The sequence below is a fragment of the Zalophus californianus genome, chromosome 10, assembly GCF_009762305.2.
Source record: "Zalophus californianus isolate mZalCal1 chromosome 10, mZalCal1.pri.v2, whole genome shotgun sequence".
NCBI classification, from domain to species: Eukaryota; Metazoa; Chordata; class Mammalia; order Carnivora; family Otariidae; genus Zalophus; species Zalophus californianus.
The window spans coordinates 3,571,186-3,687,062 of NC_045604.1; the positions used below are offsets into that span (position 1 = coordinate 3,571,186).

Consider the following 115,877-nt stretch of genomic DNA (forward strand, 5'->3'; position numbering starts at 1 on the left):
TTCCTCTGCCCCACTTCCACATGGTGGGTCGGTTATGCCTTCCTGTTTTTTTTTTTTTGAAGATTTTATTTATTTATTCGAGAGAGAGAGAGAGAGAGAGAGCACATGAGAGGGAAGAGGGTCAGAGGGAGAAGCAGACTCCCCGCTGAGCCCGTTGCGGGACTCGATCCCGGGACTCCAGGATCATGACCTGAGCCGCAGGCAGTCGCTTAACCAACTGAGCCACCCAGGCGCCCGGTTATGCCTTCCTTTGTACCGAGGGAAAACAGGTCTTGAAAGGCAAAGAGGGAAAGGAGAAGAAATACTTTCTCTAGCAGACCAATTCTAAGAAGAGCCGGTAAGACATTTGAAGCCCAGGGACTAATTCCCTTGGAATGATTCATACCTGGATCTTGGAAAGCCTTTTTGCACCCTCCAGCGTGCATAAACCCGGGTTTTGAAAACTGACTTAATGCATCAGATACTTTTCTGAGAGCAAGTTTGGAGACGAGGACCGGACAGCAAGTGGGGGAGGGGCGGAGAACAGGATATGAAGAAAGCACCGCACGCCCTGGGGCGCAATATAATAGAGGATGGGAACAACTCTAAAGGGATGGCTGGAAATGCCCAAAGCCAAGTTAAGGGCATTGGATGGTGCCATAGACTGAGCAACGATGACACAAAGTCTGAAAAGGGACCTGCCCTCCCCCTCTATTCTCCGTATACAGAGCAGTGCCTAGAACAGGGCAGACAACTGCCCTGTTAGTGGGCTGAGTTTCAGCCTTGATTTGTAAAATCTTGAATCATTTACTTCATTTGGATGCATATTTTGTAACGTACAATAACTGAATACAAACTAGAGTTCTTTCCAGCTGCTGCACCACATGAAATTTGCTTGAAAGTCCTGAGGGTGGTCGGGGAGAAGAGGGGGAGAAGCCGTTAGAAAGGAGGTGGAGAGTGGGAAGCAGCCTGGAAAATACACAGTCTTGGTTTCAAGTGTGTTTGAGGCCGGTCTTGCTCTGTAGCCCCCTGTGCCTTAAGTTGTCTTCTCGTTCTACACCGCAAGCCTGCAAAACGGGTGCCTTGCACCCAGAGGTGCCCAAGACCCTAGTTCCCGCCCACTCCTCAATATCACTTCCCATCACCATCGCCCTCGGTTTCCAGCTAAGTCATTGAAAACAAAATTCTGTTTGCTGCTCAGACTGGCCTGCTGTTGCCAAGGACTTTCCCCTCCAGCCGGAGCAACTCTGGCCCCTCACCCCTATGACCCCATCTCTCCCTGCTTTCTGCTCCTGACTCCAGACCCACCCCCCCTTTTCCGAGGAGGCCCCTCCTAGACAGAGTGCTTCTGACTCGGGCACTCAGATGCCTCAGGGAGCTCTGAGTTACCGTGCACTGTCTGCACCGATCTCTTGCGTTGTTTGTTCCTTGTTTTTCCTTGTTTAACTTCTGGGCCACGTCTTGTCCTCCTTGTCGGGCTTGGAACAACAACAGCCTTCCTCTGCTGCGAGGGCGATACTTTTTGGAGGTCAGGGCAGCGTTCTACCACGAAGGTAGCACAGGACAGGTGAGCCTGAATTTCAACATTCACAGTGATAAGCTCTTTAAAAAACATCCTTCTGGTTTGACAGCTTAGGTTCCAGAGAACAATTAAGGAGGAAGATCTCTAGGATTATGGCATTGCCTTTCCCTGTAGAACCAAGAGCAGCTCCTTACGCATACTCAGGACTGTGAGACGCTGTCAGATTCATTTTGCCCTGGCTCCCCTGCTCCCTTCCAGGTCCCCTCCCCCATCTATCACCTGCCACCCCTCCAGGCAAGCCAGAACTCTTTAAGACACCTCTGTGCTCTACCTCTGGTCTTCTGCACATGAGTAGACATCATGAACATCAGTTCTTTTGTGAAGACTTTGCCCAGGAGCCCCTGACATCTGGTCTTGAGACGAGGACTCTATTAACAGATCTACTAACAGATTGGAGTAATTATGCATTGACGTGCATTATCCCTCCTCAAGAGCAGAAACCTCACTGGTTTCTCCAGCCTCATTAAGTGCAGTGCTTTGCATATAATAGGTAAAAAATAAACCTCTATTGAATGAGCTAGTAGATAAATAATGTAATAATCTAGGAGTTTGGGAAATCGATGCCCCGTCTCTATTTCAGAGGTAGAAGGCTGAACCTGCTTTCTTATCTATCAAACAGGGATGCTGACATCTGCCATCCTTACTTTATTACGCTGTGACAAGGACATGATCTATGTGAGGATGATTTGCCCACAGTGTGAAACATACTTACTATTTTAAAATGCATTGGTGATTCCAGAGGTCTGTGGGCTTGAAACCGTGCAGGCATCACTGAGGTCACCCTGCTTGCTATTTATAGCAACACACCTGCCCGGACTCCTGGCTGCGCCTCTCCAAACATACCACTTCCTCCATGCCATAGAAATGGGGACTGACCGGCACTTGCCCCATAGGAAGCCACACAAACCTTCGTCCAGAGACACATAGGGCAGGGCTCTGCACACAGCCATTTCCCGTGTTCAGAGAAAATGCTTTGTTTTGTTTCCCTTGAATTCTTCATTTGATTATCGCAAATTGAATAACTGTAACTCAGTAAACAATTCGGTGAATCAAAAGCTGAGTTCTGTCTGGAAACGTAATTATTGTCCTAGTCTGTGTCCGCATGGCACATGGAGAAGACGTGACAAAACTGACACAATGTGCAAGGTACTGAGAGCTCTTCACGTGCTAGCTTAATCCCCCCAACAGCCCCATGAGTCCAAGCACCTTTGTCCCTTTTTAAAGATGATACAGAGATAAGAGTGATTTTTTTTCTTCAAGATCACACATCTAGGAAGTTGTGGAGCTGGATATACCCGGAAAATCTGCCCACAGAGATACACAGCAAACTTTGTCACCACCCCATACATGCTCTCGGGCATAAGCAGCTGTCCATCGGTGCAGCCAGATGAACCAGTCAGGTAAAAACGAAGGTTTGTTGTTGGCTCATCTGTGTTCAGCAGTCAAATTCAATCAATAGTTTTTTTAACATCTCATTTGAATTTGGGCTATGAAGCTATGGACTGAACTCGGTAGATATGGCTTTGGTCCTGCATTAGGGCAAGGAGAGCGCTACTCTCCAAACATGCCAAGATAGGTCCCCACCTGTCCTACCATCAACCTCTGCTCTCAGGATTCCCCCTTTCCATACACAATGTTCTGTCCTCTCCAACAAGCTCACAGATCTCTAGCACTTCCTTTCAACGGAGCTGAGAAACATCCCTTATACCTGTGGACATTTTGAATGTACCTCTCAGGCATCAACTCCATAGCTGTACACATTTGAAATTAGTAAAATAGCAGGGTTCTCAGTATGAGATGTTTGCATGACTAAGCTTGTTCAGATTTTAAGCCAATCGAGCATCTGGAGAAATTCAAGAGATCTTCAGGATTTTGAGGGATCTGGAAGCCATAGGGAATGAATGAGGCTCTCATGCATCGAACGTGAGTGAGGCAAAAGTTTCTCACAGAGGTTTGCCTAGTTCTTTGCTTGCCTGACCTCTGCATTCATTCGCGTGCTCTATCTTTGGATGTTTGTCAGTAGGCTGGTTACCTGTTGCTTCTGGACAGGTGCAGTCAGCCCCAGCTGCTCGTCAGTAAAGCTGCTTTTTCATGTTGGTCTCTGAATCATCTGCCATATGGCAGAACAGAGGCTTGGCAGATGAGCCCTGAAGCAGACAGGGACTGCCGGTAGTCACCTCATCATTGGGGATGTAGTCCCTTAGGACACATTGTGATGGTGACCTACCTCTCCCCAACGAGACTGGGTCCAAGTCACTCAGAGGCCATTCTACAATGAAAGAGCGAAATCTGGAGGGACATAGCCCTGGAGGGAAGCAGAATAAAGCCATTGACTTCACTGCCTGTCAGCCAGGTAGTGTCTCCGTCCTAAGACAGACTTACTGACCAATTCGAGTTAAAGTCCATCTGGCATCCTTAAGATTGAGGAATTAGAACAATAAAGTAAGAAAGTTCCAGATAAATTAATTGACTGGTGTTTTAGAACATTACATTTTTTTGAGAAAATATCTGTCAAACTCGGACCACCTTGCATCAGTATTATTTGTCTGTTCACCAGTGAGGAAGAGATGCTTCATCTCCTGTTCATACATCGACAGGATCGAATGGGGGAATTGTCTTTCCCTGCTCGCCCCTTTTCATGTCCCTTCGTGAATAGCAATGGACTAGGAGGGAGCTCGGGGGGGCCCAGGGACTGAGGCTGAGCAGCGGAGTCATTTCAGGCGCCGGATTCCTGGCTCAAACCTGAATCTGCTTCTCCCAATGAGGGGTTTTTCTTGTCCCACACCTCTGGGTACCTGCCTGCCTTTCATGCCCAGGCAGTTTCTGCACTTCTCTGTCTACTGGAGCAAATGAGGCAGATTACCTCCTGCGGTATGTGCTGATCTCCCCGTCACTGGAAGTGTTCAAGCAGAGGTCGAATTGATGTGGGAAACAAAGGCAGAAGGAAATGTAGATACAATTAAACGTCCTTATAACCTGCAGCCCATTGACAAATACTTGAGACGGGCAGAGCATAACCTTCCTCCAGGAAGCTCCCAGCTGTCATTCTGTCCTTAATGCTTTGCTAGAGGGAAAAACCACATTAGCTTGACAATAGCAAGGCCTTCAGGGTCCTGTGAGTCTTCTTTAGCATATGAAAGTCCTTGTGGCAACCCCCCCTTTGTCTTCACTTAACCCAACTCACAGGTATATAATCCGCCTTTCCTCCAACCCCAGTGCAGCAGCTGTTTCTGCCCAAGGGTCCTGTCCCCTGCTTTAATGAAGTCATTATTTTGCACCAAAGATGTCTCAAGAATTCTCCCTTGGCCCTCAGCTCTGGACCCCAACCCGCCAAAATGACCTCCTGTTTCGGATGCAATATTGGGAAGGGAGCGGAGTGCACTAGAAGTAATTTCTCACTCCGCTCTGCAAAACAATAGGGCTACAAACAATAGTACTTTGCAAAATTTTTGATTAGAACATGCTATAAGAATTGGGAGAATTACAGTTATCTCTGCAGGTTTTCAGCCTGAGTGGTGAGGAGTGAGAACTCTCAGAACTAAAACACAAGAGGAACAACAGGAGAAATCAGTGACTAATTCACTCTTCACATATGAAGCCCAGAGAAATGCAGCAATATTAGAAATGTTGGCCTGGATCTTGGGCCTGTCTTCAGATTATAAACCTGGAAGTAATAAAAAGTAATCCTGAGTATGACAGAAATAGACATGATAGATGTAACTAGAGGAACAGAAACTAGGGAGAGAGGAAGATGAATAGACACGCTTGAGGTGTGGTCTTTGGCAGACCAAAGAAGGAAAAAGACCAAAAATTAGCCAAGAAAGGAATCACAAGAGGACAGATCAGATAGTTTCAGGAAGGGGAGGGTGGTGACACCGAGAGAAAGTGAAGTGAAACAGAATGAGCTGCTCTTATGCTTCTTCCAATGGATCAGGTAAAAAAATACGCAGTTGCCATGTAGTGAGCACTTACTCTATAGTGGACACATTGTTAGGAATTTTATAAATATCACATTTAGTTATTTGAACAATACAGGGTAGCTGCAACTACCAAAACCCCCAAATTAAAACCGCTTAAATAATAGAATTTTATTTCTCTGTCATACGGACAGTACAGTGACGAACAGTTGTGACTGGCAGGGTGCGCTGGGCAGGTTGGCTTCACAAGGTTGTACAAGCCTCAGGAGGGTGGGTGGGCTCTGCCATCCTCAAAATAAGGCTTCTGCAGCTGGGTCCAGGATACCTAGTTTTCTTCCTTTGTCTTTTCCTGGCCACACCCAGCTTTTAGCCAAATTGTTGCTCTGTGGTTTTTAACCTGCCCTGGAGCATATGTTGCACGTAATAAATACAAATGCAGGCTCCTTTGCAGGGGCAGCTCCTGAGGTCAGTATCTGAGGTTTGTTCGGAGCCTGGCGGACTCTCCTGGGCTTCTTCAGTGCGGCTGAGACACTGAGGCAGAGCGGTGTTGTCGGGGCTGAAACTATCTGGTCCTCTGGTGTGGTCTGTGTCCTGGGTACTCCCATAGATCTCCCTATCTCATTCTCTCTCTCAAATAAATAAATAGAATCTTAAAAAAAAAAGAATAACATTAAAAAAAAAAAAAAGATTGCCTTTTGCCCTTAGCAAAGTATTAACCTTGAGGCAGCGGAGTTCCTACAGAAATGTCACTCTCCTGTTTCAAGGACTCGTCAATGGGCTGCAAGTAGTAAGGAAATTTAATTTTAATTTTGCCTCTGTTTCCCACATCACACTGATCTCTTATTTTATTTCTTCATTGATTTATTATAATATCATTTTATTCTTATATTTCTTATCGACAAGACAGAATATCTTAATGCTTTGTATCAAGAAACTTTCATAGTACAAAAATTTAGCAAAATCTAATGAGAAATTAGGCCAGAGACAAAGGCTTTGGGTTGTAACCTGTCCTTTAGATTGTCTAAGAAAGTAGGGGAAAAGGAGTATGCGTACTTCCCATGGGTGGAAGTTTGTAGCTATAATTACCATTTTTATTGCGATAACTTTATGGCTGCCGGCTAATACTCTGTATGGACATACTACAGTTTATTTGTCTGTTCTACTATTGGGGAATATTTGAGTAATTCCCAGCTTTAGTCTATTGCAGACATTGTTTCTTTGCTACCTGAGAGTAAAGAAATAGATACCCGGGCCCTAGGTACCAACAAAGTAAGTGAGTGTTAATACCAGACTGTTCTCTGCAGTGACTGAGCCCATAAACACTCTCTCGGGAACACACGAGGCTTTTGCGGCCACGCTCCATACCCCGGCCCGTCCAATACTCACTGCTCCAGTGGGGCTGTTAACGCCCATACCATGCTTACCGATGAGATGAAGCACCTTTATACATATTTGTTGGACATTTGGATATTTTCTTTTAGGAAGGATCTCTTCACAGCTCTTGAACATTTTTGCTATTGATAGCAAAATGATTGTTCTATTATTTAATTAATTTATTAATGAATTTATTTATTTATTTTAGTTTTTGGTAGGGATTATTTATATACTGCGTAAGAACCTTTTGCCAATTGTATGTGTTATATATATTTTCTCTCATTCTGTGGAACTCCTCACTTAGTTTTTATACTTTAAAATAAAACATAGATTCAGAAAATCATCCAAACAAATATAGAGCTTAGTGAAATTTTTATTACGCAAATACCTTTGTAATCACTGCCGAGATCAAGGAAAAGAACTTGGCTGGCTAGGAGTCCCTCTGTGCACCCCTTCCTCCGAAAGTAATCACTATCCCAAATTTTACATTAATCTTTTCCTTAAATTTCTTTTCAGTTTTATGTGGCTTGCCTATCCATTTGCTGAATAACGCTTTTTTAATGAACAAAATTTCTCGATTTCAATTTAATCGATCTTCTCATTTTTAGTTAAGATTTTAATGTCCACTTTAAACAATCTTTTCATGTCCTAAGGATATTGTGAAGGTAATTTTTTTTATATCAGCAATAATTTTAATATATTTAGAAGTTTTATTGTTTTGGCTCTCAAGTTCAGGTTTTGATATCCACACATTGAGTTTGTTGCTGTTGTTATTTATGGAGACAGGTTTCCTCCATATGGATATGCAATTTTCCTAGCATGAGTTTTTGAGACATCTGTTGTTTTCTAACCACTCTGCAAAGCCATATTTATCATAAAGCCAATGCCCGTGTGTGCATGCGCCTTTGGGGGCTCTCCTGTCCTCTGCTGATCTGTTTGTCGCTTGGGCCAATTCCACACAGTAGCTGCATGAGTCTTGATATTTGGTAAAACAAATCATGTTAAGTTCTTCTTCAAGAATGTTCTGACTATTTCTAAATCCATTTAAATTTTAAATCCCCTTATCGTTTTCATACACAAAAAAGGACACTATTAGAATTTCTTTGAATTTCTTTGAAACATAGATTAGCTTGGGGAGAATGGAGATCTGTACTGCACTGAGTCTTCTAATCCATGACAAAACCTCTCTCATCATTTACCTAGGTCATTTAAAATTATTCTAATAACGCTTTACAGTTTTCTATGCAGAGGCCTTGCATGTCTTTTGTTAAATTTATTCCTAGGGCTTTGATATTTTCAAAGCTTCAAAATGTGATATATTTTTGTAAACCAGATTCCAATTGTTGCTAATGATGGGGATGCAGTGGATGCATTTACGTGCCTTGTCCCCAGCCCTATATTGCAGGTAATTCTAATGACTGATCTGCAGACTATTTTTGGATTTTTCTAACATATGAAATTTTATAATTCATGATAACTGACTAGTTTTCTTCCTTTATATCCTTCTGCCTTTTGCTCCTTTCTCACTTCACTGTCTGGATGAGATCGGGCGCATTCAGGGTGGTATGGCCATAGACTCACTTCACTGTCTGGAATAAGATGGCAAAGACATGATGGGAGAAGCCGTTTAGCACAGACTCATTTACCTGTTTCACCACCAAGTGAGAAGCCAATTGTCAGGTGTCCACGATGCTGGACACCTGAAACCCGTGTAACGTCTCGTGTCAACCTATACTCAGATACAAAAGAAGTTCAATAGCTTCATGAGCTTAAGGAGCTTTCTTTTAGTTCCTAGTATGCTAACCTGTCTTATTCATTCCCTGAATAGATATTAAATTTTGTCAAAAAATTTTTCTTCATCAATTAAAATAATTACATAATTAATATCCTTTATTTTGATAACATGGTAAATTATATTGATTGATTTCAAATGTGCCAATCTTGCATTTCTGGACTAAATCCAACTTGAGTTTTACTTAAGAGTCTGAGTCTATGCTCCTGAGTGAGATTTCAAGATCTCGTTTCTACATCGTACTGGCCCAAAAGATGAGTTGGGGAGTTTACTGTTTTCTGTCCCATGGGACGTTTGGGGCAAGTTTGGCATAACCTCCCCTTTAAAATTTTGGCAGAATCTACTAGTAAAGCTAGTGAACCAACCCAGAGGTTGGTTAGTTTGTTTGTTTTTAATGTGGAATATATGAATTAAAATTCAATTTCTTGAGAATTAAATAGCTGTTTTCCCTATGTCAGCTTTAATACGTGTCCTATAGGAATTTCCCCACTTTACGTAAGTTCTCAAATTTCTGTTCATGAAGTCATTCACTACATTCTCTTATCTTTTATGTGGGTATGACCTGAGAAATGCCCCAATTTTCATTCCCATCATTGTTTATTTATATGTCCTGTCTTTATTTCTTCATCAGTCTCACCAGAGAATAATATGATTCATTGATATTTTCAATATTCCAACTTTTTGACTTTTTGAGTCACTGTACTGTATATTTATTTAATTAATTTCTGCTCTTATCCATTCATTTTTTCTTTATAATATTTTTGTGTTCATTTAATTACTCATTTCCCAAATTCTTGAGATGAATGCTCAGGTTATTAATCTTCAGCCTGTGAACTTTTTTAATATGCATTTTGAAGCCCTATATTTCCATCTGAATACTGAAAAGCTATATCCCATAAGCTTTGACTTGTAGTATTTCCATTTTGTCCAATTCAAATCATTTTTCTAGTATTCATAAGATTTTTTATTTGATTCATGATGCATTTAGAAGTGTGTTTCTTGCTTTTTAAACATACAGGTATTTTCCAGTTCCCATTTAGTTACTTATTTCTATCTCGACAATGAATGGGCAACTAGCAATGTCTGCCCCAGTCACCATATCAGGTATATGCAAGTTAATTGGTCCAAATTCAAGTTCACGAACTTGAGTCTAGGCTTCATCATATTTTTTACACCCACCATGAGTGGGTAAATTGTTAGCATCTATTTCCAAGATTTTATGGCTTCCCTAGATTGGATAATCCATTCTCAGGGGTGGAACAAAAGTCGAGGAAACACTTGTCATTGGGGAAGTGGCCACAATTGAAGAGGGTGCGTATTCTGCCTGCACATGTGCCACAAGAATGGTCCCAGGGAAGAAAATAGAGTCGTGACAAGAGGTAACCGTAATCGGTGTGTGTTCATAATATTTTCCGTCTGTTATCTCATTTATCTTTATAATATCCTTGTAAGTAATGGAGTTCAGACATTGCCCCTATACTTTTCATATGTTCGATGTACAAAGGTGTACAAACCCTAATACAAAGGTTATGTCCATCATGAGAAGGCACAGATTTGGTTAACAGCAGAACTGAGCAAAGGATTCCGAAAATTGCCGAGGCTCGTGTTTTTGAATATTCCATAAGATCACTTGCTACTCTTGTGTGAAATAACCTCCACAGTGCTTCTCATTCTAAGTCTTCTTGGTGATATCAAGATCTCATGTTTGTTCATCTGGTTTCCTTCATTACACATTATATGTCTGCCGAAATTATCCAAAATACCTGCCACTGTCAAACCCTTCAATAGCATGATGTGTGTGTGTGTGTGTGTGTGTGTGTGTGTGTGTGTGTTAACATTTGCTTTTGAATATCATCATCTTAAAGAAAATGGGGTTATTTCCAGCCCTCATCCATGGACTCTGCCAGTCGTAGGACACGCTCTGTCCCCTTGATGGATCAATGCTCCAAGATATCCTGTATATTCAGAAGGGAGCGTCAGACTGTCACTGGAAGGACACAGTCATGAACAGTGTTTTTAAAAAACCTTCAGTAATCAGGGGCTCCTGGGTGGCTCAGTCAGTTAAGCATCTGACTCTTGATTTTGGCTCAGGTCATGATCTCAGGGTCATGGGATCAAGTCCCGAGTCAAGCTCTGTTCTCAGCTCGGAGTCCACTTGAAATTCTTTCCCCCTCTCTCTCTGCCCCTCCCCCCATTCATGCTCCCTCTCTCTCTCTCTCTCTCTAATAAATAAATAAAATGTTTAAAAAAAAAAACAACCCTTCAGTCATCAGTATGGCATAGGACTTAACAAATAGAGATAATATCAATCCAGATATGCACGAATAGACAGTTGATGATTTCTACATAGTGTATCACCTACTAGAAATGGCTTATCTCCTGGGAGGCACAGCGCAATGTCTCACAACGTTGCCAAGAAAAACTCCTCAGCCATTATATTTTTAGATACTTTTAAACATCTCTCAGTGTTGTGGTCACAATGGTTATTTTTTCCTTCTACACTCTTCTTGCTTTTCCCCTTCCATCAGTGATGCGGGATGCCCAGAGGCTGACCAGCAGAAGCCAGGAGCAGCCAGTAGAAGTACGAGTAGTTGAACAACTTTCTTAACAAACTAAGTAAATGTTTGTGATGCTTCAGTTCCCAGACTCAGTCTCTCGATTCCTACATGACAATCTGGAAAAAGGCAAATGGCACAGGCTTCTCCTGATGTCACAGGATAAATGCCTACTGACATTGGGGGACAGTCAGTCATGCAACAATAATCCAAGATTATTTATTCAAGAAACTCCTCTTTCCAAGCACCTTTCTTAAAGCATTCTTCATGTCCTTATTCCTGAGGCTGAAAATAAGGGGACTGAGGAAAGGGGTAATGACCGTGTAAGGGACAGCCATGAGTGTGTCATCTCCTCCCGAGGCTTCTGGTTTCAGATAGACAATAGCTGCAAACCCAAAGTGGACAACGACCACTGAGAGATGTGAGACGCACGTAGAGAAAGCCTTCCGCTTGCCCTTGGCTGACGGGATCCTGAAGACAGTGGAAAGAATGAACACGTAAGTGATGACGATGAGCAGGAAGGTGCCCATCAAACCTGACACTGAGATCACCGTCACAATGGATTCTGTAAGGTCGCTGTCTGGACAGGAGAGCCTCACCACTGCCCGCATGTGGCAGAAAAAGTGTTTGACAAGGTTGGGGCTGCAGAAGGAGGCCCTGAATATCAGTGCAGTCTCTATCAGAGAGATAAAGAAGCCTCCAGCCCAAGCAGAGGCCACAAATTGTCCACACACCACATTGGTCATAAGCAGTGGGTACCTGAGAGGGTTGCAGATGGCCAGAAAGCGATCATATCCCATCAAGGTGAGGACGATGCAATTGGTGCCACCGAGTCCCAAGAAGAAACACATCTGCAAGCCACACCCCGTGACTGAGATGCTTCTGTTCTGAGTCAGCAGATCTGCCAGCATCTTGGGGATGATGGTCAGTGTGTAGCAGGTCTCAGAGAAAGAGAGGGCACCAAGGAAGAGGTACATAGGGGTGTGGAGAGATCTGTCCACCCAAGTTAGACCCATGATGGCCAGGTTACCTGTGAGGGTGAGAAGGTAGAAACAAAGGAAGACCACGAAGAGGAATATCTGCCCATGTGGGTACACGGAGAAGCCAGCAAGAATGAATTCTTTCAGGGTTGTCTGGTTGACCTTCATTGTTTGCATGTCTGAAATCTGAAAGAAACAACAAATAAATATTCCATTCTCCATTATTCTTTGGAAAATTATGCTGTGAATAAGACAGATGATCAGAATTATAATTACTGACTGATTTTTCATTTAATTTAGCAAAACACCATGTGTATATAGGCTACGTGTTTTCCTAATTTTTAACTCACTTGTTACACCTTTATTCAGTGACCAATTCCTGATCACTTATTGGGTGACAGAGATGCCTTCTGGCTTATTTTTTTTTTATTTTATTTTATTATGTTAATCACCATACATTACATCATTAGTTTTTGATGTGGTGCTCCATGATTCATTGTTTGCCTATAACACCGAGTGCTCCATGCAGTACGTGCCCTCCTTAATACCCATCACCGGGCTAATCCATCCCCCCAGCCCCCCTCGTTCTGGCTTATTTTTTAAAAGGACTTTCCTGGCTGGTAATATAATGAGGGGAAAAATATTCTAATTGATATCCATATAAAGGAAATACAGGTGCATTAGGTGAGCCAGATTTGATCAGACTCTGAATACTAAAAAAACTACCAAGTAGTTAATACACAGAGTCAGGGTCTGACAAAGCAACTTCCACATATAAATTGTCTGTAAATATCTAACGAGTGAAGGTTATAATTGGTTTGTTAGGAATTTGGGGACCCCTTTCGGACAATGCCTTATAATTGCAGGGAAGCCCAAAGTCATTATCTCTTCTTGGAGAAGACATTTAGGTCCTGAAATATTAAAAGAAATTGAAGAATATGCTCCCTTCCCTCTACTCTGAGGAGAGGGAAGAGAGGCTACTCCAGAAGCCCTCAGATTAAAAGTGATTAATTAGAGTCCGTGGATGGTATTAATAAAAAGACCCTTTATGCAAGCACATTGCAGGTAGCAGCTGAAAATTTGCCCATTTCTTCGATGCCAAGCCTAGCATCTGAAAAAAGATAAATGCTAGAGATTCTGTGAATTCTTCGATAATTCTGCGTCTGATTTAATCTCATCCCCCTCTAACTTCTACAACATGCTGCCTTTTCTTATATTTAACACATTCCCTCAGTGTTGTGCTATATTGAGCTATTGTTTTTCCTTTCCCACATGTCAACATATTTAATAACTAGCATTGATAGGGTCTGCGTTTTGCCAAATTCCTTGTAATGTTTATTGGTTTTATTCTTGACAAAAGAAAATGTGAAGCACATAGCACAACTGTGGAGTGTGCATGGCGGTTGTGATTATTTTACTTATTCTAGAAATAAGATAGTTGTGTCTATGAAGTGGCACATTTGTAGCTAGGATCCAACTGTTTTGAGTTTAACTGTATATTCCTTCCATTTATCAATGCTTTTTCCTTGAGGAAAGAGGCTATCAGTCACAGATTTCTGTATTTCTCGCAGTGCTAATATAAAATGTATTAAGAAGGTAATGATTCCCAATACATGTTGCTTGGATAGGTTAGTTATCAAAGAGAGTGCTGAATCTATAAACAGTTTCCCTTTTACTTTGTTGTTAGCATTGCAGAGCGTGCTGAGCATGACTTTCCACGCTTAATTAGATTTGGTTCAGGCTAAGGTTAAGCCTTCTGTCCGCAGAATTGGGCTGGTCACTGACAGTCAAAAGAGGCTGTAGGAAAATGGTCTAAATTATAATTATATAACTTTAACATGTATAGATAAATATAAATAAAATAAATATAGTCAAATAATGATAAACTTTTATTATTAAAGGCTGCAGAAATAATCCACAGCCCTTTGGAATCTCCTCAGAGAGCTCCTTGATTCTTTTGTCCTCTTAGACCTGACGAGACTTTTCTTCATCCTTGGCCACACGAGAACCATGTGTCTAGTCTTTCCCACCACCCTTTCTCCTTTCTTGTTTCCCATTTTCTCTCGCTGTATCCACACCTGCTATTTGTGGGTAATTACCTCCCCCAAAGAAGACTAGAGTTTCTTGTTTTTGTTTTTGTTTTTGTTTTTTGTCTTCCTGCCTAAGGCAATTACCTTAGGAGGGGCTTATCTAAATGATCCTCGGGCTTCCTTACGAGGCATTTTACGCAAACCTCCTTAGATTCCAAATTTAGTGTGTCCACACCCAAACTTTCAGCCTGTTGTTCTATTTTCCCCTGCAAACAACTTCCTGAAGCTCTCAGGACAGGACGACTTTCTCCTCTCCCAGAAATACTAGGTCCCATACACCCTTCTGCTTATCGATAAGCCATTGTGAACAATTCCTGCCTCAGGAGAGCACTAAAGTTTCCTAGTTCTCATGACTCTTAACTCTGAAGAAGAGCAATTGGATTGGGGAACTAAAAGATGAATAATTAAGTACCCCAAAGTGGGGTGAGGGGGAGAATAGATGGGCAAAACAAGTTGTTTTTAGTACCTGGTGTCCTCGGTGCAGAACTCAAGCTCTTTCTTTCTCTTTCTTTTTTTTTTTTTTTTTTTAAAGATTTATTTATTTATTTGAGAGAGAGAATGGGGTGGGAGGGAGTGGTGCAGGGAGAGGCAGAGGGAGAGAGAGCTTAAGCAGTCTCCATGCTGAACATGGAACCTGATACAGGGCTCAATCTCACAACCCTGGGGTCATGACCCTGAGATCATGACCTGAGCCAAAACCAAGAGTCAGACACTTAACCGACTGTGCCACCCGGGTGCCCCTCAAACTCTTTCTAACATACCAATTGCAGAACAGCCTGATTTCACACGATATACCATATCCCCTCCTAAACAGCCCAGAGGGCTTGTGTTCAAATCCATCATTAAATTCAGAAGCATTTTGAAAATGCAAAGAATCAGCAATACATATTCTAAGATAGGTCGTTCCTTACCTAATTCTTACCTGATGGTGCGCTCAATGCCTACTTGGTGACGGTCAGTAGTAGAGGGTGAATTTCAGGACCTCCCGTACTCTGACATATTCTGAATGTCTGTATGTGTAGTGGGGTGAGGGTATCATACCCCAACCTACCCTCACCTCTCTCTGAAGTTAGCCCTAAATCAACTTGTATCAAATTTAGTTTGGAATATGGATCCACTGACAAAAGAAATACACACCCTTTCCAAAGTCACAAAGAAATGGTAATTGGAAGAAAATGCAGGGACAATTAATTGTGAGGAAATCAGAGTCAAATCATCTATAAGAGTTTCCTACTTTGTGTATTTTATCAGGGCCCCAAGCCAATTCAGTGTTAGGCTTATATTCTTCCACGATGGTCTTCACATTGTTGGAAGCATGCTTTGTTCTTCACTCAGAAGAGACAGAGATCCACTTACTAGAAAAGTCATCGGTCTAACAGTTTGCATTTTTAACTTTATCACTGCTAGTTTAGTGACCTTGGGAAGTCTGTGAACCTTCTGGGTCTAAGTTTCCCTAGCTGGAGAGTGAGGAAAGGGCCCTGATTTTGTGCAAGCTTCAGCTTCCTGTGGCCTAGAGCTTCCGACTCGAGTTGTGAGGCTGGGCCACATGAGCTATGCTCTGTTTATACCACTCACTAAATCACAGTGGTTAAGAACCTTTTCTTCTACCAGTTTAGAGATATGGTCTGATCATCATGAGGGCCTGAGTTTCCTCCGCTCTGGAGGTTTGGCTCTGGTTAGGAGACCCTCGGGGATTCCTCTCTCCTTTCATCAGAGGGAGCAAGAGAACTTGCTCACTCAACTTTTTAATTTTCTCTAATTAGTCACAGGGCTTTGTGTAACTTGTGACTAGTAAAACTCTGCTGGGAATCTCTGGGGATTTAAAACTTGCAGAGTTCATATTCTGTCCACGCTAACTCGCAAGTTTTGTTTTGGCAGAGAGGGGAGGGAGGCGCATCCCTGATGCCTCCCCTCCCCGACACTTTCACCCTCTCATCACCGGCTCCTCTCCTGGGTATTCGGGAAGGGCTCAACAATGTTTGAAGACTACTCTGAGAAGGAATGGGCTCTTCTTAACAAGGAATTTGTACCTTGATGGAGGAAAGAAGATAGAGCCAATGAAAAGTGAACAGCACTGTTGTGTGCCAAGGGCTGAAACTGCTCAGACAAGACAGGACAAATTGGAGCAGAGTGGTCAGAGGAGGAGCCATGGAGGAGTGTTGGGAAAGACCGCAAAATAAGAAGGCTGGGATTCCAGTTGCTGGAAGAATATAATGTGTTGTTGTAGTCCAGCACTTGCAACTAACTATGTAATGACACAAAATTGATTAAATAAATATATTTCAGAAGAATCATATGCATGTATATGTACAGATGTATAAATATAATGGCAATGAGATTTTTTTTAAGTTTATTTATTTATTTCAGAGATTGAACACAAATGGGGGGGAGGAGCAGAGAAAGAGGGAGAAGCAGACTCCCTGCTGAGCAGGGAGCCCAACACGAGGCTCTATCCCAGGACCCTGAGATCTTGACCTGAGCCGAAGGCAGATGCTTAACCCACTGAGCCACCCAGGCGCCCTGGCAATGAGATCTTAAAAACATTTGAAGAATATACACAAATGGGAAATAAGCACTTGAAAAGTTGCTCACCGTGATCAGTCATTAGGAAATACAAAATAGAAACACAATTTGATTCCACTGCACAACTATTTGAATGTCTTTAAAAAAAGAAGTTTGGCTACACCAGTGTGGGTGAAGATTGGAAGAAGTGTAACTCATACACTATTTTTGCGAATATAAAAGCTATAAAATAGTTCACAATTTTGGAAAGTAGTTTACCAATTTCTTAGAAACTTTGATCTATTCAAGTTCCAGGCAAAATGGTCTATATTCACATTTCTCAGCACTCCCCTCTAAATACAACTAAAAAACCTGGAAATAACTCAACAATCCTAAATGTGACTTGTAAAGATGAAACAGAGACAATGGGCTGGCCCAGGACCTCAACACTTGAAGAACACTACCACAGCAGGCTTGCAAGGATTTCTTTTTATGCGCAGTGTGTTCTGGATCGGGGTGTGGAGAGCCCTGCAACCTGCAATCTGAATATGTCCACAGGCAAAGGCAGAAACAAAATGAAAATAAATAAATAGATAAAAAGATAGATAGATAAATAATAAATAAATAAATAAATGCAAGCTAAGGCTGTTCTCTCAGGCAAAGAACCAAGAAAGGGGAAGCCCAGCAGGGACTTAGTAGGGAGACCTAAAACTAATGGCAGTGGGGACCCTAACCTGCCTGCACCTGCAGTGTCAGACCCCTCCCCCTTACACCATCCTCCTACATCAGCATCACCAGCTGAGCCTAGGGGGTAACCTACCCTCCACATGACACCAATAAAAATCATATCCTGAGCCACAAGACAAGCCACAAGAATTTTTTTTTAAGTTTTTATTTTAATTCCAGTTAGCTAACATACAGTGTTATATTAGGTTCAGGTGTGCAATATAGTGATTCTACACTTCCATACATCACCCGATGCTCATCACAAGTGCGCTCCATCCCCATCACCTCTTCAACTGCAAGAAATTTCAAGGGATGGAAATCATACAGAGGACAGACATATGGTTCTCTAACCATAATGGAATCGAGTTAGAAATCAAGAACAGAAAGATGATAGGAAAATCTATAAACACATGGAAATTAAACAATATTAAGCAATCCATGGTCATTGGGGAAATCTGAAAGGAAATAAAAATAATTTATATAACTGAATCAAAATGAGATTACAACACATCAAAATGTGTGGCATGCAGCTAAAGCATCTATTAGAGAGGAGGAGAGGTCTCTAATAATGATGTAAATTCCTATCTCAAGAACCTAGAAAAAAAGAAAATTGATCCCCAAGTTGATTTAGAGGCTTAATGCAATCCTCTCAAAATCCCAGAAAGACTTTTTTGTTTGTTTGTTTTTGTAGAGAATGACAAACACATTCTAGTTTATATGGAAAGTAACCAGTTCTGCAATACCTATAACACTCCTGAAAAAGAAGAATCAAGTGAAAATCATTCCATCCAGTATTAACACCTACCATACAGCTGCATTAATCAAGACAGTGTGATACTGGCAGAAGCTATTAAAGAGCCTGACTCTGCTTTGTGGTTTTCTGACAGCTTTTAAACCTTTCAACTCCTACTTCTTCCCCTTCTGCCACACAGCTGGGCAAGCTGATAAAAAAGCCTGGTGTTCTCTCCTGGGGTGCCTGTAGGAAGTTCAAACCATACAAGTTCTGTGTGGGAAACCTCACCCTGCATTCACTCCTTAGCCATCATGGAAGTGACAAGCCCGTCTCCTTCTGCCCTTACAGTCCACTGGGGCAGTGCCCTTTAGATTCACCCTCTGTTTCTTTATGTGGGGAGATAAACAAATATATATGCACACACATATATAAAATCTCCCTATATATAAAATTCCATATTGCATATATTGATGTTTTAATGCCACTCCTATAGCTCATTTTTTAAAAAATGTATTCAACGGAATTTAGATGCAACAGTAATTTGCTATCTTAGATCTTCCATTTTAAAATATATCTTTTATTTTTCTCTATGAACTTCTCTGATATATATGTACATAAATATTTATTTATTTGTTTATAAGTTTTTGCTTGATCACCTTATACTTCTCTGCAAAAAAATGTTTATAGGTTGATTTTTTAAATGTTTTTAACATATTTTATATACAAGAGAAAATCTGATTAAATGTGAAAATTAAAATTTTAATGTAAAATTATCCCTGAATGAAAGTAGTGCTTTAAAAATTACCTTATATATCAATGAATAATATTTCTTTTTGCTAAAATAAGACAGCTCGGGATTAATTTTATTCCAAAAAACAGTTTTTCTAAGAAAAGCAGAGCTACTCAATTTTTTAAAATTTCTTTTAAGTTGTAGTTCATTAGTAGCCGAATGGTCTATCATCAAAAGTTATTTTTAATACTATATTGGAGGATAATTTTATCAGTCTTTTTTTCCTACTTTCTCAAAAACAATGATATGGACTCTATTTGACTTGAAAAAATATTCATTGTCTATCATTAACATGCAATTTTTCAGTTTCTGAAAGCTTATCATAATAGGGTTTTCCAGTTGTTATAAAACGATTGTCAGCTATGATTGTTTATCTATTACTTTCAACCACATTGCCTAATAGAAAAGGTCATATATTCAGAAGTTTAGGGAAAATGAAAACACTATGGATTTCAATCACCTTGGTCAGTAGATTTTCATTAAAATCCTCTCAGCCTCCTACATGTTTTAGCTGTCTATCTATTTATCCCTCTATTTACCTAACTTTGAAAAGGTTGGGGTTACAGATTTAATGCATTTGACTTACTTATTTTATTTAAATTCAATTAGTGAACGTATCGTGCATCATTAGTTTCAGAGGTAGAGTTCAGTGATTCATCACTTGCATATAACGCCCAGTATCATTACATCACATGCCCTCCTTAATGCTCGTCACCCAGTTACTCCATCCCCCGACCCCACCCCCTCTAGCAAACCTCAGTTTGTTTCCTGTGGTTAAGAGTCTCTTATGGTTTGTCTCCCTCTCTGATTTTGTCTTATTTTATTCATTCATTCAATTTAGGAAACTGCGATAAAACCTAGCTGACAACAATAGGACTTCTACTTCCAGACGCCAGAGTAGAAAGACCTTCCCCATTCCTCCCACCTCATACAACTGAAAACTCTGGGCATTATCCATAAAACACACAGAAGAATAGCTGAACGCTGGAAAGGACAAGAACAGCTAGGGACTTTGGGGCCCAAAGAACGGTATGGTGACAATGTTCCTGGGTTTTCTTGTTGCCTTGTATTTCCCAGTCTTAGAGCTGCTGAAATCACCTGGAAACACAAATCAGACCCCCTCCCCCCCAAAAAAAACAAAGAAACAAACAACAAACACCCCTACTGCTGATTTTATTGACCTTTTGTATTGTTTTTCTAGTCTTTGTTTCTGCTCCCATCTTCGTTATTTCCTTCTCCCTGCTATCTTTGGGTTTAATGTGTTCTTTTTCTAGTTCTGTCAGGTGTGAAGTTAGTTGTTTATTTGAGATCATTCTTTCTCCTGAATGTAGGTTATTTATCAATATCAACTTTCCTCTTAGAAGTGCTTTTGATGCATCTCCTAAGTTTTGTCATGTCGTCTGTGGCAAGATATATATTTTTTTTATTTCTCTTTTGAGTTCTTTTCTGACCCATTGGTCATTCAGGAGTGTGTTGTTTTTTTTTTTTTTTTAAAGATTTTATTTATTTATTTGAGAAAGAGAATGAGAGAGAGAGAGAGAGAGAGCACAAGAGGGGGGAGCGGGAGAGGGAGAAGCACACTCCCCGTTGACCAGGGAGCCCTATGCGGGACTTGATCCCGGGACTCCAGGATCATGACCCGAGCGAAGGCAGTTGCTTAACCAACTGAGCTACCCAGGCGCCCAGCAGTGTGTTTTTTAATTTGTATTTTCATAACTAATCAAGTCTGAGTTCAAGACCTGAAACATTTCCATCATTTCAGGAAGTTCTTTTGTGCTTTTATCCAATCAGAGCTGCAGGGCCCTGAGTGAGGTGATTCCCACAACCATTATAAAACTTTCTTGTTCTTTAAATTCATAAATGGAAACAAATTGTATGAACTCTGTTGCTTGTGGCTTCTTTTACTGGATGGAATGCTTTTGAGATTTCCCATGGTGTTACATGTTTATTCCTTTATATTTCCGGGTATTGTTTCATTGCATGAATATTCCACAACTTGTTTATGTAGTCACATGTTCGTGGTCATTTGGGCTGTTTCTAAGTTTTTCAAATTACGAATTAAGCAGATAAAACACTTATACAAGTCTTTGCGTGGCCATATGCTTACTCGCTCTCTGTTTAGCTTAGTACAAATTAGCTTTTCTTATAAAGTTATTCTGCCATTTTGCTCTGCCATCTGCTCTTTGATAAGCAGAAGCTTAATTTTTGTGGTTTGATTGATCAATTTTTTATGCCTATGCATTTTTGTCTCCTGCCTAAAAAAATTCTTTGCCTACCCCAAGGTAATGAAGATACTCTTCTGTGTATTCTTTAGGTTGCTCTCTCCTTTTAGACATTTAGGTCTACACCATACACATAAATTATCCACCTCATGGATAATTTATGTGTATGGAATGAAGTGAGGATTGTTTTTATTTTTGTTTTGTTTTTCTTATACTGAAATGCAGTCATTCCAGCACCATCGGTTGGAAAGACTTTCTTCATTGATTTGTACAGGCCATCTTTATGGAAATTGATGGTACTGGATATACATGTGACTGTTTCTGGACTTTATATTTTTTGTTGATCTGTATACCTACCTTTTTGCCTTTAGCACTGTTTTCATTATTGTTACTTTATAGTAATTTTGAACTCAGGTGTTTAATTCACTCGAATCTCTCATATGATTGTTTAGATCTTTTCATTTCCAGATAAGGTTTAGAATTAGTTTGCCAATTTCTACACAAATCCTGTTTGAGTTTATTTACTGAGGTACATTGAATCTATACATAAATTTGGGAAATCAAAATTACAGTGTTGAACCTTTTTATCCATGAAATTTTATGTGTCTTCATTTATTTAGATTTACTTTACTCTTATCTCGTTAATGTTTAGAATTTTAAAGTATAGAGTACTTCCTCATCTTGTCTTAAATTTAATTCTGTGTTGATTTTAAGCATCTATGTTTTGATGCTATTAAAATTGACATCTAAAAATGTAATTTCTTATTTTTAAAATAAAGAAAAACAATTGATTTGAGAACTTGCTAAATATACTTATTAGGTTTGTAATCCTTCTGTAGATTTAGTAAGATTTTCTAGGTACTCAGTCATGTCATTTGCCAATGAAGGGTTTTATCATCTCTTTCAAATCATTGCCTTTTATATCTTTTTCTTACATTATTACACTGGTTTGGACCTCCAGTATGATGTTGTATAGAATGGCCAAAGTGTTCATCCTAGGGAAAAGAGCAATATCTCATAAAAAGTTAGGATATTGGCTTTAGTTTTAAATAGAAACAGAGTTTTTTTTTAAAAAAAAAACAACAAACCATCAGTGGATATTGATTTTTACAAATAATTTTTGTACAAATATTGAGATGAGTAGATTACCTTTTTTCATTTATTTGACTAATTTGGTGAATTATGTTAACATTTTCAAATAGTAAATCAGTCCTGCATTCTTGGAATAAATTCCTTTTGTCATGAATAATTATTCTTTTTACATATTGCTGGAATATAGATTTTTCATGAAATAGGCTCAACAGCATTTTGGAGATGATAAAAGAAAGGACTGATGAATTGGAAAATAAATCAATAGAAATAAGTTGATCTGAAGAAGAAAAAAATAAAATTAAAATGAATCAATTCTGTGAGATTTTCAAGACAATATCAAGCAGTCCAATGTTTGGAATACAGAAGGAAATGAAAAGATAAAGAGGAAGAAAATATTTTAAGAAATAATAGCTGGAAATTTCCCAAATGTGGTGGAAGACAATAACGTACGAAGTCAAGATGTTCAACAAATCACAAGTAAGAAACACACAAAAGCACGTGTAAAAACATCATTCTCAAATTGGTGAAAGCCAAAGGTAAAGAGAACACATTGAAACAACAGAGGAATTTGACATGTTTGTTACCTGGAGTAAAAAGATGACGTCATTGATGGCAGTATTGGTATCAGAAACTAGGGAAGACAGAGACCCTGCAAATGGCATACGGAAAGATGAAACAAAGTACCCTATTGACTAGGAATTTTTTATCCAGCAAAACTATGTTTCACAAATAAAGGCAAAATGAAGAAATTTTCAGATAAAGAAACATGAAGATAGTTGCTAGCAAGTATGCACTTTAAGAAACACTAAGGGAAAGCTGAGGGAAAATGAAACCCATGGTAACTTGGATACACAGGAGAGAATGAAGAACATGGTGAATGTGAGGTTAAATAGAGAAGATTATGCACACATATACACGTATTCTCTAAATTTCTCTAAAAAAAGGCAAAAGCCCGTTTAAAAATTGTAACAATGTTGTTAGTGGATTTAGGTAAATGCAACTATGTCATTGCAACTTTTCTATATCTTACTGTAAATAATTCAATATTTAATTTAAGTAGAGTGGGTTAAGTTAAAAATGCATCCTATCATCTCTAGATCAACAGATAAAACAGTAGCACAAGAAAAATTGCTAGAAAGCCAACAGTTGTACTAATATGACTCTATATTTCCACATCTCTGCTCATCTTCTGACTGATGTAGTTTACCATAAAAGGCATGGTAGTTAAGAGAAGCGTTCTGGAGTCCACTTCTTACTCTGTTGCCACCTGGCTGTGTTATCTTCAGTAAGGTATTTAATTTTTCTGGGCTTTAGTCTTCTCATCTGAAAAGAACGTATAATCATAAAAATCTTTAAATATTGTAAGTGTTCAATTCATCTAATGAGGTCAGCAAAATGTCTGGCATTGAATACACATTAACAATCATCATTACCGTTTCTACTGAATCGGCGGATGGGTGGTGAAAATGTGTATTGGAGGTGCAGATTCACACTGCTAGCGTACTAGGGGAAAACGCACGTTGAGTGAAGAGTTAGAAAGCATGATTAACCCTGGACTTTCCGGACCTTTTCAAGTTTCAGGACAATCTGAGTGATGGACTGAAAAGATGCAGGTACAGTTATTACAATATTGTGGAAAGAAGATAAAAGGTAAAGCTGCTTTTAAAAAGATATGCCTGGGCTACTGGGTATTTACCCCAAAGATACAAATGTAGGGATCCGAAGGGGTACGTGCACCCCAAGGTTTGTAGCAGCAATGTCCACAATAGCCCAACCGTGGAAAGAGCCAAGATGTCCATCGACAGATGAATGGATAAAGAAGAGGTGGTATATATACACAATGGAATATTATGCAGCCATCAAAAGGAATGAGATCTTGCCATTTGCAACGACGTGGATGGAACTGGAGGGTGTTATGCTGAGTGAAATAAGTCAATCAGAGAAAGACATGTATCATACGACCTCACTGATATGAGGAATTCTTAATCTCAGGAAACAAACTGAGGGTTGCTGGAGTGGTGGGGGGTGGGAGGGATGGGGTGGCTGGGTGATAGACATTGGGGAGGGTATGTGCTATGGTGAGCTCTGTGAGTTGTACAAGACTGATGAATCACGGATCTGTACTTCTGAAACAAATAATGCAATATATGTTAAAAAAAAAAAAAGAAGAAGATAGCAGAAGGGGAAGAATGAAGGGGAATAAGTCGGAGGGGGAGACGAACCATGAGAGACGATGGACTCTGAAAAACAAACTGAGGGTTCTAGAGGGGAGGGGGTGGGGGGATGGGTTAGCCTGGTGATGGGTATTAAAGAGGGCACGTTCTGCGTGGAGCACTGGGTGTTATGCACAAACAATGAATCATGGAACACTACATCAAAAACTAATGATGTAATGTATGGTGATTAACATAACATAATAATAAAAAAAAAAAAGATGTGCCTGGGGTGCCTGGGTGGCTCAGTCAGTTAAGTGTCCGACTCTTGATTACCACTCAGGTCATGATCTCAGGGTGGTGAGATGGAGCTTGAGCTCTGCACTCAGCAGGGAGTCTGTTTGAGACTCTCCCTCCCCCTCCCCCCCCTCCCCGCTATACTTGCTCTCTTGCTCTCTCGCTTTCTCTCTCCAAAATAAATAAATAAATCTTTAAAAAAGTAAAATAAAAGGATGTGTCTGAAAGAAGTGGAGTGGACAGATGAGGAGGTCGGAAGAAGGTAAGGCTGGGCAATGAGGGTGCTCTCAGTATGTGAACGTGACTGTGTGTGCCTTTGAAACTGGGTGCACTCTGGAAACGGTCATCTCCAGCTCTTGAGACAACAGCAGGGGAAGGTGAATTCCTGTGCTCTTATTATACATCTTACAGGGAGACTTTAAAAAGCATGAATCTGAGTTCTGTGGCCTTGGATGGGTCACTTAAACTCTTATCAGGCTCGATTTCCTCTTCTATAAAATGCAATTGTCAGCCCTTTTTACCAGGTCATTTTAAGTTTTTTTTTTAAGTTTTTTTTAAATTTTATTTTATTAGGTTATGTTAATCACCATCCATTACATCATTAGTTTTTGATATAGTGTTCCATGATTCATTGTTTGCGCATAACACCCAGTGCTCCATGCAGAACGTGCCCTCTTTAATACCCATCACCAGGCTAACCAGCTCATTTTAAGTTTTAAAAGAGATTTAACATGTGAAAATAATAAATATATTTATTTAGCACATAATCAAATTATTGTTTAAATCATGATCCTAGCATCTCTTCGTTCACATTTCCTCTTCTGCTTTCCCCAAAAGAATATTTACAGCTAATGATAGGTACAGTTGGAGGTGCCTCTTGAAACAGCGCCCACGGGGACTGGGACCCCTCAGAGAGAGAAGCTGTTTTGATAGAAGCAGAGATGACTCACCCCCTGGGGCCACAGGTGTAGAAGCTGTCCTCGTATCACTTGGGAACATCACCTTTTCGCTCAGAGACATGTCAGATGGATCTCAGGTCTCTTCTCCTGCAGGCAGGGTGGTGGGAGGCATCTGGAGCATGGTTGCTGAGAAGCAGAACTCTCCTCCCCGTGAGCCTTTTTGGGTGAGTGGAGAGCCCTCCCTTGCCCAGTCTCCCAGCCGCAGCACGGCCTGACAGCGTATCTGTGCACTGAGGGGTCCACCACTTCCCTGAGTCTAATGCTTCTGTCCGTGCTCGGCATGGACTCACATGGAAGAGACTTTGGGGAGGGCAGCACAGACAAGGGATTGTTACAGAGCTCCCTGTTCATGGGAGTGCGTGTCCCAAAGTGTCCGAGAAGAGTCGTCATTGTTTGGGGGAAAGAATGTTAGGTTAGGACTCAGGCACTTTTTCTCTAGTCTTGGCTGTCACCTGACCGATAAAATAATATCCAACAAGCCACCCCACGTCATGTTCTAACAGGCAATGAGTATGTGTCCACGTGTGGGCGTATGCATGATGTTGGTATGAATAGATGTGTGGTGCACAATCTACTTATTTATGTGCTGTCTCAAAAGGTATGCATTTTGGGCGCCTGGGTGGCTCAGTTGGTTAAGCGACTGCCTCCGGCTCAGGTCATGATCCAGGAGTCCCTGGATCGAGTCCCGCATCGGGCTCCCTGCTCAGCGGAGAGTCTGCTTCTCCCTCTGACCCTCCCCCCTCTCATGTGCTCTCTCTCTCTCATTCTCTCTGTCTCAAATAAAAAAAAAAATCTTTAAAAAAAAGATATGCATTTATAACACATCTGATGTATTTGTAGATATGGTCGTCAGTGGCAAATGTGCAGTACACAGAGTTTTGGATGTGTGAAATGTGCATGATTCTGTATGAGCACTTTATATGTGGTATGCATGTCTATCGGCATAGTCGTGTGTGTTTGTGGGCACATGTGTGCACACTGCGTGTCTTTGTACATGTACCTACATGCATGTGAGAATGGATCCACACATCTGTGTGTCTAATGCTATGAATACCTTTCAGAGGTGGCTGTCTACATTAGAGCTTTCTTTTGGAGTTACAACAGGCACAAAGAAATGAGAATCCACCCCATCCTGCCTTCTAAAGAAGCTAGGCATCTACTGGCAAGGTGGAAGGGACCAACACATCTATCAGGGTGCCGCTCAGGATGGGCCAGGCACCATGGCCAACGCAACCACCTGGAAGGGTTTTGTGTTCCTGGGCTCCTCCAGCATTGGGGAACTGCAGCTCCTGCTGTTTGCACTCTTCCTCTCTCTGTGTCTTGTCACCCTGACCAGCAATGTCTTCATTACTGTGGTCATCAGCCTGGACAGCCACCTGCACACTGCCACGTACCTCTTCCTTTCCTTTGTCTTTCTCTGAGATCTGTTACACGTTGGGCATCATCCCTTGGATGCTCTCCAGCCTGATCATGGGGGGCCAGGCCATCTCCTACGAGGGCTGTGCTGCCCAGATGTTCTTCTCTGCTTTGTGGGCCTGCATAACTTCTTCCTTCTGGCCAGCATGGGCTCTGACAGATATGTGGCCCTCTGTGCCCTGCTGCACTATGCCAGCCACATGAATCTTACCTCCTGTGCCCAGCTGGTTGGCACCTCCTTCCTGAGTGGGTCCCGCTTTGGGCTGGGAATGACCCTGGTCATTTTCCACCTCCCGTTCTGTGGCTCCCATGAGATCCAGCACTTCTTCTGTGACACACCTCCAGTGCTGAGCCTGGCATCGGGGACATGGGCCCGAGTGAGCTGGGCATCCTCATGCTTAGCCTGCTGGTCCTCCTGGAGCTTTTCTCCTTCGTCACCATCTCCTACGCCTACATTCTGACAGCAATCCAGCAGATCCCCTCAGTGGAGGGGCGGAAGAAGGCCTTCTCCACCTGCGCCTCGCACCTCGCAGTGGTCGTTTTCCACCGCGGCTGTGCATCCTTCATGTACTTGAGGCCCAAAGCCAGTTACTCTCTTGAGCGGGATCGGCTTATTGCTGTCACCTATACTGTGGTGACCCCTCCCCTCAGCCCCATTGTTTACAGTCTAAGGAATCGGGCCGTGCAGACAGCCCTGAGAAGTGCCTTCCGAGGGAGACTGCTTTGTAGAAGATGAAGGCTCCCCCAGTGGGACAGTCTCTTCTGCGTAGGCTGGACTGAGACCAGGAACCCAGGCCAATGGGCCAGATACTCGGGGTTTCAGATCAAAGCTGTCCCTCCCCCAACCCCCCGGGAGAGCCCCATCCTGCTGCCTGCACTTCCCTGGGGCTGCTGGGAAATACGGAGAAGGGTTTCCCACTCTGCTCACTGTGCTTAACTCACGCTGGGCTCAGAATCTGAATTTCCATTTTCAGCCTCACTTCATGCCTTCATGCCACCACTACAGAAGCCCAATTGATTAAGAATTTTCCAGCTCCGCTGAACGAGATGAGAGCAGTTTGGCCTGCTCAAGTTCAAAGCAGGCCTGGCTGGAGCCCTATCAAGGATACAGTAGAGATTTTTAAATTACTGCATAATTAGACTCTCCTACCTATAATGCTCTTCCAAGATCTGAAACTCAGTGGGAATCCATTTGATGGATTAGTGTGAATGCTCTGTTCAAGGAAAAGGTAGGTTGTTTTCTCTCCTCCATGGCATGTCTTTCATCTTTATTTTTTTTAATATCGTTGTCCTCTCTATCTCTGACTCATTGTCACTTTGTGCTCTTCTTTGTCGTTGGCTCTCCCAGTTGGTAGATTGTATCTCAGAGAAGACATAGGTTTCCTATTTTCTTTGATACTCGTCATTGCTCTATGATGGCCTCATAATCTTGGGAGTTGAGAGCCTCCTCGTTTGTTTCACTCCCTAGCATGGACACTGTTCTGTGGGATCTGCTGTGGACACGCTCTCCTATGTAGTACACTTTCCACCTGCAGTATGTCGTGCACGGCACAGGCATTCTTAGGGACAAGTAAAAGTGTAATGAATCCACGCAGCTGTCCACGCAGGAGTTTGAACAGAGGCCCTGTAACTTACTGTGTGATGCTAGGTCTCAACCCCCATGTTCTCATCTGTAAAATGGCTGTAACTTTGCAGTTTTGCGTTGCTTACTAAACAGAACCATGTGTGCAAAGAATTTAGCACAATATCTGGATCATAATGATCTTCTAATACATGTCAGCTGATTTTATTGTTAACGTGCTAAGCAGAGTGATACTGGCTTTTGGTTTAGGGAGAGGTTAATCTCAGTGGAGAATCAGAGGCTTCATGTCTAAGGTAGTACTTGAATTTGTTAAATGATGGGTAAGTCTTGAATGCAGTTAAGTGGGAAGAAAGTATATTCTGACAGAGAGAACAGAATAACTAAAGCTTCAGTGGCGAGGCAATCTAGGCCTGTTTCCAAGTGCAGTGAGTTGTCCAGAGGGACTGAAAATGTGTCCCAAATGATGCTAAGTCAGTTTGGGTGAAGACTTCTTGCAGACAGCAGTTTCAATACCTTGCTTCAGACTTGATCCCTTCAGTAGGGAGAGTAAACCTCTGAGCAGAGAGCAGAGTAGCATCTGGGAACCGATTCTGGAAGATTAATCCAGCAGCAGAGAGGATGACAGAGCTCAGCAGAGAGAAAACAGAGGCAAGGGATCAGTAAGGGATGCATTGCCATCATCCTAAACAAAGACACAGAGACCAGAACATGGATAGTGGGGCTGGAAGCCGAAGAAAATTATAAACAGAAGAGGTTCTGAAAAGGCAGGATTCACATAATTCAGCAATGAGTGAGCAGTGGGGCACAATTTGAAAGAGAGAACTTATATTGGGGGGATAATTTTTTCAAATAGGAATCCATATTTTTCCATGCTTTCAGGGAAGAAACACAGCCTCTAGTTACAACTTTGTGGAAACTAAATTTGGGAGGAAAGAAGCCAGAACCCAGAGAAGAGAACAGGTTGGGGAGAGATATGACAGTTAGTCAGATGGCAGAAATGGCCTGGGTCTCAGAGAAATGCTATGTACTCTCGGATCCTCGTCACTATACAGATTGGGACGAATCTCCCCTTTGCACTGAGGCTATCTGAGCAAATTCATTTCTAAAATCGATTCAGGCCATGTAGCATAACATTCCCTAAATTCACACTGAGCAGCAGTGGGTAAAGATGTTCCAAGAATTGCTAAGTAATACTCAGAGGTGCTTCTAACTTCCAAATGTAGTAGTCTTAAGTTTGAAAGGGCATAAAAATCACATGGGGGTGATTTCCAGAGCAAGTGTTCCTGGGAGCCATCCCTACAGACCTAGCCACAATTGATCTGGGGTGAGGACAGGAAGAAATAGTTCACAATATCTCACTAGGTGATTCAAATTCCCTCCCTTGGTTAAAAAAGTGACCATGTGCTTACAAGGAACAACCTGTCCTTCCTAGGCGCACATTCATGCATGTGGGTGCGTGTGTGTGTGTATGCGCACACGTGCACACACACACACACACACAGCAGAGGCTCCTCTGATGTGAGCAGGACCACATGTGCCCAACTCATGGCCCTTGGACAGCCCATGAAGATGGGAGGCTCTGGTGTCCAATTTCCTGAGGTTAAAGTCTTGCCACATTTTAGACGTGTGACCTAGAGTGAGTTTCTTCACCTTTCTGCGGCTCCATTTCTCAGATGCAGAATGGAACAAGAGTGGTATCTGTTTTACAGGGCTTTTTAGGTGAAGATTAATATAGTCTTCAGAACAGAGAGCGCCCCACACAGAGCACTCAATATAGCCATCGGGTGTTGTTTGGAGTTTCTAGACAGCGACACTTGGGGTTGCCCTATTTGTGGCCCCGTTGATGTGGGTGGAAGCTGGGGCCAGTAGTGTTCAGCATCTTGCATTTCATGATTTCCCTGCACAGGCAGGGTAAAGGACTGGTGTCTGGCACAGCATCTGACTGGAGAAAGCAGGAAGGTGGGTCTAGGTCCTGGGCCTTGAGTGGATTCCATAACGGGAAACTGGCCCGATACAGGAAACAGAAATCTGACGGCTTCCTGGCAAATGTCTGGGGTCAGAGAGGTCCATTAAGAGTAAAGGGGAGTGTTCTTTTAGGAGTGGAAGAGTTTTGGAGACACAATCGAGCAGTAGGGATCATGAGAAAACTCAGGGATGTAGCCATAGGGCTGGGGCTCAGAAACAGGTTCCAATCTATAGATTGTAAAGAAAAAGAATTAGTAAGAATAAGTCAGGGGTTCCAGTTTAAAGTAAGTGAACAGAAGGTCAAGAAAAGATTAGTATCAGTTAGGAAGAACTTAGCTACAGATCACGAGGGACACTTGATAAGAGTTCTAATTGTTAAAAGTTGAATATTTATAGACCCAACAAAATCATGTATGCTGTTTCTGCATTTCCATTCTTGTTTGTGTGCCTAGGTGGTCAGGATGTGACTTCAGAGGGGGCTAGCTGTATTTGATACCAACAGGGTCATCTTCGTATGGAATTTAGTTGATTCTTCAGATAAATATTATCTTCTCTTGTCTCTGAGTTATTCAGTCTCTTTCATAAGATGCTAACGGTTCTTTGCCTGAAAGAGCATTTCTTGGCTTATCACATGCCTAATAATCTGATTTAGGCCTTGTAGATACTTGGAAGGGGTTGGAAGGAGAATGCAACCATATTCACCTTTGTCTTTGCTTATTACAAGCATACATGTGTTAGATTCTCTATACTTCTTGATAAGTGTGATATCAATTATACTGATTTTTGATCATCTACTGGGTTATGGTTTTTTTTTTTTTTTCAACTGCAACCATTCTTGGTAACTCATAATCAAGTTTTTTTTTTTTAAATACTTTTGATTGTCAGGTTCAATAGGATCCAACTGTTTAAGCAAAAATCAGTAAAAAAAACACTTATACATTATTAGCAGTAAAGACAGCTTTTTAGTTTTAACCAAGATTCATTTAACTGGCTCCTGGGACAGGATATGTCCCTGACTGTGGAAGGACTACGTTTTGTGCAAAGGACGAGATTGAGACAAGGTGGTAAACAGGTGGTAATATCCAGGGGCTGGTAGTGGGAATGGTGCAGGATACCAGCAGTCCCACACAAGGCAGAGATGTGACCAAAGGATTCTCACCGGCAAACGACACTGTTGACTTACAAGTCCAGGCAGAACGTCAGCATTAGGAGACAGCACCCCTCTTCTTGTTCTTTTCCTAATTCTTCATTTTGTAAATAATTAACTCTTAGTCTACTGGAGGCAGAAGGAAATCAAACCTTCTTTTCATCACATTAAAATGTAAGCGTGAATGTGGGGCCATGGAGAACAAAGGAAGCTTTGCCCTGCCACAGGCTTGCGGTCCTGAGACTAATGGCGTCCTGCCTAATGGAGAAGTATAGAGAAGGGGCAGATTGAGAAGAACACAGGGCTGGTCTTCCTCTTCTTCTATAGATAAAATACTGGGGTTCTCCAGAATGTCAAGTATCTTCATTTTCAAACGTAAGAATTTACATCCATTTCAAAACTCAAGAGAAACCATTTGTAACTCATCTTGGACTTTATCCATCCTGCCATGACCCTTGTTTGTGGTGTGATTAGCTGCCCGTGTTTAGAGAACAGAATGATTCTCAGAAATACAGAAGCTCTTGTAAGTCAGTACCATTTGACTTCACATTGCCCTATTAAAAAGAAATACTTAAAAAATGAACTTTTTTTTAAAAAGGAAATATTTTATTCTAAAATCAAAGCAAAACAAAGTAATATAGATGCATAGAACCCAACAAATAAAAAATAGAGAGCTTGGCCCCTGAGTAGTGACAGGTTGTATACAAAATAAGCCTGTGATGCTTCCTTTCCCCCAGTTCTGTGAATGCCTTATATCCCCCAAGCCTGAGGCTTTTCCAGGTGCTCTAATAAGTGTAATAAACACACACACACACCCCCCCCACACACACACACACTACCTCCCCCCTCCGCCATATTTGCTGTCTCCTTCCTCCCCCAGTACTTCCCACCACACCAAGATTTTCTATGATCCAGGAAGAGCTGCTTATCAGTTGCCAAAGAAGGAATTGGTGAAACCCACATAGTCATAGCCAGCGAGGTGACTTCGGCCTCGTGGGTCCACGTACTGCTGCATATGTGAGGCACAGAATTGCACTTGTTCTGGGGTTAGGGCCTGAAACAAAACAGAAAGAGATACAGTCTTAGGGGTTAAAAATAGCTGGCTCCTTGGGGCTGGCAATATGCTCCAAACACAGGACCCAGAGGGCAGAGGAATGGGGAAGCAGCAGCCAACCCTATTCCCATCACAGACCTTCTCAGAAGTCTGTAATTTCTAATGAGTAAGACCAGCTCATCTTTTCAACTCAGCCCTTACCTGAGGAGTCTCATCTCACCTGGACTACACACTTTATTCTATTCCCTAAATTTGGGTTATTCAAGAAATGGGAAAAGAAATAGCCTTAAAAATTGATTTTCAGATTTGGAATTGACCCGTATGGTCATCAGAGAATGACTATAATTTTCAAGCTGGGACAACACAAAATGAAGTGGCAAGCAAAGCAAGTGGGTAACTCGTGCAGGACAATGTCTGAGCCAAAAAAAAAAAAAAAAAAGGTGGGTGGGAAGGGTAGCTGCCAATGCTGGGCAGCCAGGCCCGAGACAAGCGCAATGTGGATTGCCATGAGAGCACAGTGACACTAGACGCAACTGGAATCTGACCTGCTTCATGTCCTCTTTGGTAATATAGGCCTTGCCCTCTGCCAGGGCTTGGAAAGCATTCTCGACTTCATCACTGGACTTGATGTTCTCTGACTCCTTGTCGATCAGGAATGAAGTGTAGTCCTCCAGGGAGATATAGCCCTTCCTGTGGGAGAAATGGGCTCCCTTCTCTGAGACTGTGGGCTGCAACCTCTACATTGACCCCACTCCTCATGCCCTTGCAGCGAAGTAAACGCTGCTCCTCAAGCCCCAGCCTCCGTGCCCACATGAGCCTTCTGGCCGGACTCTCCACACAGTCTGGGAGTCTCCATCAGCACCTGTCCCCAGGCACGTCAAGCTTTTCAAGTTGAGTTGAAGACCTCCGATTCTGGTCTTCTGTCATCCTTGGCACTAGAAAGATTTCACCCCTAACAGTGACGGGATCCCTCCAGGACTGTACTCCATCCCCAGAAGCATACAACCCCACTCCCATCAGTTGGCCTCCAAATCATCCAGGTCTCCTTAGGACCTTATACACATGGAAGGATTTTTCTCTCCAGGTCCCTTCTCAGAATGAGCTGAGATTCATAGATCAGACAGAAACCAGGAATTGAGCAAATTACAGAGCCTGTGCCTGAGTTGGAGTTGGTGCCATGAACTTCTGAGATAATCCTGCAAGGGCACCAAAACCTGCCCACTTATGGTAGTCTGTATCTTCCTATTCTCAGGAGGAATTGGTTTCATGTTTTATGGATCATTTTACTCTCTGTGCCTGTTTCTCTAAATCCCATTCCCTACTACGGTCTGGCCCTTGGTCTTCTTCCTACCTCCCCGGATCGACGACATCCAGGAACTTCTCAAACTTGGGCTCAGGTTCATCCTCCTCCACCATGGGCAAGTAATAATTGAGCCCTCTCAAGCAGGACCGGAAATCTTTGTGGCTCAAGCGCCCTGTCAGATTCTCATCAAAATGTCTGAAGAACAAAAACATTTTATCAAGTTCAATACAGAACCAGATTAGAACAGAAAAGAACAGTTCTTGTTGGGTCAGCTGAGGCTTTAACATGTCACAGGTCATCAGAGAACCAAGTGGGGAGCTTGCCTCTGTTTCTGAACTATTTTTAACCCAGCGAATGGAGCAAAGACAGTAAAATGTTGAGCATGAGAGAAATGTATTTTCAGGAATCTCATAGACATATTAAAAGCCATGCCTTGCAGCTAATTAACAGATCTAGCTCTTCATTTAAGATCCTACCATGCCAACACTGAGGGGGAAAAATTAGCTGTCTGGAGATTCATTCTGAATGGGTTGGAAAACAAAGAACCGATCAACTATGAAGTCACACTCACTTATAGGTTGTGCTAAACTCCTTTAGTGTCTCTTCACTCACACCTATGGTGTCTCTGAAAAGGAAAACATGATTAGCCCACGAAATAAAACAGGAAAATAGCAGAAGACACGCCATGTGGAATAGAGAGGGATGTTAGTGGATGTTATGCTGCTCAGGTCATCTGATTCAGGGGTTGGCAAACTATAGCCCATGGGCCAAACCTAGTCTGCCACTTGCTTTTGTACAGTTTAATGAGCTATGAACAGTTTTTACCTCTTTATATGGTTGAAAATAATCAAAAGAGGAAGTGTTTCCTTAAACATAAAAATTGCATGAAATTCAAATTCCGGTGTTCATAAATAGAATTTTATTAAAACATGGACACACTCATGAATTTGTGGGCTGTCAATCGCCCGTTCTCTCTACGATAGCAAGTGAGTAGTTAACAACAGAGACCACATGACTCACCACGGCTGACACATTTATGATCAGTCTCTTTATAGGAAAAGTTTGCCAATCCCCAGTTAAGACAATAATGCTGCCATTATTGGGCTCCTGGGTGGCTCAGTTAAGCGTCTGCCTTTGGCTCAGGTCATGGTCCCAGGGTCCTGGGATCGAGCCCCGCATCAGGCTCCCTGCTCAGCGGGAAGCCTGCTTCTCCCTCTCCCACTCCCCCTGCTTGTGTTCCTGCTCTCACTATCTCTCTCTGTCAAATAAATAAAATCTTAAAAAAAAAAAAATAATGCTGCCATTATTACCAAGACCTAAAGCTGCTTTGATATAATTTATTTAGAAAGAAAAACAAGTGAATTCTGCTCTTCTGGCTCTACACCTTGAATATTTCTTGCATTCTAGACATTTGAGAGGAACTTTTACAAAAGGGATGACTTCGTGAAGAGATCGCATAAGATGGTGAAGGGACCCTGAGAACTGAGTGGTGAATAGCTTTAGGGGGATGGGAGCATGGTCTCCTGTTTCATAATAGACTCCCAAGTGAAAAGGAATATTCATTATGTGGGACAGAAAAGAGAAAGAGAAAGAGAATTTTGATTCCAGAGATGATGTGTGTACCATCTCTGAAGCAGCTCTTTTATCCAGTACTCCCAACTCTAGCCCCTGGGGCTAAGTTCTGACACCTAACCCCATGCACACCCTGCCCAGCCCTGGTCACGGGTCTGCAGTACTTGGCTTGGATCTGTTGTTCCAGGTTGTGCTGCATCCGCATCCCCAGCTGGTGAAGTTGGTCCCACTGCTGGGCCAGCCCGATGGTGCTATACTTGATGTCCAGGACCAGAGCCTCTTCCAAGCTGTCTCCCAGATCCTCGATCTTGGTCAGCTGGCGCTTCATGGCCTGGATCTCCTTCTGCTTCCGCTAGAAAAGACAAGAAGGAGAGAAGCAGTTATGCAGGGTACCAGCTCCAAACCGAGGGATGGTAGAGAAGATAAGAAGCTGATGAGTTTGGATTTCCCCTAAATGCTCCTTTTTAATTATTCTCAGGACTCTTCTTGTCCTCTATGAAAAATGAACTGTTCAGGAAATCCACTTCCGTATTCCTCACTTATGTGATGGTGGGAAGGTTAGGTGATATGACCTTGGTCATTCTGGTCAGGTGTAATGTATAAATCTAAGAGTTAGTAGTAGTTACATGCTGCAGAAGAGAGGAGGAGCATTCCCAGGATGCCTGCATGGCTGGCTCCCAGCAATTGGCACCTCGAGTTATCCACTCTGGGGATTGTGGCTGAGCTCCAGCAGGCTCCCCTGCAGCCACACCAGCAGACTTCCACAGGATGCACCTGTCCTCCAGGCACATTCGATGCCAACCGCCTGCATCCAGGCCATGCTTTCTCCTGCGTAAGGGAGGAGTGAATGGGTTCTGAGGATGGGGGTGGGTGGAGACACTAAATGTATTACAAGGTACAAATGCTTGCGACCTTCCAGAGATCGGTCCTACCTGACAACATCTTACTCTTTATTACTGAAGTTCTTTCATAAGGGAGTAATTGGATTTAATTAATTAAATTGTTCTCCTCGAGGTGGGGCAATAATGAAAATAAGGTTAAGAAACACTGTTCTAGCCCATTGCTTCACTCAACTGTTGAGAGACCATCTGGATTTAATTATATTAGCAAATGATTGTCAAATGATGACAGCTTCTGCACCTGTTTTCTTTCTTAATTATCACAGTGACTCTGTGATGCAGGTATTATGAGCTCTATTGTATAGACACAGAAATTGAGGTTACTGAAGTAAACTGATGGCCGTGCCCATGGAGCAGCGGTCAACGGCTAGAATGCAAGTTGGGGCGGGGTTGGGACTAGACCCTGAAGCTCTTGACCTTCAGGCTGGGGAGTTTACTTAAAAGTACTACTAGGGTTGCCTTTAAGGCATTTTCCTTGCACTCCTCGTAATTCGGACGATATCCTCAGCTAATAAGCAAATGTTACTTACTTTATTTGCTTCCAACTGGGATTCCAGAGTTCCTGTTTCTTTGAGCAAAGACCTAGTCAAGAACCAGAGGGAAATGTTATTCATAATATCAGAGGTCAATATTTCATCCAGACTGATTTCGATGCCCTACATTTCTCTACTTCTGTGTCTATTATATGGCTTCTCTGAAATGAATTTTCACACCGGTTTTTCATGAAACCAAAGCCTTCTGTCAACTGGCAAGTTGCTAGACAGATAAGAAGAGAAGGAAGGTCTGCCCTCGTTCTTCTATGTCTACGAGAAGGTTCCTGTACCTTCTTCCTGGTTCTTACTCTCCAATACACCCTTAACCTAATGAGGTTAAGACTCCCCCTAGTGGGGTGTAGACAGAATGATACACCCTACGCTCCTCTTTCCACCCCACACTGTTATTTAGGCACCATCTCAATCTGATGGTGACAGTGGTGATGATGAAGATGCCTCGGTGCTAAGTCCTCCTTGTTAGTCTTAGAGAATAATACAACAAAACAAACATAATAACATAGAATACTGACCCGTCCAGAAAATAAGCCCTGGGCATGCAGTTCCGGAACAGGAATCAGATGAGAGAAAAGAGAAATCACACGTTAACACAAATTACTTCGATGATCGTCTTTCCCTAGACTTAGGGAATTTTCCGAATCTAATAGGAACTGTTTCACACTGCTTCCAGAGTCTCTCCCTCTCGGAGTTGCTCAGAGCCTCTGTGCAGCTGCTGTCTTAGGATGAAGAGCTCGGGTGTCAGGTGATGACCCCAGCGTTGGGCACACCCTGCCAGGCGATGAGGGACAAAACCAGAGGCAGAGGAAGATGAACTGTACTTCCTCTGCCTTCTGCCAGATAACTTTTAGCTGTGACACAGGATTTCCTTTTGCTCGTCGTCTGGTTTTCCTTGTTGGGTTTGTAGAAACAGTATATATCACGGATTTTCTAAACCACCCCTTTAACTCTCAAAAGCCCACGTTTCTGACCCACCTACTGGATACCGTCTACCCATTTTGACATTTATTCTAATGTATTACAACCCTCTAGGTCTCTTCTTTTCTAGGTCATTTGCCCCGGAAGATGTGACAAATGCTGTTTTTGTGTATAAGACATTCGGCCTTTAATAAAAGCAATTAGCATGGAGTATCTCACCGATTCTCACCACAGCTTCATGGTCAGGCAGCACGACAGCTTCCTAGTTTCACAGTAGGCTCTGCCTTTGGTCATGCCAATAAATACCCATGTGACCTTGAGCAAGTCCATTTGTCTACTGAGCTTCTTTGCACACTTGGAGACAGAGTAATCACATCTGCTCTGTACTGTTTTCAAGGTCGCAGGGAGAGTGAAGGGAGGTAGTGGGTATAGAAGCACTTTGTAAAGTGCAAACATAAGGGACTGTGTTATTTTAGACTTTAATTACAGGCAACAGGGGCAAAAATGAGAGTTACCTAGGAGAGAATATAGACATGTAGACAATGGGCAGTGGTGTGACATTCTCGTTTCTTGATTTTGCAAGGATTGATTTAGAAAACCATCAATTCCAGATGAAAAGCACAGACAGGATATGGTGATTTTAGAACAACATAAATGCTGTAGGACACCCTCCTGCTCCCTTCAGATATGTATTTCAGGGACGCAGGGATCATGGGTTTGGAGGCAGTGCTACGCACCTGGTCTCCAAGATCCACTGAAGGAAGGCACTGGCATTCTGCTCAAACTCCTGGCGCATCTCAAAGTTCTTGACCTGTCTCGCCTCTTCCCTTTGTTGCTCCTGCTCCCGTTCCTAAAACCCCAAATCACAGATAGTGGAGTGAACACTGAAGACCTTTCTTTGCAGGAAAATTGCTAGTTCCGGGGCTCAGCTGCGCAGCTCCCCTCCTCCCAGGATAACCTATTTTCCGGAAGCACGCGCCACGCTACTCTATTCTATCTAGTATTCTATTACCTCCTGCCCACTTCTCCTGCCTCCAAAGGGGAAGGAAGCTCCTGTCACGCCTGAAAGTACTTGGCAGGTGTCTCTGAGACCAAGCCCAGCGACAAATAAGCTAGTAATAAAGGCAAATCGTCCTCTCTTCATTTTTTACTGGGTGAAATCTTCCTTTAAATGAACATAAAAGCAGCCTTAAAAGGAAAAGCAGTAACGAGCTGCCGCTCCCCCTGCTTGCGCTCGCTCTCTCTCTCTTTCTCTGACAAATAAATAAATAAAATATTTTTAAAAAAATAAAATAAAATTGGTGATATTTTGGTGAAATTTTTCTTTGTGAAACTTTTTAATATTTTCCATAGTTTCTATGATGAATATCATTATAGACAGATAAAAATTATACACAAACACATTAAAAAGGCACTTTGGAGGTAGGTATAAAATGGGGGGAAATCTATAGACTGTGAACTTATATACGAACCTCATGACGTTTCAAATCTCATGTTTAGAGCCACCTCCTGGAGCCCGTGTTTGCTTCCTTGAATCATTGCTCAACACCCAGAGGCATGAGAGGGTCTGAACTCCTGGGCGTAGGGCGCTATACCCACTGGGAATATATTTCTAACATTTCCTGAGACAGTTCCGGTTCATGACTGCTGTCCCAACATAGTTATTAACTGTGTCCTTTCTTTCTCAAAAGTCCCCCCAACTTGTATAATAAGTTAGGTGGCCATGCTCACCACCGTGAAAAGAAGGCTTTGTTGTGTGCCGTTACCTTGATGACATCAGACAGGTGCTTCCAGAACTTCTCTAGCACCTCCATCGTTAACCAGGTGTAAGGGCTGGAGGGCACGTTTAAGGCCTTAATCTGCTGGTCTAGCTCCAGCAATTCGTTGAAGTCAGACTGGGCCCCGGCCAAAGAGGCCAAGAAGGCCCTGTGGTCCTTTTGCTGCTGCCGGATCTCGTTCAGGGAGACACAGTGCACAGGCTCCGAGAGGTCCTCCTCGGTGTTCTCACACCAGTGGTTGAAAGCGGAAGCCTTGTGTGCAAATTCCATGAACAGCTCTTCAGCCTGCAGAGAAAAAAGTCACCTCCATCTTTCCCGATAAAGCCCCTCAGCAAAAGAGAAGACTGAGGATTAAAAAAAAAGACCATATTCAAATATTTTCAGGGTCAGCACTCCAAGAGGACAGAACTGAAACCACCGAGGACATGAAATCAGTGGGCAGGCAGGTGCATTTGAGGCACCGGCCTGGGTCCTGGCCCCCTGGTGTGAAACTAGTCAAATCTGTCATCTATAAATAAGGAGGCTGAAGGACTCCTAGGGTTGTTTTAGTGCTAAGAGTCCAAATGAAGCAAGGGCCATTTTCAGTGGTAAGATTTCATGATTTCTTATTCTGAAGTTTGAGCCCTAGTTCTTCCTGGCACCTGGTAAACATACAAAAGTAGGTGTTAAGTGAACGAATGCGTGAGTCACTGAATCCACAGATCACTGATGGGACAGGCCCGTCTCTCCCATTCTCTGTTTGCTCCTTCTTTCTCTCCTCTGCTCTTTTGCGGACCGCGCCTCTCCGGTGTCTTTGTCTGTACCGAGTCCTTTTTCTGCCTTCCTTCTAAAATGTGTTCAGGGCTCAACCCAGTTCCTACCCTCTAATCTGTAGCCTGCTCCCTATGTTAATCTCTGGAGTTATCCAGATGCTCTGAATGACTGAACTGTCAGAATTTCTGAACAAGAAAAATAGTATGGATGGTCCCAAACAGTAGGTGAGCAAAAACAGTTTTATTTTTTACTTTTTTTAAGATTTTATTTACTTATCTGACAGAGAGAGACACACTGAGAGAGGGAACACAAGCAGAGGGGAGTGGGAGAGGGAGAAGCAGGCTCCCCGCCGAGCAGGGAGCCCGATGCGGGGCTCGATCCCAGGACCCCGGGACCATGACCTGAGCCGAAGGCAGACGCCTAATGACTGAGCCACCGAGGCGCCCCCAAAATAGTTTTAGATTTAAAACGCATCATAGATTTAGGGTCAGCAGTTTGTATTTCCCAAGAGATTTATCTGAGGCAAATGTAAAAATGAGTTTTCGTTCCCAAAGGTGGAGATTAAAGAGGAGAAAACTGGCTCAAATGGAAGAGGGATTACAAAGGTATTACACCGTAACATCTTACCCTGTACCCCCTTCAGCAATCTTTTCGCTAAAATAGACCAATATAGAGAAAGTTGATATGGGCCCTACACAGGAAAGACACAAAAACCTGCAAAGGACTTCATATTACTTTTGTAACATTATGGATCATCTGAGTATTTTACGAAGATTTTATAATCAGGAAATCAAATAAACCTCTTTGCAGCTTGGAAGTTAAGCAAAACAGAATCAGAAGGTGAAGTGTCTTTCTATGTAGAATGCATATATGTGTGTAAAGTTGCCCATAAATCGATCTAATTTTTCACTTAAGACTATTTCTGCAGGTACCGAGCCCTTCAGTAATTAGCTGAGGGTACAGACTGACTGATTTTTATCTGTGTGTTTGTCTCCTAATTCCCCTAATCGCCCGCCTTCACTTGCTGCCTGGTGTAATACTTCCTATAGTCTTCACTCAGCATCCTGATCTCCTTTTATTGTTGATATATTTTTTATGATCAACATCCAATAGAAAGCCACCACTAGAAAGAACATCGTCATCACTTGAGCCTATACAGAACTCAGTGGCGTGCACTGCATCTTCAGATCCATTATCTCTCTCAATCGTCATAATGCAGACCAGCGGGAGACAGTGGTAACATGATCGATTTTCATAAATGAAAGAATCAAGAGATGTGAAATGACGTCTCCCAGCTAGGTAAGGTCAACACAGGATGAGAACTCGAGGGTTTCTTATCGAGTGCTCCTTTTATTTGGTTAGAGAAAAGTGTAAGGAAAGCTTTACCTCCTGCCAGCTTAGTTTTTCCATCCGCCAGGACCATCTGCCTTTTCGTCCTTCTATTATGTGTGCCTGGCGTCCATCTCAAGTCCGCTGCATAACTGACAAATCAGTCTTAGAAAACCCCGATTACTTCCTGTCCAATAAGAATGCCCTCCTGCTCCTTTCCGTGCACTTACTCTAATGTCTATAGTTTATCCAAACAGGAGTCCCAGTGGAATCCATTTCTGGATTCCATGACTAATATACAGATAATTGGGGCCTGATCGTGGCTTTTTTCTTTTACCTGCTGTAGAGGCAGCTGCTTCTCTAGCAACTTCTCTCTGTGGGCTGCAGAGGCCTCCAGCAGCTGTTCCCAGAGCCTCAGCAGAGCATCATGGCGCTCCTCAATGGCTTTGGTCTGGCTGTGCTGAGCAGCCACCAGTTGGTCTTTTAGGTCAGTTATTTCTGACAGTCTGTCTTGCTGGAAGCTCTGCAGACTGGCATCCAGAGTGTCCTGGGAAAAACCCAAAGAGAAGCTGTGAACAGAAAAACAATGTAGGTTCCCAGGGACCATTCACACCTGGGTTCCACCAGATTTTTATCATGGACAAGATAAGGTCTAGGAAAGAAATAGAGTGAGGACCAAGCAAAAGGAAACATAGACTTAGAGATTTAAGTGAACATTTGTGGTTGGAATTATGGCTAAGTTCTGGTGGATGCATGTTTCATAATCAGAGCTTAAGTTAGGTATATAATTAATATTAAGGGAATACTGGAGCATGATATGCTCTTCATTTTTTGAGTCAAGACTAAATGCTTCCTAGAGCTCACATCCTTTCTAAGACTCTTTTACATCCCCTGTTATAGTTTGTGTACTGATTAGTAGCAGTGCACTGCTAGAGATTTGGAAGTACACACACTAAAAACAGGGACAGTTACACAGTGTGTGTAACTGTGTGTGTGTGTGGTGTTGATACCAAAATCACAAAATTCTGGATACTACACTTCCAGCTTTAACAGGGTGGCTTGTATTTGACCAATTCTTCCTTTGAGAACAACTTTGACTGCTGGATAAAAGTACAAACTATCAGCTGTTTGAAAGAGATCAGAACGCAACTCAGGTCACTACACCTCAAGGAATCAAAACTCTAGAGAGGTGAAATAGTAGTAAAATCAGAGTAATATTCTCTGTCATCTTTCCCTATGACATGTGGGCTGCACAGGCTAAGAGACTGAGGGGAAAGCAGCTGCTCAGAACTCTTGACAATCTTATGAAATCAAAGAGACAGGTTCTGGGAAACCAGGCAGCCAGGATTTGAGCAGCTGCGGAAAAAGAACTGCAGAAAAGTTCGTCCAATAATCTACCTGCTTTCCCCTCAAGGCATCTATGGGTTCCTAAACGCTATAGAACAGGACTCCCAGAAGCCAAGCAGAAAAACAGGAGCAAATAGTCAAAGATGCTAAGTAGACTCCTCAATAGCCTCACGGTGCTGAGTTGAGGACACAAAGAGGAGTAGCTCCGGTGAAAGGGATTTAGTTGAACCGTTAAAGGGCCCTAGGAGTAAAAGCCAACTGAAAAGGGCAAATCCTCAAAAAAAAAAAAAAAAAAAAAAGATTATGTCTTGAATCATTTCAGTCCCTGGCCAAAAGTAGGGGTTGGATGGGGGGATGGAAGTGTTAAATTATAACTTTAAATCAAAATTCACGAGTTACATTATTTTAAATGTAAGTGGACTCACTGTTCCAATAAAATGATCTAATTAGATAAATAAACAATACTCAACTCTGTGAAATTTTAGGAGCCATCATCCAAAACATAAAGACACTCCGCATTTCCATATTCATTGCAACATCATTCACATTAGCCAAGATATGGAAACAACTTGAGTGTCCATCAACAAATGAACAGATGAAGATGTGATGCGTGTGTGTGTGTGTGTGTGTGTGCGTGTGTGTGTATAAAATGGAATATTATTCAGCCATGAAATAGAAGGAAATCCTGCCACTTGTGACAATTTGTATGAAACTAGAGAGCATATGTTAAATGAAGTAAGTCAGATGGAGAAAGACAAATGCCGTTTGCTATCCCTCACAAGTGGAATCTAGAAGAGTCAAGCAGAGAAGCACAGTAGACTGGAGGTTGCTAAGGGCTGGAGGGTGGGGGAAATGAGGAGAAATTGGTCGAAGGATGCAAACTTCCAACTAAAAGAATGACTGGTTCTGGGACACTACTGGACAGCAAGATGATTACAACTAGTAATACTGTATTATATACTTGAAACTTGTTAAGGGAGTAGATCTGAAATGCTCTCAACACAAAAAAGAAGTGGTAATTACATGGTGGGACGGAGGTGTCAGATAGTTCTACAATGGTAATCGTTTTGCAGTGTATAAATATATCAAATCAACAACAAAAATATAAAATATAAAGATGTAAATGTAAAGACAGAAAAAATTAAAGGATGGAAATAGCTATACACTTCAAGCACAGCACAAACAAACAAAAAACCTGGTACTCTAGTACGTGAAAAAGAAGACTTTAAATCAAGAAATGTTATTAGAAAGAACATTTCATAATTAAAAGTATCAGTTCGTCAAGATGATTTGTAATTCTAAATGTCAACACAACTTTGAACCTAACGTCAAAATACATAAAAATTACAAAGTATTTAAACAACAGGATTAACGACCCAAATCTGACAGGTAATATAAACCACTGTAAAACACACATTCTTTCTGGGGCACCTGGGTGGCTCAGTTGGTTAAGCGTCTGCCTTCAGTTCAGGTCATGATCCCAGAGTCCTTGGATCGGGATCCCTGCTCAGTGGGAAGCCTGTTTCTCCCTCTTCCTCGGCCATTCCCCCTGCTTGTGCTCTCTTACTTTCTCTCTCAAATAAATAAATAGAATCTTTAAAAAAATGCACATTCTTTTCAACTGTAAATAGACTATTCACCAAAACATATCATTTGCTGGATGTAAATCAAGCTTCTAGATTAATATAGAATGTGTTTTTAAAACAAAGTGGAATTAAACTAGCTATAAATATCAAAGACGATAATGAGAAAATTCCCAAGTGTTTGGAAATTCAGCAAAATACACTATGGAATAACAAATAGGTTAAATAAGAAATTGGAAACAACAGAAACATTTTATCTGAGTGATACTAACAGAAGTAACATATGAAATTGTGAGATGCAGCTAAAGCTCTGCTTAGAGGGAAATTTATATCCTTACATCAAAATGCTGAAAAAAGGAGAATGTCTAAATATTTGATGATCTAAATATTTATCCTATGGAATGTTTTAAAAAAAAGTTAATCCCAAATAAAATAAAATAAAATGATAAAGATATAAAAAGATATTAATGGAATATAATACAAAGATTATACGAAATACAAAGAAAAATAAAAAACCAAAGCTGGTTGTCTAATAGAAATGATGCTCCCTTAGCAGCAGCAAGACGGGTGGGAGGGAGAGGGAGAAAAAACTAGCAAGTCACCAATATTGGGAAGGGAAAAAAGCAGATCCTACAGACAAGAAAACCACAGAATTGGGGAATGGGATAATCCTAGTGTTCAGCTTCTGTGTATGTGGGCCATGGACGTGCCTGGCACCTGCCCAGGGGCCGTCCTGTTCTCACCTGCTTTGCCAGGAGAGTGAGGGAGGCAGCGAGGTCTGTACCATTGCCATTGGTCTTCAGACTTTCTTCTTTCTCAGCTAGAGAGCAAAGATGATTGATTAGAGGGGGAAAGTAGTTGCTCTTGAATCGGCCTTGGTAAGGAAAAAAGAAATATTTACTCTATGGCACAAGAGAGCCTCCTGACTCTGGGAGTGGATCATTTATTGGAATATGGGAGCAGTAGGGGCTGATGGACGGTTTCTCTGGACTTAATGCAGCATAGAACTGACTGGAACAGAGCTAGGGCCAAGGGAACTTCTCAGTGTTTTGGAAAACGGAGTAAAATTGCAGATTAGACATAATTTAGAAGTAATCGGACACACTGTTTATTTTTTAGAATGTTTTGCCATGGCTCTGCCTTTTTAAATATCACCGATGAAACCACCGATTCCCCTAAAATGTGTTTTCTGGAATTCTGGTCCTCAGTCACCCATCAGCATGTTTTCTGGGGCATGTGTGTGTGCACACGGGCACACACACATGAGTGTAATTGTGTCCAGAAAGGGTAAGAGTGGGTGAGGAGGGAGTATCTCTCTTCCCATGGAAAGTGAGAAAATCCCAGGACCTTTCTATCAATGGAATTTACCAGTATTTCCCCTGGCCTTCACATGTCATACCTATCCAGGCCTCCACCATGTCAGCCTTCCAGTTAAACTGCTGAAAGGCATAATCCTCTTCCAGTTGTGACTTCCAAGCATTTATTGTGCTGGACAGAGAAGGCATCTCTTCTTTCAGAGACTCTATCTTGGCAGAAATCTTCTCCTTGTGCTGAATTTTCTCCTGCAACACCAAGGTAGAGGGGAGAAGAAGAGACAGATACATGGGTGGATGTCTAGAACTGGAAGTTGAAACTCTTTAGTATGACAAAAAGGAGTCATCTCTCTCATTCCAAATACGTAACTACTCTCCTCTGGGTCTAGTGAATTTATCTTATTTTTCATCCATGCCTGGGATGGTTCTTTCCACTCTAGCATTTGGAAGATCTTCTCGTGTTGTCCACGTAAGTAAGGCCTTCATAGTTGGAGTCCCCTCTGTTCAAGACCCTGCATAGCACTTAATCAGTGAGGATTTGTAAAAACAAGCATTTAAATAAAAGAATGATTTTCAAGTCACAAAGAGGTTTCAGTTCTGATCCTCCTCCCTAGAGGCATACAAAGAAATTTATTTACATTTTTACAATACTCTATAACCAAAGCATGCCATAAGATCTTTATAAATGCCATGTTCTGCGGTCAGCAAAGGATTTAAGGAAATCTGCAGGGTATATCTATAAGAACTTGAAAAAAATTTATAAAAAGCAGCAACTGAACAGATAATTATTTGCTCAGAAGGAAAACAACGTAGCTAGTCAGAGAGTATGAAAATTCGATGGGTGAATTTTAGCGCTGCTCATGATTCTATATTTGAACCAATCCCTTTTGGAAAATGAGCTCGGCCTGGAATCCCTCAGTTGCTCACCTTATTCAAGATGTCTTCTCCTTGAGCGCATATATCTTGCACTCGGGTCTCATGGACAGCAAAGTCATTTTCCAATGTTTCATGCTTCTTTAGCAGGCTCTACATAAATGAGTCAGTGAGAATCAACACATCCACCCCCATTCTGACTCCCATTGAGCTACCCCCAAGGATGATTCAGCTACACTGGCTACAGAGTAGGGGACCGTCTACTTCTTCCTGCACAGAGCCACTGAATGCCTCTCCTGAAGCTCTTCACTTGCCAAAAAGGGAAATCTTACCAGAAAAGAAAGAGACAAAGAAATACAGTGATATTCTTCCTAACTTACTATGTGAACTTTAAGCTTTTCTGGACTTTAGAATGAGAGTGTTGGTCAAGGTAAAAGGTAAGAATTCCTCCATTTTGAAATTTATATAATTCCATGAAACGTTGTATCTAACAGAAAGATAATAACTATCATCCTATGTTAAGAACTGGCCTAGGGACCCTTGGGTGGATCAGTCGGTTAAGCGTCCGCCTTTGGCTCAGGTCACGATCCCAGGGTCCTCTGCCTGCTTCTCCCTCTGCCCCTCCCCCTACTCATGCTCTCTCTCTCAGATAGATAAATAAAATCTTTTTTTTTTTTTAAAGAAGTGACCTAAAGGCAGCTAAAGAGAACACTGAGATGTTTTGAATCTCAGTCTCAACCTTCTCTGTGCCTACTGTTGCTGGAAGGACGGAGAATGGAGTGAGGATGAAGCCCGGGCGCGGTGTGTCTCCTCCTTCTCTATATTCTCCTGAGTGTTCTGGAGACCAGGCAGCTCCGCCCGCCGCCACCCCCATCCTCAAGGCGCTGGGCTGCCTCTGCTGTCCTTGCCTCCTCTTGTCACAAAGGCGCCCCATCCACTTTTCCTTTTACGTTGCTTACTAACCCGGGCCAAGGAAGACACAGATTTTGTGGGACTATCATACTTTTAACCACCACATTTTGAAAATATAAGAATTTCTGATACATCGTGTTCTTAGGCATTAAAATAAGATGATTATTTCTTTAAATACAAGATGGGCTACATGATCTTGCCCTGGCATATGTGCCACCACTAGAGGAACCTGGGTAGGTGGTACATGGGACCTCCCTATGCTCTTACAACTGCATGTGTATCCACAATTCTCAAAACCGAAGGTTTCATTTAAAAAAGGGAAGGCTTTGGGAGTGTTTGAGATGAAGCCCTAAACCACTTAAATGTGTCCCATGTGTGCACACGTCCCAAAAGGCTTTTCAAAGGAAAGGGTTTGGTAGCATGAATTGTAAGCTAGGCAGGTTTTAAGCTTTCTCTTGCCCATGTGAGCCTTTCCTTATTTCATCACATAAGAGTGAATTAATCTCCACAGAGAATTCTTGGTAAATCCCTAAGTTTTAAGGCTAGTAGGCACACATCTCAAGGTCCCAAGAACCTTATTTTCTTATGATCACTCTCTCAAAAGCTCTAAAAGTCCATATTAACTCGAGATTACATGGACCACTTGTTCATTTCTTTACTGGTAAACTCTACACTGTATTTACAAGTATGTCTGTAAATTGTGGAACTGGTCCACCTTCCAGGTAGCCCTGCTAAAATTATATTTTCTAGAAACCATAACCAATGCCCGGGCATAACAATCTTCCCAATTCAGTGTAACTGATTTGAGGGAAACTCTAGGAAACCTACCCCTATGAGGGAAGGTCTGTAACCATGATGACTTGAAGTCACAGACAGACTACAAATCATGGGATTGAGCTTTGAGTTCCACCTTCACACCTGATTGATCCCATGATCTTGGGCAAGTTACATCACTGGACCTTGATTTTTCATATTTAAAACTGGCTGGAGTATCCATATTTCCATCATCTCTTTCTCCCAGCAGGAGAAAGATTATTTTCATAGATGAAAGTGTTGACTACATAAGAAAAGATTCAAATCAAAGGGGAGATCTCAGTCATTCAGCCTGTGGCTCACCTGAGTCATGGCCAGTGTATCTCCAGAGCCCCCTCCGGCAACCATAGCTTCCTTTTCACTGATCCAAGCTTCCTCCTCCTCTGCATTCTGCATGAATTCCAAGTACTCCAGGGATTCCTCCAGCTGACGCCCTCTGCAACAGGGTGGTAAGCCCCAGTGAGGATGAGAAGACAGCAGGACCCAGGGGAGCACTGCACATAGCCCGGCCACATGAGGCAGCCACAGTGGGACTGGGCCACAGAACAATCTGACGTGAGCTCCTGTGAACTGGGGAGGCCCTGGCCCCAGAAGTTCCGGTTTGTGGCATCATCTGCTCTCCGGGAATCTTTGCTGGGGGAAGGGAGCCTTACCCAAACACGAGGGCCCAGACATCAGAGTTGCAGGACAGCATCAGTGAAGTAGTGTCTCTTTCTACTCAGAGCACCGTGGTTCCTCTTATACAGTGAAGGCACCCTCAATGCTAGAAGTTTCCTTGTATTCCCCAGAAAGACATGTCTTCCTACCGCCAACAGGTATGGAATCATAGGCAGAAATTATTCTGTTTGTCTATCTGGCTGCAGGGTTCTCATTGATTGTATGGCTATCAGGGAGAAAATAATATCCCCTCATTCATTCATTCCTAGGGGCTGCTCACAGCACTAAGCTTGGGGGGGGGGGCGTTGTACAAAGTAAAACAGACCCAGGGGCATGACCTGGTGTGAAGCATTGGCGCATGAGGCCAACGATGATAAAGGACGGTTGCAAGAAAGCATGGGAGCAGAGGTGTGTTCAGACCACAGAGGCGGCAGCCTCCTCACCTCTCCCTGGGGTCAGTGGGGGCAAGCTGCATGGCAGGCTGGCATCTGAGCAGGGACTTCGATGATAAATAGAGATGGGGAGTTGGGGAGAGCAGCCAATGCTAAGCCCAATACCAACAACCCAGGAAGATAGCTGGGCCTCCTATCACTGACTCACCGAGCAGCCGCCAACTCTTTGAGCTCCTCCCAGTGTTGGAAAAAATGAGTCAGCCGTTCCTGGATCTCCTCCTGCCCCACAGCAGCCTTATCTCCCAGCCTGTCTGCCGCATCCAGCACACCCTGGAGAGCACACACCCATGTAACATTACCCCACAGACTCTCCCCATTTAGTCGGCGTTCCCTGGTAAGGTATCCAGCCCTTCCCACCCTCCACATCATTTATAAACCCCATGGTACTTGGGGTGGTCTTGAAAATCTTGGGAGAATGAAGACACCTGCAGTCAGGTCCACCATGCTAAATGTCCCCTTGTGCAACTTCAGGGCTTATACCAGGCTATACTCCATGATCTGCTTTCTGGATTATTCATGGTCATAGGGTGATGCAGAACTGTCTTCTGCCCCTATGACTCAGCTCAAGTACAGCTTTTCCAGATGTCCTAGACTGCACCCTAATCACCAACAATTGTGTCTATGGTATTGAAAGTGTCCCTTCCAGGGAAAAGCACAGTCCCTGAGCAGAATTCTTCTATTCATAGAAGACCATGTGCAGAGGAGGGAAGAATGCCTGTAGGCTCTTTACCTAGCTCCCTGTGGCTCTGCATGCCACCTCCCCATTGTGCAGCATCACCCTACTGATCCACAGACCTCAACTCTTCATACCTGGATGGTGGGTTCATGGGCCACCAGCTCCCCCTCGAGGCGCTTGTGCTTCTTCAGCAAATTCTGCACCCCCTGAAGGTCCCTCCCATAGTCCTGGGAGCTCACGCGTAACAACTTCTCCCTGGGACCAAGGAAGGAAATGGAAAACGTAGTTTAGACATTCGAGGTCATCCTAGAGCAAGGGTTTTCTAAGAATGGGTGTGTGGCTGGGGGTGGGGAGGTGGTAAATTCCGGAACACTCGGGAGTCAGTAACCACAAAGACAATTAGTGCCAGAGGCTTTCTGCAAAACTCCTGACAATACAAATGAAAACAACATACTGGTCCCCACTATGCCCACAGCTGTGACAGCCTTTCCATTCATTCCCTTGTCTGCCTCCCTGTGCATCTCTTCTTCTTTGCTCAGGGACATGCACTAATGTTTCTCTTTCAAAAAATGTGAAAATTATATGCACACACATATACATGACCCTATGTACATATATGGCGTTCACGGCCTTTGTCATTTTTGTCTATTAATATCAATAATGAATTTAGATAGAATGGGTTAAAAAAAAAGCTGATACCGCAACCACAAAGCATAGTAAAAGACTACACAGACAGGATTATGTTATCTCATTGTTTCTGAAGTTCCTACGATGTCCTCCTTGTTGCCTGGTGCACAAGGCTTCCCTTTAATTCATTGATTACCAGCGAGAATCAGCAGGCTTATAGAAGAAGAGCACGATGAGGCAGGTTACATGGGAAGTAGGGAAAATAATTTGATTTTCCCAATCATACTTTTTACCACAAAAACAGAATTAGTAATGAAAGCCTGGCAGGTACTGGGTAATGTTGGCCTGTGTCCAGTTCGGTGGCACCTTAGATTCCCAGGATGGAGCTAGAGTGTATTGTGCTGAGCAAAATAAGTCAGACAAAGAAGGGCAAACACCATATGATTTCACTCAGATGTGGAATTTAAGAAACAAAACAGACCAACATAGCAGAAGGGGAAAAAAAGAAAATGAAGGAGGCAGACCATAAGAGACTCTTAAAGATAGAGAACACACTGAGGGTTGATGGAGGGAGGTGGGTGGGGGGTGGCCTAGGTGGGTGATGGGGATTAAGGAGGGCACCTGTTGCGATGAGCACTGGGTATGATATGTATCACTGAATTCAACTTCTGAAACTAATGTTGCACTGTATGTTTCTTTTTTGTATGTTCACCAACTAGAATTTCAATATTTTTTTAAACAAATGACAAGGATTTCGGCAGTTGAGTAAGTTGTAAAGGCCCAGCTATCTCATCCAGACATTACACATTCTATGAACTATCTAGAACAAGCAAGCGTACGTGGTTTCTTAATTTTGTTCCCAGAATGTATGTGAATTGCTCCCCACTTCTCCAAGCCTGTCTCCTTCCGCCTGCATACAGTGAGATAATTTGAGAAAAATAAAACCAATGTTAACTTTAGGCTAAGGCAAACATGGTTAAGAAGTAATACCAACTGTAAGAAACAATTACATATTTCATTTCAGCACCAAATGGGAACACGTTTGGTGGATCATCTATTCTCTTTGGTTATTGGTGCAGTGTGAGCTGGCCATACATACTCTATCCATGATTCCTCATCATCTAGGTCCTGGAAGAACTGGAACAAGGCATAAGCCTCTTTGAGTTTCTCATGGTGTGTGGCTGCCAAGTCCTGGACATTCAGGAAGCGCTCATTGACATTATCCCTTTCCTCCACAATCTGGTCAACATTGAAAGTCCCGCTGGAGAGCAGATCAGCAGCTAACTCATTCAGGTCCTTGAGTGCATCCTAGAAAGCCGAGGTGTTTTCAGTGAACAGAACGATGCAGGCATTAAGTAGACCCTGGACTTTAACCACCACTGGTGCAGGTTCAAAGTCTGGGTCAAACAGACTGTTTTTGAAGATAGTCAAATTGATGATAAGCTCTTTTAACTCAGCTCAGGTGGGGGCAAGATCAGAGAGCACTGTGAGTAACGTGACTATAATACTCAAAGTGTCCATTTGCTTTCTGGTATTCTCCCTTGCTTTTTCCTCCTCTTCCCAACTGGAAAATGAGTGTGAGGAAGTGTGTGCCTCCAAACATGACTGTCTTCCTCACAGTCCTGAGTCTGACACAGATTGATAGATAGAAGTATTCAAGAAGAGCTACTCTACCATAACATTCCTAGGCTGACCACGTCAGAACACACCCAGACTCTTCTGTCTGTTTTCACTCTAACTCTGTCCTTCTAGTATTGTCGTGGGGAATGTCATCAGGTCCTAAAGCTCTGGAACTTAGAAAGCCTTTGACTTCTTGTTCTTTCTGTGCCTATTTCTGCCACCAAATAAAACTGATAATATAAAATTCTCCAGGATGAAATCAATACCTGCCAACATGTTTATCACTGCTCCCAAAACACATTTCTGCTTGATATTGGAATGCAACTGGAATTCTCCATAGAATTTCCAGAGTATATATATAGTTCACCTTCGTTGCACATGATATCCCCCTCTGATATTTTTTGCTCTCTATAATTATGTAAAATAAACTCTCTTTCATAGGCCAGATCAAATATGAGCTTTGAAAGATAGTGAGTTTAGATGTATGCCTCATTAAAAGGTAGACAAGATAGCTTTAGGAACCTCTTCCTGGACCCTCTTCCTCAGAATCTATAGTTTCATGCCAACTGGTTAGCAGTGACCATTGCCACAGCTCTGCAGCTCATGGATTCGACATGGTATAATGACTGCTGGCTGAGAACGCTAAGGTCAGTTTTGCAAGAAAGTGTTCTCAAATGGCCTCCTAAGATGAGAGACGAAAGTCAGAGGCATTTCCATTCTGCCCAGAGGAGTGAGACTCCCAACACTGCTTACCTCTCGGGCCAACATCTCCGTTTCCAACAGCTGATGTTTTTTGAGCAAGTTTCCTGCTGAAGCCAAGTCCCTGGCCTGATCTTTCATGGCCAGCAGTGTCTCTGCCTGCGAATAAAGAAATATGCAGTGAAGCTGCCAGATGAAAATGGTCTTTAAGGAGAACATTAGCAACCATATCCCCCAACTTTTCCCAAGAAAGTCAAGGAAACTGTTCACGCATAAACCCATTTATCTGGCAAGTAGTTATTAAGATCCCATGCCCCCATCATTCCGGGTGCAATTACCTCTGAGAGCCAGAACTTGAAGTCCTGGATGCCTGTGTTGAACCTCTGTTGGCGACTCGCCTCATTGAGCTTCTGTCCTTTGTCAATTGTTTTCTCAAGCAGGTAGTTCCAGTGCTTGGCCAGCTCTTCCAGTTGACCCTAACTCAAAGAAATTTGGGGATCACTATGGTATTTAGGATCCTGAGGCCTGTGGAAACTTGAAGAGATACTGTAGGGGCCTAGGAGTTAGGGACTAGCCAAAATCTGCCAACCTTTGAATGCCATACATTTTTAACTATTTATGCTTAATCTGGGAAACAACAGGAGGTGTTGGAACAAAGTTTGAGGAAAGGGTCCTGGGCTGCTTACAGAGACTGGTGCCTAAGAGCCAAAGCTCTTGGCAATAGGGATAGAAAATGTCAAACAAGCATGACAACGCTTAGGAATTAGGTCTAAAGCTTTCTCAGAGTCCTAGGTACTGAGTTTGACAGAAGTGATAAGGCCCGAGCAACACGGTTTCCCACCTTCTTTGTGCGGCCGTCAGAGGGAAGATCGCTAACCACAGAACACACTCCATATCCCCACCCATGGAAACTCTGAAGGAAGAAGGGGCTTCTCCTCACGTGCCTTTAGCCCAAACCATCCTGAGCAGAACCCCTACCTTCATGGTCTCTTCATTCCCGTCACATGCCTCCCGCTCAATCAGAGAGTTCCCCAAGTTGAGGACTCCCTCCACCTCCTCAGCTCGGCCCTGGACCTCATTTTCAAAAGCCTGGTGTTTCAGGTATTTTCTCTGAAGGGAAAGCAGAAACTAAATTACCCTGTAATCTAAGGAAGCAAGATAGATAAGTTCTGTTTCAAAGAAAAAGTTAATGTTCTGTCATAACCAGTGGTGACTTCCTGAAGGACCCACGCCTTAACATTAGACTCAGAAGCCCCTGAGGGCAGACAATGGTCTCAACAGTGAGGAAGCATTCTGTTTAGGGAGACAACCCTTCATCCAACAATCTGGGTATGCCAGAGTTTTCCAAGATTCCTGTTTTGAACTTGCCTGGATGTTGGTGGGATCTTTGTAGGATTCATCGCAGGCTATGGGCAGCATCTCACTGATCCATTCCTCCAGGTCCTCAAGGTCATGGTGGAATTTTTTGAGGTCAGCATAGTCACCAAGTTTTGCACGCTCAGCAATCAGCAGTTCTTTTAGAGCGTTCCATCTGGAGGAGGAAGCTAGATCACTCTCTGCCCTCAACCCTTCCACCAAGGTTTGATGCCATGTCTGCAATCTTCTCATTTGCCAACTTGTCCCTTCTCCTCTCGTTATTTATGGATTTATATGTTATACGTAACAAAGCTATATATTATTTAGCTATACATTATATGTTATAATATTACAAATAATGTTCATATACATATTATATTACATGTATATTATATCTAATATTACATATTATACTAATAGATTTAGTTGTTGCATTGTCTTGTTATTTTCAAATATAAAATACAGTGGTTAAGTCAGTAATAATTAAGTTGTATTCCACGCCTTTCATTCTGTGAGTCTAGATCAGAAATGTTTCCAAGTGTCAACATAGTTTTAGGGATTTAGAAATGAAAAGAACTCAGAGTGTGACCCCCATCCTCCATGCTAGCAAAGAGGTCACTCTGCTGCATCTTCCTTAGCTCACAAAACACCTGCTCAGGCCTGACCTGTCTAGCACCCGTTGGAACCGAGCAGCAATCTCCTCCTTGGCATAGTGGTCATCAGCTATGAGCCGCTCCGCAACATGGTCTAACTCAGTGATCTTATTTTCCTAGATAGAGGAAAAGAAAAAAGCCCAGATGCCTGGAGATTAGGCCTTCAGTGCAATCCCAGACTCTCTCCTAGAAAAGAACAGAGACACCCTTTGTGGCTTCACAAAGGGGAACAAAACCAGGGCCAGAGGGTAAATGCCACGAAAGTGGCTTTTAATTCAACAGGAGGAGAAACATTAATAATGACACTAAGATGGGCTCCTGTGGTATGGACTCCTGTGGTACTGAGCTCCTGTGGTATGGACTCCTGTGGTACTGAGCTCCTGTGGTACTGACTCCTGTGGTATGGACTCCCGTGGTACTGAGCTCCTGTGGTATGGACTCCTGTGGTACTGAGTTCCTGTGGTACTGAGCTCCTGTGGATGGACTCCTGTGGTACTGAGCTCCTGTGGTATGGACTCCTGTGGTACTAAGCTCCTGTGGTACTGAGCTCCCTAAAAAACAGACTCCTCCCTTGGCCATGGCAGAGGGTGACTCCTGCATTGGGTGGGATGTTGGCATAGGCAGTATATAAAGTCACTTCCAATTCTAAAAGGTAGGTTGTTAAAGGCTGGGCTTGCAGTAAGTCAGTCCAATGCCACGAGTGACTTGAGGAAGGCTAAGCCACCGTATCAACTGCCCTGTCTAACTCCGAGTTTTCTGTAAGAAGCAAATGGGAATTAAAACACTTGTAAATCACAAAACTATATACATGTATAGAATCTCTGTTATTATTACTAATATTTATTATTGGAACTCCTATATTAGTTGTTATTACCTGGGCAGTGATTGCTTTGTCCAAATCGTCCCGTTTCTTCATCAAGGCCACTAGAGTATCTAAGGAACTGTGGCCCTCTGACCTCAGGAAATTCTCACGCGCCAGCATCCAGCTCTCAGCCTGATCACAATTCCCGTGGAACAACTATGGGGAATGAAGGCAGAGGTTATATCCAATCCAGGGGACAGAGGAAATGATCCATCCCTTTCCTACAACACTGATATAAGGGACCCCATAAGGGTTGCTTATGTTCTTCCAAGAAACATTCATACCATGAATCTTAGCTATTCTGGTGCTTTTACTCTTCCCTGAAAACATATTTTATGTTTTCGTTTAAACTATACTCCATTCCCAGGGTGTGTTTCCCATATGCTGCACCTGGCAGATGCTGGCTGGTTATTTTCTTAGGACCCTCATAACCACCACCCTCAGGGTCACCAGTGATCCACTCATCCCTTCCCTCACTGCCACTAATCACTCCCTCTTGTTTAGCCTCAAAACTTTCATATGTTTTATTAACAATCACCTGTGCTAGAATGGTCTGTCTACATGTTTAATTTCACTACTTCAGAAAAGAGACGTTATCTTACTAATCTTTGTGTTTCCAGGGCTCCACACCCAGCATGTTCTCAACAAGAATCAATCAACCAAACTCTCAATCAATAAATACATTATAATCACCTGCATCTCGTGCCAAGAGCTGATCCCCACTTTGTTTGGCTCTTCTAACAGGAATACGAGCGGAGAACACCACAATGAGAGCGCAATGGCAGAGAGCCAAGAAATGCCCTCGTGCCTACGGGATGGCAAGCCCAGTGAAATGAGCACCTGCAGGAACTGTGCAAACTTGCACAGAAGGAACAGACTGAGCCTAACTAATCCTTTTTAACAGGGTCAAGTGTGCTTTACCTGCAACTCCAGACACTGATCCAGCATCCTCTTGCGTTGTTTCCATGCTTTCTCCAAGTCATCTTTCTTTAGCCTGACCGCTTCAAGCTTTTCTTCAATTTCAGGACTGGAATGGTGCCCACTGCTTATAAGTTCTGCACCAAAGTCTTCTAAGGCCTGGAAGGTGGGAGCTTCAGCCTCCATGTCAGCCCGATGCTCCTGTGTTGGAAATAGGAAGAGGCTGGGGGCACCAATGGCATCTCAACAATGTCATAAAACGAGGGAAGTTTGGGAAGTCATGTGATCAGTGGCTGTGGATTTTGTAACCATACCTGGTGTCGCTCCAGCAGGATCTCCGTGCCAGTTAAATCCTCAGCCAGCTCCTCTGATGATACCATGCCACCAATGCTACTGATCCAGTTCTCTAGGTCCCTAGAGAAATAGACATATTGGGATTGATAAGAAAACATTGCAGCTTGCAACAGGGCTATCTGTCCTTGGCTATTTCTAGATTAACACCTTCCATTTGACTTTATATGCTTCACAGATCTTGGGTTTGTTGTTCACACTGGTTTTTGTTTGTTTGTTTGTTTTAAAAAGGAAATTCATTATTGTAAATTCATTACACATGAATCTGCTTGTGTATAAAGAATGAAAATAATCTTTAAAAAGGAAATAGATCAAAATATAAAATTATAGAGATGAAGACAGACAGACACTTTCTAGAATTTGGTCACAGTGCTTAAGAAAAATTCCAAGTAAAAGGAAAATACAGGAAAAAGACAAGTGTGATAAAGATGATTTACTAGGGAGCAAGATGGCGGAGGAGTAGGAGACCTGGATTTCATCTGGTCTCAGGAATTCAGCTGCATAGGGATCAAACCATTCTGAACACCTACGACCTCAACAGGAGATCGAAGAAGAGAGTAGCAACAACTCTCTGAACAGAAAAGCGACCACTTACTGGAAGGTAGGACGTGCGGAGAAGTGAATCCGAGGCGATATTCGGGAGGATAGACGGCGGGGGAGGGGGCCTCCATCAGCCGCTCCCGGCAAATGATAGAGCCGTGGAGCACAAAATCGGATATTTTAGAAGTTGGCTCCGCTGAGGGACGTCGCTCCAGTGGCTAAGCGGGGGGTGGAACCCTCGCGGGACAGTGTGGTCTCAGGACCCTCGGGGTCACAGAAAGACCGGGGGTGCCTGAGTGCGGCAGAGCTCCCAGGGATCGGAGCGGGGAAGCCGGCTGCAGAGACGGAGCCGAGGCGCGGGCTCTCAGCTCGGGGTGGCCATAAACTGTGATCAGTGACAGTCGGGCCACTGCTCCTCCAGCAGAGACCCAGCGGGCGGCAGAGCCGGGGAGACTCCCCTTCCTTCCCGGGGAGGAGCGGCGCGGGAGCGCACCGCAGGGAACTGCTGCATTTGGAGACTCCACACGGGGTCGGGTGCCAGAGATAGAAACGCTCGGTCACAGGCCGGGTGAGCGCGGAGTGCGGCCGGAGACCGGGGAGACGGGAGTGACTGCTTTTCTCTGGGGGCGCACTGAGGAGCGGGGCCCCGAGTTCTCAGCTCCTCCGGGTGGAGATTGGGAGGCCACCATTTTGGCCCTGGTCCTCCAAGGCTGTACGGAGAGCTTGCAGGGAACAAAAGCTCCTGAGATCAAACCCGAGCAGCTTGCTTAGCCCGGACCAACAAGGGCGGGGCAATTCAGCCTCCGGCAAAGACATTTGAGAAGCACGGCAACAGGCCCCTCCCCCAGAAGATCAGCACGAACAGCCAGCAAGCCAAGGCCAAGTTTACCGATCAAGGAGAACGGGAGAACTCCAGCGCTAGCGGAATACTGCACATAGAATTCATGGCTTTTTTTTTTACCATGATTCATTAGTTCATCAAAGTTAATTTTTTTAACTGTTTTTTTTTTTAATTTTTCTTTTTCCCTTTTTCAACCAACATCTTATCAATCCCTTTTTTAAAACAAACATTTTTTATTTTTCATTTTTAGAGTCATATTTTATCCCTTCATAGTAGTTACCCTTATTTTTGCCATATATATATAAGTTGTTCTCTCTTTAAATTTTGAGATACAGTTTCTTCTAACAGATCAAAATATACCCTAAATCGCTAGTGTATGGCTTTGTTCTAGTCTCCTGCCTGATCACATTCTCTCCCTTTTTTTTTAAAATCTTCTTCTTTCTTTTTTCAAACAACTTCTTATCTTAAATTCCTTTTATAAAATCTTTTATAATTTTCATCTTTACAGTCATCTTCCATCCCTGCATTGTATCAACCCTTATTTTGTACATATATGTCTTTCTTCCTTTAAAATTTTAGGAGGCACTGTTTGCTAACAGACCAAAATATGCCCAAAATCTAGTGTGTGGCACTGATCTATGCACTGGCCTGATCATATTTGATCATATTCTGCTTTTTTGTATTGTTCTGTTTTTGTTTTTCTCTTTTTTTTCTTTTTTTTCCTCTTTCTTTTTTCTTTCTTTCCCTTTCTTTTCCCCTGGTTTCAGGTCTTTTATGATTTGTTTAGAGTATATTTGCTGGGGACGTTGTTAACCTGTTAGTATGTTGTTCTCTCATTCATCTATTCTCCTCTGGACAAAATGACAAGATGAAAAAAATCACCTCAGCAAAAAGAACAAGAGGTAGTACCGTCAGCCAGGGACCTACTCAATACGGACATAAGTACGATGTCGGACCTAGAGTTCAGAATCATGACTTTAAAGATACTAGCTGGGCTTGAAAAAAGCGTGGAAGTTATTAGAGAAACCCTTTCTGGAGAAATAAAAGAACTAAAATCTAACCAAGTCAAAATCAAAAAGGCTATTAATGAGGTGCAATCAAAAATGGGGGCACTAACTGCTAGGATAAATGAGGCAGGAGAGAGAATCAGCGAATAGAAGACCAAATGATGGAAAATAAAGAGGCTGAGAAAAAGAGAGAGAAACAACTACAGGATCACGAGGGCAGAATTTGAGAGATAAGCGATACCATAAGACGAAACAACATTAGAATAATTGGGATCCCAAAAGAAGAAGAAAGAGAGAGAGGGGCAGAAGGTATATTGGAGCACATTATAGCAGAAAACTTCCCTAATGTGAGGAAGGAAACAGGCATCAAAATCCAGGAGGCACATGGAACCCCTCTCAAAATCAATAATAATAGGTCAACACCCCAACATCGAATAGTAAAACTTACGAGTCTCAGAGACAAAGAAAAAATCCTGAAAGCAGCTCGGGAGAAGAGATATGTAACCTATAATGGTAGAAACATTAGATTGGCAACAGACCTATCCACAGAGACCTGCCAGGCCAGAAAGGACTGGCATGATATCTTCAGAGCACTAAATGAGAAAAATATGCAGTCAAGAATACTATATCCAGGTAGGCTGTCATTGAAAATAGAAGGAGAGATAAAAACCTTCCAGAACAAACAAAAACTAAAGGAATTTGCAAACACGAAACCAGCCCTCCAAGAAATACTGAAAGGGGTCCTCTAAGCAAAGAGAGAGCCTAAAAGCAGCATAGACCAGAAAGGAACACAGACAATATACAGTCACAGTCACCTTACAGGCAATACAATGGCACTAAATTCATACGTTTCAATAGTTACCCTGAATGTAAATGGGCTCAATGCCCCAATCAAAAGACACAGGCTATCAGATTGGATTAAAAAACAAGACCCACTGATATGCTGTCTGCAAGAGACTCATTTTAGACCCAAAGACACCCCCACATTGAAAGTGAGGGGGTGGAAAACCATTTACCATGCTAATGGACACCAAAAGAAAGCTGGGGCGGCAATCCTTATAACAGACAAATTAGATTTTAAAACAAAGACTGTAATAAGAGATGAGGAAGGACACTATATCCTACTTAAAGGGTCTATCCAACAAGAAGATCTAACAATTGTAAATATCTATGCCCCTAACATGGGAGCAGCCAATTATATAAGGCAATTAATAACAAAAGTGAAGAAACACATTGACAACAATACCATAATAGTGGGGGACTTTAACAACCCCCTGACTGAAATGGACAGATCATCTAAGCAAAAGATCAACAAGGAAATAAAGACTTTAAATGACACATGGGACCAAATGGACTTCACAGACATATTCAGAACATTCCATCCCAAAACAACGGAATACACATTCTTCTCTAGTGCCCATGGAACATTCTCCAGAACTGATCACATCCTAGGTCACAAATCAGGTCTCAACCGGTACCAAAAGATTGGGATGATTCCCTGCATATTTTCAGACCAAAATGCTTTGAAACTAGAACTCAATCACAAGAGGGAAGTCAGAAAGAACTCAAATACATGGAGGCTAAAGAGCATCCTACTAAAGAATGAATGGGTCAACCAGGAAATTAAAGAAGAAGTAAAAAAATTCATCGAAACCAATGAAAATGAAAACATAAGTATTAAAAATCTTTGGGATGCAACAAAGGCAGTCCTGAGAGGAAAGTATATAGCAATACAAGCCTTTCTCAAGAAACAAGAAAAGTCTCAAATAGACAACATAACCCTACACCTAAAGGAGCTGGAGAAAGAACAGCAAATAAAGCCAAAACCCAGCAGGAGAAGAGAAATAATAAAGATCAGAGCAGAAATCAATGAACTAGAAACCAAAAGAACAGTAGAACAGATCAACGAAACTAGGACCTGGTTCTTTGAAAGAATTAATAAGATTGGGGATAAACCCCTGGCCAGACTTATCCAAAAGAAAAGAGAAATGCCCCAAATCAACAAAATCATGAATGAAAGAGGAGAGATCACAACCAACACCAAAGAAATACAAACAATTATAAGAACATATTATGAGCAACTCTATGCCAGCAAATTAGATAACCTGGAAGAAATGGGTGCATTCCTAGAGATGTATCAACTACCAAAACTGAACCAGGAAGAAATAGAAAACCTGAACAGACCTATAACCACTAAGGAAATTGAAGCAGTCATCCAAAATCTCCCAACAAACAAAAGCCCAGGGCCAGATGGCTTCCCAGGGGAATTCTATCAGGCATTTAAAGAAGAATTAATACCTATTCTCCTGAAACTGTTCCAAAAAATAGAAATGGGAGGAGTACTTCCAAACTCATTTTATGAGGCCACCATTACCTTGATCCCAAAACCAGACAAAGACCCCATCCAAAAGGAGAATTACAGACCAATATCCTTGATGAACATGGATGCAAAAATTCTCACCAAAATACTAGCCAATAGGATCCAACAGTACATTAAAAGGATGATTCACCACGACCAAGTGGGATTTATCCCTGGGCTGCAAGGCTGGTTCAACATCCGCAAATCAATCAACGTGATACAATACATTAACAAAAGAAAGAACAAGAATCATATGATCCTCTCCATAGATGCAGAAAAAGCATTTGACAAAGTACAGCATCCTTTCTTGATCAAAACTCTTCAGAGTATAGGGATAGAGGGTACATACCTCAATATCATAAAAGCCATCTATGAAAAACCTACAGCGAATATCATTCTCAATGGGGAAAAGCTGAGAGCTTTTCCCCTAAGGTCAGGAACACGGCAGGGATATCCACTATCACCACTGCTATTCAACATAGTATTAGAAGTCCTAGCCACAGCAATCAGACAACAGAAAGAAATCAAAGGCATCCAAATTGGCAAAGAGAGAGTCAAACTCTCACTCTTTGCAGATGATATGATACTGTATGTGGAAAACCCAAAAGACTCCACCCCAAAACTGCTAGAACTCATACAGGAATTCAGTAAAGTAGCAGGATATAAAATCAGTGCACAGAAATCAGTGGCATTCCTATACACCAACAACAAGACAGAAGAGAGACAAATCAAGGAATCGATCCCATTCACAATGGCACCCAAAACCATAAGATACCTAGGAATAAATTGAACTAAAGAGGCAAAGGATCTGTACTCAGAAAACTATAAAATACTCATGAAAGAAATTGAAGAAGACACAAAGAAATGGAAAAACGTCCCATGCTCATGGATTGGGAGAACCAACATTGTGAAGATGTCAGTGCTACCTAGAGCAATCTACACATTCAATGCAATCCCCATCAAGATACCATCCCTTTTTTTCAAAGAAATGGAACAAATAATCCTAAAATTTGTATGGAACTAGAAGAGACCCCGAATAGCCAGAGGAATATTGAAAAAGAAAAGCAAAGCTGGCGGCATCACAATTCTGGACTTCCGGCTCTATTACAAAGCTGTCATCATCAAGACAGTATGGTACTGGCACAAAAACAGACACATAGATCAATGGAACAGAATCGAGAGCCCAGAAATGGACCCTCAACTCTATGGTCAACTTATCTTTGACAAAGCAGGAAAGAATGTCCAATGGCAAAAAGACAGCCTCTTCAACAAATGGTGTTGGGAAAATTGGACAGCCACATGCACAAGAATGAAACTGGACCCTTTCCTTACACCACACACAAAAATAGACTCCAAATGGTTGAAAGACCTAAACGTGAGACAGGAGTCCATCCAAATCCTAAAGGAGAACACAGGTAGCAACCTCTTCGACCTCAGCCGCAGCAACTTCTTCCTAGAAACATCGCCAAAGTCAAGGGAAGCGAGGGCAAAAATGAACTATTGGGATTTCATCAAGATAAAAAGCTTTTGCACAGCAAAAGAAACAGTCCACAAAACCAAAAGACAACCGACAGCATAGGAGAAAATATTTGCAAATGACATATCAGATAAAGGGCTAGTATCCAAAATCTATAAAGAACTTATCAAACTCAACACCCAAAGAACAAATAATCCAATCAAGAAATGGGCAGAAGACATGAACAGACATGTTTCCAAAGAAGACATCCAAATGGCCAACAGACACATGAAAAAGTGCTCAACATCGCTCGGCATCAGGGAAATCCAAATCAAAACCTCCATGAGATACCACCTCACACCAGTCAGAATGGCTAAAATTAACAAGTCAGGAAACGACAGATGTTGGCGGGGTTGTGGAGAAAGGGGAACCCTCCTTCACTGTTGGTGGGAATGCAAGCTGGTGCAACCCCTCTGGAAAACAGTATGGAGGTTCCTCAAACAGTTGAAAATAGAGCTACCATACGATCCAGCAATTGCACTACTGGATATTTACCCCAAAGATACAAATGTAGGGATCCGAAGGGGTACGTGCACCTCAATGTTTATAGCAGCAATATCCACAATGGCCAAACTGTGGAAAGAGCCAAGATGTCCATTGACAGATGAATGGATAAAGAAGAAGTGGTATATATACACAATGGAATATTATGCAGCCATCAAAAGGAATGAGATCTTGCCATTTGCAACGATGTGGATGGAACTGGAGGGTGTTATGCTGAGTGACATAAGTCAATCAGGGAAAGACACGTATCATATGACCTCACTGATATGAGGAATTCTTAATCTCAGGAAACAAACTGAGGGTGCTGGAGTGGTTGGGGGTGGGAGGGATGGGGTGGCTGGGTGATAGACATTGGGGAGGGTATGTGCTCTGGTGAGCGCTGTGAATTGTGCAAGACTGTTGAATCTCAGATCTGTACTTCTGAAACAAATAATGCAACATATGTTAAGAAAAAAGAAAAAGAAGAAGATAGCAGGAGGGGAAGAATGAAGGGGAGTAAGTCGGAGGGGGAGACGAACCAGGAGAGATGATGGACTCTGAAAAACAAACTGAGGGTTCTAGAGGGGAGGAGGGTAGGGGGATGGGTTAGCCTGGTGATGGGTATTAAAGAGGGCACGTTCTGCGTGGAGTACTGGGTGTTATGCACAAACAATGAATCATGGAACACTACATCAAAAACTAATGATGTAATATATGGTGATTAACATAACAATAAAAAAATTTAAAAAAAGATGATTTACTAGAAACCAATTGGAAATGTTTTCTTTTTTTATTTTGCTAAGCTTTTATTTTTTTCAATATTTTATTCAAATTCTAGTTAGTTAACATTAGAAGGGGTACCTGCGCTCCAATGTTTAGAGCAGCATTATCAACAATAGCCAAACTATGGAGAGAGCCCAAATGTTCATTGACTAATGAATGGATAAAGAAGATGGGATGTATATACAATGGAATATTACTCAGCCATCAAAAAGAATGAAATCTTGCCATTCACAATAACGTGGCTGGAGCTAGAGTGTATTATGCTAAGTGAAATAACCCAGAAAAAAACAGATACTGTATGATTTCACTCATATGTGGAATTTAAGAAACAAAACAAATGAACATTGGGAGAGGGGGCAGATGAAGAAAAAAAGAGAGAGGGAAGCAAACCATAAAAGACTCATAACTATAAAGAAAAAACTGAGTGTTGATGGAGGGAGGTGGGTGGGGGATGGACTAGATGGAGGATGGGCAATAAGGAGGGCACTAGTGCTGAACACTGGGTCTTATATCTAAGTGATGAATCACTGAATTCTGTTGTTTACACTGTTTGACTTAATAATGACAATCCCTTATGTTTGAAAATGTCTTCACATATATTATCTCTTTCAGTTCTTGTCATAATCCTGTATAGAATTCTGGGAACTCTTTTGTTTTCTGTTTGGAGATGAAAAGGTCAGCCTAGAGAATGTAAGTGGCTTGCCCATGTAATATAAGTAAAAACAGACATCTGGAAAGAACCTGGACACTCAAATCCTGGACCAATCCATATTCCATTACTCTTAATGATTCTTGTACATAAAGAGTAGATTCTTGGGTTTAAGGATTTATTTTATATGGAATCTCAGGGAAGGTATGTCTTCATTCTTTTATTCCCAGCATGCGTGTGTGCACGCACACACACACACACACATTCACGCATATACACACACATTCACTCAAACACACGCACATTCACGCATGCACACATATTCATGCAAGTACACACATTCATGCATGTACACACATTCACACATGCACACACACATACATTCACACATGTACACACACACACACACACACACACTCTCTCTCTCTCCATACCATTGATGAGACCAGGGCCCACTTCTGACTGTTAGCAGTCAAGGGGTATGACAAGGAAAGCTAAGGTCCGTGTCCCAGGGGGTAAATGTCAAGTAACAATGTACTCATTTGCAATTCTGTGTGATGCCCAAATGAAGCATCACAGAGACTTTTCTCTTGTTGGAGAAACAACAAACATCCAATCTAGGGCAGAAGGGTCTTTTCTTTTGAAAACTCATGTATTCACTAATTCAAACACCTAAGTTTCATTGGTTGCTTACTAAATATGTAACATAGCAAAAGAGGAGTTAATACTTTAGATTAAAAAAAAAAATCAAATGGAACACGAGAGGCTAATACCTATTTCAAAAACAGCCTGAACCAACAGACACATGAAAAAGTGCTCAACATCGCTCAGCATCAGGGAAATCCAAATCAAAACGTCAATGAGATACCACCTCACACCGGTCAGAATGGCTAAAATTAACAAGTCAGGAAACGACAGATGTTGGCGGGGATGCGGAGAAAGGGGAACCCTCCTACACTGTTGGTGGGAATGCAAGCTGGTGCAGCCACTCTGGAAAACAGTATGGAGGTTCCTCAAACAGTTGAAAATAGAGCAACCCTATGACCCAGCAATTGCACTACTGAGTATTTACCCCAGAGATACAAATGTAGGGATCCGAAGGGGTACGTGCACCCCGATGTTTATAGCAGCAATGTCCACAATAGCCAAACTGTGGAAAGAGCCAAGATGTCCATCGACAGATGAATGGATAAAGAAGAGGTGGTATATATACACACAGTGGAATATTATGCAGCCACCAAAAGGAATGAGATCTTGCCATTTGCAATGATGTGGATGGAACTGGAGGGTGTTATGCTGAGCGAAATAAGTCAATCAGAGAAAGACATGTATCCTATGACCTCACTGATATGAAGAATTCTTAATCTCAGGAAACAAACTGAGGGTTGCTGGAGTGGTGGGGGGTGGGAGGGACGGGGTGGCTGGGTGATAGACATTGGGTAGGGTATGTGCTGTGGTGAGCACTGTGAGTTGTACAAGACTGTTGAATCACAGATCTGTACCTCTGAAACAAATAATACATTATACGTTAAAAAAAGAAGAAGAAGAAGAAGATAACAGGAAGGGAAAAATAAAGGGGGGAAATCGGAGGGGGAGACAAACCATGAGAGACGATGGACTCTGAGAAACAAACTGAGGGTTCTAGAGGGGAGGGGGTGGGGGGATGGGTTAGCCTGGTGATGGGTATTGAGGAGGGCACGTTCTGCGTGGAGCACTGGGTGTTATGCACAAACAATGAATCATGGAACACTACACCAAAAACGAATGACGTAATGTATGGTGGTTAACATCATAAAAAAAGCAGCCTGAAAAGCAAAAAGGTCATAAAACGGTCATAAAGCAGTAAAAGCCGGTGTCACAGTTACTCGGAAGGGGGGAGTATTACTTCTGCATATTGATTTCATAAAGGGAAGAAGGCAGCATTTGACTTGGACTCTGAAATCAGAGCGGACTCTGTACGTACAGAGAGCTATGAGCAGATATGATTTGGGAGGCGGCTGTGGATGCTATTTATTTATATCGTACGAAAAACTATAGCTTTCCAGAGACGCCAAAGTGGGGAGGGGGCTGCCAAGAGCAACCGCAATTATTTACCAAAGGCCCTTTTCTTTTTTTTTTTCCAAAAGTATTACATTGTGAAGCACTGCTTCCTGGATCCTCAATTCCAAATGCTCCTCCCAGCAGATGGAGGTGATGGGGCAGAACGTGGCGATTGTTTCACAGATGAAGTGTCTGCTTGCTCCACTGTGATAATGTGTAGACTCTCTGGGAAGGCAGCGGAAGTCCTCTGGGATTTTATCTCCACATGTGTAAGCTTATGCCCCAGCCCTTGTCTTGAGCCCTCTGACATGCAAACCCGTGCTCTTGCTGCCCCACACTTCCTGAACATACCACACCTTTCTTACCCTTGGACCTGTGTGTGCTAGTTCCATGCATTTGTTAGGATGCATATCAGGGCTGTATTGTGTTCGACCATGGTTATGTGCGCTCTTCTCTTTCCACTAGAAAGAAAAGTCTGTATTCTACAACTCCCGACATAGCACCCTGTGTATGGTGCATGCTCTAGGCTGACTTGATTGGCCTAGACGGTGTCACATTCGTTCAAACTTGGGTATTCTATGGCTTAAACCCCTGAGCCTGAGCTTTTTGTATCTCGCTAGAGGTACAACCTGGATGTGGACATACCCTCCAAACCAGCAGTGAAGAGCACCTCTACTCAGGCTGCTCCTAGAAGGTCTATGCAGGGGCCAGACGTGGAAATTGTCCACCCCACCTGGCGGAGCCTGCCTTTGGAGCTTTACCTGGCTTGCATAAGGAACATGTAGAATTTCTGGGCCTCATTTAAGTTCTCCTTCCGATCCTCCGAGGACTTGAGCAGGTTGTCCCACGCCTCCTTCAGCTCCATCCCCTGCCTCCACAGGTCATCAGCGGCATCTGGGTGGGACTTACTGAGCCGCTCTGCTGTCTCCCCCAGCATGGTCACCTGGGGAGGTGCAAGAGTTCTGAAAATCAGCCAAGTAGAGCCATACCTGAATCTTAGCAAAATACCACTTCTGAGCCCTGCAATTCTCACTCCTCAAATAGACGTCAGGGAGGTACGAGAGTATCTTCCTTCTTTATAAAATAATGCCAACCCTTTTGGTACCCATGATAACTCCCTGAAGTAGTCAAACTTGCCATTGCCATACTTCTTTAAAAGATAAGAGGGTGTCGGGCAGATGGTTAAGTGACTCTGCTGATTAGTGGCAGCATCGATTATGAGCCCAAGGGTCCTGAGTTTTAATGTGAAGATCTTTTCAATATAGACAATTTCTGTGCTCTTTTCACTCTGCATGATAAGGCCAAACTTCATGATGCCTCTGATTTATCCCAGAGTGTATCTGGCAAGTTCCAGAGCTTACTTGTAGGCCGAGTAGGATTAAGTGTTTTCAGTTCCTTATGAAGGAAACTGTAACACGCCTGGCCTGGGCCATCCTGGGGGTGGCCAGTCCCTCCTGGTCTGAGGCTGCAGGCCTTCTGTATGGTCTAGGCAGTTGGAAGCCACTGAAGAGGTACTTGGACAGTAGAGGTCATTTCAGGATGTTTTCCCTCCATGTTAGAGGTCCTGGCCATGTCCTTTTGGTGCCCTCAGGGACAGGTGCAAGAGCAAGTATGGAGTAAGAGAAGGAGAAATGTGAGAGTAAGGGACTGGGGAATAGAAGCAAAGAAGAGGGGGGCGGAGCAAGATGGCGGAGGAGTAGGAGACCTAGATTTTGTCTGGTCTCAGGAATACAGCTGAATAGGGATCAAACCATTCTGAACACCTACGAACTCAACAGGAGATCGAACAGGAGAGTAGCAACAACTCTCTGAACAGAGAAGCGACCACTTACTGGAAGGTAGGACGTGCGGAGAAGTGAATCCGAGGCGATATTCGGGAGGATAGACGGCGGGGGAGGGGCCTCCGTCGGCCGCTTCTGGCAAGTGCTAGAGCCGCGGAGCACAAAATCGGACCTTTTAAAAGTTGGCTCGGCGGAGGGACGTCGCTGCAGTGGCTAAGCGGGGGGTGGAATCCTCCCGGGACAGTGTGGTCTCAGGACCCTCGGGGTCACAGAGAGACCGGGGGTGCCTGAGTGCGGCAGAGCTCCCAGGGATCGGAGCAGGGAAGCCGGCTGCAGAGACGGAGCAGAGTCGCGGGCTCTCAGCTCGGGGTTGCCACAAACTGTGATCTGCGGCCCAGTCGGGGCACGGCTCCCCCAGCAGGGACCCAACAAGCAGCAGATCCGGGGAGACTCCCCTTCCTTCCCGGGGAGGAGCGGTGCGGGAACACACTGCAGGGATCTGCTGGGTTTGGAGACTCCGAGCGGGGTCGGGTGCCAGAGATAGAAACGCTCGGTCACAGGCCAGGTGAGCACGGAGTGCGGCCAGAGACCGGGGACACGGGAGTGACTGCTTTTCTCTGGGTGCGCACTGAGGAGTGGGGCCCCGAGTTCTCGGCTCCTCCGGGCAGAGACTGGGAGGCCGCCATTTTCGCCCTGGTCCTCCAAAGCTGTACCGAGAGCTTGCAGGGAACAAAAGCTCCTGAGAGCAAACTGGAGCAGCTTCCTTAGCCCGGACCGACAAGGGCGGGGCAATTCCGCCTCCGGCAAAGACATTTGGAAACCACAGCAACAGGCCCCTCCCCCAGAAGATCAGCACAAACAGCCAGCAAGCCAAGACCAAGTTGATCGATCAAGGAGAATAGGAGAACTCCAGCGCTAGGGGAATACTGCACATAGATTCATGCCTTCTTTTTTTTTTTTTTTTTTTTTTTTTTTTTTTTTTTACCATGATTCATTATTTCATCAAAGTTAATTTTTGTTGACTTTTTTTATTTTTCTTTTTCCCTTTTTCAACCAACATCTTATAAATCCCTTTTTTTAAAAAAAAAAAACATTTTTTATTTTTTTTTCATTTTTAGAGTCATATTTTATCCCTTCATAGTAGTTATCCTTGTTTTTGGCATATATATATAAGTTGTTCTCTCTTTAAAATTTTGAGGTACAGTTTCTTCTAACAGATCAAAATATACCCTAAACCACTAGTGTATGGCTTTGTTCTAGTCTCCTGCCTGATCACATTCTCTCCCTTTTTCCTTTTTTTTTTTCCTTAAATCTTCTTTCTTTTTTCAAACAACTTATCTTACCAAGTCCTTTTATAAAATCTTTTATAATTTTCATCTTTACAGTCATCTTCCATCCCTTCATTGTATCAACCCTTATTTTGTACATATATGTCTTTCTTCCTTTAAAATTTTAGGAGGCACTTTTTCTAACAGACCAAAATACGCCCAAAATCTAGTGTGTGGCACTGATCTATGCACTAACCTGATCATATTTGATCATATTCTGCCTTTTTTGAATTGTTTTGTTTTTGTTTTTATCTTTTTTTTCTTTTTTTTTTTCTTTTTCTCTTTCTTTTTTCTTTCTTTCCCTTTCTTTTCCCCTGGTTTCAGGTCTTTTCTGATTTGCATACAGTATATTTGCTGGGGACGTTGTAAACCTGTTAGCCTTTTGTTCTCTCATTCATCTATTCTCCTCTGGACAAAATGACAAGACGAAAGAAATCACCTCAGCAAAAAGAACAAGAGGTAGTACCGTCAGCCAGGGACCTACTCAATACGGACATTAGTACGATGTCGGACCTAGAGTTCAGAATCATGACTTTAAAGATACTAGCTGGGCTTGAAAAAAGCGTGGAAGTTATTAGAGAAACCCTTTCTGGAGAAATAAAAGAACTAAAATCTAACCAAATCGAAATCAAAAAGGCTATTGATGAGGTGCAATCAAAAATGGGGGCACTAAATGCTAGGATAAATGAGGCAGAAGAGAGAATCAGTGATATAGAAGACCAAATGATGGAAAATAAAGAGGCTGAGAAAAAGAGAGAGAAACAACTACAGGATCACGAGGGCAGAATTCGAGAGATAAGTGATACGATAAGACGAAACAACATTAGAATAATTGGGATCCCAGAAGAAGAAGAGAGAGAGAGAGGGGCAGAAGGTATATTGGAGCAAATTATAGCAGAGAACTTCCCTAATGTGAGGAAGGAAACAGGCATTAAAATCCAGGAGGCACAGAGAACCCCTCTCAAAATCAATAAAAATAGGTCAACACCCCGACATCTAATAGTAAAACTTACGAGTCTCAGAGACAAAGAGAAAATCCTGAAAGCAGCTCGGGAGAAGAGATATGTAACCTACAATGGTAGAAACATTAGATTGGCAACAGACCTATCCACAGAGACCTGGCAGGCCAGAAAGGACTGGCAAGATATCTTCAGAGCACTAAACGAGAAAAATATGCAGCCAAGAATACTATATCCAGCTAGGCTATCATTGAAAATAGAAGGAGAGATAAAAAGCTTCCAGAACAAACAAAAACTAAAGGAATTTGCAAACACGAAACCAGCCCTCCAAGAAATATTGAGAGGGGTCCTCTAAGCAAAGAGAGAACCTAAAAGCAGCAAAGAACAGAAACGAACACAGACAACAGACAGTTAACAGTCACCTTACAGGTAATACAATGACACTAAATTCATACCTTTCAATAGTTACCCTGAATGTAAATGGGCTAAATGCCCCAATCAAAAGACACAGGCTATCAGATTGGATTAAAAAACAAGACCCATCAATATGCTGTCTACAAGAGACTCATTTTACACCCAAAGACACCCCCAGATTGAAAGTGAGGGGGTGGAAGACCATTTACCATGCTAATGGACACCAAAAGAAAGCTGGGGTGGCAATCCTTATATCAGACAAACTAGATTTTAAAACAAAGACTGTAATAAGAGATGAGGAAGGACACTATATCCTACTTAAAGGGTCTATCCAACAAGAAGATCTAACAATTGTAAATATCTATGCCCCGAACATGGGAGCGGCCAATTATATAAGGCAATTAATAACAAAAGCAAAGAAACACATTGACAACAATACAATAATAGTGGGGGACTTTAACACCCCCCTGACTGAAATGGACAGATCATCTAAGCAAAAGATCAACAAGGAAATAAAGACTTTAAATGACACACTGGACCAAATGGACTTCACAGACATATTCAGAACATTCCATCCCAAAGCAAAGGAATACACATTCTTCTCTAGTGCCCATGGAACATTCTCCAGAATTGATCACATCCTAGGTCACAAATCAGGTCTCAATCGGTACCAAAAGATTGGGATCATTCCCTGCATATTTTCAGACCACAATGCTTTGAAACTAGAACTCAACCACAAGAGGAAAGTCGGAAAGAACTCAAATACATGGAGGCTAAAGAGCATCCTACTAAAGAATGAATGGGTCAACCAAGAAATTAAAGAAGAATTAAAAAAATTCATGGAAACCAATGAAAATGAAAACACAACTGTTCAAAATCTTTGGGATACAGCAAAAGCAGTCCTGAGAGGAAAGTATATAGCAATACAAGCCTTTCTCAAGAAACAAGAAAGGTCTCAAATACACAACCTAACCCTACACCTAAAGGAGCTGGAGAAAGAACAGCAAAGAAAGCCTAAACCCAGCAGGAGAAGAGAAATCATAAAGATCAGAGCAGAAATCAATGAACTAGAAAGCAAAAGAACAGTATAACAGATCAACGAAACTAGGAGCTGGTTCTTTGAAAGAATTAACAAGATTGATAAACCCCTGGCCAGACTGATCAAAAAGAAAAGAGAAATGACCCAAATCAACAAAATCATGAATGAAAGAGGAGAGATCACAAGCAACACCAAAGAAATACAAACAATTATAAGAACATATTATGAGCAACTCTATGCCAGCAAATTAGATAACCTGGAAGAAATGGGTGCATTCCTAGAGATGTATCAACTACCAAAATTGAACCAGGAAGAAATAGAAAACCTGAACAGACCTATAACCACTAAGGAAATTGAAACAGTCATCAAAAATCTCCCAAGAAACAAAAGCCCAGGGCCAGATGGCTTCCCAGGGGAATTCTATCAGACATTTAAAGAAGAATTAATACCTATTCTTCTGAAATTGTTCCAAAAAATAGAAATGGAAGGGAAACTTCCAAACTCATTTTATGAGGCCAGCATTACCTTGATCCCAAAACCAGACAAAGACCCCATCAAAAAAGAGAATTACAGACCAATATCCTTGATGAACATGGATGCAAAAATTCTCACCAAAATACTAGCCAATAGGATCCAACAGTACATTAAAAGGATTATTCACCACGACCAAGTGGGATTTATTCCTGGGCTGCAAGGCTGGTTCAACATCCGCAAATCAATCAACGTGATACAATACATTAACAAAAGAAAGAACAAGAATCATATGATCCTCTCAATAGATGCAGAAAAAGCATTTGACAAAGTACAACATCCTTTCTTGATCAAAACTCTTCAGAGTATAGGGATAGAGGGTACATACCTCAATATCATAAAAGCCATCTATGAAAAACCTACAGCGAATATCATTCTCAATGGGGAAAGGCTGAGAGCTTTTCCCCTAAGGTCAGGAACGCGGCAGGGATGTCCACTCTCACCACTGCTATTCAACATAGTATTAGAAGTCCTAGCCACAGCAATCAGACAACAAAAAGAAATCAAAGGCATCCAAATCGGCAAAGAGGAAGTCAAACTCTCACTCTTTGCAGATGATATGATACTGTATGTGGAAAACCCAAAAGACTCCACTCCAAAACTGCTAGAACTCATACAGGAATTCAGTAAAGTAGCAGGATATAAAATCAATGCACAGAAATCAGTGGCATTCCTATACACCAACAACAAGACAGAAGAGAGACAAATCAAGGAGTCGATCCCATTTACAATTGCACCCAAAACCATAAGATACCTAGGAATAAATCTAACCAAAGAGGCAAAGGATCTGTACACAGAAAACTATAAAATACTCAGGAAAGAAATTGAAGAAGACACAAAGAAATGGAAAAACGTTCCATGCTCATGGATTGGGAGAATCAACATTGTGAAGATGTCAATGCTACCTAGAGCAATCTACACATTCAATGCAATCCCCATCAAAATACCATCCACTTTTTTCAAAGAAATGGAACAAATAATCCTAAAATTTGTATGGAACCAGAAGAGACCCAGAATAGCCAGAGGAATACTGAAAAAGAAAAGCAAAGCTGGCGGCATCACAATTCCGGACTTCCAGCTCTATTACAAAGCTGTCATCATCAAGACAGTATGGTACTGGCACAAAAACAGACACATAGATCAATGGAACAGAATCGAGAGCCCAGAAATGGACCCTCAACTCTATGGTCAACTTATTTTTGACAAAGCAGGAAAGAATGTCCAATGGCAAAAAGACAGTCTCTTCAACAAATGGTGTTGGGAAAATTGGACAGCCACATGCAGAAGAATGAAACTGGACCATTTCCTTACACCACACACAAAAATAGACTCCAAATGGTTGAAAGACCTAAACGTGAGACAGGAGTCCATCCAAATCCTAAAGGAGAACACAGGTAGCAACCTTTTCGACCTTAGCCGCAGCAACTTCTTCCTAGAAACATCGCCAAAGGCACGGGAAGCCAGGGCAAAAATGAACTATTGGGATTTCATCAAGATAAAAAGCTTCTGCACAGCAAAAGAAACAGTCCACAAAACCAAAAGACAACCGACAGAATGGGAGAAAATATTTGCAAATGACATATCAGATAAAGGGCTAGTATCCAAAATTTATAAAGAACTTATCAAACTCAACACCCAAAGAACAAATAATCCAATCAAGAAATGGGCAGAAGACATGAACAGACATTTCTCCAAAGAAGACATCCAAATGGCCAACAGGCACATGAAAAAGTGCTCAACATCGCTTGGCATCAGGGAAATCCAAATCAAAACCTCAATGAGATACCACCTCACACCCGTCAGAATGGCTAAAATTAACAAGTCAGGGAACGACAGATGTTGGCGGGGATGTGGAGAAAGGGGAACCCTCCTACACTGTTGGTGGGAATGCAAGCTGGTGCAACCCCTCTGGAAAACAGTATGGAGGTTCCTCAAACAGTTGAAATTAGAGCTACCGTTCGATCCAGCAATTGCACTACTGGGTATTTACCACAAAGATACAAATGTAGGGACCCGAAGGGGTACGTGTACCCCAATGTTTATAGCAGCAATGTCCACCATAGCCAAACTGTGGAAAGAGCCAAGATGCCCATCGACAGATGAATGGATAAAGAAGATGTGGTATATATACACAATGGAATATTATGCAGCCATCAAAAGGAATGAGATCTTGCCATTTGCAACGACGTGGATGGAACTGGAGGGTGTTATGCTGAGTGAAATAAGTCAATCAGAGAAAGACATGTATCACATGACCTCACTGATATGAGGAATTCTTAATCTCAGGAAAGAAACTGAGTGTTACTGGAGTGGTTGGGGGTGGGAGGGATGGGGTGGCTGGGTGATAGACATTGGGGAGGGTATGTGCTACGGTGAGCGCTGTGAATTGTGCAAGACTGTTGAATCACAGATCTGTACTTCTGAAACAAATAACGCAACATATTTTCAGAAAAAAGAAAAAGAAGATAACAGGAGAGGAAGAAAAGGGGAGTATGTCAGAGGGGGAAACGAACCATGAGAGATGATGGACTCTGAAAAACAAACTGAGGGTTCTAGAGGGGAGGGGGGTGGGGGGATGGGTTAGCCTGGTGATGGGTATTGAGGAGGGCACGTTCTGCATGGAGCACTGGGTGTTATGAACAAACAATGAATCATGGAACACTGCACCAAAAACTAATGATGTAATATATGGTGATTAACATAACAATAAAAAATTAAAAAAAAAAAAAAAAAAAAAAAAAAAAAAAAAGAAGCAAAGAAGAGGCCATGGAGAGATGTCAACGTGAAGAGGGATGTGTTGGAGCAGCGCGGGAGCGAATGTCTCACCTTTTCTCCCAGAGGCATGAGGTCTCTCTCAAAGATCTCATGCTGCCGCTGAAGGGCCTGAACGCTGAACAGGTCTGAGCCGGGATCGGCAGCACAGAGGGCCTGGTGCTTCTTCTCAATCTGCTCCTTCGTCTCGTCTGCTTCTCTGGCTCACGACAGTAAAAGACTTAGAGCGACAGTGTACTCCACAGGCAGCCCAGCCGGCTCCAGGGAAGTCCTTTCTACTCAGCCCCGCCTCCATTCCTGATGTGCTAGAATGTAGGCTCGCTTCATCCTCCCAACAACCCCTTGAGGAGTAGCTACTGTTACCATATTCCCACTTCCATGGGTGAGAACAGAGCCTTAAGGAGGCCATTTTCTCAAGGTTAGACCACTGCTAACTGGTGCAGCCTGTCTACACCAGGGAGCCTGGCTGCAGAGCCGCCCTCTGCATGTCTGTTTCCCTTCTCCGAATACTCAAAAATTCATTTATACCAGGCGAAGGTGTTTGGTTACCATTTGGCTTGTTTGTTTGCTTACTTAGCTATGTGCATGGACACAGATTTGGAATCAGATGTAATAAATGGTCGAATCAGCAGTTAGAGACAATGTGGTATGCGTGGCTCGCTGCTGTCTACGGCTAGTTCAGAAATGTAATTATGTAAACCTCTTGTCTCTAATCAGATTTCATTACCTATCATGAAAACTGCTAATTACGTGCCATCATGAAAACTGCTAATTATGTGCCGGGATCCAAGCCCAGGCACTAGAAAATTTGAGCTGGTCGTATGGGAGGACCCCGTGTGCTGAGTAAGGTATCTGCTACAGAATCCCCGGACCCCCTCTAATCTCTGTCTCGGGTGTGTTCTACTAAAGCTGGGCCTCTCCTGAAGCAATCAGACTGGGGTTTTGAGTGGATTCTAGAGCAGCACTGCCTCTGAGGGTTACCTTCTCACCTTTGAAACACCTGGACAGCATGGGCGCTGCCGAGGAGCTGGCGCTGCTCCTCCGCAAGACTCTGCAAGGAGTCCCAGCGAGTATTCAACTCCTAAAAGAGGCAGACCCAATAGGTGTTAGCTAGATAACTAACTCAGGTAGCTCAGTGTTGTCCGAAGACCCGATGAGGTTTGAATCGTGGCTGTTGTCAAGTGATCTCTTTTGGAAACTACAGAGGTTTCTTCCCTCCCTGGAGAACTTGTGCTTGGCCCTCATTCATGAAGTTGAGAAAGGGATGAATTACTTCCCCAAATGATGTTCCAGGATGGAACCCCCAACCTTAGAGCAGCAACTGATGTTGGCTGCTTCAGAGACTACATCCCAATCTCCAGAAGATGAGTGGGACATGTTGCCTTGGTAGTTAGCAGCTATTATAATTCTGCATCCTGAATTGACCAAACCAAACTGCCACTTAGAGCTCTAGTTTCTGCAGGGAGTAAGTGAATTATTCCTGTGCACATTTTTCTTCCTCCTACCCCACCTCAACCACCAGAAAAGAGGCAGAGAACTCATCTTCCCTGGTTGAGGACAACCCAGAGAGCTGAACTCAACGTTCATTCGATCTTTTATGGAACCATGAGTCCCAATCTAAATCTAGAATGCCCAACTTCCTGTCTGTACTGACCTGTGATTTTCTCCTTCTTTTCTCAGATTTTATCAGAGCCTGTCTCTTCCAGTCAGCTTTCCAGACTAGCCCCTTTCCACTGTCATAGCTTCTTTTTTTTTTTTTTTTAAGATTTTATTTATTTATTTGACAGAGAGAGACACAGTGAGAGAAGGAACACAAGCAGGGGGAATGGGAGAGGGAGAAGCAGGCTTCCCCGCGGAGCAGGGAGCCCGATGCGGGGCTCGATCCCAGGACCCTGGGATCATGACCTGAGCCGAAGGCAGACGCTTAACGACTGAGCCACCCGGGCGCCTTCTCCACTGTCATGGCTTCTTACCTACATTTTCTTCATATTCATGTATCTGAGCATGAATTTTCTGTGTCTGTAAGTGAAGTTGGGGGGAGGAGGGAGGCATGTGTTGCAATTTATAGATTTCAGATCGGTTTAAATATATACGTGGCTGGACTGCTTGAACTATCATCTTTGACCTTTCCCGAAGCCAGCTTTATACCTTCTGCCTGTCCAAGCTGATCTGTGGAATATGACTTTGAGTGTATTTAAGGGAAAGGTAAGAGCCCCCAGAGCTCAGTGTGGCAGTGAGGAAACATGGAAGGAGCTTTACTTACCTGCCGTATTTGAGCTCCTTCTGGTGTTAGAAGCTTTTCAAATAGAAGATCATCTGCCACCTTGTTGATATCCCTCAGCCGAGGCTCATTGGCCTTCAAATCCTGGTGGGAAAATTTGCCCAAAGCACTATAATTTCCCTTCTCAGGAATCTTCACACCTGCCTGCTCATCTCTGCTCCACTTTGACTAAATATTAATATCGCTAGCCTTACTTGCAATGCACAAGAAGCTGCCCTCCAATCTGCCACTCAGAAGAGTAGCTTTAAACTCCCTGACCCTGCTGGCCCTCGAGAACTTGGCAAGAGAGCTGCCATTTTTCTGGAGTGTGGAGCACATCCAATTTCCGAGATTTCTTAAAAATCTCTCCCAGATTACCTGAGCCGCATCCTGTGCTTTCCTACCCACACAAACTCCTCTGCCTTCTATAGAATTTCATGGACTAAGTTGCAATCTGCTTGTGTTAAGATGTATTGTAAGAAATAGCTCTGAGGAGCTCACTGCAATGCCTGTGGGGATGATATCATCCGTTACATTGTACAAAGGCCTCTAATTGAGCTTCCTCGTGGGAGTGTCATTCCTGGTGTTCTTTTATAATTTTGTCCTTGCTTCCTTTTCTTTCACTCTCCTCTTTCCTTATATATTCCATATGTGTATATACAATCCCTATTTATCTGTTTATCTATCATCTATCTATCCATTATCTCTCCATCCATCATCTATCTCTCCATCATCTACTTTTCCATCCATCATCTGTCTATGTATCTATCATCTGTCCATCCATCCATCCATCTATCCATCTATCTAGCCATCCAACAATCATCTATCCTCTCCCTCTACATTTATCTATCTATCATCTATCTATCATCCTCTATCCCATGTATCATCTATCTATGTGTTGCCTTGAATTCTATGTGGAAGGCATCATAAGAAAATGAAAGGAAGGAAGAGGTTTATATTTACTGCTAGCTAACATATGGAATGAATCTGTGAGAACAGGGGATGGATGGTTTTAGGTGGGTAGAATCTTAGAAACTAGCTGTAGAGTCAAGTTTTTCTTCCCACCTTCCCACCCCAGCTTCTGCCCCATGGGTAGAGCTTCTGAAGAGTCCCACAGCCTCCCACCTCAACCTGGGATCCCAGAACGCAGCACAGTGTGGGGCTAGTGCTGAAGAACTCAGGGAGACCAGCACTCCCAGGAGGGTCTGGGAGTGGCAGGGACCACAGGCTGCAGAACCAAGGCCAGGAATTCCTCTGTATTTTCCTTCCACCTCTCATCCCGAGAGGGAGATCTGAAATGTGGGACGCTCAGCAGCTCTGGGAAGGATATTTAGCAAATGTGAAGTTGAAGAACCACTTAGGAAGAGGTGTGAGATAAACGGAAGCAGGGTCACCATCTGAAAGCCATCTGGAGGAGAAGGTTGCTCATTCTCACCGTCTGGAACTCATCAAACTTTTTCTGCAGCTCCCAGACATCATCTAGTTCCATCCCGGTGTTCTCTGCCTTCTTCTCCTGGATCCACTCTAGCATGTCGCCCGCCTCATAGGCCAGCAGAAACTCATTGTAACGTTGCAGTAGACGACGCCTGCGCTCTTCTGCCCTATCAAGGAGGGAGCGGTACCTGTGTGCAGAAACGGAGAATGGGAACGGTGTCGTGAAACATGGAGGAAACACTGAAGAGTGGAAGCAGGGAGACTGAGAGGGGCCAGAAGGAGAGAGAGGGAAAATCAAAAGAACAGAGGAGGGGAGGAAATAAAGCTGGGAGGAAAACAGCATTGAGAGCAGAGAGACAAAACACACAGGATTCCATTAAAAATAATACAAATATCAATATTCCAACAGTGACCGGCATCACCCCTCCCCTATTCTATAGACGTGAGATGTTCACATGCCTGCCGACAGCTGGGTGAGAAACAGCCCGGTAGAGAAAACAAAGTTCACGTGGAAGTCAGATGTTCGATAACCCTCCGAACACTGGGCAGGGAACCGGAAGGAGTGGCTCTATGAAGTGCCTGACCTCAAGCAATTGACTTAATCATTTTCATACAAAAACTGAAGTATTTCAAGGACCCGAAGTTTACTTTTAGCTCTTAAAATCTGAGAATTTGCAATGGCATCTCTAATTTAAGAGCTGCAGAGTCATGAGAAGTGTCTTTGCCAACAAGAAATGTTTAGCCAAGTACTGTCCAGTTCTCCCGCCTCTAAAACATACTGGTTCTCAATCTGTTCCTGGCGCTGGGTGATGCTGCTTGGTTCTTCTCGCTGCCGCTGCGGTGGTGTGGGAAGTTCATCCTGAGCCAGTTTCCTGACATAGACAGCAGGCACAAAACCTTGGTGGTCGCCAGATTCCACCTTCCACCAGTCCTGAAGAGAGAGAGAGCGAGATCCTCACTCTTCCCTTAGTTCTCGAAAAACCACAAATAAGAGAGGCTTCAACTCTCAGAACTAAGTAAGTCTGTACGCACGGGCACGGGCTATGGCTGGCACGGGCATCTCCTCCCCATCCCTTTCCCAGAGTACCTAAAAATTGTGCATGGCCCTGAAACTCACTTATGTGGATGCTTTGTGTTTAAGTATCACCCTGGACCCCACAGAGCAATTTGGGGGTGTTATACTGACCTAACACTTTGGAGTCAATATCCTCAGAGCATGACATGATGACAGGGAGAAGCCTGAGCAAAGTGGGATTGGCACATAGCCTATTTGATCACGGACCATCCATCCTGCCTCTCTAAAATTCACTTGCCTCAGGGCAACAATATCCCAAACTCTCTTCTTTTCTTCCCAATAATTTTTGGAAATTATTAGAATGTAAAAAAATCATTTGAGCTCTTACGAAAAGAGCCAATATTTTGTCCCTGTTCTTACAGGCTCTTTCACAGACCTGTTTCTCACACATTAAAGAAAACCAAGTTGACAAAAGACTTCTCTTTTTTCAGGTTCCTCCTCTCCCCAGCCATTGTTGTTCCAGCACTGGGACCATTGGCACGGAAGAGGGACAAACAGAGATGAAGAGAAAGGGATAATTTAGTATCACAGAACTGTCATTCATAGCTTCTATATCTTTGGGCAACTTACTTAGGCTCTTTGAGTCCTCATTTTGTTAACTGTCATTGGTATTATAACTCCAAAGATATATACAGGATCTTAACACAATACCTGGAGGAAAGATACTACTTAATAAATTATGGTTATTTAAGAGAGACAGTGATAGAAAAATGTTGTTTGGCCAAAATGTGGATATCTGGCAGGGCTGAGAGAGTTGACCATGGAAGAGCTGTCTTGCTGATGGGAAGAAGGTTAGAAGAGAAAGGCACCTTGTTGATGGAACTGAGCAAAGTTAAGACATCATCTTTCTTCATGGTGACTTCTCGATTGCTGCGGGCCTGGAAGTCATATAAAGCCACGACCCTCTGTTCTCGAGCAGCTCCCTCCACTGGCACAGCCTGTTGTTGCTGAACAAGAGCAGGAAGCAGATCATGTCAGTCACCTGCTGGAAACACGTCTCTATTCAACCCCATGGTGGGGAGAGCCTAGGGCTGGACCCTCCCACACGGCTGCCGGTAAGAGGGAGATTGCAGTATGCCATTCTCAGACACACCGCTCCACCCTGACCCTTGAGGGCACACGCAGGCCGGGAAACACGAGCACAGAATGAGCAAGTGAGGGTGTAGTTGGTCAGAAACATAGTGAGTGCTCTAAGCCACCAGTTTGTAAAGCAGGTAATAGAGGATTATGTGCACCAACATTTCAGAAGACTGTTCGAGAAAGTGAAAGACCCACTATCTCTCATCACCTTCTGTATTTCCCAGGCCTCCACTGACAACACTTCCAACCCCTTCACCCTTAAATTATTACATCAACGAAATGTGGGCTTTTTTTTTTTTTTTGAGATGGGTGACCTAGAGCACAGGAAAGGCCACAGAACTGTAAAAACTGACACTGTAAACTGAGATCAAAGATCTTGACTCTCTCTTTAACAAGCAACCTGCTCTCCAAGGTGTAGCCTTCTCTGATTTATGCTTTCTGCAAATATCATACCTCTGAGAGAATGAACAGACTACAACATGACTTTGTAAGTGGTGGCCCACCCCTGTTTCGAATCAGAGTGGAAGATGTGTGCCTCCCCTTACAGACCCTTTTGATGTTATATCCTTTGAGTATCGTGTTTCCTCAACATGCACAACGCAAACACCATCTGTTCTTGTTTAGGCTCCACCGTGCAGGCTGAGGAAGGCACGGCGCACAGGCTCCACACACACATGGTGACCTGGCATGTCCCGCCCACGCCTGCTGTCTACTCCCAGGCGTGAACTCAGAGCCTCTCCTTAGAAAGGCTGTACCAGGTGTCTCTCTTTTTCCGTCTGCTACTGCGAGGGGGCGCCCCCGTCATTTAGTGGGTCCCAGCTTTGGCCCTCTTCAGTACCAGCTCTCAGCGTGGGCTCAGGCTCCCGGCCATCCTCACCTTCTCCAGCATTTGCATTACCCATTTCCCAAATACACCTGATTATTCTGTGCTTTGGTGCCTTTGCTCTCATAGCTTATTGACGAGAAAAGCCCTTCTCCTTGTCTACACAGTAAACCACCTTAAAAAAAAAAATAACTCAGATAAAGTGGTTCACCTCAGCCGTGAGAATCTTCCTACTTTCCAACATTCTTATTTCAGGTGAGGGGAACACTCCTTCCCCTGAGACCCTTTCTCCTGTCCATATATCTATCATATGCACCTATTTGCTGAACTTCCTGATCTCTAGTAGACTGGAATTTTCCTGCAGTCAAGATTATTTTTTATTCAAGGTTGCATAAGGTCGACATTTAATAAGTATATAAAAAACGACCAAGAAGGAAGATAAGGAATCAGGAAGGACTATAAGAAGGAGAGGTGTATATAGAGGGGGCTAGAAAGAAATAGGAATGGGGGCACCTGGGTGGCTCAGTCGTTAAGTGTCTGCCTTCGGCTCAGGTCATGATCCCAGGGTCCTGGAATTGAGCCCCACATCGGGCTCCCGGCTCCGCAGGAAGCCTGCTTCTCCCTCTCCCACTCCCCCTGCTTGTGTTCCCTCTCTCGCTGTGTCTCTCTCTGTCAAATAAATAAAATCTTAAAAAAAAATAGGAATGGAAATATAAAAAGAAGGAAGATGGAAAGCCAGAGCATATCAATGAGCACGTGATCGCACTCACCAAGAACCCCCTGTGAACTAAATCTCGGTAAATTCTACAAAGAAGCGACCATTCCTGCTTATCAGGCCCATAGAACTTAGTATTTCCTTTGCAACTATTTCCTGGGTTATTAGAAGTAAAAGCCAGTAGTAAAGAGAATCCCGTTTCATTTGGCGAGGAGTGTGGCTCCTGGCATCTCGACGCCTTCTCACCTGGCAAGCTGTTGCCTGGTCTCGCAGGGCTTGCATGCTGTTCCCAAATGCACTCAGGTCCACCAGGAAGGCCTCATGCTTCTTCAGAAGAGCCTGGAATTGTTGATGAAGGATCATTAGAATTGAATACAGGAAGAGCACTAAGCATTCCTGGGGGTCATTCAGCTATTGTTTTGGGTTATTTCAATTTTCCTAATTCCGGGTAAGAGACAATTTCCATCTATAATAAAGAGGGTTTGTTGTTGTTGTTTAACTCTAAATTTGCAAGTATCAGGAAAATAGGAGTTAAATGATCAACAATTTCAATATATTCAATACATTTGCTTTAATTAAAATGAAGTCACAATTGCACAAGTAGTTTATCAACACACATCACAGCTAGAAGAGGATGTTGTTAATGATGTTATTTTGTGGTATTAAACACTAGCATAACTTTAGATGCCCACCGTAATTATTTTTAGTGCTGAAGTTTTGTTAAATACTATGCCAGCTTCTCAGGAGACCATGAACAAAACAAGAAGTGGACATAGAGGGTAACTATGACCTTTGAGGTTCTTGTTCCAACATGTCTGCCTAATTTTATGTCAATAAAGTAATTAAACTGTATACATCTTAGAACCATGGTTGGTCTGTGAGATCCCAAGGTTATTCTGGGAAATTCAGGATGGGACCAAGACAGACATGGATCTCTGGTCATGCCTTTTTGGGTTTAGATAATCTTTAAGGAATCTATGAATCTCCGTGGGATGAGGAAAATGTAGTGTGCCTTTTAGGATTTGTGTCAACTCCGAGGTTATCCCAACCAAGGGAAGGCCAAAGGTTATCACTCTGGAAACACCCAAATAATCTCACAGAACCTATAGCTTTCCCACAGGCTAATTTGATACCATTTGGTGAGTACTAGACAATGTTTACCCCCATGCCCACCTTACCCCAGCTGCTTCTTCATCAGCCCCATAGTTAGTGTTGTCTACAGTAGGTTCCTTCTCTTGAATCCATGCTTCTGCTTCATGCAGGTCAGCCAGATACTGCTGGAACTGGACATTGGCTTCAAGATCATTCTGCCGTCTGGCAGCCCGAGCCTGGAGAGACTCCATATTGTCATTCAAACTCTGGACTCTAGAGGCCACATCTTCTGCAGCAAAGTGCCCTATGTAGGAGTTATAGAAAGGGTGAGTATTACCCTCATTAACATCACTATCCTTTAATCCTCTTGGTGACCTGAGAGAGAGAAAGGGAGGTATGAGGCTGCTGCTTTATGTTGCCAGTGTAACAATTTACCTAAATTCTTGGGAGTTAGAATGTCATGAGATGGAACATCAGTAGGTGCTCATGGAGGTTGGGTGTGTATGTGTGGTGGTGAAGGGGGTGGTATAGTCTGTGGTACACTGACTTGAAAACAGAATACCTAGGTGTGGGTCCTGTCCAGGATTCCAAAAACATGTGTTCTCTAGAATAAACAGAAAATCCAGCTGATCGCCAATTCTGCCCGGAAGGGATTTATCACCACAGAACCTGTTCTCCCACCCTAACAACTAGAAAACAGGACAGACTGCAACATATGACAATATTCAGACCACAGGCAGAGGACTGTGACTCCTCAGAGAAGGGAAGGAAATGAGATGTGCCCCCATGTGCAGGGCAGTCTCTGGGCTATAGGGCTGGGGGTGACACCGCACAGAACTGGCTGTCACACTGAGCTGAGCAGGCAGAGTGACCCGGGGTAGGTAGGAACACCCGAGCTCGAGGAGCAGGTGGCTGAGGAAGTGCACCACACACAGAGCCTCGGAGATGTGTGGGGGGTGCCCTCGCATGTTTGAGACTTGCATGCACATGTCAGGAGGCTCCTCAAGGTGAGGACAAGGGGATGGAAAAGCTGGAGGCCCAAATCCCCATGACTCACATAGGGTTGCAGGTAGTTAACATCAGCTCCCACCAAAGTGGACCAGAAGAATTACACCTCAGTATTGGACCCATCGCTAAATCAGTTCCAGCTTAAGAGTGTTCCCTGGAGGTTCCAAGAGGTTCAGTGATCGCCAAGCTCAACAAACAGAGAAAACTGCACCAAGTTATATTGTAATAAAATTTCTGAAAACCAGTGATAAAAAGCTTAAAAGAGTAACAGAGGAAAGAGATACATTACACACGGAGGAGCAGAGATAGGAGTGAGAGCAGACTTCGCATCAGAAACCCCACAAGTCAAGAGACAATGTAGCAGCATCTTTAATGTCCAGAAAGAGAAAAACTATCAATCAAAAATTTACATCTACTAAAAATGTGTTTCAAAAATGAAGTCTTTAGACCAATAAAACTTAGAGGATTTATGGTTAGCAGGCCTGCACTACAAGAGCTATTAGGGAAAACTCTCCATGTAGAAGAAAAATTATGAGGTAAAAATATCAATGTAGTCAAAGGAACAAAGAAGAGAAATATGTGAATATATGTGAATAAATATAAAAGGGTTTTTTTCTCCATTCTTAATCTCAATGCTAATTGACTGGTAGGCAAAATTAGTAGCAATGCACAGTGGGGTTTATAACGTATGTAAAATTAAAATGTGTGACATCAATACACAAAGGAGAAAATAGGAGAAATGGAAACATACTGCTTAAGGATCTTATTCTACACATGAAATAGTATGATTTTAAAAGTTAGAATGTGATGCATTAAAGATGTATACTTAAGTCCTAGAACAGTGGCTCTTAAATTTTTGCTCCCGGAATCTCCTTATAATTTTTTTTATTCATTTCAAGTTTTTATTTAAATTCCAGTTAGTTAACATACATGGTAAAATTCGTTTCATGTGTAGAATTTAGTGGTTCATCACTTACATATAACACCTAGTGCTCATCACAAGTGCCCTCCTTAATATACCTCACCCATTTAGCCCATCCCCCACCCACTTCTCTCCATCAACCCTTAGTTTGTTTTCTATAGTTAAGAATCCCCTTATAATTTTAAAAATTATTAGGGACCCTTAAGAGCTTGTGCTCATATGGTGATATCTATTAATAACCACTATATCGGAAATAGAAACAAAATTTTAAAACAAAAGAATATCCAAGTATATATTCTATTAACCACTAGGGCAAAGGCATTATCAAACATCATGCAGAAAATTTCACTGTGCACTTACAAAAGAATGAATATAAAAAAGGCAAATAATGTCTTAGCATCAATATGAAACCCACAAAACCATAATCGGACAATTACTACTCTAGAATAAGCACATATGCACACATCTCCCACACACATGTACCCCACAGAACTATAGCTAACAAATATGGAGATAAAATGGAATCATAATAAATACATAATTAATCCAAAGAAAGTGAAAACTGATGGACAAAGAAAAATGAATAGCAAGATGCTAGATTTAAGCTTAACCATATTGATAATTGTTTTAAATGTAAATGGCCTAAACAATCCCATTAAAAGGGAGAGATTACCCGACTGCATAACATAAAAGCAAAGCCTAACTATATGCTTTCTATAAGAAATCTGCTTTAAACATAAAGAAACAGAGTACAAGCAAGAAGATGGAGAAACATACATTGTGCGAACATGAATCAAAGACAGCTGTTGTGGCTGTATCAAAGTTGCACCAAGTAGCCTTCAGGGTATGACCAGGGACAAAGAGGAATATATATCATAATGTTAAAGATTTTAATTCATTAAGAAGACACAACAGGCCTAAATATATACGCACACAATAACATAGTTTCAAAATACATGAAACAAAAACTGATAGAACTGAAAGAAATAGATGAAATCCACAATTAAAATTAAAGATTTCAAGAAAAAAAAATAAGATTAGTCACTATAGTAAAACAGCAACTGCAAATAAACATTTTTAAGTTTGAATCCCTCAGCTGAGATCTGAATTTTTGCTCAGCAATGTGAATTTTAAACTATACTTATGATAGCTGGAAGCTGGCTGGCAACAATTTCTTCTTCTTCTTCTTCTTCTTCTTTTTTTTTTTTTTTTGGCAACATATTATTCTTGAATCAAGGGAGGGATGATCCGGTGTAATCTATGTTGCTTATAGCATACCTGGAATTTGATGTTTGGTTTCGAACATCATATTTAAGCAGTAGGGGTTTCTGAAGATGGGAAGCCAAGAGGAGAGATACTGAGACTACATAAATAGGAATTTACAGAAATGGTACTATTACAGAATACGCATGCTTCTCTAGTGCCCATGGAACATTCTCCAGAATTGATCACATCCTAGGTCACAAATCAGTTCTCAACCAGTACCAAAAGATTGGGATCATTCTCTGCATATTTTCAGACCACAATACTTTGAAACTAGAATTCAGTCACAAGAGGAAAGTCAGAAAGAACTCAAATACATGGAGGCTAAAGAGCATCTTACTAAAGAATGAATGGGTCAACAGGGAAATTAAAGAAGAATTTAAAAAAAGTCATGGAAACCAATGAAAATGAAAACACAAACTGTTCAAAATCTTTGGGATATAGCAAAAGCAGTCCTAAGAGGAAAGTATATAGCAATACAAGCCTTTCTCAAGAAACAAGAAAGGTCTCAAATACACAACCTAACCCTACACCTAAAGGAGCTAGAGAAAAAACAACAAATAAAGCCTAAACCCAGTAGGAGAAGAGAAATAATAAAGATCAGAGCAGAAATCAAGGAACTAGAAACCAAAAGAACAGTAGACCAGATCAACAAAACTAGGAGCTGGTTCTTTGAAAGAATTAATAAGATTGATAACCCCTTGGCCAGACTTATCAAAAAGAAAAGAGAAATGACCCAAATAAATAAAATCATGAATGAAAGAGGAGAGATCACAACGAACACCAAAGAAATACAAACAATTATAAGAACACAGTACAAGCAACTATATGCCAGCAAATGAGATAACCTGGAAGAAATGGATGCATTCCTAGAGATGTATCAACTACCAAAACTGAACCAGGAAGAAACAGAAAACCTGAGCAGACCTATTACCACTAAGGAAATTGAAGCAGTCATCAAAAATCTCCCAACAAACAAAAGCCCAGGGCCAGATGGCTTCCCAGGGGAATTCTACCAAACATTTAAAGAAGAATTTACACCTATTCTCCTGAAACTGTTCCAAAAAATAGAAATGGAAGGAAAACTTCCAAACTCATTTTATGAGGCCACCATTACCTTGATCCCCAAACCAGACAAAGACCCCATCAAAAAGGAGAATTACAGACCAATATCCCTGATGAATATGGATGCAAAAATTCTCACCAAAATACTAGCCAATGGGATCCAACAGCCCATTAAAAAGAATTATTCACCACGACCAAGTAGGATTTATCCCTGGGCTGCAAGGTTGGTTGAACATCCACGAATCAATCAATGTGATACAATACATTAACAAAAGAAAGAACAAGAACCACATAAACTTCTCAATAGATGCAGAAAAAACATTTGACAAACTACAGCATCCTTTCTTGATCAAAACTCTTCAGAGTATAGGGATGGAGGGTATATACCTCATATCATAAAAGGCATCTATGAAAAACCTACAGCCAATATCATTCTCAATGGGGAAAAACTGAGAGCTTTCCCCCTAAGGTCAGGAACGCGGCAGAGATGTCCACTATCACCACTGCTATTCAACATAGTACTAGAAGTCCTAGCCACAGCAATCAGACAACAAAAAGAAATAAAAGGCAACCGAATTGGCAAAGAGGAAGTCAAACTCTCACTCTTTGCAGATGATATGATACTTTATGTGGAAAACCCAAAAGACTCCACCCCAAAACTGCTAGAACTCATACAGGAAATCAGTAAAGTGGCAGGATATAAAATCAATGCACAGAAATCAGTGACATTCCTATACACCAAAAACAAGACAGAAGAGAAATTAATGAGTCGATCCCATTTACAGTTGCACCCAATACCATTAGATACCTCGAAATAAATCTAACCAAAGAGGCAAAGAATCTGTACTCAGAAAACTATAGAATACTCATGAAAGAAATTGAGGAAAGACATAAAGAAATGGAAAAACGTTCCATGCTCATGGAGTGGAAGAAATATTGTGAAGATGTCAATGCTACCTAGAGCAATCTACACATTTAATGCAATTCCTATCAAAATACCATCCACTTTTTTCAAAGAAATGGAACAAATAATCCTAAAATTTGTATGGAATCAGAAAAGACCCCGAATAGCCAGAGGAATGGTGAAAAAGAAAAACAAAGCTGGTGGCATCACAATTCCTGACTTCAAGCTCTATTACAAAGCTGTCATTATCAAGACAGTACAGTACTGGCAACTGGCACAAAAACGGACACATAGATCAATGGAACAGAAAAGAGAGCCCAGAAATGGACCCTCAACTCCATGGTCAACTAAGCTTCGACAAAGCAGGAAAAAATGTCCAATGGATAAAAGACAGCCTCTTCAACAAATGGTGTTGGGAAAACTGGACAGCCACGTGCAGAAGAATGAAACTGGACCCTTTCCTTACACCACACACAAAAATAGACTCCAGATGGTTGAAAGACCTAAACGTGAGACAGGAGTCCATCAAAATCCTAAAGGAGAACACAGGCAGCAACCTCTTTGACCTCAGCCACAACAACTTCTTCCTAGAAACATCGCCAAAGGCAAGGGAAGCGAGGGCAAAAATGAACTATTGGGACTTCATCAAGATAAAAAGCTTCTGCACAGCAAAAGAAACAGTCCACAAAACCAAAAGACAACCGACAGAATGGGGGAAGATATTTGCAAATGACATATCAGATAAAGGGCTAGTATCCAAAATCTATAAAGAACTTACCAAACTCAACACCCAAAGAACAAATAATCCAATCAAGAAATGGGCAGAAGACATGAACAGACATTTTTCCAAAGAAGACATCCAAATGGCCAACAGACACATGAAAAAGTGCTCAACATCGCTCGGCATCAGGGAAATCCAAATCAAAACCTCAATGAGATAACCACCTCACACCAGTCAGAATGGCTAAAATTAACAAGCCAGGAAATGACAGATGTTGGCGGGGATGCGGAGAAAGGGGAACCCTCCTACACTGTTGGTGGGAATGCAAGCTGGTGCAGCCACTCTGGAAAATTGTATGGAGGTTCCTCAAACAGTTGAAAATAGAGTTACCCTATGACCCAGCAATTGCACTACTGGGTATTTACCCGAAAGATACAAATGTAGGGATCCGAAGGGGTACGTGCACCCCGATGTTTATAGCAGCAATGTCCACAATAGCCAAACTTTGGAAAGAGCGAAGATGTCCATCAACAGATGAATGGATAAAGAAGATGTGGTATATATATATATATATATATACACACACACACAATGGAACATTATGCAGCCATCAAAAGGAACGACATCTTGCCATTTGCAACGACGTGGATGGAACTGGAGGGTATTATGCTGAGCAAAATAAGTCAATCAGAGAAAGACATGTATCATATGATCTCACTGATATGAGGAATTCTTAATTTTAGGAAACAAACTGAGCATTGCTGGAATGGTTGGGGGTGGGAGGGATGGCGTGGCTGGGTGGTAGACATTGGGGAGGGTACGTCCTATGGTGAGCACTGTGAATTGTGTAAGACCATTGAATCACAGACCCGTACTTCTGAAACTAATAAAAAAAAAAATCGTAAAAAAAAGAAGATGATAGTAGGAAGGGTAAAATGAAGGGGGGAAATCAGAGGAGGAGACAAACCATGAGAGACTATGGACTCTGAAAAACAAACTGAGGGTTCTAGAGGGGAGGGAGGTGGGGGGATTGGTTAGCCTGTGATGGCTATTAACGAGGGCATGCATTTAATGGAGCACTGGGTGTTATATGCAAACAATGAATCATGGAACACGACATCAAAAACTAAAGATGTTATGTATGGTGTTTAACATAAATTAATAAAATTAAAAAAAAGAAATGGTGTTATTAACTATCAAGAATATAATTGCTTTAAATGTAAATGATCAAAATAAATAAATGTAAATGATCTAAGGCAAGTCTTCACAGATCTGGAAATTCCTATGCGGGAAAAGGACCTGATTTGTTTTCTGGGGCTTTATAACTTCAATTCTAAATTCTAAAACTTCTGTGGAAGAGCATATTGATTATTAGCACAAAAATATTTTATTTAATAATTTTGGCTTAACTGAGAATACAAATGACTGGTTTATGAGGTAGGGAGTTTCCTGTTATTGGAATATATAAGCAATATTTTATCATCATTGTATCTGTCAGAAATGACCAAGGGGATTTTCTGCATTGAAAGGGAACATGCATCGGATATCTTTAAATTCCCATGAAGCCCTAAAATTGAACAAACTTCTTAAGTTTAACATAGTGACGATTGACCAATTCAACCTGAACCATACATACCTTCCTCTACCATTTTGTTTCCCTTCTCCGTTATCGCTTGGATGTGTGGCTCATGACTGGCAATGTTGTCCTGGATGACTTGGTGTCTGTTCAGAAGCTTCTTGGAGACAATCAGGTCCTTGCCTACAGAGAAAAATAATTTCAAGGCCGGTATTGTTCTAGTGTATGGAATAAGAAGAGGCTACTCTACTTTTTATAACTCTTGGACCTACAAGTTTTTCCCTTTGAGGCTGTAATCCCCGAGTGGGCTTCCTGAAATTTATACCATTTGTCTGAATTAACTCTGCTCAGGGTTGTTCTTCCCTTTTTCTCTTTGTATTGAAAAAATTCAATTCATTATTTTACAGAAGATAATAGATAAGTCACTGTGTAGGTAGGAATGCAAGTAACTCTTCAACTAGAACTTTCAATATCATGCAACCAATTTTGTTTCAGCATATTATAGTGTAAGAAGCAGAATCTTCCACTTACTAATCCCTATGCATGTCAGAAAGTTATTACATCCTCTAACTTGGTAGAGGATTTCACCATGAAAATGGTGTGTTATATGTTCTAAAGTTTTCTTTGTAAAGATTAGAAATAACATAAAAAATGCCTCCCTTGCTACTAACATTAACAAGCACCAACTAAATGCTATTCATTGTTAATTTCCTTCACCTTCTAAGCCCCCCATTTCTAGACGTCAACTCCCTATCTCCCATCCATGTGTTTCCCCCCCCACTTCCCTTCAAAATTCCCTTCCCTATACTTCCCACTAAATGACTTTCCAGAAACTCTCCATGCCCGTCCACACTTCAAAAGTCTTGTCTCTTCTAGAAGTTTTCCTAGACTGGCCCCTCCACTGTCACCATCATCAGTTCCTCATAGATGTCCCCAGTATGTGGGTTTGAAGTTTGCATTCCACATGTATCCCAACACTGGCGATAAAGGACAGCTCCCAAAGGAAAGGAAGGTCTGTACTTTCTCTGCTGTCCCACCCCTTTTCTCCTTGTAGTAACTCAGATCTTCACAGAAGGGAGGCACTGACACTGTGGAAAAAATTACTCAGAACCTCAAGCACCAACCATGATGGCTCAGGCAAGGGCCTTGGCAGTAACTTAAGTCAGAGCAAATAACAAAAGGCTGAGCCCTCCAGCTCTTCCCAGAGGCCTTCAATTCATGGCACTATTCATGGTCTGCTTTAAGAGGTAAACTCTTCAGTATGAATTTTAACAAAGTCTTCTACGGAAGATGGGAAAATGGTTCCTGAGTGTGAAGGGGAAGAGCTGAGACCAAACTGTATCCACCACGACCACATCCCAGGCTGTCCCAGATCTCTCTGACAGTCAGTACACCCTGGTCTTCTCCTATGGCTCAGCCCGCCCATGCTCAGGGTCTAACCAAGGTAGGTGGAAGCCACTGAGGGCTCAGTCTCTTGGATCCAGGCTTCCTCATCCTCTGTGTCCCTGCAGATCTGATGCAGGTGGAGAAAGTCAATGAGCTTCTTTTTCCGGGTGCTCAGTGGTTCCTGCAGAGCTTCAAACTGGGACACCAGGGACTCCTGCCTTGCTTTTATGTCCCCCGCATCGGGATGGTCTATTTTTTCAAAATATGCTGCCAGGTCTGTGAGGGCGTCCACCTGATCCTGAGGGAGAGAGAGAATAGATGTCAGGAAATGCCATTGTTTAGTAGAAAGGAGTGGGGGTTCAGCACGGGGAGGCTTCGGGGAGAATTAGCTTCCCCCAGTACCGTGTTACGACTTCTAATCACATCTGTGAGCTAGAGTGGCAGGGGATGCTGAATTGAGGACCACATCGTCAGGCAAGAGCTATTTATAGGAAAGTACTTCTTAAGCCTCATTTCAGAAAGACAGACTATATACAGAGTGTGCCAAGGAAATCAGGGAAACCGCGTATACAGAGTCTTAACTGTCTGGGAGTGTTAATAAACTGTAGCTAATTGTCAGAGAGTGTTAACAAACCGTGGCCCGGAGGAACACAGCAGGAGCCTTTCTGTCTGCTTCCTCTCCCACCCTGTCCCTTGCAAATGAGCTGCGGGTGTAACTAACACAGAAACTTCCCAGGCTGAAGTTTGTGGCTTCCCAGGAACAATGCCCAGGAGATGAAATGAGGTGTTTCCAAAAGGAATCTCACTGTTTCGTTACCTTGTTTCCACCTCCATCAAGCCATCCCTGGAGCTATCTAAGAGACTGGGTTCATTTCCTGTTTTCTGTTTCCTGTAGATTATTCTGTCTTTCCCATTTAATCCAAGGAGCAGACATCATAAAAGTTTATTTTAACAGGACAGATCAGTAGGACTTTCTAGGGAACAACAGAGTCATTTTTAAGTACAAGCTAGGACACTGTGGATGCAAAAGTGAGTCAGTTAGACTCACTTTTGAGTCTACTGGGTTCTCCAGAAAATCACCCAGTGTCCACACTCTAACTTACTGGATAAATTCAAGTGACAATCTGGTGGGATGTCAGGGGAATAACTCTGACACTCAGAGCCTACACATCCACATCCTAGTCCTCGCCCTGTTGCCAATTTTCTCTGTGACCTCATGGAAGTCACTTCACAGCTATAGGCTTCAATATTCTTAAATAAAATTAAAGCAGTAGGATTAAAGATATTTTTCAAGCTTTGACTCATAGAACGCCAGAACAGGAGGAGGCAATGTTGTCCAAACTTTGTGGTACAGATGAGCATATAGAGATATGAGAAGGTGAACAGATGCACCAAAGGTCCCATAAGCAGCGAGTGATGAGCTGAATACGAAGCCCAAGTTTCTGGAGTGAGAGTGTGATGCCATATGTAGGGGAGCCCACAAAGCCACCCCAGCCATGGGGTTCTGACAACCGCACCCAGGACAATGGCTATACCAGACAGGGTCTTAGGAAGGGTCAGCTGACCAACTAAAATTTTGGAATTTTTGCCTTTGGTTTCTTGCTCCCTCTCTCTCTCTTTCAATAGTTACTTATTACGAGTGGGTTCAGGGCATGTACGGGCGCTCTGGTCTACCATCGCCAGAGAACTGGCAACCGACCTGATGAGTGCCCACAGCAGACTCCAGCAAGCCATGTTTCCTGAGTAGGTTCTGTACATCGGCCAGGCCTTTCCCGTAGTCCTCAGAGGCCACCTGCTGCTCCACGTCCCCCAGCCAGCGCTCCAAGTCTTCTGCGGTGTTCTTGAACTGCAGCTCCTGGTTAGCTTCATACAACTGGTTCCCTGGAATAAGGCATTAGGGATGCGACAGATACCATGACTCTTTCTTACTGCATAGTAAAATACCTTCCATCAAACTTAAGGAGAAATATAATATTTTGATATCCTAATGAGAAAAAAATATCCATCTCACATGTGATTATACAAAAAAAATCACCTTAAACTTGTGGAATTTGAATGGTATTTGTTTTTAAATATAGTAGCTTTCAGTCTCAAAACGAAGATAAACAATCAGTTTATTCCCTGCTGAGGAAGTACAGTCCTGTTGTATTAGAGCCTAACCATCCTGGATATTTTCATATGTCATGTGCTACTCTCTATCGAGACCTCCTTTTCAAAGGGGTTCAAGCCCAAACTCTGCATTTCCCAAGAGAAGTATAAAATTGGGACTTGTTTCCTTTGGAAATTTTGAACTTTTTATAAATGTCTTTCTCAGAGTTTTGCCAGCCCTTCCTGGTACCTTTCCTTCAACACGAGCCATGCCTCACAATTGTCTCTTCCAGAAAATGCCTTGGTTATCCACACCATTCTCAGCTAAATTCTTTATTGTTTGACCTTACAAAAATTATTTGCATTATTTCTGCAAAACAACTGTGATATCTCCCGATGGTGGGAATAGCAGTAACATCTTACTGTTACTGTAAAGTCGGATTTTTTTTCCCCTAAACCCCAAATTAGGACGATATCTAAAAGAATCAGCATGGTATATCTCTTCTATAACCAGAGCAGGTGTCTATAGATGGAGTCTGTGTCTCACAGGGAGAATATTGACAGGAAAACCTCATTATTTGTGTTAATTACCACAACTGACTGATTTTCTAGAGAGGTGAAGTTAAATGTAAGTAGAGATTATTCAAGCAGACATGTGGGAATTTTTTTAAGAGCTTACAGCAGGGCCTGAACACTTTCAGATAGGTGAAAAAAGGCAAGTCATCAAATCCCATTTATAAGACTAGAATATTGTAGGAACATCACATGTGGTGCTGACAATCTTTTAATGTCTACTAAATAACCTGGGTCATAATACCTTGTCTCATCTATAGAACCCAAGTAGGTAAAACCTAATTTAAGGACAACAGTTTCAGGTACCTAGCCAATACCGGATTCATGGCTCTGGAATATTTTATTCAGGAGAAAGAAAAAAAAGTGGGAGCAAAGGGAAGAAAACAGAAGTAATTTCACTTAAACCTACATGCATGAAGAAAACATAAAGTTGTATGTATATCATGTGGTAAACTTAGGTTGAGTTATAAAAACTCTGTTCAATACAGGAAGAAATGAGTGGCATCCCTTCTCATGGCAGTCACCGGGCAAATTCAAGGTGGTAGAGATTAAAATGGTAGGTCTCAGAACTGAGGAGGTAGCCTTTCACCGAAACCTCTGCTTCTCACCTCTCTGCTCTGTAGCCGCCAACAACTCCTTCCAGAGGCTAACAACCTCACCCACACGATCAGCCACCTTGTCCGAGGCATAGTGATCAGCCTCAATCATCTCCTGGCCGGTTTTCTCTAGTGTATTGAGCAGGCGTTGATAATCTTCCAATTCATTTTTAAACTCTTCCTGCTTTTGAACCCGGCTCTTCAAGTTCTGTATATCCTAAGTCCAAAAAATAAAGGAAACTTATCTGAAGAATGGGGAGCAGAAATTTTGAGGATAGGGGTTACTTCTCACTATAAATACAACTGCATTAGGGAGAGGAAACAGGGCAACTGTCCCAGTCCAAGTACTGAAGCACAGAATGTGAGGAAACTCGTGTGGCCAATCCCTCCTTCTAGCCACACTGCACACATGGCTAATAGATTCATGCATGTAATTCTAAAGAGCCTAGATATCTCCTGAAGATCATTTTGAATATGGTGCCACATGCAAGAATTAACAATCAATCAAACATTATCAGCAATAGCCAAACTATGGAGATAGCCCAAATGTCCATCGATTGATGAATGGATAAAGATGTGGCATATGTAAGTATATTATATATATATATAAATATATAAATACATTATATATAACATATATAAATATATATTTATGATAGAATGTTACTCAGCCATCAAAAAGAATGAAATCGTGCCATTTGCAATGACATGGATTGATCTAGAGTGTATTATGCTAAGAGAAATAAGTCAGTCAGAGAAAGACAAATACCATATGATCTCACTCGTATGTAGAATTTAAGAAACAAAACAGATGGACATAAAAGAAGGGGGGGAAAAAAGAGGGAGGCAAACCATAAGAGACCCTTAATGATAGAGAACAAACTGAGGGATGATGGAGGGAGGTGGACAGGGAGATGGGCTAGATGGGTGATGGGTATTAAAGAGGGCACTTGTTGTGATGAGCACTGGGTGTTGTATGTAAGTGATGAATCACTGCATTCTACTCCTGAAACCAGTTTTACCATGTATGTTAACTAGCTAGAATTTAAATAAAAATGAAATAGAAAGGAAAAAAATAACAATCAGAGAGCTATCATGAAAGGTGAAAAATTTTTCCCATTTCCATCCTGATGCATGATTTCCTCTTCTGGAGAAGATCTGTACGCCTTCTGTACCCTGGAACCACACCTCCTCCCAAGAACACAAGCACGTATTTCCAAGTTTCGCAAAATGAAAGGTACAGATAGGATGCTCATAGTTCTATAAATATATATAAATACATAGGAACAAAAGGATCAAGGTATACATTTAACCCTAAATGATGTTTAGAAAAGTAAACATTGTGAATAAGTATTGGCCTAGAAATTAAGAGACTAATTCTAGCCTCGACTGTAAATGTGAAATTGTGTGAGTGTGTATAGGTGGGTATAACGTATCTCCCAATTCACATAACACTTGTGAGTGAAAAATACATCTGTTACACAACCCCAAGGTAGAGAAATCTATGGCTTAAAGAGAAGTCCAGAATTTCAATGAATCGTGGATCACTACCTCAGAAATAATGATGTATTGTCTGGTAACGCACATATTATCATTTTATAATAAAATAAAATTTAAAAAAATAATTTCCCCAAGTCACAGAAATAAGACAGAACTACGAGACTTCAAGCCCAGGTTCACCTTCCCCAGAATTCATGCTTCAAATGCTTACGTCAAACTGCCTTCTAAATAAATGGATAACTTTGGGCAAGTCCCTTTATAATTCAAATCCTTGGTTTCCTCATCAATAAAAAGTAAGGGGTTGTTCCCTTCTGGCTACAAAACCGTGTAATTCTGCACTATGCCAGGTTACCTTAGGTTCCTAGTAGCTTTTCGTAAATTCGAACGTACACCGGGATCAGACACAATATTTTCCTATTATAAGGGTGCGGAGGGAAGCAGCAGAGTTGGTGGAGGGACAAGAAGCAGCTAAATAAGCAGCAGTCCCTGCCTTCCCCCTTTCTGTTATGGAACATTAGAAGTTGTGCTGGAGGGGGGCGCCTGGGTGGGGTCAATCAATTAAGAGTCTGCCTTCGATTTAGTTCATGATCTCAGGATCCTAGGATGGAGCCCCCCAGTCGGGCTCCCTGCTCAATGGGGAGTCTGCTTCTCCCTCTCCTGCTGCCCCCCCTCTTCTCTCTCTCTCTCTCTTTCAAATAAATAAATGAATTCTTAATAAAAAGAAAAAGAAAAGAAGTTGGGCTGGAGAAAAGAAGTGAGAGGCAGTGGGACACAGGAAATCCAGAAACCAGATTCTTGGCTTTTAACCAAGTATTTGCCTTGAGGGACTCATGACCCTTCTCTGTAAAGGAGGCTTGCCTGCTGAACACTAGCCTCTTTTCAGCTCTAAGACTCTAGTCTCATGAAACTAAGTCCTGATGAGTATGCCCAGGGTCTGAAAACCCTGCTTACCTTGTAATCTTCATCATCTGCCAACTTCTTCTTCTTGTTGATCCAATTCTTTAGGTCATCTGAGTCCTCATACAGTTTCTGCAGAAGCCATGAATCCTCCAGGAGTTTGCGCCGAGTGGCAGCCCTCTTACGTAGGGCATCCCGCCGGGCCAAGAGCTACAAAAACCAAGATGAAACTCATGGTCAGCAAAGCCAAATATGGACACATGAGATTCTCTGTCCAGCTTGGTCCCTGAGCCCCAGCACCTCCCCAGACCCCAGGGCACGGGCAGGCAGATACACGTCTGGGGACTCGGACATACGCTATCCCGAAGAGCAGCAATGTTCTCGGAGTCATAATGATCACTGTCAATCAGCTTCTTTGCGTTATTGTCTACGGTCTGAAAAACAAAGACGATAAAAACCGGAGTGGTTTCTTTCAGTGGCTCCTGAGCAAGTGGTCACTGTCTGGCTAGCTGTTTAAAGAGGAAGCGTGGCAATGTGGAAGAGAACAACTCTCAGGATCAGAGATCTGATTTCTATTACAAATTCTGTTTCAAAATGTATATTTGACAAGTTAATTACCCTCTTTTATGCCATAATATTTTTAATATCTAGGTTATAGTACATGAATTTTGATGTCACTTGAAAGTGGATATTTGATCTATTCTTAATTTTTTAAAGATTGTATTTATTTATTAGAGAGAGTGAGAGTGAGCATGTGCTCAAGTGGGGGGAGGGGGAGAGGGGGAGGGAGAGGCAGAGAATCCCAAGCCGACTCCATGCTGAGTACAGAGCCCTACTCGGGGCTTGATCTCATGACCAGGAGATCATGACCTGAGCTGAAACCAAGAGTCAAAAGCTTAACAACTGAGGCACCCAGGCACCTTATTCTTAAATTTTCAAGAGGAAGCATTGTGGATAGAGTTATGTCCAGTGGCCAGCCTCTCTCTCTCTCTCTCTCTCTCTCTCTCACTTTCTCTCTCTCTCACTCTCCCTCCCTCCCTTTCTTGCCCTATTGTATATAGAGAGAGATATATTTATATTTATATCTACATCTATATCTCTAGCCTCATAGGAAGAAGGGTCAGAAATTTTTACTTATATTCATTCATGAACTCCTCAAATTGTTAGAACTCAGGATAGATTAAGTGATTGAGAGTGGGAAAATAATCTAAAATACATGATAGCATTTTATAAACAATAACCTATTTTATACTGTTAGCTTTTACCAATGAAAATCAATAGAGCAAGCATATGGATGGATAAGGGACCATATTAATCTCCATATTAACAGATAGGACTTGGAATTCTATTGTTATGGTTGTTGCTGCTGCCAGTGGTATAGTATGTGTGAGTTAAAACCCAGCACCAGCCTAGGGGACAGCCCAAGATATACAGCACATTGGGCCAATAAAATCCTTCCACACTTGTCTGAACCCTGCTTGTACATTGACCAGTTTCTGGGACATTGTAGTGTAGGGTTCACAGGAAAACTGTGGTTGCATTAGATGAGAAACATAAAGCTGAAGATATACAGGGAAAGAACAGATGTTGTTTAGACATCTAGATTTTACTAGAGAAAACCAAATGGAGACATTACTGGAGAGGAAAAAACCAAAAAAGTAAATAACACATTTCGAACTTCCAAGTAATGATTCTGTATCAGATACAGATCCAATAACATTTACTTACACTGCAGAAAAAATAAGACAATCATGCACTTTATTGGAAACTGTAAATAGCTAAAAATCTTTACGAACTTTCTAAGTGTGCTTTTTGATGATAAAAATGGGTATGATTACTTTTCTGGATGTTTTCTCTTTTGAAAAGAACCCTCATGTTATGTCAGAGTGACGGACAAGTGGTTCTCTCTAAGGACGGGCCCTGGGTGAGGTGACACAAACACACATGGAGCCGGTGCCCACACCAGAGCCCACATCTCACTGTGATCTTCTCTTCCTGGGCGGTGAAGGCCTCCTCAAAGTCATCATGCTTCTGAAGAAGGGCTTCCACGCTGCGCAGGGAGTTCCCCAAGTCTTCGTTCTCCAGGAAGTCCTGTGGAAGACAGACACATCTCAGCTCTTCCTTGTCAGTGAGAAATACTGCTTTTGGGATGTCTCTGAGGCAAGGACTAAGGAGAGAGAGGAGACGGTGAGAGAGCAAGGAGGGACTGGCATATGGTGGTATAGTGCGCCGGGACCAACCGCGAAGAGCAGCAACTTGAGACTCCTCCCCAGTCCTCTCACACAACTTTATCACTTTTGTCTCTGGTTCTGTCCACACAGAATCATCCTGGCCAATCCAGGCTCCATTCTGACCTCCCAATGCTGCCTCAAGAGGACCACTCACCTCCTCTGGGAAATTTCTGGTTAACCTTGCCTGACTTGTCACAACTTTCTATTCCTGACCCCCTTAGCAATGTGATTGATATTCATCTGGCCTTATGTTCAGTGGAGGTTAATTCTTCTCTGCTGTATATTTGTGTATATTCTTCTAGGCGTCTGTCCATAAGGGAATTGTAAGAGCCTCAGAAAGGGCCAATCTCATCTTCTCTTTGTAGATCACCCTCCACTTCCTAAGACAACCTCTAGCCCACAGAAGTAGTTGTAAGGGTACCAATGGTGGTCATGTGATAAATGAGGGGTGGGAGAAATGGCTTCTGGACCCTTGCTGAGCCCCTCCTGTTACCTCTTGTCTGCTCATCCAGCTGTCCACTTGCTCACTGTCACGATAGAAGAGGTGCAAGTACATGCACTGCAGGTACTGAAGCTGCCGCTGGTCCCACAGCCCCAGCAGGGCCGCCCAGTCATTGGCAAGTATTGTCATCTTTGGAAAGGAAGAGACAAGGTGAGCATCTAATAAATGCAAGGCCTTTGGAAGGATGCACAAGTGAATAAGAAGCAGGCTTCTCTGATGACTTCAAGGTCTGAGTGAGTAACATGTATCATATTATTATGAGATAAAGTGGGGCTGAATGTGTATCAAAATTTCACATGCTGTAGTAGAAAATGGGATAAATGCATCGCAGAGGTACAACAACACACTTATTATGTGCAAATGAAGAAGAGAAGAAGAATTCTGGTGGGAAGACACAGAGAGTAGGAGTGTGGAAAGTATCGTACCAAACAGAGATTTAAAGGGTGGGGAGGGGGGCCAGGATTCCAGGAGGGGCAGACGATGAGCACACAATTCCTTCACATACTTGTTAGATTATACAAAGTGCTCCAGAGAAAAGTGCAGTGTCTAAAAAAGGTGGACACTTGATGAAACTGACGTATATAGAGCACTTAAATGATCAGACTGAGAAGTTCGCATTCTCTTCTGAAAGCAAATAGGAACCACTAAGGAAAGGGAAGGGTGACATTCTCAAAACCGTAAGAGCCTTTGTTCCTGCTCACACATCTGCCCAGGGAACTCCAGCTTATTAACACCACTGCGGTGTTAAAGCCATCAAAAAGGCAGCACAGATTCTCAGAATCCCAGGAATATAGGTATGTGGGCAAGGATCTAGGTTTCCTTGGGCAGGAGATTGTTAAAAATAAAAATCTTATTATATTTTTCCCATAGAGTTCTGGGTGAATTCAAAATATGGCCATCTCAGCCTCCTCCAACCACCATCTCTAGAGGCTGGGCTTGGAATCGAACGAGATGCAAAAAGCCTACAAATCTTTTTTTTTTAATGATCATCCCAAGGAGTTCCTGTGACTCTGTGACTGAAGTAAAACCTCTAAGGGATGATGGGGTTGAGGTGAGTCTTTTTGATCCAGGAGATTAGGATGAAGGCAAACCTGATCAGTCAGTGGGATTCCGACTGTTTAAAGCTTTCCTATTATTTAATGTAGATTTGAGAAACACCGATATGGGAAAATCAGTGTGATTTGAAGTTGCGTAGGAGAGAACAAAGCTAGCCATGTGCCAGGCATCATAGGGAATGCAAAGAGGAATAGGTGCAGTCCTCAAAGCATTCACAATCTAGAGGTGAGCATGGAAGAGTGATAGAACAGAGCATGTATGATAAAGCACAATGGTATGGAGGTTTCAAATTAGATAGAAGGCAGGTTGATGAAATCAGATGGGTTCAGGAAATGGAGGCTCAGGGGTGAGCAAGCACACATCACATCCTGAGAACTGCAGATAGCTCGACTTAGCTAAAGCAATATGTGAAGGAAGGTTGCAATATATGAAAATTGGGTTAATATCAAGACGTCCATAGGACTTCTCGTCCTATTCAGAGATCATTATATTATTATGGGATTAAGTGGGGCTAAATATGTACCAAAATTTCACACATTGTTAAACTGGATTACCTTCTCCCGAACTTCATCAGAGGCTTCATGACTAGCATCCAGCAGAGCCTGACCAGTTTCATCAGCAGACTGGAATCGCTCATCGTAAGAGTCAATCTCGTGCTATGGCCACAAGGCAAAATGTCTTAAAATGCAGCAGGAAAACTTCTGGCACTCTTGGCCCCTCCCTCTTCCTCCCTCGGGGGGCAAGGGGGGCTCTTCCTGTCTACCTTGTGTTGTCGATGCCGGTCCAGCAAGGCCTCCCCACTAGCCACATCTGTGGGCAGCTCATCAGCACTGATCAGAGCGGTCTTCTCCTTCATCCAGCCTGATAGCTCCTCATAGTCAGATAAGAACCTCTGGTACCTGCAGGGAAGGGAAGGTAAAGGACAGGAAGGAGAAACCAGGTGTAAGTGGACTTTGAGCCAAGAGTTAGGGTTGGGTTGAGGTAAGATGTGCAATGTTCTCCTCACCCTAATTCTACCCCTTCCATCCCCCTGATGGGTTTCCGGTTCCTTTAGTGGGGCAGGTTGGGCAGATTGTCCTTGACTCCAGGCTGCTGCCTCTTGGGATGGATGTGTCATTGTGGGATGAGGCACCTGGGCAGTGCTTCTCCAACATCACAAGGTCACACCACCCCAGAGGCACTTGAAGTGGAGCAAAGTACTGCCAACAAGGCCAGTAAATAAGACATGGCAGATAAATAACAGGGGAGCCCCTGGCAGGAAAGGGGACCAGAGTTAAGGTTAGGAGCCCCCGTGCGCCTAAGTCACACTTAACTCTATTGCTAAAAGCAAAACCACTGAAACAGTTACCTATTCAAATAATTAAATGCTCACCAGTTAACTTGGAATTGTAAAAGTAAGATAAACACGGCTTTCTGGTGTTTTAATGACCAGCTATAAACACTAACTACCGAAATGATCCCCAGTTTTTTGGCAAGCTAACCCACATTCAGGAAATAATTCTAGATTTAATTTTACACCCTTCAGCTTGGAAATTTATTTCAGTTCCTAAGCTAGGGCCAGGGATTTTGACGTTTCTTCAGCTGCTTTTCCAGGTACTTGGGCCGCTTGATAGCATTCTACAACTTTCTAAGTAGAGGAAGAACGCTGGGGTGCGGTGTGGGGGGGCGGGATGGGGGGAGGTATCATGCTGGGTGGTAAGTCAGCCCAAAGAGAACTTCCCTTAACAAATAAAGCTTCTATTGCCTCTACCATCGAGTAGGCAGGAGGGCTGAGTCCCTCATTATTTGATTCTTTTCACTCTTAATTTCTGCTTTTGATGTTATATCCCAATCCTGTAGAGATAAAGCAACAGAGAGGAAGGATTTCCCACCCACAAGAAGCCTCCAGCTTTGCATATCTGTTGGTAGCCAAGGCTCGAATGTGCTTCCAGTTGGAGACCAGATCCTCTTTCATCTGTTGGATCTGAGGTGCCTCTGGAGGATGGGAAAGCTTCAGCTTGTCCGCTTTGGCACATAACTCCTTCACCTTTGGGATGCAAAAGAAATCTAGTGGGAAATCCAAGCACTCTGATTCATCCTGACAAAGTTTTATGGGAGAGATCTGACAAAACAACCATACGAATACTGATAACTTAACATACTTACATGGATAATTTTATATTAACATACTATATCAGCAATAATAATTTACTGACCACTTTTGTCTCTTATTGAGTGCTTACTGCTCAGCACTTCACATGCACTTACTTGTTTTATCGTCTTTTTAAAATAATACTCAGAGGTAGAAACTATTCTTATTTCCCCCTTTATGTGAAAACTGAGAGGTAGAGTATTTTATTTGCTCAAGGTCATTTAGCTACTAAGTGTCAGAAGCAAGGTTTAGACCTCAGACTGTCCTTCACCATCCTCTATACTGTTTCCACAAATACTGTCGTGGGAATCAAAGAGACACTTTTGCTCAGGAGAATGTCTGCCAAGAATTCCAGCAATGCCAGACCATTCTGAGAACAATTCCTAAGGAGCAAGGCCACTGAGGCAAAAAATGTAGATATGGGTGACTTTCCACATGTTACCATTTGTGCTTTCATTATATCTGACTATAACCAGGTGTTGTCTAGGATTTAAAATTTCATTATCCTTATTCATCAAATTATGGGATTTTATTTTTCATTATTAGGTGAAAAAATACAAAATACAAAAATGGAGCAAGAATGAAAGAAGTACAATAATGGGATAGTTTTCAGAAACTGGATCCAGGGACAAAGCTATGGTCAGGGGGCAGCACGTGGGGACCTTCAGTGGGCTGACTCCACTGTACACGCTCTGGAGGAGTTGGCTGAGGTTATGGGTGATGTTGTAAGGGGAGGAAGCAAGGATGGGAGCCGGTCAGGAGTAGGGGCTTGCTCCAAGTTCAAACATGCCTATGTCTACTCCTCTAAGGATAGGGACTGGGGTCTTCCAGCTTTCAGAAGAGAACCCAAAAGTGGATGTAGTAACATGCTCCAGGTGTTTCTGAGATTATTTGGAAGAAGAAGAAGAAGAAGAAAGAAGAAGAAGAAGAAGAAGAAGAAGAAGAAGAAGAAGAAGAAGAAGAAGAAGAAGAAGAAGAAGAAGAAGAGGAAGAGGAAGAGGAAGAGGAAGAGGAGGAGGAGGAGGAGGAGGAGGAGGAGGAGGAGGAGGAGGAGGAGGAGGAGAAGAAGAAGAAGAAGAAGAAGAAGAAGAAGAAGAAGAAAAGAAGAAGAAGAAGAAGGAGAAGAAGAAGAAGAAGAAGAAGAAGAAGAAGAGGAAGAGGAAGAGGAAGAAGAAGAAGGAGGAGGAGGAGGAGGAGGAGGAGGAGGAGGAGAGGGAGAAGCAGAGGAAGGAGGAGGAAGAGGAGGGCAAGAAGGAGAAGAAGAAGAAGGAGACATTTCTTCCCTTTTCTACTGAGTGAAGGACAAAAGGAAATAGGAGTCAGCTGGAAGTGACGGAAGGTGGTTTGACCAAAGGGAAGATTCTCTGACTGCAGGTACTGAGTGAGATTAGGAAACTATTCTTGGAGTTACCCTTTTTGTTTTTAAATCATGAAGTACATTACAAAAAACACAAGAGTATATAAAACATGCATGTATATTTAAATAAAAAATAAGGGACATCCAATGTCCGTGTACAAGTTATGAACCAGAATGATGAAGTATATTCAGAGATAAGGAATTTCTCCTTTATCAAAATAGTGAATTTACTGTGTCCTCTGGAGGCGAGGTACCCACCAAATGCCTCTTTCAGCCCAGGGGACCAGCCAGGCTTCCAACAGTGGCTTACCTTGTCCTCCATGACTGCAAGGCTCCTCTCAAGGCCCTTGTGACTATGAAACAGGGCCTCAGAGCTAACAAGGTCTTTGCCATAGTCCTCAGAGGTGACCTGAGGCTCCTTCTCTTTGATCCACTGGATGGCTTCCGTCACATCCCTGCCAGACAGCCACATGAGTCCCAACAAAGAAAATGGCAGGCATTCCAGGGCAAACAGTGTACACAGCAAAGACCACCCTGGTTCACTCAGCTGACAATTACCTTGAATTCCTACTCACTAGAAAAAGTAATGTAAAGAGGTCTCACCTTTAATGGTAGATGTAGAGGCCTGGGCATTATCTGGTCATTGGGTCTCTAGATATCCTTCCCATATCTGGGTCAGCTCTTACTTTTTTCTTCCCGCTTAACCCTCCACCCCCATCCAGTTCCTAAGATGCATTCCTTGTCTCCGCAACACTTCCATCACTAATTCCATCACAATAAAACTGAGCTAGTTTTATTGCTTTGGGCTCCAGTCATCACAAACTTGGCCATGGGGTGAGTCACAGTTGCCTTAACTACACTCTCCCTTGCTTCCTGAAGTGCCAGCACATGATTTACTTTGGTTTGAGATACTGGCCACTAATTGCCAACAGTAGCCAGAGGCTAGCACAAGTACGAACATGGTGCTGGATTTCCCATAATGTGTTGGCCAAATTCACACCTTCTGAATCGCTGGAGGTCTGCAGCACTGGACAGTGTTCCCTGTCGTTGCAGAGCCAGATCGAGGAGACGCTCCCAGGCGGCGTTCACCTCATCCTGCTTCAGCTTGATCGAGGGCAACTCAGGATGGTTCTCCTGTTAAGAGGAAACCGGGTCTGGAGTTAGGCAAAGGTGAGCCTATTCCAAAAATCATTGAACACGTCTCATTTCACACTGGTTCGTGCTTTGCCAGGCATGGAGAATGACCATTTAGCCAGATACCAATCTTCACCATAGCCCTGTGCCCTAGCTTTACCAAAATCTAGAAGCCAAACCACCAGATACTGTATCTATCTTTTACTCACAGCACTGGGGCAGACTGTTAACACAGATTGCCCAGCCATGATGTTATTTTCAGAATTCCACCTTGTTGATGGCTGCCAAGTCCCCTGAGAACCCAGGAAGAAAAAAGTCCCCCTGTGAAATAGGCTTTACTTTCCAAAACTCTACTACTGTGGTTCTTAGTTCCTTTGGGGTCCTGACACCTTTGAGAATCTAACAAGAGATGTTTCCCTCTTCCCAGGATTATACACACGTGCACACACATTTAATTTTGCAGAAAATTTCATACATCACTGCAACCTATCTGAAGCACTGAGATTTACGAACACTGGATTAAGTTCATGGCATCAGCCTATTTTGACACTTGGCAACTTCGAGCAGTTCCTCTGCATCCAAGTCTTTCTGCTCCTTCTGTCACTGTCTCTCGGAATTTCCACTCCCACTCTGAAGCGTCTCCAGGAAGAATTTTCTACATTCTCTTTGCCGAATTTGTGGCCCTTTGTATTTGTAGCTGCATGGGTTCCACTCCACAAGAGCAGAGGACACACTCTGCATTGGATTAATCCTTCCTATGGTAGATTAGATAAAATGGCCGTGTTACTGTGCCATGAAGCCCTCCTTGCAAGAAGGGAAGTCCATTTCCTCAGGCTTTGGATCTGGGTTCGCCTACGCCTGGCTTACCATAGAATGTGGCAGAAATGATATGAGTTCCTGCCCCTCGGCCTCAAGATGCCCTTCAGCTTTCTGACCTTTGGAACACTGACACATAAAAAAAAAAAAAGCATGCTGTGCTGGAAAGTGAGAGCCAACACCCCAGACATGGGAGCAAGGCCATTTTCGACCTCCACTCCAACTGAGCCACCAAATAACTGCAGCCACTTAAGGTGGGGTCAGGAGAATTGCCTAGCTGAGCAGCTGAATCACTGAATCCAGTAAAAATAACATGTTTGTTGTTTGAAGTTTGGGGATGGGGTGTTAGATAGTACTGAAAAACCGAGGAACTTTCACAACGAGAAAAAGGTGGCGGAGAGAGAGTTTACTTCCCCTAATCGAGTACCCATTCATCCCGAAGTCTCGGTTCTGCTAATACAGAGGGGGCGTCCCGGTACTAGAGCTGAAGTGATGATGAAACCAGGAGCGCGACAGCCAATGGTCAGAGTTTCTAATCTCCTTGCAGCACAAAAAAACCAGACTGGCTCCCCGTTTTTCCCGCATATCCTAGTGAAATTGAAAATTTATTTAAACATTGTCTCAAGTGAATGACGGTAAAACTGCCTCCCTCCCCCCACTCACAAAAAAATCAGGTATAATGACATCATATACATTACGATAGCCCACCATTATTTTATATTCTTTGCTACTTTATTCTGATTCTTCTTCATGAGGAAAGGGTGCAGCATAAACACGGGTGATGGGTGGCCTGTCCAGGAGTTACTAAATTGTGGGTCTCGTTCCTCCGCACACGTTCACGTGCACACCCACGTGCACACACATACACTGTCTCTCCCGCTCACACCTCTATTTCCATAGACTGGCAAGAGGTGACCCAGACAGAAGAGGAAACTGCCCCAGGCATGTTACCCCAGGGACATGCATCCCTGTTTTCTCACAATGTCCTATGTCCTTCATGACCCACCTACCGATGGCTGGAAGGTTTTGAATACCAGAACCTTTGACTTGCACTAACCCTTTGCTCCCCACCTCACCTCAGCACACGCATTGGCATACTGGTTTATTCCATCCACTTTCTCCCGTCGCACTTCCAGGTCTGCTTGGAACTCCTCAAACTTCTTATGCAGAACCTCTGTGCGCTCCCAGTCCTCACCCAGCTCCACTGATGTCACTATAGCCTCCTGTGGGCAAGGAAAGTCTGTTGAGTCACCAGCAAAGTTTCTGTAGTTCAAATGCCCAGAACCATTGCCCACACTCCCAGGAGAGCTCAGAAGGAGGGGCTGGTGGGGAGGAGAAGCCCTTCAGAAAAGAGCCGGAAGCAGGAATGTATTTCCTGAGGGGGTTCCCTGGTCCAGGGGCCATTGCTCTTTGGGGTGATCCTTCAGAAAGACCAGGAACATTGTTGGCCAAAGCTCCTGGAAGCACGCTTTTGTGTTCTGGAACATGAAAAATGCATACATCCTGATTCTACTTAATTCAGCACACTGAGTATCTGCAAAAGCACCATGCTAAGGACTGACTTGGGTGTATCTTCAGTCTTAACCACAGGATTATTCTCCAAGTGTTTTAAAAAATAGAAACCTCCTTAGTTACAGGTACTGAGAGGCAGCCCTTAGGAAAAGAGGGGGCAACACTCTCAGGCTGAACCCAGAGTAAGAGGAAAAATTTAGGAGGGGGAGCCAAGGGTCACGGAAGGGAGACGGGGACAAGCCTAGGGCACTTTTCCCCACACACAATGTCAGTGATCTCCAGGATACCCCTAAATCTTTGACAAAATTGCTTCTTTCAAGGAACACAGTCCAGGAACAGACATCCCGACTGCTTTCTGAGCAGCCTCTGTTGGATTGCTGGGCGGTGCCTGGGACAGGGATGGGAGGTCCCGCTTGTGTCCTGTGGGGTCCCGTACCTTGTCTCCGATCCACTCCAAGATGTCAGCGCACTCCTGCAGGTACTGCTGGAGCTTCAGGGCCCGCAGCAGCAGGGCGCCCCTTTCCTGAGTCAGTTCCACCAGCAGGTCCCATAGTTTGTGCAGCTCCTCCAGATGGGCCTTTGGGAGGAGATGCAAAACTGCTAAGGCACTGTACCTGCTGTGGAGCAGGTATGGACGTGGAGATGCGTGCAGAGTGGGGCCTGGATAAAAACTGCATTCTCTCGTGCATTAATTGGTCAACAGATGTTTAAAGGAGGAAATCAATATGCATGGGAGTAGCTGTTAAACCAAGCCACACGTGATCTGCCATAAGAGAAAAAAAATCTAAAAATGCTTTGAGGTTTTAGAGGATGAAATGATTACAAACAATAAGACAGGATGGAAAGGATTCATGTGACAGTGCTTGGTTTGAATTGAAGCTTGAGGAACAGATAGGATTTTGACAGGTAGATGACAGGCAGAGGGTGTTCTAAGTACTGGCAAGTCACAGAAGAAATTTAGCATGACCCGTAGGCTGGAAAGAGTAAGAGCTACAATGTTGCTAATTTATAATGGAAGTTAGGGGCACCAAAGCAATAAGAGAATTTTGAGACTATGTAATTGCAGGCTTTGATGCCAGGTTAGCTTAGAAGATCATGAGTTACATAGCTTGTCAAATTGAAGGCACTCTCTGTGTTAGGTCCAAAAGAATCTTGTATTTTTCAACTACTCCATTGTTTACAGTAGCCCACAAACCACATTTCTCTCTGAATCCTCCAGTGCTGTGGTCTGATGGAGCACAGTGAGTCTGACAGTTGTGACAATGTCTCAAATATTTCTCAACGATTTTAGTTAATGTGGGGGATTGGTGGCACAAAAAGCTGTGAACAATACAAAAATAATTTCTACTTTTTATCAATACATAAATTTTTAGATTTTTCTTGTTACAGACTCTTCTTTCCAATAAATTTTCTTCTGGTTAGAGTCCGTGTTATCTGACCATATTTTGTTGACAGTAAAATGGACTAGAATTTGTATGCTAAATGTAGAAAGACCAGACCCAATTTTTAAATAGGTCACATAATTCGGTGTGACAATTTCAAAAATAATTCAACAGTAAAAACAAACAGACAAATCCACTCATTCAGAAAAGATCCTGAATTGACTCTATCAACACAAACATGTTGGAAAATTGTGTGAATCGAGTCAGGAAAGCGTTGATACATTAGTAATGGATTTCAAAGCGGTGGTGGTCTTCAGTCCTCGGTGTTCGGGGAAGATTTTCTGAAGACAAGGTGTTTTTGGAGTTTTTCAAAATGAGAAGAGTGGCGTTTGAGAACTTTAATATTAGTCACAGCGTGTGAGCTGTGAAGAGAAGGAGGTATCACGGACAAGGGAGAGATATTTCAAAGAGGATTCACACGGCGGAGCGTCCCTTGTTTGAAGAGTCTAAAGGACAGGGACTTTGAGGTCAGAAGAAATCATTAGAAATGACATTTGGGAAAGCCAGTTCAGCTGGGAACATGGAGCTAGGTTGAAGAGGGCTTGATCGTAAGCCAAGTTATCCTGCGGTGGCCAAGGAGGAATGTGATGCTCTCCCGAGATAGGTTTTGTATCATAGCTCTCTTCTTCTTGCCCCAGGGTACGTGAGGATGCCCACCATCTTTCCCGCCCAACCCCAGTGGAAGACAAGAGGCAGGAACCCCAGTTCCAAGCCAGCTACACCTAGCTTTATACTTGGCATAATCAGTTAAAACTCTGCTAACATAATCAACAATCGGAAACATCTCTTGCAGGGTCCTACCGTACATTTATTTACCTTGGTGTCCTCATGGGCAAAATGCCCCTCAGCGAATCGGGCTTCCCTGATTTCTTCCAGTTCAGGAATGACCCTTGATTTTGCTTGTACTTCTGCTTCAAAGGATTCATGTTTCAGATACTTGCCCTGAAGTTTAGAAATCAGAAGTTATGAAGCCTATCACTAATGAAGCCCAGTGTCCTTGGACCATAAAGGGGTTTTTTGGTTCCTTTTCTTACTTTGGGGCAGAACCACTTGTCTCACAACCTAGATAAATTGATAACCCATGACCAGAGCTGGAGAAGTCACATACTCAAAGAAACGGCCACTTCAGCCCAGGCTCAAAGTCAGGGGCCCCCGAGAAATGTTTCGTCCTGTCCCCGTTGACTTTGGGGAGTTTCCAGTACAGACCTTGTTATTGTTAAGTCTCGGTTGCCATTGGCGGGAATAAAAAGATGTCCCACATTTGTTCCTCTTCAGAGGAGAGGAAGGAAGTGCTATGAAATTTGAACACAATGAAGATGATCATCACAATAATGGCTTTTTTTTTTTAATTGAGAGGTTTCTGTTTATCAGATAATACTCTTATTGTCATATATGTATCAATCATTTTAATAGATAACACTTTGTTCTTGATCCACGTGCTTCCTCTCCAAAGTCAATTACCCCTTTTAGGCAGGTAACCCCTTCTCCTGGTCACGACTCTGTCACACGCTGTAATGGAAGGAGGAGAGGAGCCTCCACCCAGGCTCTCCTCCTTACACCTGTCGTGTGAACTGAGCAAGGGCATGCTAGCCCCTTGGGAGAAACCCAGGAAAAATTCCACTGAACTACTATCCTGAGCAGAGTGAAAGCACTGACATTTCTTCACCTCGAAATATTAAAGCTGCCTGGTGTGTCATAACTTCTTTGGACTCTCAGTCACTATTATGCCCGTAGCTTAACTTCAGACTAAGAATACAGTCACAGAGTGAGTTTCCTCTGTACATAAGACGTGGGCTTAAGAAGTTAAAGACACGGGCCATTTAGAGGCAGAATTATCGTCCCTAACAGGTAGTCTGCCCTTTCTATGACATTATGTCCTGACATTTAACTAAATACGCACTTACATTACCAGAATGTTTCCCTCCTTGGAGATCTTATAGTCTGTTCTGGGGAAGTCACAGGAACGGAGTACCTGTATGTTAGTTGGGTCTTCATAGCTCTTATCATCTGCGATCTTGAGCTTCTCCAAGATCCACTTCTCTAGGTCATCTGCATCCCGTCTGAAAACCTGGTAGTGATAGGAATCTTCAAGCTTCTGACCCCTCTCAGCAACCAGCTCCTTGAATCTCTTGTAGCGAGTCAACACCTCCTGACGCCTTTCCTGGATCTCTTCCGCGGTTTCCAGCACCTTCGGTCCACCACTCTCCATAGCCTGAAAGTTAAAAATTGTCTATCTGTTCCTGGTTCTCAAATCTCTGTGATGTCCCTTTTCTATGTCCCAAGGCATTTATGTTGAACTTACATTCGGATGTCTTGAAGCCTGTAAAAGCCTGTTGTCACAAGGGCTCTAGGATATTTACATAACTTCAATCACATGTAGCTACCCTTTAGGCTAATAATTCTATATCATTCGGAACAGTTTTCCAACTTTTCGTATAAATGTGTGACTACATTTACTAAGTTCTATAAATAGAATTAATTTGGATGAATGATGGGAGACAAGTTTGAATTAGCAAAACCACACATTTAAGAGGAATAAAAAAGAGATGTAATTTTCTTTTCTTTTCAAAGGTTAAAAAGTGTTGACATGTACTGATCATTCTGAATTTAATCTAATGAATAACTAAACATGGTTTGTAATAAACTTGATGAATGACATACACAAACATTTGGAAATGTCTGTTCTTTTACATAAAATACAGCTCATAGATTGTTTACCCTTTTTATTTGCTTTATTCACAAACACTACAAATAAAAAGTTCAGCACATCCTTTATCCAATTGTTGTAAATTTCAAATTATTAGCATCCCAAGTTGGCTTTTGCAATGTAAAACGTTATACTGTTAAACAGCGTAAGTGGAATCTGACCTATTTGGAGCAATATCCCCTGAAATCTCCATAAGGTTTACCTTCATTCGTCTGGATATGGGCACAGTTTCCCCTAGCTTCTCTCAGTCAGAACACCGAATACCAAGTTCAAATTTTCATCTTCTTCCTCCCAAAATATAATTGCTACTTTGTGGATGGCCTTTATTAGTTTGGCTACAGAATCAAATCATTCTAAGGAGCCCAAATCTTTCTTGTGTATTATTTTGCTCCAAGTTACCTATTTGTTCTCTATATGGACCCATGTGAACAGGTCATTGCTAGATTTTGATGCTGTGTAGCCACAAGCTCAAGGTCATTCTTTAAAGTGAAATATTACAAAAAGCGTTAAAATTAAGCTTCTCTACCTCTTAAAAGCCAAGAAACAATTCTTATAGATTCTATGAAATACAGTGCAGAAAGTTCAAAAGAGACAGCTTTCCTAGTTATATCAGTGACAAATTGTACTGCAAAGAATCCTGTACTCACGGTTTCCTTTGGAAAGTGCTTCACTTTTCAGAAAAGTCAAGAACCTGGCAAGATAAAATGTATCCAAAAGAGAGAGGAAGAAGACAAAGAGAGAGAAAGAGAGACAGTTCTCATGAAATTGTCTAGTCTTCTTCAGATAAAGATGAAAGAAACATTACATATGTAGAAGAGTCAAAAAAAAAAAAAAAAAAAGAACCTTGGGGCCTGAATCCCGCCAGCTACAGTCCACGTTATCTTCAGGAGACATGTTCAGCTGAAGGAGCTGCTAACTTGCACAGATGCTGGGTGACTCAGCAGTTCAGAGAGACTGTGGCTCCAAAGGTTTCTCAGTAGGACTTCATAAAACATAAAAGTCAGGTTTTTAAATGAAAAATTAGAAAGAAAAAGCACAGTTAGAGACGTAAGACAAATGGGCTGTGTTAAAATTCTGCTGCGTTTCTTTGATTAGTCTTAGAGTCCATGTCTGAGAATGGTAAATCAGGATGGAATTCCGGATCATCCAATCTTTGGACTCTGCAGAATGACAGGAATTCAGGGCATACCTAGGTTCTTGTCCAACCTATCTCTGGGAAATACAACTCAACAACTTCATGAAAACCCAGC

The 115,877-nt window shown here is 42.6% G+C and overlaps 3 protein-coding genes across 5 annotated transcripts; 1 reads left to right on the forward strand and 2 right to left on the reverse strand.

Annotated features, from left to right (window-relative positions):
• Positions 1 to 11,414: 11,414 nt before the first annotated feature.
• Positions 11,415 to 12,401, reverse strand: LOC113932669 (olfactory receptor 10X1). The gene has a single exon (XM_027611955.2). It carries the CDS (start codon positions 12,399 to 12,401, stop codon positions 11,415 to 11,417), a length of 987 nt encoding a protein of 328 aa, XP_027467756.2.
• A 14,562-nt stretch (positions 12,402 to 26,963) lies between these two features.
• LOC113932668 (olfactory receptor 10Z1) lies at positions 26,964 to 27,895 on the forward strand. The gene is given in 4 exon segments (XM_027611954.2): positions 26,964 to 27,151; positions 27,153 to 27,280; positions 27,283 to 27,516; positions 27,519 to 27,895. Coding segments are annotated over 4 exon segments (927 nt in total).
• A 4,610-nt stretch (positions 27,896 to 32,505) lies between these two features.
• SPTA1 (spectrin alpha, erythrocytic 1) lies at positions 32,506 to 114,129 on the reverse strand. Of its 3 annotated transcripts, none has more exons than XM_027612018.2 (51): positions 113,893 to 114,129; positions 112,737 to 112,862; positions 110,915 to 111,055; positions 110,043 to 110,189; positions 108,017 to 108,150; positions 107,327 to 107,471; positions 105,400 to 105,554; positions 104,292 to 104,427; positions 104,083 to 104,184; positions 102,464 to 102,601; positions 101,720 to 101,830; positions 100,096 to 100,173; positions 99,794 to 99,949; positions 97,355 to 97,559; positions 95,785 to 95,966; positions 94,140 to 94,383; positions 92,760 to 92,882; positions 85,327 to 85,544; positions 84,395 to 84,487; positions 82,340 to 82,477; positions 81,235 to 81,386; positions 80,457 to 80,643; positions 79,025 to 79,126; positions 77,751 to 77,842; positions 76,816 to 76,960; positions 68,699 to 68,880; positions 57,683 to 57,782; positions 57,372 to 57,569; positions 56,463 to 56,606; positions 55,601 to 55,704; positions 54,948 to 55,110; positions 54,558 to 54,689; positions 53,918 to 54,055; positions 53,634 to 53,738; positions 52,360 to 52,568; positions 50,768 to 50,888; positions 50,106 to 50,227; positions 49,152 to 49,284; positions 47,179 to 47,276; positions 46,337 to 46,509; positions 45,681 to 45,757; positions 42,345 to 42,554; positions 39,914 to 40,210; positions 38,885 to 38,997; positions 37,745 to 37,762; positions 37,212 to 37,263; positions 35,947 to 36,134; positions 34,782 to 34,835; positions 34,259 to 34,405; positions 33,453 to 33,597; positions 32,506 to 32,907 (listed from the first exon to the last, which is right to left on the reverse strand). In XM_027612018.2, exons 1-51 carry the CDS (start codon positions 114,127 to 114,129, stop codon positions 32,782 to 32,784), a joined length of 7,236 nt encoding a protein of 2,411 aa, XP_027467819.2. In that variant the 3' UTR covers positions 32,506 to 32,781. The 3 variants fall into 3 exon arrangements, with proteins under 3 accessions (XP_027467819.2, XP_027467818.2, XP_027467817.2); XM_027612017.2 differs by having other exon boundaries at positions 46,337 to 46,499; positions 47,178 to 47,276; XM_027612016.2 differs by having other exon boundaries at positions 46,337 to 46,499; positions 47,178 to 47,276; positions 54,558 to 54,692.
• Positions 114,130 to 115,877: the final 1,748 nt, after the last annotated feature.

Coding starts and splice junctions, on each gene's coding strand:
- LOC113932669 (XM_027611955.2), bottom strand. CDS start 12,401: ATGGAGAATGGAATATTTATTTGTTGTTTCTTTCAGATTTCAGACATG.
- SPTA1 (XM_027612018.2), bottom strand. CDS start 114,129: ATGGAGAGTGGTGGACCGAAGGTGCTGGAAACCGCGGAAGAGATCCAG. Junction 101,831..102,463: donor GCTGGATGAGCAGACAAGAG/GTAACAGGAGGG, acceptor TGTCTTCCACAG/GACTTCCTGGAGAACGAAGA. Junction 34,836..35,946: donor GAACAACAGATCCAAGCCAA/GTACTGCAGACC, acceptor TTTCCTTTTCAG/AGACACCATAGGTGTGAGTG.